The sequence below is a fragment of the Malania oleifera genome, chromosome 6 (genome assembly GCF_029873635.1).
Source record: "Malania oleifera isolate guangnan ecotype guangnan chromosome 6, ASM2987363v1, whole genome shotgun sequence".
NCBI lineage: Eukaryota > Viridiplantae > Streptophyta > Magnoliopsida > Santalales > Ximeniaceae > Malania > Malania oleifera.
In genome coordinates, this window is record NC_080422.1 from 39,109,045 (window position 1) to 39,223,088 (window position 114,044).

General features: G+C 36.0%; 2 protein-coding genes across 4 annotated transcripts; one reads left to right on the plus strand and one right to left on the minus strand.

The window, feature by feature from the left end:
- Positions 1 to 21,819: 21,819 nt before the first annotated feature.
- On the minus strand, positions 21,820 to 42,400 carry LOC131157536 (uncharacterized). Of its 3 annotated transcripts, none has more exons than XM_058111767.1 (4): positions 42,114 to 42,400; positions 41,939 to 42,043; positions 22,182 to 22,223; positions 21,820 to 22,081 (listed from the first exon to the last, which is right to left on the minus strand). In XM_058111767.1, exons 1-3 carry the CDS (start codon positions 42,180 to 42,182, stop codon positions 22,182 to 22,184), a joined length of 216 nt encoding a protein of 71 aa, XP_057967750.1. In that variant the 5' UTR covers positions 42,183 to 42,400; the 3' UTR covers positions 21,820 to 22,081. The 3 variants fall into 3 exon arrangements, with proteins under 3 accessions (XP_057967750.1, XP_057967749.1, XP_057967748.1); XM_058111766.1 differs by having other exon boundaries at positions 21,820 to 22,110; XM_058111765.1 differs by having other exon boundaries at positions 22,159 to 22,223.
- Positions 42,401 to 43,057: 657 nt separating this feature from the next.
- Positions 43,058 to 85,274, plus strand: LOC131157538 (uncharacterized). Its single transcript, XM_058111768.1, has 4 exons — positions 43,058 to 43,382; positions 51,563 to 51,797; positions 72,372 to 72,641; positions 85,029 to 85,274. Exons 2-4 carry the CDS (start codon positions 51,599 to 51,601, stop codon positions 85,082 to 85,084), a joined length of 525 nt encoding a protein of 174 aa, XP_057967751.1. The 5' UTR covers positions 43,058 to 43,382; positions 51,563 to 51,598; the 3' UTR covers positions 85,085 to 85,274.
- The last annotated feature ends 28,770 nt before the right edge of the window (positions 85,275 to 114,044 follow it).

Sequence of the window (114,044 nt, forward strand, 5' to 3'; positions counted from 1 at the left end):
CACTATGACGATATCTTGACCTCTACATATAGCACTACTTTAATTATAAAGGCAAAACTAAAGGGTGTCTTCATGGTTGATGTCCAATTGGTGGTCTAACAACCAAAGTATTTTAGGAAGTTGGTCACTCCATTTCCCAATTGCTCCTTCAATATGATCTGTAAAGCATGAAAAATTGTTTGATTGGTCACTTCTACTTGTCCATTGGACTCATTGATACATGCAAAGTGCAAATTTTTGGCTTAGAGAAAAATTTACAAGCAATGTTGACATTTATACAAAGCTTTTTTACCCATTCTCCTAGATTTAGGCTAACATTGGGCTTTACTCACTTGACAAAATAGTCTACGACCAAAGTATTATAAGACGTTGGTTAGCCCATTTCCCAATTACTCCTTCAACTCTAATCTTTAAAGCATGAAGAATTGTTTGATTGGTCACTTCTACTTGACCATTGGACTCGATGTATGCCAAGTGCAAATGCTTAACTTGGAGCAAAAATCTAATGACTTGCTACAATCTAACTATTTCTCATTGTCCATCGAGATAGCATAGGAAATCCTAAACTTGCAAATGATGTTGATTTTCATACAAAGCTTTTTCATCCCTTCTTAGAGATCTAGACTAAAGCATTAGCTTTTACTCACTTGATGAAATAGTATACCATGACCACTAAGAAATTTCTGTTGTCTATTTAACCTTTTAAATAGTTTGAGCATATCCATCCCCTTAATGAGCGAAAGGCTAGGAAGTCAAAATTGGCAATCACTAAAGTAGTTGAGGCCTGAGTGTACAAGCATGTCATTGGCAAGGGTCACACTTTTGGAGAAGCTCTAGGACATCTTTTTGTGAGGTGGCCAATAACACCTTTAGAAAGGTTTTGTAGACTAAAACTGTAAAGACCTGAAAATTTTAATTAATGAAAGTAATAAAAGAAGAGAAATGAAAAAGAAGGAAAAAAGAAAAAGGGGGATCAACAGGGGTTCGTCGACGAATGCCCTTATAGGTCTCGTCGATGAAGTACACGTGTCTCGTTGATGAGAAGATACCGAGAGAAAGGTAAATTAAGAGAATTTCAAGTTCGTCGACGAACCAACCTCCTCGTCGACGAAGTGCCTTTATGGGTTTGTTGACGAATCACTTGAACTTGTCAACGAACGCCGGCCTATAAATATGTAAACCCTCATTTTCAACATGATTTTCTCCCTCCTCTCGCTCTCTCTTTCTCTAACCTACGGTTTTCCCTCTCTCTCTCTCTCTCTCTCTCTCTTTGATTTTGGCTTCGTTATAGACTGGATTAACGATCGGGAACCACCATGAGGTTCGTGGGGAGATTCTCTGCAACTTAGTCGTAGTAGATTTTCAATTTTGAGTTCCGGAGCACTATCCCAAAATTAGGTTAAGTGAAGTATTTTAATGTTTAATGGGTTATTTGGGATATTCGAAACCTAAGAAGTGTTAAATAAGAATTATTCTGGGAGATGAGTTGATTAATCTGGGAAAAATGTGATTTTTAGGATTTTAAGTTTCGGACGCCACGGGCGTAGGATTTGGGCTTTTAAGGGACCTCTCAGTAAGTCAGGTAAAGGGAATAAATTATAACAGTATTTTAGAAATTTATGAGTTGAATTAATACGTGAAAATGTGAGTATGATATTTTGCTTGAAATTATTATGATATGAATATTAGATAAAATTGTGTGGCACATGATTTATTCTGGAAACGTGTTTGAAATTGGGTGTGTGATTTGCACTGAGAATAATAAGCCTAGATATATATATATATATATATATATATATATATATATATATATATTTATTGAAAGGCTTTATGCAGAAATAAAGATAATGGAAATCAGTTATGTTTTATATACTAAACTGGGATCATATGAGTTTGGAAATATGGAAAATGTTAAAAAGAGAAATACAAAACTATTTTAATGAGAAATGTTGAAATACATGAAATGTGATATATACCATTATGAGATGAGATATGAATGCTGAAATGTGAATATTGGAATGTAAATGTTGACATGTAAATATTGGAATGTGAATATGAAAATGTGAATTCTATAATGTGGAAGTTGAAATGTGAATACTGGAAATGTGAAAATTGCAATGAGAATTCTGCAATGTGAATACTGAAATGTGAATTTTGGAAATGTGAATATTGCAATGTGAATACTAAAATGAGAATATGAAAATGTGAATATTGTTATGTGAATGCTGCAATATGAATGCTGAATTGTGAATGTAAAATGTGAATGATGAAATGTGGAAATGAGAACCCTGAAGGACGATTGTTGATATTGAACACGGTACCGTTGCTAGTGAGGTGTTAGTGCAACCACACGGTCTCATGGTGAGTGTGGTGCGAACAGTCGATTGAGCTAGTGAGAAGGGTAGTTTTGCCCCTTGGGTTCGGACCAGGGTTATGGTAGACCAATCATACTATAGACGCATGGATGTATTTCCTATTTTGATATAACCAGGTAGGCCAACCGCAGTTTGATCCAGCCTTCAAGCCGTACAACTTTGACCATGGGGGGAAGCATGGCGTGGAGAGAATATCCTCAGGGCAGCCATGAGTTACAGACGCGGATGTATTAATTACCGAGGACACTTATGTGCTAGATGATGAAATGGAAAGGAAAGAGAAAATTAAAAGTGTGAGTATAATAATATAAATAAATAAGGCGAAGTAAAACTCTCCGCTTGAGTGCTTACTAAGTAAGGTGAGTGCCTTATAAGTATCAGTTGTAACTGTACTCGAGTTAATCGGGCAAGGTTACAAACGATATCAGAGCATAGGGGAGCTACATGAATGGGCGTGTAATCTTCCTTATCCTCGGGAACTTTCGCTGTTAAATATGGGTTGCATGTGAATAAGTTGAAAAATGAAAATAAAACTTAAAAAATCTTGTGTTTTATATTAATATAATTATGAGTTTAAATGGTATATTTTCTCATATGGTATTATCACTAAAATGAATATGCATATTATGATATAATGAAACTCATACTATCACACACTATAAATAATTTATTCCGTCATACTGAGATGGGTCTCACCCAAATATCTAAATATTTCAGGAAACTAAAAAAGACCAAGTGATAGAGCTCCGAGATAGAAGGGAGCTAGTACCCTGATAGACAGGATGAGTGTTTTGAGCTAGGGATGGATGATTCTCCTAGAATTTATGGGTGATTTTTGAGAACGTGTTAGACATGTATATATATATTGGATATGAATGTTTAGTATTCTGGTTATTTGTATTCTAGATGATTTGTATATATTGACTTTCGCTAATAGGGTTGTTTATAAGTTTGACTGATTACCCAGTATCCTACTCTGGGTCGGGTTATATTTAAATGGTATCAAAGTTTTGACGTGGCCGATGTTTGAGTATTATTGATTTAATATTTATTATTTATATTAAAAAAATAGTATGAAATTGGGGCATCACAAAACCCTGGGATGATTTCTACAAATTCCATTATGAACTTCCCATAGGATGTATTAAGCTTCCCCTAGAAATAAGCACCACAAATAAACGGAGCATATGTGACTTTCGATACAACTTTTCGCCCAACAGCATATTTGAGATGCTCTTCACTCTATCCTCTAAGCTTTTCCCTTATCAAATGGAAGAGTTCCACCCTTAAGATAAAAGGATTATCAAGTCTTTCTAGCACAATGTTTGTTGTATCTATGCTACCTCTTGGCTCTTTTCTTCTATGCCCCTATATAATCGACTTTATATCATGACAAACCTTTCGATCTTAGACGAAGACATTGTCTACCTTGGAATTTTGTGCCATAAGTATTGTTGGCCTTACATGACTTTTGAATCTCATTTTGATGATAACAAATGAAGGTTGATTTAACATGTGTTGTTGAGTGAAGATGTTTCTGGAATGCCTAAATGACAAAGTTCAAAATATCAAAGGAAAAGCAAGTTCAAGATCACCAAGGACCACAAAGCCACACTTATCTTTAAAGTGATCCAAAAGAAGGTCAAGTGAACCTAAATGATTCAAAGCATTTGGAAACCTAAAGTTGACTCAAGCTCAAAGTTTAAAAGGATTCAAAGCAAAAGACTCATATGAAGACTTCAAAGCTTAGAGTGTTTAAGGCTTTAGGATGAATTTTTGTAAGTACTTCATGTTAAATATCATGTGAAATGTTTTGAAGCTCATTAGGGTTTATCTTAGACTTGGAGACCTTGTTTTAAAATCCTGGAAAATGTTTTTATAAAGTAACAAAGCAAAAGAGACAAGTGTTTTTGAAAAATAACCTAAAAAAAAAAAAATTTGTCTGTTCAAGCGACTGAAGTGTAAGCTCAGGCACCTGAAAAATTTCCTCAGGCGATTGAAAAATAAGTTCAAGTGCCTGAAGAATTTCTTGATGAATTTCTAAAGAGACATCGTATCCTTAGGCGACTGACCTTTGTCACCCCAGGCGCCTGACCCTATTTTCAGTTCAAAAATTATTGTTTTAAAGAATCTCAAGCGATTGACCTCGACTCCTCAAGCGACTGAACACTGTTAACAGTTATATATTTTTTAAAAGTTTTAAAATTAAAAATTAAGTTTCTTGTGCCCCAAATTTTGTAAAAACTTGGGAAATACTCCAAGTAAACTTGGGCAACACGAATTAAGCTTTATGAGCCTATAAATACATGTTTTCATGAATCAAACATGCACCAAGCAATTGAAAAATCTGCTCTTAAGCTGAAAGCTCACTTATTCTCTCAAAGCTCTCTCTTGCTCATTCTTTCATTATGAATTGTTGAGATATTCTGAAGCACTAATCACTCTTCTCTGAGCTCTAAACATCTGAATTGCTGATTCCTTGTCAAGAGAAGTATTCCGGTGAAATTGTTCTTGAGCTTCAACTCTGTTTCGTTTGGTATTTGTTATTGAAGTATATAGCACTTTCAATTGTACTAACCAACTTTATCTGAGAGCATTCTTTGTACAAAAGAAATTATTTTCTTGTTTCTTATTTCTTTGACGGTTTAGGTATTTGGATCGTTGTAACCGAGCGTGGGGTATCGCTTGGAAAGGGGGCTCCACCCTAAAGGAGGGTTGTAATCGGTTTGTTCTTCCCGGAAAGGAACGAGTTAGTGGAATCCTTAGGTGGTCTTGCCTAAGGTGAGGACGTAGGCTGGGGATAAGCAGAACCTCATAAAAAAATCTTGGTCTCACTCTCTTTACCTTTTCTATTTAAATTTTAGCATATAAAAATTATGTTTCAAAATGCAGGTTTTTTGAAAATATGAGATTAAGAAGACCTTTTTAATCTAAGAAAATACGTTAGTTAATATTTTGCAGAAACCTTTAAGGGAGTATGTTGATTGACCGCTTGCGGAAATCTTGACTAAAAGGAGCGCATAAAAAATTCATTCATATAAGGCTATAAACTGAATTCTTGCAAACGCTGAAAAACAAAGTGCTGCAGCTCTCACAAAGTTGGCTAAGTATTGTAGTTGGGTGATTGTTTATTATTTTATTTGTGATTGATTTTTGTTAGTGTGGTTGATTTGTTTGAGTATTTAAAATTAACAACTCCCTTGTGTGTTTGATTAAGTATATAAAAAGCTGAAAATTAGTAATAACTCTAAAAGAGATTTTTATAAACCCAATTCACCCCCCATCTTGAGATAACACCTTTACTTTCAATTGGCATCAAAGCCTAATTATAGAAAATCCTAATTAGAAGCTATATAAAGGTTTAAATAGCACACCTAGGTGTTTCCCCTTTTACTGAAGGTCAATCCTCTATTAGACCGCCTATCTTTTGTGGTTTAAACTATACATTTTGGAAACAAAGAATGAGGATATATGTTCAAACCATGGATTGGAAAGCATGAAAGGTTGTCACACATGGTAACTACATTCCCACTAAACTAGTAAATGGTAAAGAAGTTCTTAAAGAAGAAAAAGACTTGACTGACAATGATTATAAAATGATGCAAGTAAACTCTAGTGTCATAAATGCACTATATTGTGTTTTAGATGTTAATGAGTTTAATAGGGCCAGGACATGTAAGTCAGCCAAAGAAATTTGGGACAAATTAGAAGCAACCTATGAAGGAACTATAGATGTTAGAGATAGTAGAATCGACATGCTCACAAGCGAGTATGAGGCTTTCAAGATGAACCCGGATGAAGTCATCACTAATATGTACACTAGGTTCACTTACATAATAAACTCCCTCAATGCCTTAGGGAAAAATTACTCAACTTATGAAATGATCCGAAAAATCCTTAGATTACTACCACCAATTTGGGAACTTAAGGCCACTGTCATTACGAAAGGAAGAAACTTGAAAAGCACATCCCTAGATGAATTAATAGGTTCTCTACTCACATATGAGATGACAATGAATGAAAGAAATTCAGAGAACAATAATAAAAACAAGAAATCAATAGCCCTTAAGGCTAGTAAAGAAAAATCTAGTAATGAGGATAAAGACAATGAATTAGATGATGAAGAATTGGCCTTTTATCACTAAAAGACTTAGAAAAAAATTTCAGGAAGAATATAAAATTCCCTCGAAAGTTTAAAGGATCAAAAAAAAAAAAAAAACAAAGAAGAAACAAACTCAAAGAAAACTAAGACCGATCCACCGACATGTTATAATTGTAAGAAGGTTAGACACATTAAACCCTATTGTTCACAGCTGAAGAAGGACAAGAAGAAGAAAAAGAACGCAATGAAAGCTACATGGGACGACACAAGCTCAAACGAATCGGAGGATGACTCAAGTGAACAAAAAGTTGCAAACATGTGCTTTATGACACACAATGCTGAGGTAAATTCTTATTATAGTTCATCGGAAGAATCTAGTGGAGAATCTAGTAATAATTCATGTGAAAGTATGCCTTCTTACAAAGAAATCCAAGCTGAACTATTCAACTTACACAATAGGTTCATAAAAGTATCTAAGAGAAACATAGCCTTAAAAGAACAAAATGAAAATCTTAAGAATCAACTAGAAAATTCTAAATCGGCTGAAAAGGAAAAAGATTCTCATATTGATGATCTAATGAAGAAAATTAACAATCTGTCTCAAGAATTAGTAAAACTACAAGCAAATGATGAAAGCAAGAAAAACCTAAAAATAAATGATCTTAAAAGCAAAATTGAAAATAAAGATAAAATCATTTACAATTTTACTAGAGGAAAAGAAAATTTTGAAAAGATGGTTGGTCAACAAAGGATGATAAGTAATAAAGAAGGAATAGGCTACAATGGAATAGAAAAGAAAAAAGAAAAAAAAATTATTTATGTGATATTTTGTAAAAGAAGCTAAATACTATGCAAGCACATCTTCTACAAATATACATGAAAACATTACTTGCTACTTGTGTAGAAATAAGGGACATATAAAATTCAATTGTCGACTTAAAAAGAAATATGTCAAAATCAAGAATGAATGGAAAGTAAACACTAAAACTAGGAATGACTTAAAAAGAATTAAGAAGGTTTTGGTTCCAATAGTAGCACCATGAATCCTTCCTTGTAGGTATAATTTAGGATTACTCTATCAAAGGAAAAATGGCACTTGGACAGCGGGTGTTCAAAAAGATGGAGGCTATGTGACCTTCGGTAACACCAAAGGAAAAATTGTCGGTATAGGTAAAATTGGTAAGGAACCCTCACTAACTATTGATAATTTTTTGTTTGTTGATGGATTAAAACATAACCTTTTAAGTATAAGTCAACTTAGTGACAAAGGTCATGATATAATCTTTAAGCAAGATAAGTGTATAGTTCAAAATCTTAGAAATCATGAAATTCTATTCATAGCCTATAAAGTAAACAATGTATATTGTATAAATCTTGAAAACTTAGTCTCTCAAGAAGTAATATGCTTGGTTGCCATGAATGAAGCTAGTTGGTTGTGGCATAGAAGACTAGGACATGCTATTATCAAACCTATCTAAAAAGAACTTAGTTAAAGGATTACCTAATTCAAAGTTCATAAAAGATAAATTTTGTGATGCTTGCTAACTAGGAAAAAAAATCAAAACAAGTTTTAAAAAGAAGAAACATATATCTACTAGTAGACCCTTAGAACTTATACATTTGGATTTGTTTGGTCCTACTAGAACCCAAAGCATAAGAGGTAAACAATATGCCTTTGTACTAGTTGATGACTATTTTAGGTTTACTTGGGTATTGTTTTTAGCCTCCAAGGATGAAGCTTGTAATATGTTGATAAATCTATGCAAGAAGCTTCAAAATAAAAAAATAAAAAGATATAATGTTTCAAACATAAGAAGTGATCAAGGAAGAGAATTCAACAAAAAAGATGTTGATAAATTTTTCAATGAACATGGAATTAATTATAATTTTTCAGTACCTAGAACTCCACAACAAAATAGGGTTGTTGAAAGAAAGAATAGAATACTTCAAGAAATGGCAAGAACAATGTTAAATGAATATAATCTACCAAAATACTTTTAGGCTAAAGCTGTAAACACTGCATGCTATATAATAAATAGGGTTTCTATAAGAACAAATTTGAATAAAACTCCCTATGAACTTTGGAAATGTAGAAGACCTAACATCTCTTACGTCCATGTCTTTGGTTGTAAATGCTAATGTATTGAATGATAAAGATGATTTAGGCAAATTTGATGCAAAAACTGATGAAGGGATATTCCTAAGATATTCATTAAAAAGCAAAGCCTATAGAATATACAATAAAAGAACCCTTACAATTTTGGAATTAATTCATGTAACCTTTGAGGAAGAAAGCCCATTCAAAAAACTAATAAAAATTGAAGAAGTACAAACTACTCAAAAACAAGAAGACTTAGACATAGTGGAAACAGAAGAAGAAGAAGAAAAACCAAAGGATGCTGTTGAAAATACTGAACTACCAAAAGAATGGAAATATATAAGAAATTATCCAAAAGATCAAATAATAGGAGAACCATTAAGAGGAATAACTACAAGATCCTCTTTGAAAAATTTATGCAATCACTATGCTCTCTTATCTCAAGATGAACCAAAGAATGTAGAAAAAGTTTTAAGTGATGACTCATGGATAATTACCATGCAATAAGAGTCAAATCAATTTGAAAGAAGTAAAGTATGGAAATTAATTACCAAACCAGATAATCACTCAATTATAGGAACTAAATGAGTATTTAGAAATAAAAAGGATGAACATGGAATTGCAGTTAGAAATAAAGCTAGACTTGTAACTAAAGGATATAACCAAGAAAAAAGGATAGACTATGATGAAACATTTGCTCCTGTAGCTAGAATGGAAGCAATTGGGATGCTCTTAGCTTATGCATCTCATAAGGAATTTAAATTATATCAAACGGATGTAAAGAGTGCATTTTTAAATGGTTATATTAATGAAGAGGTATATGTAGAATGACCACTGGGCTTTGAAGATATACAAAAACCTAAATATTTTTACAAGCTAAATAAGGCCTTATACGGTTTGAAACAAGCCCCTAGGACTTGGTATGAAAGAATTAGTGGAGTCTTGTTGGATAAAGGGTTTTCTAATGGTAAGGTTGATAATACATTGTTTATCAAATCTAAGAAAAATGATATGTTAATAATCCAAACTTATGTAGATGATGTTATTTTTGGTGCAAATAATGATAATCTATGTAAAGAATTTGTCAAATGTATGCAAGAGGAATTTGAAATGAGTATGATGGGAGAGTTAAACTACTTCCTAGGATTACAAATCAAACAAGCAAAAAAAATGGAACTTTTATAAATCAATCCAAATACATAAAAGATATGCTTAAAAAATTCAATATGGAAAGTAGTAAGCCCATAGGTACCCCCATGAGCACTTCCATAAGCCTTGATAAAGATGAATAAGCGAAACCAGTAGACATGAAATATTATAGAGGTATGATAGGAAGTTTGCTATACCTAACAACTAATAGGCTCGATATAATGTTTAGTGTTTGCATGTGTGCACGTTTCCAATCAGCACCTAAAGAATCACATCAAATAACAGTAAAAAGAATCCTAAGGTACTTGATAGGAACAATTGATTTAGGACTTTGGTATACCAAGGACACCGGATTCGAAATGATTAGCTATTTCGATGTCGATTATGCAAGATGTAAGATAGATAGAAAAAGTACAAGTGGGACTTGTCATTTTCTAGGATGATCTCTAGTGTCTTGGTTTTCTAAGAAACAAAACTTTGTAGTATTATCCACTGCTGAAGCTGAGTATGTAGTAGCTGGGAGTTGTTGTGCACAAACTTTGTATATGAAACAACAATTAAATGATTACAATTTAGAATATTACACTATTCCAATTAAGTGTGATAACACCGGTGCTATAAACATCTCTAAAAATCCTACATCACACTCAAGAACAAAACACATTGATATAAGACACCACTTTCTAAGAGATCATGTTAAAAAAGAAGTCATCATACTTGAATTTATAAACACAAATGACCAATGGGCAAATATCTTTACAAAACCTCTTTCCGAAGAAAGATTTATATCCATTAGAAGAGAACTTGGGCTATTACATAGTAGGGAAGTGATTAAGGTAGGTTTTATATTGAGCAAAATGAGAAAAAACAAGAAATTAGGGTCTTCAGGCGACTGAGTCTAAAAGCTCAGGCGACTGAGCACTGTATATTGAAGGTTCGGGCGCCTGAACTAGTAGACCTCGGGCAATTGAGGTGCTACTGCTTGTTGAGATTCCAATTGTGTAAATATTCAGGCAACTGAGCTTAATCTTCAAGCGCCTGAACGGGATCTATATATTTTAAAGCACGAAACCCTAACTTCAAGCTACTGACTCCTGCTCCATCACTCACCCGAAGCCCCCACCTTTGATCTTCCTTGCTCCCTCACTCAAAACCCTTCAAATCAAAGCCTCAATCCCCTTCTCCTACTCTTTTTCTCTCGGATTCTAGGGTTCCATTTTTCCAAAAACACAACGATGCCTCGCTCTAAGACCACGACAAACCGAGGATCTTCTACCAAAAGGGACGATAACAACATCGAGCAATGGTTAGTAACTCCCCAATCTAAGTTCCAATATTGTTCTACTCTCCGTTCCATGAACCCTATCTTTGGTAAGGTGATCGACACCACCTTTTTTGATTATGAATTCTATGAAATACTGCCTATGTTTCGGAACATCAGTTGGAAAAATTTTGTTGTTTTTCAAACCAAAGGAATATACACCAAGTCAAAAATTTTTATGCCAACAAGATTTCTAGAGAAAGTGTTCTCACTACTAAAGTTAAAGGCAAGAAAATAGTTTTGACTCCTTAAATTCTAGCTCCCATTTTACATATCACCCTCGGTGAATTCAAATGTCCCGCCTTCACTCAATCATGGATACTATAGCAAGGCTTCACACCTGAAGAGTTTTTACCGCTGATTATGGTAAATGAACCCGTATATTTTGGACATCCACCCATGTATAAGCAATTGAACCTCCAGGCCCGAATACTTCATAAAATCATCTCCAACAACATCCTACCTAAGGTCGGATCTTATGATCATCTTTCCTACGTCGACTATTTCGTTTTATAGTGTTTACTAAAGGGTAAAAAACTTGATCTTTATAGCCTCATTTTGAAATGGATGTGGGCTAAGTTGGAAGCCGCTCGTGTCACACTTCCTTTTGGAGGTGTGTTAAATCTTATCTTTGCTTAGCTTGACATTACCACACCTTTTGAGTTATTCATCAAACGTACCTGATATGATCTCTTCACCTCCACAACCCTCAAGCAAATGGGCTATGAAAAACACGAACAAGGTTGGTTATTGAAAGGAGGTAGACCTCAAAGAGCACCAGAAGCTGTACCTCCTCCTCCGCCTCTAGTTCAAGACCAAGGACCTCCTGCTGATACACCTTCATGGTTCATTCCCTTTCATCATGAATTCTCCACCTTTAGCAGAGTCATGAGATCATGACTTCAATCCCTTTGGGAGGATGTATCTTCACTTCACACTACCTGTTCCTCACTTGATTAGCACCTCACTCATATTGAGAAGTTTCAGGCTAGCTCATCCCGCGGTGTTGATCCTATAGACACCGGTTCTGCTCCTCGGAGTGATGATGAAGAATCAGAGGAAGGCAGTGAGGAAGGTGATAAAGAAGGAGATGAAGAGGAAGGAGATGAAGAAGAAGCTGAAGAGGAAGATGATGATGCTGATAACTAATTTAGTTTGTCATTTTGTGATGTCTTAAGCACTCTCTATGTATTAGATATGATGTTGCTTTGTTTGTTTTTTATTTTTCAGTTTGGCTTGTACTTCCACTCCTTACGCTTTTGTGTAATATGACAATGTTCTTAATGTGCTACAACTTTTTTGTCTTTGCCCTTCAATTCTTTTTGAATGATGTCAAAGGGGGAGAAATTTTGAGTAAACATATGCAAACATGAGATTACAATGCAATCATGAAAAATGAAAAATAAGCATAAAACAAATATGTAAAGAATATAAAATCTTGGTATATAGCAACGGGGAGTAAAAGTTATAATGGACATGCGCTATAATGAAAATATGTACATGATATGAGCTATAATGAAATATACTCAATTGTAGCTATAATGGACATGCGCTATAACGGAAATATGTACATGATATGAGCTATAATGAAATATACTCAATTGTGCCTTATTTTTTGAACTTACTCATACTTGAAATCATCATTTTTCATATTTGTTTTAAAAGCATGCTTATTATAAGGGGGAGCCTTTTTTAAAGGATCTCTCATCTTTGCTCCTTATTTGTCATCATCAAAAAAGGGGAGATTGTTGGCCTAACATGACCTTCAAATCTCGTTTTGATGATAACAAATGAAAGTTAATTTAACATGTGTTGTTGAGTGATGATGTTTCAGGAATGCCTAAATGACCAAGTTCAAAATATCAAAGGAAAATCAAGTTCAAGATCACTAGGACCACAAAGCCACACTTATCTTTAAAGTGATCCAAACGAAGCTCAAGTAAACCAAAATGATTCAAAGCATTTGGAAACCTAAAGTTGACTCAAGCTCAAACTCTAAAAGGATTCAAAGCAAAAGACTCATATAAAGACTTTAAAGCTTATAGTGTTTAAGGCTTTAGGATGAATTTTTATAAGTATTTCATGCTAAATATCATGTGAAATGTTTTGAAGCTCATCAGGGTTCGTCTTGGACTTAGAAACCTTGTTTTAAAACCTTGGAAAATGTTTTTATAAAGTAACAAAGCAAGAGAGACAAGTGTTTTTGAAAAATAACCTAAAAAACAGAAATTTTGTCTGTTTAGGCAACTGAAGTGTAAGCTCAGGCGCCTGAAGAATTTCCTGACAAATTTATGAAGAGGTAGTGTATCCTCAAGCGACTGAATTTTATCACCTCAAGCACTTGACCCTGTTTTCAGTTCAAAAATTACTGTTTTAAAGAACCTCAGGTGACTAACCTTGACTCCTCAAGCAACTGAACACTGTTAATGACTATATCTTTTAAAAGTTTTAAAATTCAAAATTAAGTTTCTTGTGCCCAAAACTTTGTGAAAACTTAAGAAATACTCAAAGTAAACTTGGGCAACATGAATTAAGCTTTATGAGCCTATAAATACATGTTTTCATGAATCAAACATGCACCAAGCAATTGAAAAATCTGCTCTTAAGTTAAAAGCTCACTTATTCTCTCAAAGCTCTCTCTTGCTCATTCTTTCATTCTGAACTGCTGCTATATTCTGAAGCACTAATCACTCTTCTCTAAGCTCTAATCATATGAATTTATGATTCCTTGTCAAGAGAAGTATTCCGGTGAAATTGGTGTTGAGCTTCAACTCTGTTTCGTTTGGTATTTGTTATTGAATATATAGCACTTTCTATTGTACTAACCAACTCTATCTGAGAGCATTCTTTGTACAAAAGAAATTATTTTCTTAATTATTATTTCTTTGACAGTTCAGATATTTGGATCGTTGTAACCGAGCATGGGGTATCACTTGGGGAGGGGACCCCACCCTAAAGGAGGGTTGTAATCGGTTTGTTTCGTCCAGAAAGGAACGAGTTAGTGGAATCCTTACGTGGTATTGCCTAAGGCGAGGACGTAGGCTGGGGATAAGCTGAACCTTGTAAAAAATGTCAATCTCGGTCTCACTTTATCTACCTTTTCTATTTAAATTTCAGCATATATAAATTGTGTTTCAAAGTGCAGGTTTTCTGAAAATCTGAGATTGAGAAGTCCTTTTAATCTAAGAAAGTACGTTGGTTAATATTTTGCGAAAACCTTTAAGGGAGTATGTTGATTAACTGCTTGCAGAAATCTTGATTAAAAGGAGCGCATAAAAAATTCATTCATACAAAGCTATAAACTGAATTCTTGCAAACGTTGAAAAACAAAGTGCTGCAGCTCTCACAAAGTTGGCTAAGTATTGTAGTTGGGTGATTTTTTATTATTTGATTCGTGATTGATTTTTGTGAGTGTGGTTGATTTGTTTGAGTATTTAAAATTAACAACTTCCTTGTGTGTTTGATTAAGTATATAAAAATCCTAAAATTGTAATAACTCTAATAGAGATTTTTATAAACTGAATTCACCCTCCCTCTTCCTTGACTTTCAGGTATCAAGGATACCTTGAATGTTTGAATTGGGTTACCACTTACAAAGCCAAGGTTAGGTACTACTTCGATTCTTTTGACTTAGTTTCTTAGAAGTTGGTTTACAACTAGTGGCAAAAAGTTATAATTAGCCTCTATGTCATTGACTTTCAACATCTAAACTAATTGCAACCCATAAATAAGTGTTTCGTACTTTGACTCATTATTTGTGATTTTGATGTTGAATCAAAGATCTAACTTCTTAGTGTTGTTAAGATCACCCATGCTCCATCACATTAGTTGTGGCTACCACATCTATTTACAACCTCCAAATTGATTGATTTGTATTTTCTTCTACATTTAGGATGGTGCATTCAACCATAAAATCAACAAGAACTTGTGCCTCTATTGTAGGGTGAAATTGATACTAAATATCAAACTGACTCACCTATAGTCCACTTCATCAATCTTCCCAAGGTCTCTCATTACTATCATGAACCTAGAAATTCATTCATAACTTCCAAAATTCAATAATCAGAGTTTACACCTTCTCGATTCTAATATACTTTAGCTTGGGGCCCTTCAGGAGATGGCTACCATACTAAACCAAGTGGTAACGACGATCTGCTTTCCTGACCAACGCAAACTAATAGTCTACATAGAAGCAGATAAGTGAAGAAGCAAGGTTTCTCAGTCTAGAGAGAACTAGAAGTGTACCAAGGAACTTCTTAAAATATTCCAAGGTTGTTTGGCATTGTTCATTCCATTAAAAATCTAATACATTCCCAAGTATAGAGATAAAAAGTTGACATCACATGCAGCTAGAATTATATCTCCTCCATAAACCATATTGTTTGGTTAGCTTTTGAACTTCACGCATATTTTGAGGCGCTTTATGTCAAACATGGATAATATCTTTCCACATTTGCCTCAATTCCCTTTTGGCTCAACATAAACCCAAAGAGATGATGTTGCAAAGGTGTCGAATTTTGTTCCATTTAGTATTTCTTCTTAACCCCAAAAGTCTTGGCTAGGCCATTTATATGCTCCTCTAGGCTAGAACTTTTCATGATGAGGTTGTCCACATATGCCTCCACTTTCCTACCTTTGATCCTTGAAAATGTTATTCACCAACCTTAAAAAGGCTTCTACAACATTCTTTTGGCTAAAAGTCATGACCTAATAACAAAATGCTCCCTTATTGTTTAAGAATGAGATTTCTCCTTGTCGTTTAGAGCCATTCAGATATGGTTATAACTAAAGATTGCATCTATGAAGCTCACCAAGCCATGTCAAAGGGTTGTATTAATTAATTAATCTATTTTTTGGTAGTAGGAAGTAGTCCTTCAAGCATGCTTCATTTGGGTCAATGAAATCATTACACATGCATGTTTTCCCAACACTTTCTTAACCAACAAAACATTAAAGAGCCAATTAGGCTAGCCTATCTCTAATAAAACCAACAATTAGGAGATTTTGAACCTCTTCCTTAATCTTTACACTTCTTTCCTAGATAAATGTCTTATTTTCTAGTGTATCTATTTGTGAGTCGGGTCAATCGTCAACCAGTGAGAGATGATCCCTAGATCAATTCCTGACATATTTTCCATGGTCCAAACAATCAAGTAAAGAAACATGCATTACATCTCAGGAAATTCATAAGTCATGCCTTTGTATGCAAGCTAGTGTTCCAATCCAAACATTTATCTACTTGGATAAATTCATAAAAGGGGACTTCCTCCAAAGTATCCACAAGTTGTATCTCATCTTTCTAAGATGGAAGCTCTAATCCTTCAATACTCCTCTCAAGTTGCATATGCCTTTAAAAAGATAAAGTAGCACCTTTGTGCCACTACTTGATCTCCATGGAGCTCTCCTACCCCATTTGGGCTTGGAAACTCATTATTAAGCAGTAGGTTGAGGTCATTCCCTCCACCTAGTTTAAGCAAGGTTTCCTTAGAATTATGATAGAATTTTGCCCACCAAGAATTCCACCATTATTAAAGCCTTGTGGGGTCCAATCTTAAGGGTAACTAGCAAGGAAATTGTCCTATACAATTAAATCATTTTTTTGAAAAGCTTACTAATGGCCTTCTCACTAGTTTTAAGCAATCTATTGCAATCTTCATAAAGAAACATTTCCTAATATAGTGCATTCGCCAAGTTGTCATTATCAACCAACACACCTTTTTATGTCATAGTTTTCTATGGCTAGGGTGACCACTAAGGCATCATCATAAACTTGTTGTAAACCTTCAAAATCTTGGGTAGAGATTGATATAATGGTAGAGACTAGTTCAAATCTACTTGCAACTTCTAATGGCATCCTCGTAAACCAACACATTCTAATTTAATGTTGGGTATCCTTTCTTTATTGCCTATTTTTCTCTCAATTTATAGCCTAAACGAGGCATGCTAGCAAACATTCTTAAAGCAAAGGACTTAAGAGCACTTTTTTAATTGTTTGCAATCCTTAGTGTCATGTTCATAATCTTGAAAGAATTGGCAATATCTTTCTTAGTACTGCCTCTACATTCCCACCTCATTACGTTTGCCCAACCCAAATGAGGATCTTCTCGAATTTGCATTAGGATTTAACCATGAGAGGTATTAAGGGGGATCAATTGCTCAAACCTTATCTCTAGAACTCATTCCCTCTGAGTAATTTTTTGTCATTTGTTTACTTCTCCTTTTTGAATTTGACTTTACATGCATTATCTTTATACTTTTCTTTTCCCTTATTTTCCCTTTCACGCTCAATTTCTCACTAGGCTTGTTAGCTCCTTCCTATTGTGATAGCTTTTTGGTTTTTTAAAAAACTCTAGTAAAGTATCTTATGGTTTCTTTGCAAATGCTAAATTGAATTTAGAGGGGGTTAGATTCTACAATAGGGCAACTATTGAAACCTTCTCAAAATTAGAGATCTCTCGCACTTCAAAATTGATTTGCTTAAGGCACTCTCGAGATTCTCCAGGCTTCAAAAAAATTTCCATAAGGCTTAAAGGTGTCTTCCTCATGCAACGACTAGTTATGAAGTATCCATAAATTGGGTGCTAAATCCTTTAAAGGACAACATTGATCCAAGCTTCAGGCTCAAGTACCACATCCAACTATCTGTAAGACTTGATTGTGCTTACTGCCCTATGTAGCACCATTAGGGCCTACAAAGTTTCCAGGTGATCCACAAGATCTGTGATGGCATTATAGGACTCTATAACTTGCATTTGAACCCTACTGGTAGTGCTTCAACCATTATTTCCTTTCTACTATGCCTTTTCAGCTACATTCTCTATTCTATGCTTTTCTTACGAACACAAAGGCTCGTTTTCTAGGCTTTACCCTCCTCAGTATTTCAAGAGGTTTTGACTCCACTAGTTTGGTAGTCTTTTCCTCCTCCTAAGGTTGTGGATTCATAGCCTCTAGGCTATTTTTCTCTTAAACTGACGTGTTGAGGGCTAGCAATACTTTTCATATTCCCTGCTAGCAACTTCATCTAGTCTTATGTGGTTTCAAATTGTTGTTGTGTGAGGACAACATGTCTTATAGGTACCTGAGATGTATCTTCCTCTTATTAGGAGGGTTCTTCAACTAACAATCCTCATTTAAGTTGGATGAAGAGTTTTATTATCATGCTTAGGTTACATTTCTCATCTATAGTAAAACCTTATGACTATTTTGGTGCATAAACATTGGCTGAAGGTTCTTATAAAATTACAAGACTCATACTCTTTAGCTAACAATTCTTATTCAATATGGACGAAGTATTGTTATTGTATTTCAACTATAGACTCTCATATAAAATAAAACCTTGTAATTGGCTTGGCTTGTAGTTCTAATAGAAATAATGGGGGGAAAACAAAACAAAACAAATAAAAAACAAAAGGATAAGTTCCTAATTTCCTATTACCTACTGGTGTTTAGATTTTGGTTAACAAAATGATATAACCTTGTTACCACTTTTTGGATATCGATTCTTATTTGAGATAGTTGGAGTCTTGTTTCGCTATCCACTATGTTATAAGGTGGAACCTTGTGACAGTTAGATAGGTAGAGTCTTGTTTGGCTAGCTAATCTGCTATAAGGAGAAGCCTTGTGATATTTTTGGTGTTCAAATCTCAACAAGTGGTTCTTGTAAGGCAAAAACAAAAGGAAAGTATTTTGTTACTACCTATTATTAAAACCCTAACTAGTGGAAGATAGGATCTTGTTACCACTCTTTAGCTAATAATCCTTAGGTTGGGTGCAAACTTGTGATTGCATTCTAAATAGTCATTCATATATAGGGTGCAACCTTGTGATTGCTTTGGTGTATGGACCTCAAGCAATTCTTGTAAGAATTAGTAAATAAAAAAAAAAATACAAATATGTTACTATTTGGAAGTATGGACCTTATCTTGTGGTATGATACGATGTCATTGCCGCTCTTTGAATAATTATTAGTAGTATTTTTATATTTGTTTTGGAATAAGCCATTTTTTATCATTTTTTAACCCTAAATTTTATTAAATATATTTTATAAATTGCTATACTTTCACTTGATATATTTTATTCTTATATATATGTATATATATATATATATATATATATATATATATTATTTAACAAATTTAAATTTCAATAGGGTAAAGTGCAATTATCAAAAGAATGAAAGGGATGTCGCCACACTAATAGCTTCTTTTCCACATGGTTCATCACTTGGTTCCCTAGGCGCTAACTAGGGTTTGATTCCTTTTGGGTGCCTTTCCTCCCAATTTTGAGAAGGGGTAGGGGCAGAAGGGGTGGTTAGGTTTGAAAGGGGTTGTCCTTATCTTCAAAAGAAGAAAGAAAGAAAAAAAAAATTCTCTTTTTCACTTGGCTTTATATTAAATGGATCACACCACTGTTTGAGTATAGGTAAGTGAAATGTAAGAGATAAAGATATAATCATATAATACAGGACCGTCAGTAGGAAAGTGGGAGTTATATGTGTGGTAACAACAACGCTCTTGTGAATAAAGTGGCAGATTGACAGATGCTTTGGCTCAACAAGGTGTCATGAGGAGGAATATTTTGTTTACAAATAATAGTTAACTTCCTAAAATTATCAAAAGTTTGTATAGATTGGATAAGATGAGTATGACTTATATGAGATATGCTTAGTTGATTTTCTTTTGGTATTGGTATAGGTTTATTTTCTTCTTTTATTTGATTTAATACATGAGGTGTTTTATTGGTTATTATGTAAGCCTCAAGTGTCCTTTTGTTTTCACGGTATTCTTCCGCCATAAGTGAGAGTTATTAATAAACTTGGGACGTGGCCGCTATGTAGGTGGTTTCTGGCTCTTTCTAAAAAAAAACTACAACGCTCTTGGGTTTCAGATGTAAATTTAAGACTTTAAATTTGAATTTGTGTGCATTTAAATCAAACATAATATGAAATTGAGTAAAAGACACTAATTTCTCCAGAAATTTGGCAAAAAGACATAGATCTCCCCTAAGGTTTCAAAAATTCAAGAAACCTTTGAGAAACCTCCTTTAAAATTTGCGAAAAGGATACAAACTTACCCTTATATTTGACAAAAAGGCAAGATTTTTTTTTAAGGTACAGGTGTCCTAAAAATCAAATGTCATGTGAGGTTTGTGAAATTTTTGAAATCTTAAGGAAGGAAGCATGTGGAATTCTTGAAACCTTAAGGGACGTTAGTCTCTTTCACCCAATTTTATATTATGTTTGATTTAAATGTACAAAAATTAAAATTAAAATTTTAGAATCCAAACTCCTATTAGCAAATAAGTTCTATCAATCATTCAACTTTAACAATACCGAACTTTAATTTCTAACATCTTATGTCATGGATTTTAGACAATAATGTAATTAATGTAACTATTATCTTTTGTTATTAACAAAGTCCGACAACTATCTTCTATTACTAACAAATCGCTATCTCAATCAGTTACCGAGCTATTGCATCCCGCTGACATTCATTTACCACTTCGTATCCCACTCACATTCACTTAATAGTTCATTAGTCTTTGGCCAACCCTCTTAACCGTACGAATGTTAAGGATTGATTAAGTAAAATTAGGAATCCACAATTCTTTCAATGAGTTTTCTTACTTTTATAAGTGCTCACTAAAGATGTTAGGAGAACATCCACCAATTACAAGAGAACGTTCCTGGACATTTAGATAACATTTAAACAATGTGCAAAACTATGTCAATAATATATTAGAAATTGAAGTTAAGCATCCAATTTAAACCACAAGTAAAGTTCAATGACATACTAAACTTACCCCACATTTACCCCACACCTATGCAAGAAATTCAAGTTATCGTTTTCATCAGTCATCTAAAATTACATTTTATTAGCTTTGATATTGCTTACCATGCGTTTGGGAGCATACACTTCAAAAGTTACATTTAGATTTGTATGAATTTGGTAAAATTTCAATACAAGTTTATATTATGATTTGCTCAAATTCAAACATTAACCAAATCTAAACCCCAAAAATCTATGCTTCCAATTAATATACATAGTTATGTACTAATTTGACCCAAATATTTAAGCCATATTCTTAAAACTCATCTTTGCTAACTCATTTTTCATCCATTTTTTTTTATGTCAACATTCACAGGAAAATATATGTATGATGTAGTCCCCAAAAAAATTTTTAGGTGTTTGATTTTGTGCTAATTTAGAAAAAATTTAATATAATTTTAGTAAAAGATAGCGGTCTCTCCTAAGGTTTCAAAAATTCCACTTAGCTCTCTTGAGGTGTGCCAAAAAAACATTAACCTTCCCTTCCATTTTGCCCCCCCAAAAAAAAAAGAAAAAGAACAAGTTTACGGAATATAAGTGTCCCCTGTCAAGGGAGGTATATAAGACTTTTAAAACCTCTTGGGAGTTTCATGGGATTTTTGAAATCTCACGCAATGTCTTTTAGCCAAATGTCGAGGGAGGTTAGTGTCTTGTACCCCAAAGATAACCTTAAAAGATGACCCTACACCAACCCAACACTACAAATAATTTGTTAAAAGTTAGTATCTATATATTAATTATAAATTATCAATACAATACACATTTTTCTGTTATATTTACAATCTATTTTATGTTCAATTTATCTTTTACAAGACTTTAAAAAGTAAAAATGAACAAAAAAACCAATTTCCATTTCTACATAGATCTCTATTTTCATATTCTCCACGGATCAACTCCTACAATAAGATTTTAATTAAAGCTATTTTCAGGTATGGCACAGTGCAAAATTACCACTGTAATTTCTTATATTAGATTTGGGTCACGCAAGAACCCAGCAAAATTAAATACTAAAGACCAAAAAGAATAAATGTAACGCTCTCAGCTCACAAGGCACCTGGGCCATCAGGATCCAGGGAGGACGGGCAGTCATACCTCCATGAAGGAAGACACCGTTTCCATGACTTGAACCACCTCCAGTGGGATAAAGTTATCTAATGAAAAACCATTCTACAGCCAGGGAGGTATTTCTCAAAATGTCTCTTGCTCCCTCTGCAGGTGCAGTAAATATTAAATTTACCCTACATAAAGCTCAAGTCAGTTTAACTATTCAAAATTCATGGCACAACCTAGAAAGGAGATTCCCAACAACCTAGTAGCCCTTGTTTCCACGAATCCTAGCTCTCATGTCAACCTGCAAAAGAAAAATACAAATGTAGAAAGAAAAAGAATATTTGACACGTCAAAAGAATTCCCGACAAGCTAATAGTTGCTTCAAATAAAAGAATTTAACAGCTCCTAACTTTTTTCAGCTTGTTATTTGAAGTTCTTAAACACTATAATTTTTCAGATCATACAAGTCAGTCCAAAAATTACAAAGTTCCTTCCAAAATGAAAGTCATCTCACAGCTTGTCCAAATTAGCACAATATGCAATGTGTTAGGGGTTGACAGTGTGATCTCGATTAAATGGGGAGGAGAGATGTCTTCACTTGCCCTCATAAGAGATTTTTGTACTGGATGTCGAATTACTTGGATGTTGGCTTGTGTGGTTGTTTTGTTGATTGAATATAACAACTAGACCCACATGTCATTGAGTATGAAGGTCACTTGTCTTCATGAATTTATTATTGTTGGAATTGATATTTCGTGACTATGAATGGCTTTCGAAAACCTCTCGAGTGTTCATGCTAGGCAGATTGAACGTGTAGTTATTGGCGGACTCTGTCGAGGGAGAGCCTCAACGAGTGCCGTGCGTCCCGTTAATTGAGTTTAAATTGGCGGTCCATGACAATTGGTATCAGAGCACGGTGTGCATGAGCCCGGTGGGCGTGAACACTATGAGTTGGAAAATTAGAATTTAAAATTTTGTAAAATAGAACAATGTGGAGGCATGTAAGGCAAGGGATGACTCAAGAGAAAGGCGTGCCAATAGAATATAAGGCCAACAAAGAGAAAATTGATTTTGAAAATAGAATTATGGAACTTGAGTAAGTCACTCCATGTATGAAAACCCCTGGTATGGAGTAGTTAAAAGCCTCAAGAATATGTTGAAATACATTGAGGGCATGATGCCATCTCCCAGCTCCAGAAGGAGAAAGACAAACAGAGCTTGCGGTATTCAAAAGGAGAATTGAGCAGTCGGAAACTCATCGAGGTCATGATTCCATACATAATCCCAAGGGTTAGTGCCAATAGAGCTTGAGGCCTCCCTACGGGAAGTAGACCAATAGAGCTTGAGGTCTACCAGAGAATATTGAGTTATTGGAAGCCTTGAGTAGGCTGAAACACATTGAGGGCGTGATGCCATTCATTGTCCTAAAGGGTACGACCAATAGAACTTGAGGCCTCCCTGCAGGAAACAGACCAACAGAGCTTGAGGTCTGTTAGAGAATATTGAGCTATTGGAAGCCTTGAATAGGCTGAATGACATCAAGGTCAGATGCAATCCAAAATCCCACAGGTTTGTGCCAATAGAGCTTGAGGCCACCCTACGGAAGTTAATTGAGATCGTTGCTTATATTTTTGCGTACAGAGGATGGGAAAAGAATCCATGACAATTCGATGGATAAGTGAGCAGAGGACTTCCAGTAAAACTACAGAGAGAAGGTAATGGTTCACACCAAGCACCCAAGAAAGTAGGCAGGGTGCCACACAAAGTGCAAAAGGGAAGGCAATGTGAACGCTGCACGCTCTGTAAGTCAACATGATAGAGAAAGGGTAATGCATGCAACAATTAACCACACAGTGCAGAAAAACTTATTTCATCTATCCAATCTCTCATGCTTCCCTCATACTCTGATTTGGAAATGAAGACATCTTCTGTTTCTGGAATGTAATGGAGGTTATATTTTAATATTGCAGCCTGTATTGTGACTTACTGGGGATGTGGGCATGCAAACATCAAAGTATGAAGAAGCATGAGAGACAAGATAGAAGAAATGGGATTCTTGATACTGCACTGTTACTCATTGGCATCCATGTGGATGTGTGGGTGTGGGTGTGGGTGTGAGGGTGTGTGAACATACAAATTTACAATACAAGGATAAGATGTGAAAATATGCTACTATGGTTTTGGAGTCCCAATCAAAGTTATTATAATCAAGATTCTACACAGGATCACTAGGAGTGTAGGATAAGATCAAGAGGATCATAAGATTCTAATGACCATATAAATATATATTAAAAACGCATTTGTATGATATTTTTTTTGTAAATTTCCTAAAAATTGGCCAGTAAGATTTCAAGACCAAAAACCACAACCCTTGGTTGAGCCCTTATTTACTTCATGAATCATGAGCATCACTGAATCATCATCAGCAAGCCCGTCATTAAAATCATCACCCATGTCATCGTTATTATCATCAAATGCATTAGCATAGTATCTATCTCCATTCTTAACCTGAACATTAATGTTGGAAGTTTGAGCATTAATTATTTTAGCAAAACCAACAGTTTTGTTTTGTGAGTTGGTCCAAAAGTTTTGAGGCATTACGTGCACATACTAGGAATTGGTTAAGGGGTTATGCGTCACCAGACAAAGTCGCAAGGGGCACAAAGTATTTTACCCTCAATATTTAATTAGACAGCGTTCATTCTGTACTTACGTGTAAGCCAGTTTCCAAACCTCAAGTATTCAAAAGTTGAGGAGAGCCTTTGAACAATAAAGATTTGAACTGAAAAGAGTAAATAAAAGGAATTATTGAATGCATTTTGAAGAAAGAAGTATATTCCCTAGATCCACTCTGGTATGCTCCAACGAAATGAAGATAGACCTAACAAGAATGGGATCAGAATTCTGTCAGAGGAGGTGGACAACTACTCATTTGAACCAGTCACCTTGTTTCCACAATGCATCCTATCCTTGATAATAGGTAAATTTGTATTATAGCCCAATCCTTCATCTTATTTTTTTCTGATGCTGCATCAATTTGGAAACAAAGCTATTCAGCAATCTTTATTTCACATGGCCAATTAAAGTGGCAAAGAATCTTGAGCAAAGCTTACCGATCAGCAAAGAAATGATTTGCTAGAAGATAGTGCTCAAGAGCCCTCTCCAATCAAGTTGCTAGATTAGAAATGTGGCTTAAAACAGCTTAACTAATCAGGCTGCAGAAGGAAGCAATGAAATGCAACTCATCAAGAATTTCCACATGAAAATCGGGAAATTCAAAGCAATGCTGGCATACCTACAAGGCTTGACCCTAGACCCCCAACTGATCGAGCCTGAATAAATTATGCGGAAAATTTAAAACCAATGCTGGCATATACCTACAAGGCTTGACCCCAGACCAGCCACAGTAAACCAGCCAATAGAGCCTGAATTATGCATTATGCATGTCAACAAGTTATGGAGCCACATACAAATTATGGAATTCCAAACGATGATAGTATTAAGGTGGTCATAACTAATGATCCGCACTTCTCAGAAAAGCTTGATCATCGCTCTTAACTGATTTTGATAACAGCCATGGAAAATGACTGACTACTGTAGGATATCAAAAGATCAAAAGGTACTCTTTCAGAAGAAAAAACTAAAGGGATAAGCACATATATGGTGCAGCATTGAAGGTCACATGATCGCACTTGATCAGCCCGTTATCATTCATGTGGAGGAAATAAAGTTCAACTTAAAAGAAAGGTACCTTCCTCTTGATCATGAGGATTCAGTATATAAAGAAATTATATTATTGAAGCAGGTAGCAATTATGGTTGGGGCGCATGCAGAGAAGTTCAACAATCTGATGCCAAATTGATCAAAGTGATAATGAACTTCAGCCCATTACAAAACAAGGCTGCATGCTCAAAATGCATGGAATATTACAACAGCATGCTTCTTTATTACTGAAGAAATGATGTAGGCAATAGAAGGATCAAGAGTGAAGTATAGCAAGAGCTAGAAAATGTCTTCATTCTGCTACTATTCAGTAGCAGAGCACTAATTTTCTATTTTTGAATTATTTTGTGGATTTATTTTTTAGACATTTTTAAGAGTTCCAGTTTTCCTATCAGTCAGTCATTCGGGTAAGTAGTTCACTACTAGGTGGAGCATTATGGTTTACATGATCAGGCGAGAGGCCTGTTGCGATTTGTGCTGATAGCTTTCTGGTTACAAATGACTGGATGACTCTTTTCAAAACTTGTGCTAGGAAATTTTGCCTAGGGTGGTGTCAAATCATTGCAACATTATTCTTGATTCTAGCACAATTAAGCAGGAGCCTATTCCGTTTAGGTTTGAGGATAAATTTTATGGTAGAATTAAAAAATCATCAATAGGAGCAAGAAAGAAGTACAAAATTAAAGAACTAGACATCCTCCTATGGAAGTCTAAAAGAAATTACTAAAGTGCAGCTCTCCAATCACTTAGAAGATCAGACCAACTCCCCAAAAACACCCTGGAAGCATGTTCCTAAAGAGAAAGTAGGAAAATAACCCTATCCCATAACAAATGGGAAGATGTTGTTTTAGCATTTAATAGCCCTGCATTTCTATCAACCTGTAGTAAAAAAAAATGGCATATATTGCCCAATTCCACAAAATCTTCCCCCTTCTACATCTCCCAAAACCCCAATGCACCAAGCCACCAACATGTAAGTCATCAGCATCTTGTGATGTTACCCATACTTTACGGAAAACAAAAAAGAGAGTAACCAAAGTTGCCAGGGCACAAAAAAATGTAGAAAGAGATGTGCATTAGTCTCATTAGAGTCTCAACATATTCTGCAAATATATCAATTCTCAACTACTAGCCTTAAAAGGTCTCCTTACCTGTAATAAGTCATTAGTATTAATCCTTTTAAGAGTCAAGGTCCAAGTGAATGCTGAATTTTAAAAGGAACATTTGCCTTCTTAATAACATTGTTCAAATGAAAAGAACAAAATGTTGAAGGTTTCAGTAAGTGAAAAAACAAATATTTAGAAGAAAATGAAACCCCAACCAAATCCATAAAGCAAGCACCTCTCCAAATAATAAAAGGATGTGATTGGAGCATTATGAACAGAAGACAAACTAAAAAAGCGAGGCACCAATGCCTCCAAGAAAACCTCCCCCAGCCATAAATCTTCCCAACTGAATCCTTTTACCTCCACCAACCTTGAACCCTGTAAGAGGAAAGAACAAATAAGCAACCTGAGAAACAAACTTCCACGGACTCACATGAGAAATATCACCACTGCCCTCTTGCATCCCACCATTCCAACAAACTTTAGACTCCTGCCATAGGGAATCAACCTCTCGGAGGAACTTCCAGAACCATTTCCCTACTAGAGACATGTTTTTAGACACCAAATTAACAAAGTACCAAAACCTCGCTAATTTAGGTCTCCTAACCACATCCCAGCTAACAAGATGAACACGTTTACTAACACCCACACTGAACCATAAAAAATCTCTTGTGATCCTCTCCAAAGCCACAGGAACACTATCAGAAATTCTAAAAAGGGATATTGAAAATAGAAGCATTAATAAGAGTGACACAATTGGGTATTTGAGGATATAGAAATCAGAAAGAATGATATTTTTAAGGAGATTAGAGATCTTAATTGATTAGAAGAGGTGGCTATTTTGAATGAGGAGCATAAGGTTAGGCAGGTGGAGTTGTTGAATGAACTTGATGAGATTCTTTTGAAGGTGGAAATTAGTTGGAGGCAAAAATTCTATGTTGTAGTAGATGAAAGAAGGAGATAGTAATTCTAGATTATTCTATAAAGTTGCTGTTACAGGTTAGATATGTCTTTTAGTATTATTATTATAGAGTGTGTTAGTATGTTAATTAGTGAGAGTTAGAAAGGGTATTATTGTCATTAGAATGTATTTAATTTGTATTATGAATAGAGATAGAGATCTATCTTCAAGTGAGATCATTCATTTTAATCAAATCTTAACATGGTATCAGAGCATGATCCAACCTAAACACCATTCCAGCAAACACCATTCCCATGACTGTTGTTCCCAGATCCACCTCCATACCATATTATTTCACAAAACCAACCATACACCCATAAACAACCCCCTTCCCCCCTGGGGACGACCCACCTCACAAAAACCCCATCGCCAAAGGACACTCCACACGCCCTCACACACTGGCCAAATGCCAGCAGAGCCGACCCCAAGCACCAGCGCATGAGTGAAGTTCTGGCCACTTTTTTTTTTCCTTTTTTTCCCTCAACCTTTTTCGACAATGGTATTCTATTAATTTCTTCACAGGATTTGTGAAGGCTTCTTTGTGAGTTTTTCAGAGCCATGGCAGTGTTTGTATGTTCAGTTGTGAAGCTGTGGCAGTGCTATACCCGTCGGTGAGTTGTTCACCTCGTCTGTGGTTTTGTCGGTGCTTCACATAGTTTGTGATTCTCTTGATTAGTGATTGTTCTTCTTTGTTTTTGGTGTGGTTGCAGATTTGTGAGTCATGGGGCAGTGATATATCCGTTGGTGAGTTGTTCACCTCGTCCATCATTGTGTCGATGCTTCACATAGTTTGTGATTGTCCCAATTAGTTTTGATTTTTCTTCTTGTTTTTGGTGTGGTTGCTGATTTGTGAGTGTTGGGATGGAATCTATGAATCCCAAAAATTTGTTTCGTACATCGCTGCCACAAATAACTACTCAAAAGTTGGATGGAAAGAACTATGTTCAATGGTCTAAAGCGGTTCGGATTTATTTAGCAGGCTTAGGGAAATCTGACCACTTGCTCCAATCTGAGCATGGTTTTGGTCGTTTCAGGATCATTCTGTTTTTTATCATCATACTTCATCGAGTAGGATCCTTCTTGTTGTTTATGTGGATGATACTGTTATTACAGGTGATGATGATAAAGGTATTCAGAGACTCAAAACTTTTTCTACATACTAAGTTTCAGACCAAAGATTTGGGACCATTGAAATACTTCTTGGATATAAAAGTATCTAGATCCCGTATCAGAACTGTTGTGTCACAGAGGAAGTATGTTCTTGATTTGTTGGGTGAAACTAGCTGTTGGGATCTATTAAAGCTAGATATACAGTGTTGGCTCGCAACCTAATAGCTTAAACTTTTAGGTAAAGTGGAAATCTAACATGGTATCAGAGCTGGTTACCAGGATGTCCTGGGTTCTAGTCTTGTTGCCCGTATTTATTGTGTGCGTTTAAAAAATATTATTGTGTTCCCTATCATGGGTGTTATTTATTGTGTGTTTATCTCTCCACGTGTAGCCGGACTGCACATGCGAGGGAGTGTTAAAGCTTGATTTACATTGTTGGCCTACAAACTAATAGCTTAAGCTTTTAGGTAAAGTGGTAATCTAACAGGATCTTAACAGGTTGATACACACATGGATCCTAATAGCAAGTTAATGTCAGATATGGATGATTTGCCATCTAATCGTAGACAATACTAGAGACTTGTTGGAAAGTTGAATTATCTCACAGTTACTCAACTAGATATATCTTTTGCAACAAGTGTTGTGAGTCAATTTCTAGGTTCTCCCGAGACAACTCATTGGGACGTTGTAATTCACATCTTGATATATCTCTAAGGTGGACTTGGGAAAGGTCTTTTATATTGTGATCAGGGTCACACTTACATCCATGGATATACAAATGCAGATTGGGCTGGATCACCTTCCGATCGGAGATCCACCACCAAGTACTATATCTTGGTTGGTGGTAATTTGGTTTCTTATAAGAGTAAGAAAAAAACTGTGGTGGCAAGGTCAAGTGTTGAATCAAAATATAGAGTTATGGTTCATACTGCTTGTGAACTTATTTGGTTGAAGAACATGTTGGAACAATTGGGTTTTTCGCATTCTTCGCCTATAAAGTTGATGTGTGGTAATCAAGATGCTTTTCATATTGCCTCCAACCCGGTCTTTCATGAGCAGACGAAGCACATTGAAGTTATTTCCACTTTGTTTAGGAGAAACTTGTGCAGAAGCTCATTACAACCGCTTATGAGAAGTTGGACATGCAGCTTGCTGATTTGTTTACCAAAGCGTTGGGGGGTGATTGTGTTAAATTCATTTGTAACAAGCTAGGATCAAATGACATTTATACTCCAGCTTGAGGGGGAGTGTTAGAGGTTATATATGTCTTTTAGTATTATTATTATTGAGTGTGTTAGTCTGTTAATTAGTGAGAGTTAGTAAGGGCATTATTGTCATTAGAATGTATTTAATTTGTATTATAAATAAAGGAAGAGACCTATCTTCAAGTGAGGTCATTCATTTTAATCAAATCTTAATAGTTGCTAATGGTAGAAATGCAAATGCTTCATCAAAGATTTTGAAAATGAGGGAGAGGTAGGAAACAAGATTTGATTACTACGGAGATGATAATTGTAGAGCTATTGTTGAAAGCTTTGATAGGTCTTTTATTTCTCTAGGGAAGGCAGAATGATTAGAGAGACCATTTGAGGAGAAGGCGGTTTAAGAGAGGGGTCTCTGAGATGGATAAGGAGAAGGCCCCGCAACTACATGGGTTCATTTTTGGGTTTTTCTTTTGTTCCAAATTTGTCAAGCCATTATTAAGGACAATCTTTTGAGGTTTTAAGCGAGTTTTTGTTCATGGGGCCGTGGGAAGGAGAGTTTTCAACCTTATTACCTTGGTGCCCAAGACGGACAATCTATAAGATGAGGGATTTTAGGCCCCTAGTCTTGTTTATGTAAGGTGTTGATGAATAGATTAAATGTAATTTTGGATGAAATAATTGCAATTTACCAGAATGCCTTCATAGGTGATCTTGGATTACAAGCTCGTAAGGTTGTTTCATGTGATTCAATCATAATCAAGTTTTAAAAAAAAAAAATTCCACAATGCATGCTGAGTTGCTGACCATGCTGGAGATCCAGCAAGGTATGCAAGAGTGACGCCATGATCACTCGCACAATGTCTTCCTTTGGATTCATGGGGAGTCTTGCATTAATATCAACAAAAAAACAATTTTTATTCAATGATAGAGGCAAAATTTTCATTATAACAGAGATAAATGACAAATGGGATTTCTGCATCATGCCATCAACTGAGGAAAGGCGATGATTAGCGGAAGAATTACACTCGCTTTTCACAAAAACAGTGACCTTGCAGGTACAAATTTTCCAGGCATCTAACCACTTTTGTATGATGAGGTTGAGGGAGAATGGCTACAGGAATTTCCTCTCTATGGAGAAGATCCCAAATTAGGGTGCAATTCAAATTATTGCATCCTGAATGGCAAGGAGGCAGGGGGATGGAAAAAGATTTTGTGGGGATGAGAGGCAGAGAAGAGGGCCATTACCCTATCTCAGATGCAGATACGGATGCATCAATGCTGCAATGTCAGGATTGCAGTGCCCTGAACAAGCATTTTGGGGCCAGGAGGGTGGGACAGTCTTCCACTGATCACCGCCAGGCTGTATTTTCGAGAGTTGATGATCTTCTGCATCAGCTATGGTGGAAAATTCTGGTGAGAAGAGCCATGGAAGGAAAGGAATCATATTGGGGAATCTTGTTCAAGGCAGAATCAAGGGATTCCACTAGAGCTGCCATAGTTTCTGAGGGAGACATTTTAAATGGTACGGTTAATTAAGAGCGAGGGAGAGTAAGTATCAGAAGAATGCAGCTCATTTTTTTTTTTTGGCCCAGTTAGGGGAAGACTTGGGGTTTTAGGCCAACAGCAAGCGCGGGGCTACTTATAGTCAATTTTTAAATAATGGGCTCTCTGAAAAGCCCAGAATAAGACTCATTTCGAAATGGGCAGGATTCAAAGGGCAGCTCAAGAGGTTAAGGTACACACTGAATGAGCTCTTTTCTGGCGAGAGCACTTCAGTTAGGCTTGAAAAGGCGAGGGGCCTCAGACACAATCACTGCATAGCAAGGAGTACAGGATGATAAAGAACAGGTAGTAATGGCAAACCTAGGAGTAGGAGAAGGAGATTTCGGAGACTTGACAAGCTTTGAAGAACAAGGGATTTCACCACTGCCAGGGCAGCATGAGAAGGGCCATCAGGTTTGGGTTTCTCTAAGAAAACCCTACAGAGATCATCAGAAGCCTATGACCATAAGAAGATGAAGATGGTTGTTAAGGGATTGGATAACAAGAATAAAGGGAAAAAGTGATGGTTTCGAACAATATTGAGAAGCAATAATCTGTACGATTCAATATCCTCTGAGCTTCTAATTGGACATTTGTGGAAGGCGGGAGGTAGAGCAGGTCAAACAGATACTCTCACTTGATTGTGGGAGTTCTGATGTATTGGATTGGCATGGTGTGGCTTCTGCAGTTCTTAGTTCAATGCTCCAAAATCAAACATCAGATTAGTCATAAACAGAGAGACATGGGCACAGGTGAAACTCAGATTTTAAAAGGAATTAGCCAACTGGCATCGGAGTCCAATCATTGGTTCCCAAAGTCTTTGGAAAATTCCACAGCACCTACTGCCCCTCAAACCTGACCAGGGACCTTGGAAATCACCAACCAAAGACTTCCAATGATATTCTTCTATTCTACTGTTATCTCATACAATTTGAGCCATCAACATGCCATAGGGAGTTAGAAGCAAAAGGGAATTTTAAAACAATTGACCTTTAGGGAGATGAGGGACAACCAGGCTGCCCAAGAACTTTTCAATGAACTGGATCTTAATTTGGAGATTCCTAATGGAGAAAAGGCTAGGCTTCAACTGGAGGGTCTCAGGGAAAGGAAAACTGCTAATAAGGCTTGCTTCTTCAGATATCTATGACGAAGGGAGTAGATCATTGGGTACTAATGATGGGATAAAATAAGGCTTATGTCTTGGAATGAGAGGGCGTTGGGGAGTGGGAATAAGAGAAGAATGCTTAAGGAGATGGTTAATTAATTTAGTCAGGATATCTTATCTTTGCATGAGCCTAAAGTAGGAGAGACCGATGCCTTGTTATTCAGGAGCATTTGGGATTCGAGATTTAAAGAGCGAATGTCTTTCCCTTCTGCCGGGGTGCACAGAGGTCAGCTAGTAGCTTGGGATACCAGCGTTGCTATGTAGAGAGATTTCATTTTAGGGTCTTTTTAATGTCAATCTTGTAAGAGGTTAGGGATTTCAGGAGTGGTGGTTTACTTCAGTCTATGGTACCATACAGTTCTCTTTGCACAATGCTTTCTGCATCGAGCATGCTAGTCTCCATGGTATTTGTGGTAGGAGATGACTTCAACATCATTAGGAGCTCTAGAGATAGGTTAGGTGGGTCGAAGGTACCAATGCCAAGAGGAAGTTTGACTTTTTCATCTGGGACTGGTCTTCGGGATCTTCCACTGAGCAATAGCAATTTCACTTGGGTGGTATCAAGAACTAGACAGGATGCTTCTCAGATTGATAGATTTCTATATACAGGAAGATTTTTTTTTACCCGAATGTTGTGCAAGAGGTTCTAGTTAGGCCTATCGTTGATCATTGTCCAGTGCTCTTAGATTCTAATCCTGTCAGTGGGGTTCTATTCTGTTTATATTTGAGAATATATGGCTGATACAACCTTCTTCCAAGAATAAACTCAAGGTTTGCTGGAGAGTGTGTCATGTTCCAGGAAGGGGGAGGGCTTTAAAGCGATGAAAAAGAAAAGACAGGGAGAATAAGGAATCCTCCCTTTACATCAATAGAAACTAGTTATCAAAAATGCAACCTAAACAGAGAACTAAACTCAATGTAAAAGGGCCAACCAATCCCGCTGCAAGTCTCACAGAGAAACATGACAAAAAAAACCATTTGCTAACACCCACAGCGACACAAGATATACCACTCTACTCCAAAGCAAATTGTTAGTGGTAGCCACACCTTTTCTAGAGTTCCTTTCCAACCAAACACACCAAATAATAGCCATAACTGCAACACCATAGAGCTTTCTTATCCTTTCCTTTGCCAAAAACCCTAAAAATTAAGGTATAAAAGGCCTTCAAAGTGTATGGGCAGACCCAATTTTCACCAAATATACCAAATAACTTATTCCAAATAGCCAACGTGAAAGGGCAATGAAGAAAGAGATGTGCACGAGTCTCTTCCCTCCTCATGCAAAGGACACAAATGTTGGGGGACAGGGCCTTATTAGGTCTTCCCTTTTGAAGCAAATCATTGGTATTAATTCTTTCAAGTATCGCAATCCAAATTTGTGAAAATAGGTTAAAACAATGGAATAAAGAGGCACTTGGGAATATCGAAGAACAAAGAAAATAAGATATTTTCTAAGATTGAAGGGATGGACAGGTTGGAGGAGTGTGAGCTGCTAGGTGAGGAGGATAGGGCTAGAAGGACTCATCTTTGCAATCAGTTGGAGGTGCTCTTGCTGAGAAAATAAATGAGTTTGTGAACTTGGCATCAAAAACAGATTGGAGATGAGATCATGTGCTTTTATAAGAGCTGGCATATGGAGGATTGTTGGCATAGATTGATGATTGAGGGATTTGATAGGTTCCCCATAAGATAAGGCAATCTGGCCAGAGCAACCTTTTGAAGTGGATGAAGTTAAGGTGGCAGGGTTTGAAATGGATAGGGAATTAGGGATAAAGCTCGAGTCCCGAAAGCTTCATCATGGCATTTTTTAAAGATGGCTAGGAGGTTTTGCAAGAAGATATATGAGATTTTTGGAGGAGTTTCATAGTAATGAGGGGGAGGAAATAGTGTGAATTCAACCTTCATAGCCCTTACTCCTAAGAAAGAGCAGTTTAGAAGGGTGAGGATTTTAGGCCTATTGCTTTGGTAACTAGTTTTTATAAGGTTTTAACAAAGGTCTAATCCAAAAGATTTAGAAAGGTTCTGAGGGCCACGGTCATGATGGCCCAGTCTGCTTTTACCAAAGAAAGGCAAATGCTAGATGCAATTTTGGTGGCTACCGAGATGGTTGAGGATGTGAGGAGGGGTAAGATCTTATCCCTTCCTCATAAAGATCTTATCCAAGAAGTTCCAACTCACTCCATCATAGGGTTTTTCAAAATCCAGTTTAAAGATGAGCCCCTTCTTCTTTCATCTTTGAACATCCTCAACAACTTCGTTTGTGATCAGAATGGCATCCACGATATTTCACCCTCATCCCCCCAACAAACGCTAGCCTTAGCATGCCATGGGGCAGAATTAACTTTCATGCTTCTTTCTGGGCGCATTCTTTTTGGATTTGTTTAGGGTTGGGCAGGGGCAATCCCAATTAGATCTTCAAGGAATTGGAGGGAAATGTTTAGGTAATTACTTAATTCATGGAGGATGTTTAATCCTCCATCTAGTGCACTGTTGTTTGGTCTTTAATGGATTTGCATTATCATAAAAAAGGATTTTGCATGTGGCTTTTGTAGCTAATGAAATTATGGAAGACGTTATGCATGGTAATAGGAAGGGGGTTGTCTTCAAGTTGGATATTGAACAGACTTGCAATAAGTGCTTTTGAAATTTTTAGATTGGTTGCTAGAGAGGAAAGATCTTGATTTCAAATGGAGAAATTGGATCCAGAGTTGCTTTCCTGGATCATTTTTTGCTGTAGTTAATAATCAGCCTAAATCGCAGTTCAATGCTTCAAAATTCATTAAGGTGATTCCATATATCCTTTTTCGTAAACTATTGAAGCAGATGGTCTTGGGCTTAGTTTGGGCCCCTTGACACTTAATAATGCAATTAGTACAACTAATATATTATAAATTAAATACCTCAATAATAACTACCTTGTGTATGAGGTGCAGTAACTGTAATATAACATTCATATTAAACATATTCAGTTAATAATTAATATATATGAAATTCATAAACTCAATCAAAAATTACACAACTAAAGATAATTTATACATAAATTGTTAAATAATATGTTGTTGCTATTATCTAAGTTTTATTTTTCATATAATTTCAAAATCCCTAGTAATAATATTTGGTTTCAACAACAAAATAGGATGAATTAAGAGGAAATTCACTTTGCATTTAAATCTCACATTTGAATTCCAAGGGAATTTCAATCTAGTTAAAGTTTTTTTAATAATAAAAGAAGAATTCATTAATAGAATAAGAATATACAGCAAGGAGAATAAGACATCTCTTTAACAAAGTCTGGAAAATCCAGATAAAAAACACAGAGGAACAACCTAAAGACTAAAGAACAAAAGAGAAAAAACCAGCACGAACTAAACTCCAACACATGACACCAATCACACTGAATATCAAAAAAGCACACCCTCTTAAAATTTCCCTGTCCCACACACCAAAGAGAAGCCAAATAATGTAATGTATCTTTTCCCAAACCAGCAACTGAGATGACTTCTTCCCTAGAAAAATGCATGCATTACGGTCCACCCACAACCCCACAAAGACTGCAAAAAAAGCACTTTTCCAAAACCCAGCCCTTTCCTTTTTCCTGCCAAATCCGGCAAAAGACAGCCAAAAAATCCTCCACTGTCTTAGACGCCGCCCAACATTCACCTAAAGTACCAAATAACTTATTCCAAACACTCCAAGCATAGTCACAACGAATGAACAAATAAGATGATGATTCTGAAAAATTAAAGAGGAGAACACATATGTCTGGAGATATAGCCTTCGAAGGCATCCTATCATGCAGCAAGTTATTGGCATTAATTCTATCAAGCGCAACCAACCACATAAAAGCTTTAATTTTAAAGGGGACTTTGCCCTTCCAAATGGACCTATAGAGAAGAAAAGATAAATTAGACCTATTCAAAAAATCACAAAAAATTTGCACTATTAAATCCCCAAAGGATCCAGAGACCTAGACTGCATATCCTTTCTAAAGAAAAACGAAAGTTATTCAACAAGACTAGCTAAGAGGATAGCTCTCCCATCTCCCTATCATTTAATGGTCTATGGGAGTAAAAATACCAAGAAGGTAAAGTGCCACCTAGATCAACAAGAAAATAAGAAATGTCTCATCCTGCCCTGAGCTTTGGTGAAAAAGGCGTGGAAAAGAGGTGGACAAAACTACATTCCCCAACCAAGGATCTTTCCAAAACCAGATATCCATTTTAGTTTAATTTTCAACAAGTTTCGCTAAAATTTCAAGATTTCAATAAATTTTGAATGATTCATTGAAATTTCAACACAAATTTTGTATGACAGACTTTGATTGCCATTTCGATTTCTACGGTGATGGAAAGCAGAAATTTTGACAATTTTGCGAAAATTTAAGACAGACCACGACAAGTTGTCATCTACTCGTGATTCTATTGGTTCTCGTTTTCCCTTACATTGTTTCTTTCCCTTCTTAAACCTCATCCAAAACAAGGGTTTTTGTTTGGATTGCTATCTTGGAAAGGATCAATACTAGTTTTTTTTTTTTTATAAGTAAAGGAAACTTTATTGAAGAGGCATCAAGGGGATGCCAGCCCACGTTACACTAAATCAAGCACCCTAACGGGTGTCACACAAATCAAAGATTACATTAAAGTCATTAATAACAGTCCTATTATGCCAGCTATTGGCCACAGTAAACCATTGTTCTTTGCTAATTTGATTGTTGAGGATGAATCTTTGAATACTCGCCTATTCTTCTCTTTCTAAACGCACCAAAAAATTGCAAAGGGAACGAGGGACATAACTTTTCTCTTCGCCTTTATGGCCCAAATCCCTTTCCAGGCCCAGAGTTCCCCTCCCACTAAGTTAGCGACAACACACCTTTGTTAGATCAAAGTCAGTGTCATATTCAAGAGATTCCTTGTCCAAGCATAGTGAAGGATGATGTGCTCAATCAATTTTGTGTCAACTATGCAAAGGGGATTGGCAATTGACAGACCCCTTCTCTGCAAATCATCCATGGTCAAAATCTTAACATGGGTTGCCTCCCAAGCAAGGAAGGCAACTTTTGTGGGGGCTGATGTCTTCCAAATTTGAGTCCAAAGGAAAATAAAGTTGTTTGACACCAAAGGGAAGAGCTTCCTGTAGAAGGATCCAACAATGAAAGCCACCTTCACATCCAAGGTACAAATAGAGAGATTGGTGCTACTATGGTGTTGGAACCAATAGAGAAAGCTGTAGAAATTTGTGAGTTGGTTGAGTTCCCAATCATCCATATTTCTAAGGAAGGTGACGTTCCAAAAGAGCCCTGATTTAAGGTTTGAAGATGTTGATTGACACGGGCATCTTGATCACATGCCAAGTTATAGATAGCTGGAAATAAGACTCTACAAGCTTCTTGATCGTGCCACAAGTCATGCCAAAAATAAATGTTGTCTCCCTCTCCCCACTTGAAACTTAATATCAAGCAAAATCATTCCATCCTTTCCTGATGAAATTCCACACCCCTACACCATCTGGTCCCCAATTAGGCTACGAGATCCAATCCTCTTGTTCAAGCCCATATTTCACAGCAAAGATTCCCCGCCAAAGGTGATCTTTCTCAATCATGAATCTCCACACCATTTCCCTAATAGGGCTATATTGAAAATGTGGAGGGACTTTGAACCCAAGCCTCCTAAATGAATGGGTTGTTTCACCATGCCCCATTTGACAAAGGTGAAATTTGAATTTTGCCCCAAAGCTCCCCCAAAGAAACCTCCTTCGAATTCCTTCAAGTCTAGAACCTAAAGTTGGAAGGGGAAGAAGAGTGATGTAGGACGGGTAAGGGTGGCCTAATCCTATGGTTTCAACCCTCACACAAGCACATACACTCAAGACACTTCGATTTAAGAACTCAATTAACTAAACATAACTAAAATAAATCAAGCTTCATTTCACATGTTATTGATTTTTTATACGGTGTATGATGCTGTTCAGAAATAAGTCCCAAGAGTTCTTTCACAAAGGAACCAAGTTAAATGCAGAAAGAGGCTATTTCAATATTTCAAGAATAAAAGTCCTATGATTAGCACAACAATATTCCCATAATTAACTTAAAGTTAGCAAGTATCAATATTGCAATCTATGGATTCAAATGCTATTCAAGTTTTGGAATTCAGAATTTCAGGAAAAGGGTTTATCAAATATGAAAGTGCAGAATTTGAAACTAAGGTTTAGTAATAGCCGGGGCTGTAAGATATAACAGGGGTTCAAACAGAAACTGAAATTACCACGAGAATCTATGGATGCTTGACGTTGTTCAACACAAGCCTTAGACCACGCCAGAATATTCCTTGGAACAACATTTAAAACACCAAGACAAACGCAGCAATGTAATGGAGGGGAAGTGGAACTGCTGTAAGTATGTAATGATCCAAATGAATGCTGAATTTACCAATCAAAATGATGGTTGACTTGACGATATTCTACACATAATAGAACTCTCCTAAAGTTCTTTGTGCAAACTTTGAAATGTAATATGTATGCTGCAATGGAATGGTGGATTGTTGGCCTTGGGTGTAACTTGGTGGTGGCCGTATGGGTGATGGAGGGAAGTCGTAAAGTGGGATAGGGATGGAGTCGCTAGATCGGATAGTGGTCTCTCACCACCTGATCTCCGAGGAGAATGGCGTAGCCTCACACTACGCAATCAAAATGATTGGACAAAACTAACAAGCTTTAGCAAAGGAATTTCCTTTCAATATCAATACTTTTTCTCTCTACATAGTTCTTACAAAGAATGGGTATATATATAGCTAGCATGGGGGGACAAAGCATTAATAAACTTAGCTAGTATGGGGGAGCAAAGACATTAAACAACTAACAATTCCCATACAAGCATGGGAGATACAAATAATAAAGACACCAACTTACTAGACACATTAATTACTCTTACATATTACTAACAAAATAAATGCTCCAACTTTCTAGACACAATAAATACGAAGCACAACTTACTAATAGTCCAACTCACTAGACATGCTCACACAATTTCCTAACATACACATGCAAGCAAGTTGTCTTGCATGTTTACAAATTAAAAACAAACAAAAGTCAAAGGGAGGCCCAATTCGTGTGGGCCCAATGGAGCCGTGTGGGGCCCACATGGGTCTTGAACTCGGACTTGCTTTGGCATCTCTACTTGGGTCTTTCTCACATTGAAAAGTCTTCAAAACAAGTCTTCAAATAATCTATTCAAAATCTACAAACAATTATGAATTGATGCGGACATCGGGAGGTCGTCCATGTGTCATCATGTTGGCAAAGGGAATGTGGACATCAGGGGGTCGTCCATGTGTCAGCATATCAGCAAAGGAAATGTGGACATCAGGAGGCCGTCCACATGTCACAACATCTGAAAAGGAGATAGGTAAGTATGCTGATCCACGTCAGAGAGACAAAAAGTAAACAAGGAGTTTTGTCAAGGTGCTCTTAATGAAAGTGAGTCCGCCACCTTTTGATAAGTAATTCCTCTTCCATCTAGCCAGCCTATTTTTTTTCAAAATTTTTCAATGATGGGATCCCATACTCCTTTGGCTTTGAATTTGATGCCGAAAGGTAACCCAATGTAGTTAGTAGGGAAAGTACCCATTTTGCAGCCTAGAAGACAAGCAAGAAGAGGCCCATCTACATTTTCTCCAATTGGAGTGATTTCACTTTTTCCAAGGTTAACTTTGAAACACGAAACTGCCTCAAACCCTGCCAAGATACATCTCAAATTCAGAATGTGGAAAGGGTCATCCTCACAAAAAATAATAGTGTCATCAGCAAACAGGAGATTTGTGACCTCCATAGACCTATATGTCTGCCAACTCTTAGACCTTTGAGCAGCCCTTCTCTTGCAGCTTTAATCAACATGAGGCTCAACACCTCCATCACCATGATGAACAAAAATGGGGATAAAGGGTCCTCTTGTCCTAGACCTCTGGAAAAACGGAAGAAATCAGCGGGCCGCCTGTTGATTAACACAAAGAAGCTTGGCGTGTTGACACAATGAGCAATCCAACTACACCAACACTCCCCAAAACCCATTTTCCTCAGAGTAAAGAGAAGGAAGTTCCAATTGACATTATTGAAAGCTTTCGCCATATCGAGTTTGCACACCACTTTGTTCTTCTTTTCCCTCTAGTAAGTATCCACTACCTTGTTAGCTATTAGGGCTGCATCCATGATTTGTCTTCCCTCCACATATTTGTTTTCTTTGTTTCCAAAGCACCAAAACAAACGCACATTGGCTTTTACATTTTACTTCATTTGGGGTATTTGGAACATTCTTTTTGGTGTGTTTGGAAAGAATTAGACATTCTTTTGTTCTTTTGAAGGGTTTTTTTCCTTCAAAGATTAAAGGAATTCAGAGGTCAAAAGGAAGTGTAAGTGCTTTAGGGAATGCTACTTTCACTATTGTGTAATGGGTTTGGTTGGAAAGTAACTCTCTTAAGGGAAGGATGATGACTTAGTATATGGTATGGAGTAGGGTTCATTTTTGGCTACTTTACGATGTTCTGCTATTGGTTTGCATTTTGGGATGTAGCTCGTTGATGTGCAGTGAGATTGGAGGGATTCATTACTTTGACTGCATTTTTTATTTATATGATTAATTTTTTTTCTGCTCTTTAGAAGGCTTGGTTGTTCACCAATTCATTGTAAATTTGTTGTTCTTCGCTTCTAACAATCTTCTTTTATTATCTAAAAAATACTCTTTTTAGTGATTCTTCGGAGATTGATCAATCTACAAAATAAAACCATTTCAAGCTGACTCGCATAAGCAACTTTCTTAAATTGACTGCAGGAATTAATGCTGTGTTTGGAAGCATGGAGTTGAAGAATTGAATTTAAAATTGGGTCATTGGGCCAAAAATGCAGCAAAGAACTATGCTGCATTTGGGAGCATGGATTTCGGGCCTTGAATCTGAATTTGGATGGATTTGAACAAATATTAATACAATTTTTATATTACATCTTATCTAAATCCAAGGTCTCTCCAAAAGTGTATTTTTGTTGAATTTCACCACAATTTCAAATCCAAGGCTCCAACTCCATGCTCCCAAACGCAGCATAACAAGGTTTTGAAAATTTTCAATTAAAGAGCAAAAAGTCGCCGTGAATAAAAAACTGGAATAAACAAAAAGATTAATTAATCGCGGCAGAGTAGAAGAAGATAAAGTAAAACATAACCTGGCCTCTCTTGCAATTGAAATATGTCTCCCTCAGTCCAACACACTCACTTGATATAGACGGACTCTTCTCTCCAGCACATTCCCTATATGATCGCTTCTCAACCTGCAGAAAAGGAATTAACGTTAATGGACTGGAGAACCAAACGTACAAGAGGTGGGGGAGGAGGAGATACCTGGACACAATCAGTCTCGCTGAGACACTTGACCAGCTCCATAGCAAGCCCCTTGCAAGACTTGGCCATAGGGCTCCTTCTTCCTCTCTGTCCTCTTTGAATTCCCTGTTTAAGAAACAAATCAATTCTCTAATCTATCAGACCAGAACATCTAAGTAGCCAAACCAAACCAAACTCAGTGGTTCTGATGAATATATGGTTGGGTTTTGGTTCCAGCCAGTAAGAACCGTACGGTTCCAATACGATTCTTGAATGGAATCGATCAAACCATAAAACCAAGCCGAACTGAATAGAACTTTAGTGGTGTCAAAAATGATAGAAAGAAATTTTTAAAAATTAAAAATTAAAAATTAAAAATTAAAAATAAGAAATCAGTAATAAGAATAATTAATATTTATAAAACAAAAATAAATTAAAAACTTGATGAAAAAGTCAAATATATTATAAAATAAAATTACAAAATAACATAAATTTAAAATATTATAATAAAAATAAAAATTATTATAATTATTTACTTAGTTGCTACACTTTCACCTTTTACTTTGTAATAAAAATTTTATTAAATATGACAACTGAAGAATAATAAAATATATTCAATTGTCTTTATAATTATTTTTTAAAAAAAATTAATATATATTTTATTTAAATTATTATGGTCATTTTATTTAAATTCTAATTTGAAAATGTGTAAAATGAATAATTTATTTACATACAGAGAATAATATTAGGCCACCAAAATTTATCTTGTTTTAAATTATCGATAGATGGACAAAAATACATTTACATTTTTCCACGGCTCATTCTCTTGGAGTTAATTAGTCAATTCTTAAGTTGAATTTGAGAGTGCATGTTTTATGCCTTAAATTTATATTTGTATGAATTTAAATAAAATTAAAAAATATAATTTTGCACTATATTGCCTAAATCTACACAAATATAAATTTAAGGCATGCAATTTAAGCTTCCAAAATATAAAATTGATGTTTTTTTATTTTTAAAAAATATTAAAGCTCGTTGATACAATTCCATCTCCACATGTAATTTAACGGATTTAGATCCATCCTATAAAAAAATACTAATCCAAAACATTCTATGCTTCTGTAGTCATCTGATGGGGACCGCGCGTAAGTTGTAGCTACAAGCCTACAGCTCATTTTACTGTGGGTCATAGGCTCATAGCAGCGTTCACTCACCAGCGCTCCAGTCTCCAGGAGTCCAGTGGGGTTTGCTTTGTAGAGAAGAGACTCATACAGCGCAGAAGAGATTGAGGTATTGGGAAACTCTTCAATTATTGTCATGCTGTTGTTGATCTTCTTTTCGCGAGCTGAAACCCCAACATAGAAACGTAAGCATGGGTGTGTTTGTGATGATCAGTGGACCACGACCATTCCTGAATTTCCCAAATCAATAGACCAGGGTAGGATATAGAAGAAGAAGAAGAAGAAGAAGAAGAAGAAAAGGATTAGCTTTGCTTCTTTTTTTTTTATAATAAGGATTAGCTTTGCTTTTATTTATTATTCGATTTATTTTTTTCCTGGTGAACTGTGGCAGCCGTTGCTGTTCTGATAACACTGCCAGCAAATTCCTTTCCTTTGATGTTTCTGCTCTGCAGTTTGCACCAACTTCTTTCTTTTATCTCACACCGATTCCCATGTGGCTTTTGATAAATTACAGTAAAAAAAAATGAACATTTCCCTTGCTAGTCCTACAGAACACACGGTTGGCAGAATATCTGTTTCTTCATCATTATAAGATGCTCAGTCTGCTGCAACCTGCCTATTATAACAACCCATAAAATGAATATAGGTCTTAGCAGCTTCTCTCAATGCACAGTATGCAGCACAGCTCAACTTCGGATTAAAAACGTCACTTATTGATACTTGTCGCGGGTATTGTGGCGCATGCTCCTAGTGACTAAGAATTGTTGAACACATGAAATTGTTGATTACTAGTACTGTGACATGTGATTTTTTATTTATATTTATAATTTTTTCACACATTTCCATTGAACCAAACGAAATACTTTTTATTGGCAGGATTTTTTTTCTTTGCCACAAAGTATGTTCTTTGAAGCATACTGCACAATTTTTCAACTTATTGCATTTTTTTTGGCACATTAAGTGCGGAAATATATATAAAGATCCAGAATTCCCATTAAGTTTGGAACCAGTTTTGATGATAATTTTAGTCATATAGATTGTGCATTCTAGTAATTCTGAACATGCTCAATGATAGTCTTTGGATGTGGCCTAGGGACATACCACCAAAGTTAGAGATTTATATGAATGTAGTAGTGGGGGGTTTTTCTTGGGGGGGGGGGGGGGTCGAGGAGGCATTGAGAATGAGAGCTTGGATAGTCAAAAATTGCGAGATACATAGAAGTGGTTATTGCCTAAAACTAGGTGAGATGAGAACATAATTTTATTAAAATCTAATTGGTCGAACTAGCTAAGAGACAATTTAATTCCCTTTTTCTAGTTGCATGATGCTAAAGTATGCATGTGAGTCTTTAGGAGATCAAGGAAAGAACTTCAATTCTGACAGAATTATTTGGCCCGTATCTTTTAGTGATTTTAAATGAGAAGAATTATACAATGTGCCAAAGAGAGGTAGGTCCTGAAGGAGGGGTTATGACTTCAGATCCATTGGGGGATGCAAGGGATGGCCATGACCCGTAGTGTTTGTTTGTGAAAGTGGGGTTTAGTGTTTGTTTGTGAAAGTGGGGTTTAATCTTGTGAATCCTCTAGGTCAAGCTTTTAAGGTGGTTGTAACTAGTAGGACCTGTGAGTGGAAAAAAGAGGTTGGGAAATGAATTACAAAACTTAGCTTATACTATTAACCTTTGGAGGGAGGGGGCGGTTGTAGAAAGGAAGAGAGGTGGGTGTAGCAAGGTTGGGTTTAGGATGAAGGTGTTGAGGTCAAATGTTAGGTTGGGTGGTGTGGTCAAATGTTGTAAGATTAAGGAGGTTATTTGTAATTGTTCCCTAATATTTTCTTGTTCCAAGAGTCTTAAGTAAGTTTGAACTTTTGGTTGGGTTGCTTGTCAGAAGTATTTGGGACTGTAGATTTCAGACTTGGGTTTGGCTAGCTTCTACAGGCTTGTCCGGGGTTATCTTGGTTATTTAAGACACTAGGTTCGCCAGTAAAAATTGATTTTTTTGGTTGGTTTTTTAGTTTGTTTATTATGCTAGATTTCGAAGGTAAGGGTCATTGGTGGTTCACTTTAATCTTTGGGCCCGATTATCCTTAATTGAGGGGGATGATCTAGGATGAGTTAGTTACAGTCTTTGGTCCTTGCTATCATAATTGGTGCTTAGGGGGTGATTTTAATGTCATACATTCTTCTAATGAGCAATTGGGAGGATCTAGAATCACTTTTAGCATGAGGAGTTTTCATTTATTTATGTGGGAGTATGATTTGAGAGATATTCCTTTGGTTTGTGTCTCATTTCATTTGGTTGCTAATGGTGGTAAGTTTGCCACTACTAGGATTAGTAGATTCTTGCTCACTATGGAATGGGAGAATCTTTTTCAAGATTTATGCAAGCAATGGCTCCTAGAGTCCTATTTGATCATTGCCCTATAGTGCTTTAGTCAAACCAGGTGAGGCTCTACACTTTGTAGATTTGAGAATACGTGGTTAACTCACTTTTTTTTTTCCCTAAAATCTAGTTGGAGAGTGGTGTTTTTTTTTTTTTTTTGGGGGGGGGGGGTGGGGTGGTGTTGTAATAAAGAAGGGTAGACGTGGTTTTCAAAGAAGATTACTTTGGGGGAACGCGTGAGGTTTTCAAATATCATCTTGTTAAATGGGGGTGGTTAAACAACCTTTGCAAAAAGGCGGCCTTGGCCTTAGGTTGCTTATTAGCTTCAATAAGGCCCTTTTGGGGAAATGGCTTTGGTGATTGTGACAGAGAAAAATCATTTTTGGGGGGATGTCATTGTTGCCAAGTATGGTCTCCATAACAATTGGACCTTAAAAGATTCAAAGGAAGCTCATGGCACATGTGTTTGGAAATACATCGTAGGTGGATGGGAGAAATTCTTCACCTCTTATCTACAATCTTGTCGGGGATGGGGAGGATGCGTTCTTCTGGCACAATATTTGGCATGGCATATCCTGGCTCAGCTCCTCTTTACCTTCCATCTTTAGACTAGCTTGTGAGAAAAATGCTCCCATTTGCCAACACATGCAGTTCATGAGTTAGGGGATTGTTTGGAATATTCCTATGAATAGCAATGCTTTCGATTGGGAGCTTGATACGCTTACATATTTTTTCAGCAGCCTCCATAAGATTCAGTGTTAGGCTAGTTTTGATGAGCCCAAACGGGTTTGAGCAAGGATGGGAACTTCACGGTCAACTCTTTCTTACCTCTCCAGCTGAGAGTAGCTCAAACTTCCCTTGGAAACTTATATGGAAAACAGCTGCCCCAAGAAAGGTTGCTTTTTTTTTTTGCGTGGGAAGCTACTCTTGATAAGATCCTTACCATGGACAATCTTTAGAAAAAAAAAAAAAAAGGCTTCTCTCTTGTCAACAGATGCTTTTTATGCCTAGAACAGAAGGAATCGGTTGATCACGTCCTTCAGCATTGTTCATGGAACTAAAAATTTGTGGAACTTAGTCATCTTCATTGTAAAATAGAAGTGGGTCACTGTGGCTATAGTTGAAGGTGACCTGTGGGCTTGGAAAGGGATCAAATCAAATAAGGAAGGAAGGAAATCTCTCTTCGTCATTCCTTTTGCTCTCTTTTGGGCGGCGTGGATAGAAAGGAACATAAGAACCTTTAAAGGAATTATTTTTCCTATTCAGACTCTAATGGATTGTTGGATTGAAATGATCTCTAGCTGGCATTCTGGGTGGTTGGGAGGGACCCCTTTATAATCCTTGATTTTCCTAATAATTTTAGTAAGGGATGTCTATCTCTTGTTGTTCCCTTGTACTTGGGTGGCATCTCCTTATTGCCTCGTTTAATAAATTTTCTCTTTGCTAATAACAAAAAGTAAATAAATAAACAAATAAGGTTAGGTGTGGATGGAGGGGGATTATGTTTTATGGGGAGATTGAAATTTGCTAAAGAAAAATAAAAAATTTGGAATGTGGAGGTTTTTTGTGATATTTGTGTCAGGAAGAGATATTCTTCATGAGATGGGTGGGATTGATATGGAGGAGAGGCCTTTGTTTGATGAGCTAGCTAGCAAAAGAGTTCAATTAGTTTGAGCAAGTTCTTTTCAACGAGGTAGAAGTCTTGATAAAATGGATTAAGGATGAGATTATAACAGGAGGCTGTTTCATAGTGTGGCAATTGGGAGAAAAAGGAATATCGTCCCCAAAGTTGCCTCCTAAGCTAAACAAAATCAACTTTGTTTGGTGCAAGAGTTTTGGCACCAAGGTCTTAAATTTCAATTTCAAATTTTCAACTAAAATATCAAGGTTTTGGATGTGTGGGAATTTTGATGTCGAATGTCAATTTTGATTTTAAAAAATGATGGAAATTAGTAAATAGTGTCACATACATAATAATGAATGATTTATAACTAAAATATTACAAGCATAATACATCAAGGACAGGTATGTGGGGTATAAGGTGCAATTACTGTAATATAATAATCATATTAAATATATTCAATTCATGTAGATGAAATTCATAAATTATCTAAAAATTATTAGTATACAAATACAGATAATTAGACATAAAGGGTCAAACAAAATGTTGTAGCTAATATATAAGTTTAGATTTTCATATATTTTTGAAAGTATGGAAGTTTTAATTCATATCCTTCTTGTAATAATCTTTAGTTTCATTAAAAAAGAGATGATAAGGGAGAAATTTCAATTTAGGTTTTCAAACTCAAATTTGAATTTCAAAGAAATTTCATTCTCTATTTAAAATTCAACAAATTTCTCTGAAATTTTGAGGTTTCGGTAAACTGCGGATGATTTGTTGAAATTTTGATGGAAATTTTGTAAAACAGAAACTGGCTGCCATTTCGATTTTTCAACAATTTGGTGGAAACTTAAGACCATATTTTTTACTCATCCTAACATCTTCAACCACCTCATTAACTACAAGAATGCATCCAAAATTTGCCTCCCATATACAATAGAATAATCAGAACAAGAGGTAGTGTCATTCTAAAACATCTCTTAACCTGTTAGCAAGAATTGTAGTAACTATATTACAAGCTCTCATAGTCAAACTGTTAGGCCTAAAAGCGTTCACCCTAATAGAACATCATTTTAGGAACTGAAGGGATGAAAGTAGAATTCCTGTCTTCAGAAATTCTTCATTACCATAAAATTCTGAAAAAAAATTCAATAAATCAACTTTATCCATGTCCTAACACTGTTCATTAAAAACTAAATTAAAACCATCGAGCCCCGAAGCTTCATCCCCATCCATGCCAAATTGCCTTCCCAACCTCCTTGTCAAAAAGTCTCTCCAACCATGCCATCTTCTCACCTGAAATAGGCCTGAAATAGGACCGAAATCCAACCCATAGGTCTACAATTAACATACTGGAAAAACTAGTAATCTCTTCTTTAATCACTTCAGGATTAACAACATATCCTCCACTTGTTTCCTATTCTGTAGTCACATTCTTCATCCACCTACCATTAGCAAAAGGATTTTGTGCTATAATCCTCCTGCTTAGCCCATTTAAACATGACCCAACTCATATTTTCCTTTAACAACAAATCCCCCAACTCAATCTTAAGAAATACTCATCAATCCCAAATTTTCAATAGCATCAATCACTGTTACAATATTAATTGCACAAGGGGCATGCTTCACCAGTTACGTTAAGCATATACAGGTGCGGCTTTTGAATTTCTTACTGGTAGGGTGGTGGATAATAGTGTGGTCTCTACTTTTTTAACCCTTATCCCAAAGGAGAGATCCATGGGGTTGAGGGATTTCAGGTCTATTAGCTTGGTCACTATCCCTTACAATGCCGTCTAAAGTTCTATGTAAGAGGCCAAGAGAGTTTTGGGGGGATCAGTGATCTCAGCTCAGTGTGCCTGCATTAAAGATAGACAAATCTCAGATGCTGTATTGGTGGCCAATAAGGTGGTAGAGGATGTTAGGAGGATTGGCAAGAGGGGTTTAATCTTGTAGGTGGACTTCTAGAAGGCTCATGATAAGGTGAACTAGGGGTTTTTTGGATAACTTATGTGTGAGAAATGCTTCGAGGTCGTGTGAAGGAAGTGGGTTGGTGGGTGTTTGAGTTTGAGCTTGACCAATATTTTTGTTATTGTTTGGGCGGCCTATTGAATGGTTTAGAGCTTCTTGAGGGCTTAGGCAAGGGAAGCTGCTATCTCTGTTTTTGTTTACTTGGGCTGAGGATGTCCTGAGTATGATGCTTGCCGATGCATAAGGTTTAGGGTTGATTGGGGGTTAGCTGTTGGTAGGGATGAGGTGGAGGTGTCACATCTCTAGCTTGTCGGTGACATTATCCTGTTTTTTGAGAACAATGTTGAGAAATTCTGAATGGCAATTTTTTGTTAAATTTTTTTTAAAAATATTTTAAGATTAAAAGAATCAACTTGTCCAATACTGGGGTGGTGGGCATTAATGTGGGAGGCGGGGATTTGGTCGGGTTTAAGGCCTTGGCAGGCTATGCTATTGTCGAATGGCCACTCTCCTTTCTTGGCCTCCCTCTTGGAGGCAATCTTAATTCTGTAGCTTTTTGATTGAGATGGTTGATATGAAATTGGAGGGGTGGAAAAAGGGGTGTACTTTTCCTTGGGGGTTCATACCACCCTAAGAAGGGAGTTACTTGTTTAATTGTTAAATTTTTTTTTCTAATTATGTTTTTTCCATTTTATTTTATTTTATTTGGGTGGACTTCTTCTCCTCTTTCATTGTAATTTTTCTCTCTCTATCTAACATACATACTTTTACTATTCAAAAAAATCTGCCTTCTCTAATGTCCCAGTTTACTTCCTATGTCATTTTGGAGTGCCTGAGAGAGTAGCTACGATTCTTGAGAGATGAGTGACTTTCTTTGGTCGGGTCTGAATAAGAGAGATCACCTTGTTAGATGGGAAATTGTCAACATACCCAAATCAGAAGGGGGCATGGGACTTGGTAATGTGGTTTGCAAAAACATCTATGTGATTATTATGGAGGTTCCCCCTAAAGGTGAATTCCTTATGGCACAAGGTGATTAAAAGTATGCGCCTGGCTCTATCCCCTGGAAGTTGTGTCTCAGCCGCTCAGGTTTTTTTTTTGTTTTTTCCCCTTCTTGCTCGTTTCAAAGTGGGTAATGGCAACTGGGGGTATGGTTTTGGGAGGTTGCTTGTGTGGGAGAGGGTTTGTTGGGGTTGATGATGCCCCACTTGTTTAACTTTCTACCATTCACAATGAACCTCGTAGCACCTGTTTTTTTTTTCCCGCTTTTGAGTCGTCCATCCTTTTCTTGGGATTTCCACATTACAAAGTAAAGGTTGATGAGCTTACTGTTTTGCTTAAGTTCTGAGTTGTTTTATTTCGTCCAATAGGGGAGATGAGAGGGTGTGGCAGGGCAATCTCAGGTCTCTTCTCCACTAAATATTTCTGTCTTCACCTCCTCAAATTTTTTTCACCCAGTGTCCTCCTTTGTAGCCATGTTGTTTGGAAGGCAAAGGTTCCCTCCGAGATTTGAACTTTTATCTAGATTGCGACTTTGAACATGATTGACAAGCATGATTTGGACAGGTTAGAAGGCCTTACGAGGCTCTCAATCCTGACATGTGTGATGTGTTGCGAGTTTAATGAAGCAAATGCTTACTATTCCTGTGTTGTGGGGTTGGAACCCATCTCTTGAGTGCCCTCTTTTCTTATTTTTGGTGAAGCTTGGTTGCCACCTTGGGTGGTGGGCAACTTTTTGTTTGTGAGATATTGGGAGTTCTGGCAATAGTAGGAAGGGAGAAGTTTTACGGTGTAGGGCAGTTTTAGTTATTTTGTGTATCTCATGGATTGAGAGGAACACAAGAACCTTCAATGATTGCACCACCTCTACTTGTCTATTGTGCGATGGAGTAGTGTTCATGGCCTCCCTATGGGCCCATGCCTTTGGGTTTTTTAGGGGTTTGCCACTGTCCAATCTTGTTAGGGACTGGCAGACTGTGCTATTAATTTTTCTGGTTGTTTCTGTTTTTGCTCTTTGGGGGGCATCTTGTTCTCCCCCTATTCTACTTTCTGGTTCCCTGCTAATATATATATTCCTAAAAAAAATTGTTTAATGTTTTCCTGGCCCATTTAATGTTTGTGATGTTTAAGAATGCAATGAAATTGAAATCAATAATATTTCTGAGTCTAAATTTGGCTCATGCCATCAATTTATTAGAGCATTTCTTGCTAAGGTTGAATCTGAGGGCTTAGTTTTAGATTGTTCATAGTTTTTCTTTTCTTTTCTACTTCTCTTTTTTTTTTTAGTTTTTAATTTTTAACTTTCTTCCCTCTAATAGATTAGACAAACTAGAGAGAAGAAGAACAAGAAGAAAATGTCTGCTGTTGCTTTTCAGTCAGTGCCATCATTGCTCAAGATGCCATTCTCTATCATTAGAGTGGCCAAAATTGCAGCTACTCCTGTTTTGCATCGTCGCTTTTATTCCCCTTACACTCAATGCTCTGTGACTTTCGGTGATAACATGGTGATTGGAGCCAAGTCAAGGAGGATTCGCTCTGTTCGCTGCTTCTCTGGTACATCAGTCATCCTTTCTTCATTATTTGCATACTCATAATTCATCCATAGATCTTAAAAGTTTGCATCAGTCATCTTTATGGATACTATATGATCTAAATGTGTGAATTTTTAACTCAAAGAGTTATGTATTAATTATAGATGGCCACAGCCATGATGACCATTTTAATTTTAATTTTCTTTTGTATGAATTATCATTGGTAGTGATTAGTTTATTTTTTATAATTAATAGCTTGATAAATGTGCTTCTATTTTATTAATTTTGTTGGTGAGTTAGTGTGCTAAGCATTGATGGCAGCATTTCCCAAGGATATTTTTTTTTTTTAAGTTTTTTAAAAATAAGTTCAGAATACTATCCCAATTTTATATCCATCTTGTTTGAATGCTTGAGAATGAGATGCAGCTGGATTCATACCTCATAATGCACTAAACTAGTCATTCTTTTCATCTCTAGGTCTAGTCAGGCATAGAAGGAATATAAGATCAGAGAAAATAGGATTTGGTTGGGTTACTGTTAAGATGAAACTAACAGAAAATTCCAGTATTCTAACCTGCTGTCCCTTTCTTCGTCCCCCCTCAGCTTTTCTATTAACAAACCTTATCCTCAAACTCAAATTATGACAATGACTCTTCACCGTCTTCCTCAAATTCAGAATTAGCTTCATCCTGGCTTTCGGATTCTCCAATTTTTTTACCCTTTGTCTTGTCCAAAGAACCTGCCTCATGCATTTTATTTTTCATGCGATCAAAGATTTCATCCGATCTATTCAAGATCTGAGGAGGAGTTCTCTGTTCTTCCATTGCTGCGCCTGCCTTTCCTTCTTTGGATTCAATATTTTTTTGCTTCTCTGAACTTCCTCCATCCTTTCTGTTCTCCTACTTCCTCTTCACCTTTATGTAATTCTTCCAATTGCACTGCAGATGTCCTCATGTACTCTTTCTTCTTATTGCAGAAAAACATTCTCTGGAAGAGGGGGGTTGCTGGCCACTGAACTTGAAGTAAGCCTGAATATCTCCTATTCTAATTGTTCCCAAACCATTTTTCAATTTTGGATGGGCCTCCTTTGAAGCTAGATTCTCCAGCCCAGTCTTCAAAAATTGGCTGTAAGTAGCAAAATCAGACACAAAAAATTAATTCTTTCTAGCCAGTTGTTTGATCTGTCCCTTCTGGCCCAATTGGAAACTTCGGGCCCCCAATAGCTCCAGCTGCTCCCTGATACATCTTTCCTCTATAATTGCATGGGGGAAATCTTGGAAATTTTCATGAAGATAATTAGTTGGAATGAGAGAGGTTCAGGTAGCTTGAGGAAGAGGAGCTTGATTAAAGAGGTTTTGGATAAAAATTCTCCCAATATTGTCCTTATCTAGGAAACTAAATTGGAATCGATAGATGGGGCCACAGTGGAGACTATTTGGGGTGGGCATTGTAGGGATTGGGAATTTTTGCCTTCACGAGGTGCTTTAGGGGGCATTCTTGTCTTATGGGATTTGTGCTCTATTTTGAATGTTGATACTTTGATGGTTTTTTTTTTTTTTTCTCCATTGATTTTATACGAAGTTAGAGGGAGGGGGCAGTGGTGGGTTTTTTCAGTTTGTGGTCCTTCTAGACCTACCTTTAGGAACTCTTTTTGGGAAGAGCTTTGCTCTATCTTTGGCTTCTGTTCCCCTAGGTGGATCATGGGAGGTGATCACTGTGGTTAGATTTCCTAGAGTGAAGAAAAAGAGAGGGGGGGGGGGGGGGAACTATCGCGAGTATGCTCAAGTTTGATTCATTAGTTAGGGATTACGAGTTAAGAGATCTCCCTTTGGGGAATGCTTCGCTGACTTGGTCTGTGGGGGTCGCTAAAGCAGTGGCTAGTAGATTGGGTACATTTTGAACTGTAGTGAGTGGAAGGATAAGTTTCCTAACCTCTCTCACACCACTCTTCATAGGACTATTTCTGATCACTTGTTTTGTTGGAGTCTAGTAAGGTGTCGTGGGGTCCTACCCCTTTCAGGTTTGAGAAATGTTGTTGAACCATGCTACTTTTAAGCCTTTGGTTAGGGATTCATAGGGAGAGGAAGTGGAAAGAGGTTGGGATGGTTTTAGATTCATGAGGAAGTTAAAAAGGCTGAAGTAAAAATTGAAATCTCGGAATAAGGGTGAATTTGGTGATGTTAGACTTAGAAAATCTAGTCTTTAAGGTGAGTAGGCAGGTTTGTATAGAAAGGAGGAGGTAATGTTGTCGGCATGGTCTTAAATTTCCACGAAATTGTCGAAATTTTCGTCAAAATTTCTAGTTTCCGTTACCCTTGAAATCGAAATGGCAGTCAATTTCCATCTTGCATAATTTCTGTCGAAAGTTCAACGAATCATCCGAAATTTATCGAAATCCTCAAAAATTTTAGAGAAAAATGTCGAAATTTGAACTATGCAATGAAATTTCCCCAGAATGCAAACCAGAGATTTAGGAGTTAAGTGAAATTTCTCTCTTAATTTATTTTATATATTTTTATCGAAACAAAAGATTATTACAATTGCCTTTGAAATTTATGAAAAATTTAATTTACAACAACATTTTATTTAACAATTAATATCTAAATTATCATTATTTGTATAATAAATAATATTTAAATGATTTATGAATTTCATTTGTATTAACTAATTCACTAAATATGTTTAATGGACATTATCTTACAAATATGTTTGATGCACATATTATATTACAACTTCTCCACCTCATACACAGCACAGATGTATTTACATTGTTATCTCTATTAATCATTTCTAAAGCTATAGAAAAGAATTCCATGCTTTACTACTTATTTCCATTATTTTTTCAAATCGAAATCAAAATTGACATCAAAGTTGAAATTTATTTACTTTTGGAGCTTCGAAATTTGAGTCGAAATCGAAATTTAAGACCTTGCTTGTCGGATGGTGAGGAGGCCAAAAGATTCTCTATTAAAAATGAGTTGGGAGAGGTGATTTTTTAGGAGATGAGGAGTTGGAGGCAAAAGACCAAATTTAAGTGGGGGAAAGATGGTGATTGTAATTCCTCTTTTTCCATAGATTAGCTAATGGTAACAAGAGGAAAAATTTGATTATGGAGCTGGATTTGGGGGATGGGAGATGTACTAATGATCATCGTCTGATCGCATCTATTATTACTGATTTCTTTCGTAATCTGTATTTGGAGGTTAGTTATAAAAGACTGATGATTGAGGGTTTAGATTGGGATCCTCTTTCTGCTGATCAGCTGCACTGGTTAGAGAGACCATTTGATGAGGAGGAATTGAAACGGGTGGTTTTTGGGATGGATAGAGATAAGGCTCTAGGTTTGGACGGGTTTAACTTGGCTTTCTTTCAAGATTGCTGGGAGATTGTTAAGGCTGATTTAATGAAAGTTTTCACTAACTTCTTGACCATGGATATTAAGCAAGAGTAGCAACTCCAATTTTATATCCTTGGTGCCTAAGAAATCTAGATCTTCTAAGGTTGAGGACTTTAGACCTATTAGTCTCGTCTCTAGTGTGTATGAGATCATCGTTAAAGTCTTAGCTGATTAGATTAGTGGGGTGCTCAATGATACTAGTTCAAGAGCCCAAAGTGCTTTTGTTTTGTTTTAGACCGGGGGGGGGGGGGGGGGGAATAGTGGATGCTATTCTGGTTGCTAACGAGGTGGTGGAGGATATATGCAGGAATAAGAAGAGGTGGTTCATTTTCAAAGTAGATTTTGAGAAAGCTTATACAGAGTGAGTTGGAGTTTCCTAGATAAAGTCTTCGTGGAAAAGGGTTTTGGGGAGTGTTGGCAAACGTGGATTAGGGACTGTTTGTCTAATGTGTGGTTTTCAGTTATTGTTAATGGTGAACTTGAATCTTGGTTTACTGCTTCGAGAGGCATTAGACAAAGAGACTTGTTATCTCCCTCTTTGTTCTTCCTTGTAGCTGATGTCTTAAGTAGGATGGTGGATAGTGTGGTTGATGGAGGGTTGGTTAAAGGATTAGGTGTGGGGAATGAGGGCATGGTGGTTTCTCATCTTCAATTTGCTGATGATACCATTTTCTTTCTTGATGATCATAACCTTTCATTTAGAAGAATTTTGGGTATAATTTTTGAGAGGGTTTCAAAGCTTAAGATTAATGTGGGGAAAAGTGGTTTAGCAGCTCTAAATGTACCCATTGAGAGATTAGTGATTGGGCAGCAGGCGTGGGGGTGTGGTTTATTGGACTGCCCCCTAACTCATTTAGGGATTCCATTGGGAGGGAATCTTAGAGGGGCAGATTTTTGTAATCCAGCTGTGGAGAGGGTAATGAAGATATTAGATGGTTGGAAGGGTGCCCTTTTTTCCTTTGGGGGTAGAATTACCCTTATCTAGGTTTGTCCCTCTAGCATTTTGTTTCATTTTTTATCTGTTTTTAGAATTCTAGTAGTGATCACTAGCAAACTTGAGAGAATTATGAGAGATTTTTTGTGGTATGGTCTGGGGAGTAGTAGGGACCATTTAGTAAGCTGGGCGGAGGTTTGTTAATCTAAAAAAAGGGGGGGGGGGGGGGTTGGTTTGTCTTTTGGTAACTTGATGTCTAAAAACACTGGTTTTTTAGCTAAATGGTTGTGCCGCCTCCCCTTAGAATATAATTTCCTATTGCATATAGTTATTCATAGTAAGTTTGGGTTGGATGAGAATGGGTTGGATACAAATGCTAGTTTGACATGTTCTTTGGGGAGTCAGTGGTGGTCTATTTCCTATATTTACTCTATTTTTACCCCTCACACTAAATTTGTAGTGGGGAGAGGGGTTCCTAGATTTGTTTTTTGAAAGATCCATGGCTTTGGAATGATTCGTTTTCCACTTCTTTTGCTCATATGTTAGATTGTGCTCTGAACCGAATATAGTTATTTCTTTTTTGTAGACAATGTGAGTAGCATTCCAGTCTCCTAGAATCTTTATTCTAGGAGACCTCTAAATGATAGGAAGATGTTGGATTTGGCTTGTTGTCTGTATTGAACAACTGCAAATTATCCTTGGGTAGAGATATTCGTTCTTGTTGTCTGGATCATTTGGGGGTGTTTTCTTCTAAATCTTTCTTTGAATTTTTGACCTATTCAAACACTCCCTTTCCTCTTTATCTTGTTGTGCAGAACATTAAAATTTGCTCAAAAATTAAATCATTCACTTGGTTGGTTGTGCTTAACAAAATTAATACCAATAACTTGCTGCAAATTCGGAGACCTTTGAAGGCTTTCTCTGCAGATATTTGCGTGCTTCATTATACGAATTCCGAAACGGCCTCCCATCTCTTTTTGAATTGTGATTTTGCATGCAGGATTTGGAATAAATTGTTTGGTATTATGGAAGAGAGTTGGGTATGCCCCTGTTCAGTAGAAGATTTGTTAGTCACTTCTTTTTCTGGTTTTGGAAGAAGGATAGTGCAGCTCTATGGAAGTGTAGCAAATATGCAGTTTTATAGGGTTTGCGGTTGGAATTTAATGCGCAGATTTTTTTCTGGGAAGAAGTTGAATTTGTCTTTGGTGTGGGAAAAGATTTAGTTTTTGACTTCGTTATGGTGTGTCAGATTTGGAATTTTCATGGAAGCTAGCTTTCAGGATTTAAATAGGGATTGGAAGAAATGGTTGGCTTGATTTCTGATTTTTGTTCTAGTTTTTTTCTGCTTTGTTCTAGATTTTTTGAAGAGATGTCTTATTCTCCCTTCTTGTAAATTTTTTCAATATTGATGAAATTTCTTTTGCTATCTTAAAAAAAAAAAAAATCTTGGAAATTGTCTCCGAAATTTGTCCTCAAACCCCTATTTTAGGGGCAGTCAAACTTGCTGTTGAATAATTGGGTAAAATGGAAGACCTTATGACAATGATAGGTCTCTCCCTCTATTTATAATATATGTCCAAGCACATGCCAATGACCATAATGCCCTTACTAACTCTCATTTGTGAACATAACAATCACACTTTGCAGTGCTAAATGACTAAGATAATTATCAACACTCTCCCTCAAGCTAGAGCATATATATCATATGCTCCTAGCTTGTTACAAATGAATTTAACATGAGCACCCTCACAATGCTTTAGTAAATAAATCAGCAAGCTACAAATCAGACTTCACATGAGTGGTGGTAATGAGCTTTTGCACAAGTTTCTCCTGAACAAAGTGGCAATCAACTTCAATGTGTTTTGTTTGGTCATGGAAGACCCGGTTGGAGGCAATATGATTGGCAACTTGATTATCACACATCAGTTCCATAGACTGAGAATGTGGAAAATAAATCTTCTAACATGTTCTTCAACGAAACAAGTTCACATGTTGTGTGAGCCATAACCCTATACTCTAACTTAGTGCTTGACTAGGCCACCACAATTTGTTTCTTACTCCTCCAATAAGCCAAATTTCCAACAACAAGGATATAGTACCTAATTGCAGAATTTTTATTAGAAGGTGACCCAACCCAATTCGCATAAGCATATCCTTGATTACAAGTGTGACTCAACCTTGATATAAGAGACCTCTCTCAGGTGCACCTTTGAGATATTTGAAGATGTGAATTACTGCATTCTGCAGACTTGTTCTTGGAGAATCAAGAAACTAACTCACAACAATTGTTGTGAAAGATATATTCGGCCGATTGACAATGAGATAATTCAACTTTATAACAAGTCTCCGATATCGACTTGGGCTAAGCAACAAAGCACCCATGTTTGGCACTAGCTTACTGTTAGGATCCATAGGTGTATCAACGATTTTGAATCCCAGCTGTCGCAACTTCCCGGAGAAGGGTCCAAAATGGCGAGGGATAATAGATATTGAAATTTGAATGGAGTCGCCACTAACCTATTATTTACCTTGGTGTGATTAGAACACCTATTTACTACTCAATGATTGGTCGTTAGATTTTTCCTAGGTCAAGGAGTCAGTAGTCTCAGTCTGCTTTACCAGAGCTAGGATCAGAGGTTCAATTATGTGAGGGGAAGGTATCAGCACCCCCTACACACCCTTTTTACGAAAGGTACCTAATTAGTTATAAATTATCCCTAAATTGAATGTTGATGATTTTTAATTAACTCCTTAAAGGTAAATAAAGAAATATATAAATAAACAAAATGGATAAATAAAAAATCACTATGCAATTAGGAATGTCTAATGAGACTTCCAAATGAGGGGATCTTGTTAGATAAACCCCCCTCAGAGTAAATACAAGTGAGGTCTGAAATGCCTTTTTACCTTTTTTGAAATCATTGGGATGCACCCACACAAAAATCAAGTAAAATCATCAAAAAAGTATCTTTAAAAAAATTCCTTGACTTTTCAAAATTTTGTAGAAATTTTCTGAAAATTTTCAACTTTTTTCTAAAGCTTTCTAGGATTTTTAAAGAATTTTTCTCATTTTTTAGTATTTTTATTTTTCTATTTTTTTTAAAAAAAATAAATAGTTTTCTTGATTTCAAAAATATTTTTCCAAAATTTTTTATGACTTTTATTAATTTTCTCTAATTAAATAATGTAAGAAAACTAACTAAAAATTTAAATAAATAAATAAATGAATAAATGAACAAACGATTCAGGTAAAACAAACCGGTTTGGCCAGTCTGAACCAAGTTAACTAGTTCGGCTCAGTGGACCATTTGTCCACCTAGAGTGGTGACACGTGACATCTTTTATTCACTTAAAAAAAAAAAAAATTTCAATGAACATATTCAATTTTTTTTCTTAATTTTATAAAAATAAATTTTTTTTTATAACCCTTATATATATATATATATATTATGGTATAGAATAGCATGGGAGATCAGGGTGGAGTGTACTTGGAAAGTGGCAGTGGAAATAAGGTCATTGGTGTGAAAGGTGACATTGGAGTTGAGGGGTAGGGCAGCATGAAGCATGCACAATAGTGATTGCCACTGGTTCACACTCACTGAGTCACCCACATACATTATTTGCTTTCCCCTGTTCCTCTCCAGCAAATTTATCCCATCAAATCCGGGCAAGTCACAGCGGAGGAGCTGCCATCGGTAATGGAGGTAGCCATGGTTGGGGAGTTTGTAATTCTGGCAGTCAAACTCCATCCGAATGGACGGATGCGCCGACGAGTTGTAAAGAGGGTAGGAAGCATCCGACACCCACCTCCCTTTGTACACACTGCACCCAGTTCCTCCTTTCTCTGTTCTCAATCTTCCATTCTTGCCGTTTGAAAATTTTGCAAAGCTCGTCGTCACGCACAGACCCCAAACGACCAATGAAACTGAACCAATAATAAACCTGCTATTTTGAATTATTGCTCCCGAAAGTTGACCCGTCATAATTGATTTCTTGCTCCGGCAGGGAGAGGCACAGGCGGCAATGCAATGAGATTTGAACTTTAAATAAGCAGAGAGGAGGCAGAGACAACGGAGGGGTTGACTCGATTGAGATGGAAATTTAGAAACAGAGGATTGCAGAGAAGCACTGTCCTCCCCCCTCCTTTCTCACTGCGTGAAGCTCCTATTTGTAGGACTTTAGGAATAATCTAATTAATTAATCAAAGTCAGACCAAACAAGCAAATTTAAACTAATTTGCTAATTTAAATTTGATAAACCAAATTTAAATTTACTCAATCACTCTTAATTAGCTAATAAGCTTTAAATTATGATTTTCTAACTGAACTTGAATTGTGTGTTTGCACGTGCCAACATGAAGAAGCAAGGCTTCTTCACTTAAATTTTACTTTTTTGTCATTTTTCATTTTTTTTATTTTTTATTTTTCAATGTAAAATTTATTTCTTTGTATCTTTTTTTAATTTTTCTGTATTTTTTTTTTTTTTACCTTGTGTATGAAATAAAGATTCTATGTTTGTTTTTTTTGTTATATAATGCCCCTGGACAAATTGGGTTGTCTACACCAACAGTCTAGTCTCATCTAAAAGATCAAGAACACACTTCTTTTGTGACAAAACAGTTTCGGTGCGAGATCTCAATACTTCTATAGCCAAGAAATACTTCAATGGTTTCAAATCCTTTGTTTGAAACTTAGTTTGTAGGTAATGCTTTAGACTTTGAATACCTTGATCGTCATCACCAGTAATCACAATATCATCCACATACACAATAAGTAGAATCCTTTGGGATGGAGTATGACGATAAAATATAGAATGATCTACTACATACCGTTGAAGGCAAAACTCGAGTACTATGCTCTCAGAGACTGTTTTAAACCATATAGTGACTTCTTCAGCCAACACACTAATCCTGACTCCCCATGAGCAACAAACCCGTGTTGTTGCTTGATATAGACCTCTTATTGAAGATCACCATGTAGGAAAGCATTCTTCATGTCTAACTGGTATTGAGGCCAGTGATAGGTGGTAGCTATGGAGTTGGACAAACGTACTGAGGCAAGTTTGGCTTTATTGGAGAACATGTCTGAATAGTTCAAGCCATACACCTGAGTATATCCCTTAGCAACAAGGTGGGCCTTCCATCGAGTTAGGGAATCATTTGGATCAACTTTCATAGTGTACAACCAATGACAACCAACCACGGACTTATCAAGTGGAAGACGTGCCAGGTCCCAAGTATCATTATCTTGTAAAGCATGCATCTCTTCTATCATTGCATTCCTCCGCCTAGAATGGGAGAGGGCTTTAGAAATAGACTTGGGAAGAACAATGGAAGATCGGGTACTAACAAAACTGTAGTATGGGGGTGACAAGAAATCATAAGAAACAAAATTAGAGATTGGATGTTGGGTACAAGTGCGTTTACCGTTTCAAATAGCAATAGGAGTATCAACCACTTGGGAGAGAGGATCATCTGATAAGGGAACTGGAGGCGTAAAAGTTGAAGCTGGAGGAGGCTCTCCTCCCTTGAGTCGTCGTGTGTATACTTGCAGATTGGGATGACCCAAGTGACGAGGACTCAAACTGGATGAAGATGCAAGAAGACTAGATGAAGGAAATTAGTTAGGATTGGGAAGGCTAGGTAGAGGAAGAGACTCATCAAGGTCAACAGAACTCAAGGAATTAGAATAGTATGGTGTAGACTCAAAAAAGGTGACATTAGTAGAGACAAAGAATCGATGTAAAGTGGGACTATAACATCGATAGTAAACTCAAAAAAGGTGACATTAGTAGAGACAAAGAATCAATGTGAAGTGGGACTATAAAATTGATATCCCTTTTGAGTATAGGAATAACCCCAAAAAATACATTTGATAGCACGTAGTTCCAATTTATCCCTTTTTAGATTTTTAACTGATGAATTAAGGACACACGACAAATATATGAAGAGGAAGGGAGAACAAAGGAGCCTTGGGGAAGATAATTGAATATGGGATTTTACCACCAAGGACAGAAGATGACATTTTTTATTGATGAGAGAGCAAGCGGTGAGCACAACATGACTCCAAAAAACTTTGGGGACATTCATTTGATACAAAAGGGTTCAAGTGACTTCAAGAATATATCTGTTTTTCCGCTTCGCAACTCCATTTTGTTGTGAAGTGTGGGCTCAAGATGATTGATGGATCATGCTAGAGTTTGTCTTATAGGTTATGAATTGAGTACTAAAGTCTATTTAGCATTATGACTGCGAAGTATTTGGATTGGAATTCAAACAGATTCCTTATTTGAGGATAGAAGACACAAAAGATATTAAACAACTTAGAACGATCTTTCATTAAATAGAACCAAGTCATTCTAGAGTAGTCATCAACAAAAGTGACAAAGTGACAATATCGAAACCCCAACTTTGACGTGTCGGACCCTAAACATCGGAATGGACTAACATAAAAGGGCTAACGACTTTTATTGATTCGAGAGGTAAAGGGAACATGATGATGCTTTCTAATTGATAAGACTCATAGTTGAGTTTAGACATGGAACTCAAAGTAGGAACTAGCTATTTTAACTTGTCACCAATAATGGATGACCAAGGCGACAATGGATTTGATGTGTTATGGCAGCCTTACATTATGTGCCAATCGTCTTCCTCATCTTTAGATCCTGAATAAGAATAGAATTAGGGAAGAAGGTTATAGAGCAATTTAGTGACTTTGTAATTTTACTAATAGACATATGATTCAAGGGGGAATTTAGGAATGTAGAGAACAGAAAAAAGAGAGATGGAGGGATTAGGATTTACTATTCCTATTCCTTTAGCAGCAGTAGTGAACCCATCAGCAAAAGCAACTCGAGGTAGATTTGTAGAATACCAAAGAGTAGAAAAGAAGTTGGTGACACCTGTCATATGGTTAGTAGCTGCACAGTTGATAACCTAGGGACTAGTGGGGGAGATACCGGATGACATACAGACGGTATGGTTACTTTTTTGAGCAAAAAGGTGCAATGTGATGAGATGGTACTCTTCCTCTGAAACAACTATAGTAGGATGTTCTTTCAAACAAGTAATTGACGAGGGAGACACACTTTTCGGATTTCGGAACTCCATCCCAGCACAAAATACAACCTTGATAGAGCAGAAAATTGAAAATACACAATGGGCAACATGTTTTTCGAATTCACCAACTTGATCCCAACATACACAACCTTTGACAACTGATAAACCCCAAGCCCACAATGTACAAATAAAAAAAAACACAGCAATTGCCACTGTTTCAGGGTCAATAAACTCAATAAACATTGACAAATAGCTTCGAGAATCATCAAACAACCATTCCTCGGATGTCGTCAATGAGCAACTAAAAAAGGTGAGATTTTTGGACAAAAAACATCATGAAAAACTGCAATAATATGTTTATAGAGGGATCTGAGCCCTGCTGGAAGAATTCAGGCCAGAAACATGCCTGAAATTGGCTTCATGCACTGGTGTGTGGGGTTGGCCCTGGCAGCCTTTGACTAGCGCGAGGGCGTGTGGAGAAGTTGCTGGAGATGAGATTTCAGTGGGAGGCACATTGGCAGTGTTTGTGGGTGACTATAGTGTTGTTTTTGCAAAATCTATTGTGGATTTGTGTCGCCCAGGAATTTTCTTAGGACTGCTCTGGTTCCGCAGCTGCTAGCTATTTTTTAGGATTATAGTGTTGCTGGAACTTCTTCTATGATGGTAGACATGCATCGGGTTTAGGGTTTTAGGGTTCAGTTTTGATAATGGCTGTGATAATTAAGGTTTAGGTCTCAGAATCATGCTCTGATACCATGTTGAAAAATTTGGTAAAATGGAAGACCGTATCACAATGATAGGTCTCTCTCTCTATTTATTTTATATGTCAAAGTACATACCAATGACCATAATGCCTTTACTAACTCTCACTTGTTAACATAACACTCACACACTAACAATGCTAAATGACTAAGATAACCATCAACACTTACCTTGTGCAGATTATTTCCTTTCTTGATTTCCCTCACCAGAGTGTGTTCCTCTTTACTGATTTTTTTCTGGAAGTCCTTCCTCTCCTCTAGTTTGTAATTCCCACCAAACTTCTTTTGGACCGCTTGTTCTCACGAAAAATCAGATTGGTATACCCAGATTTTGCTCTTACTTTTGTTGATCCACAGTCCATACAACACATTATTGGCCCCTCTCTAGAGTTGAGGCTTATGTTTTTCTTTTTTTTTTTAAAAAAACATTGACTATATAGAAAAACTTCATCCATCCCCCTACTTCCCTCCCTCTTGGTATTTCAAACCATGTGTATCATGCCTTTGTTTGGGATCCTTTCCCGGGATTAGAAACGACTAAAGCTGTTGGCTCTCAAGAGAAAATGAAGAAATGGTTTAATGCTCTAAAATTCTTGATCCAAGGATCCTCTATTTCTTTAAATAGGGAAATATGCAACTGTTCAGAAAATCAGTTCCTTTCCCTTCTTGTGTTAAGAAAATATGAAAGGTCTAGCTTCCATTTTTCTCCGAAATTTTGAGAAACTCACCATTGTCCGCAAACAAGAACAACTTCTTACCTAACAGACAATTGATCTCTTTACAAACAATAGTTTCTTCACCTCAATGGTGAAACTAGGTTATCAGAATCATGAAGCAACAATCGCAATAGCAAAGCAAGGTTTTTGCTGGGGAGGCATAGGCACAACTCAACTCAACAATAGAGAAATTTCACTAGAGGAGCTAAACGTACTTATTCTTTTCTTTTTATTCCTTTTCTTTTCTTGCCAGAAGATGTGACTTGACTCAACGATGTCGAAATTTTCCAAAGGAGCTATTCTATGAAACTTGACGACAACGCGAGAACTGTGACGAGCTATTTGAGAACAATGGTTATTCTATGCTACTTGATGACGAGAGGAACTTCATTGGAGGATAAGGGAATCCTCCCTAGCTCCTGTCTCTGATCATTAAATTCTTAAAGCAACTTTTGTAAATTTACTATAGTTCATAAAATAAATAAAACTCACCACAAACAAAAAACTACAATCTTTAGTATAGGTCTATGGTCCGCCAATATTAATTGTCTTCCTTCTTCTAGTAGGTTTCTCCCTATCCATACAAGTCACAACAATAAAGACATCACGTCAGCTCCATCAATGGATATTAAAGAAGTACAAAAAGGGAAAACAAATACAAACCTATTTAGACTCGTATGAAATTGTGCATCCCTCCCCATCCCCCTCCTTTTCCCTGCTTTGTAAAGATAAGCTTATCAAACTAGAAGTGTCCAAAAGCCCATCAAATGAATCAGTATGTTATTTGCATATGAAGGCCAGCAATGGAACTGGAAAGCATGGAGGGACATTCTCAAACAAAAAGCAAATTTCACCAATATATACATAAAATCCTAGGCTACAAGGCCATAAGGCCAGCCATGCTTTATGGATCAGAGTGCTGGGCAACTAAGAGATGACATGTACAAAAAGTAAAAGTTGCCAAAATGTGAATGTTAAGGTGGATGAGTTGTATAACATTAAAAGATAAATTGATGAATGAGCATATTTGCAATAAACTAGGCATAGCACTAGTCAAAGACAAGATGAGGGAGGGGTGACTTAGATGGTTTGGATATTTGAAGCATAGGAAAGCAACACACTTGTGAGGAGTGAGTTAGTAATTGTTTCTGGTATATAAAGAGATAGGGGTAGACCTAAAATAACCTAGAATGAGATAGTGAGGAAGGACTTAAAAGCTCTTAAGCTAGTGCAGGAAAATGCTCATTGGGTGGATTGGTGGAAAAGGATTCATGTATCCACCTAGTGGGACTTGATGCTTGTTGTTGTTGTTGATTGCAGTATGCCTTCAAAGCAAGTTACTTGGTACACCCTTAATTATCAGTGTCCAATTAAAATGTCTAGCATTGGAAATTTCTCACATGCTGAATTAATTTGTTCGCACATAAAACAAACAGAAGGAATATTAGATTATGTAATTGGATTCCTGATTGGATTGAAACTCTAAGGTCCTAGCTCAAATAATTCGTGCCATGCCCTAACATGAAGCAGTGATCTGGAGAATAATCTCCAATGGACATGAAGGCTGAGAGTAAGAATTGCTAGGTTTTGTTAGGGCTTCATGATGAGAAACTAGAGCCTTATGTGAAGGGAAGAAGTGTTGAATTACTGAAAATAAAAAAGAAGAATCAGAAGTTTAGAAATCCAATGAGGAAGATGGAGCAGTACCTCCAATGGAAAAGTATATTCATAAATTATTGAATAAAAAATAAGAAACATTATTAAATATTCATAAAAATGTACAAAAAATATATATAAACTAGAAATTTATTAATGAGGCATTATTTTAAAAAATTAAATATTTTATACATTGTTTATTTATGAATATTTTAATAATCTAAGACATCTATGATGTCAAGCTGATGTCACTGGTTCGACTAAATTAACCCACTGATCTCTTTTAATCGACCAAACCTGGTAGCTTCATGTAGTTGAGTGCTGGATAGGGCTTTATAACAGTGCTTGATATGACTCTGAAAGGTAAACCGATGGTGGGGAACAAGTGTATTTAGTGTTGTGTTGATGGGAAGCAAATATTGTTGTCCCATGACTGAATGCAGAATTTTAACAGCCATATAACAGAAAATAGCTAAAGAATATCAAGGGGTTGAAGTGGGTACGAGGATGATGAGTTTCTATGGTTTGTAACCCCATATCCCTAACAGAATTCTAAAATCTGAATTCTTTATTTATTAACTTTGAAAACCGAGGATATAGATATACTAAAGAAGGTTTGATATTTTTTTGGTCCACTAGAGGCCCACTAGGCCGGGGCTACTCAACAGGAGGTAGCCCATCTCCTATCCTTTATCCCTTCTGACCCCTCGCAAGATTCGAACCCAAGACCTATAACATGGAAGCCCCAAATTGGGAAGCCCCCTGGGGACCCTAATGAAGGTTTATAATGAGATGCAAAACCCTCAATAATTCTAACCCTGATTTTTCTTTGAAAGCTTCAAATGTCAACCCTCCACTTATTTAGAAGATGATGTGCTAAAAGCCCCCCAAAACTTGGTACTACAGTGAAAGATACACTGCTTTGGTAGGACAGAGTACAGAGTCAGTTTTCTCCATTTGGTGAGTTAATAATTAAGCAGGATGGTTTTTCCTCTCCTTCCAATCTCATAGCTCTCTTGGTAAATGAATTGCTACCATGGCTGTTGGATACCAGGACAAGGGAACTCTGTTGATCTGTACAGAATTACAGATTGAAGTGAAATCCTTTGATCTGTGAATGGATAATGTGAGGAAAGGGGATTTTGTTTTTACGCTCAAGCATAATCCAGTTTGTATTCATTAGATGAAGGTTTCTTCTGGAGGCAGCAAAGTGGTTTTTTGATGGATTGTCTTTGGTTTTTAGAAGGTTGGGAAGGTGCTTTCAAAGCATTAGGGTTGGGAAGGTGATCTACTGGATGGTGATTACATCTACAAAAATGAAGTATTTTTTGGAGTTAAGGTTGGGCTAGAATAAGGAATGATTTTGGTGTTTGTACTAGGTGGTGTGGGTCTAAAGGATGGCTGGTGAAGTCATGTGGAAGAATTTTGATCATCAGTCAGTCATAGTGTCTTCTTCTGGTAATGAATTGATTTTTACAGTAAAAAGCTTGTTTTTGGAGTGAGGTTGTGATAGTGGATCAAAAAGCTTCTGTGCACTGTGCTGGGGGGATGAAGCAGTAGCTTATTACTTGTTAGTACAATGCTGATGAACAAGTCCTTTGGATGAGGACAGCAACTGTTCCAGAGGGGGCTAGAGTTTTGTTGGGGGTTGGTCACAGGATCACAATTGGGTGGAGTGGGCCAGGTTGCTTGACAATCATGTTGGATTTGGCTCCACTCTTGGGTAGTAAAGGAAATTTGGGCTTAATTTCTCGAGTGAGCGAGCAGAGCTTTTTAAATGAACAGGCCCAAAGCGATGGTGCTAATGAGGTCCAACATTAATTCTTAAAAGAACAGGCCTGTAATTAATTAAATATGTTGGAGGCCCACAATTTAATGAGAAAGATGCTTGGAAGAGTGTTCTAAGGCCCAGCATACCTCACACTTGGGTATGAGGTTTGGGGTGTAATGGAACAAAGGGGAGAAGTATTAACGGGAAGGTGAAACATAAAGGAATGGAAGCAGAGGGGTCTTTGTTGTCTGCCAACAGGGATGCATTCCAGCGATTCAAGTGGAGTGGGAAAGAGAAGTGTTTGTGCTGAAGGTGTCTCCAGAAATTGTTATTTAGTTACTGGAGATAAGTGTCTGGATACTGGAAAGCAATATGATAAGGCTGAGTATGCCAAGGTTTATACTTGTCGGGTGCCACTTGCCAGAGCAGGCAGGGTTCAAAATGGGATACTCTTGAGTAATCGAAATAACTCTGTTGTGTAGGTGAGTACATTTTAAAAAGAAATACTGTTGATAGTTTGTGCATTGAGGAAACTCTGAATGATTCGAAGGTAGGCTCATGCAAGAGTATTGGTGAGGGAGATTGTCTTAAGGAAAATAAGAAATGGGGTAATGAGTCCAATTATGTGATTTTGATGGTGAGTTGGCCTATGACGGTTTATTATTGGATGATGCTCGTGAACAATATGGGTATGCTTCACATTCCTTTGATTTAGTTGGTATTTGTGTCCACCCATTTCTCCTGTGGTAGAGATTAATGGAAAGGATTTAGAAGCTTAACAACTGATAGAGAAGATGGGCTTGAAGCTGTTTAATCCTGGAGGACAAGAAGTTTGATTGGATGGTGGTAAGAGTAAGGTGAAAAAAAATGCTAGAATTGTTTCGGGGAAGAGATTATCCACGGGATTTATTTGGGACTTGGTTTCTCTTTGGGCTTATAGCACAGGCTGTTTTAAGGGTTGCTGTTTTCAAGATGTCATCAGAGATTGGAGTGCTCTGGTAAGATGATGTAGTTTTATTTTGTTTTTGCTTTTGATTGAGAAGTTCTCCTTTTTTTATCTTTTTATCTTTTTATTCTTTTGATTTTTAGTAAAGTTTCCTTTTCTATGTAAAAAAATAGAGTAAGGTGAAAAAAGGCCAGCGTAATGATGGAAAGGGTTTAAAGAGGGGGATTTCTTATTTAGCTTTTGTTAGCTTTTCTTCTCTATTTTTTGTTAGCATTTCTCTTTTGAGGATCTCTTGTCCACTCGTAGTTTGTAGTTTCTTTATCTTCTCTCCTATTACATTTCCTTTGTTAAAAGAAAACTACAGTAGTGTGGACAGTAAATATTTCATTTCTCTCTTAATTTTTTTGTTGTTATTGTTGTTATCAATGCTCGCCTGGTTGGAATATAACTTGCCACCATGTTTGCCTCCTCTCTGCCACAATCTATTGAAACCCCAAACATCTCGATCAAAAACCCGTCTTTCGAGAAAAGAACAGCTGCTTTCTTTGTTTGATTCCATTTTTTGAAAACTCTTGTGTATGGCTGATTTCATAAGTTTGAATTTGCAAGCTGCTGGCTCAATGGCCCCGAAGGGGTGGGAGGGTGGGGCATTGGTTATTCAATTTTTCCATGTGCAAAATTATCAACTAGGTGCGAAAGCATACAATCTAGGCATATCCAATCAATAAATAAATAAAGATGAGCACCAAAATATATAGTGGTTTGATCGCACCATGACCTACGTCATATCCAAGAGCTTGTTTGCACTTTTCCATAATCAAATGGTTCCATATATGTGCTCATGTGCCCATGGGTTGCTTGATCCTTCTTATAACATTAATCAGTTCTCAAACAGAAACCACATTAGAACAACTCTGTCCCAAAGAAGATAAATGCACAGATAAGGATGGTAGTCCTTCACTCAAGGCATTGGTCTCAAGCTATTGTAATTGAACTACAAAAGAGATACCCAACGTACACTCCAGAACTAGGGCGAGGGAATCTGCTTTGAAAGAAAGATTCACATCTTATTTAGAAGTTTCATATTGCTGATTTTGGGGTGGAATTTTGGATGGCTTTGGGACCTTTTCTTGCAAATATATGCCTTCTTTGTTTGGTTTGGCCATCTTTGTCTTTTCCTCTATTGTCTTCGGAAAGCTAAACCCTTTCAAGGTTAAGGCATTTATCTGGGTAGGAGTCCTTAATAGAGTAACAGAATCTGCTGCAGAGGAGGCCTTATAAGGCTTCGTCTGTTTGTGTTATGTTTACTTGTAGTATTGGGACTCATTTCTTCATTTTTTTGCACTCTGACTTCTTGGGATTTGTGAAATAGATTGTTTGGTCTTTTTGGAGGGAGTTGGGATTGTATAGACCCAATAGAGCCTTTTTTGCTTACTTCTTTGAGAGGTTTTGGTAGGAGTAAGACTGCCAACAGAATGTGGAAGACTTCTGTATTTTCTGTTTTTTGTGGAATATTTCGTTGGAAAGGAATGCACACATTTTCAGTAGATGAATTTTGACTTTACTGTTGCTTTGCTTTAAAATTGGGTTATTTGCATCTCTGTGGTCTTTCTCTGCTGGTTGTCTCAAGGGAACTTGCTCTTTGGATTTCAGTGAAACTGGTAGGTTTTATTAACATTTTTTTTGGGGCTTTATTGATTTAGTTGCACACTTTCTCTAACTTTTCTTCCTTTTTTTTTCCTGCAATTTTTTCACATGCGGTAAAATTATACCAAATCTGACCGCATATCTTCTCTTTGAAATTGATGACATCATCCAATGCTATATCACAGGAAAAATCATCCTCCCTGAAACTATAAACATGCATGGATGATACCATCCAAATCTTCTCCTTCCTACCCTCCGAAGCAAAATAAGCTAGATGCATTGCCTTTTTTGAATGACTACTTAAACTACACATTGAAAGAACTTACTTCATCATGTCAGCTTCATCGGAGTAGACATCTTTAATTGGTGGAGAATCACTGTATTCAATCAAGAACTTCAGTGAGATGGACATCGTATCTATAAACTACCTTCAACTTATTCATCTCTTTGACTACCTTTTGGTATTTCTAAAGGGTTGTTACCTTATGACATATCCATTTGAGTTTTCACACCTTCTGTCGCTGGAGTGTTTGCTCTACTCAAGAGAAAGCTTCAGTCATATGAGCCATGTTTGCTCGTTGCTCTTGATTTACTGTTCCCTGGGTGTCCATCATGGAACTTTGGATACCATTTGATGCAGGGTTGAGAAGCAAAAACTTCCTGCTGACAAGTGACAACTGAACATGGAATTCCAGCTCCAGCAGCAATATAACAGAAAAAATAGCTAAAAAATGAAAAGATACTAAAGAGGATGGCTATAAGACTGGCTAGATTATATGGATTATAATGTTAGGCAACTAAGAAATGCCATAGCCAAAAAGTGAAAGCAGCTAAAGTGAGAATGCTAGGGATAGGTGAGTGGTATGACTCTAAAAGATGAAGGGGAGGACACATATCTAGTAAGGTAGTAGTAGAATTTGTAGAAGATAAAGTGAAGGCTGACTAAGGTGGTTTAGGCACTGCTGATATGACCAATAACACTCTAGTGGGAGAGGATTTAGTTGACTCTAAAGGCCGTATAAATGGTAGGGACAGACCTAGGACTAATAACTTATATTGAAGTAGTACTAGAGTAACAGTGGATTTGACAACTGTCCAACTCTTGAGGATTTTGCCCAAATTAAGTAGAATGGGAAAAAGGGTTTAATTTTCCTTCTGCTAAACATATAAAATATTGGCAATCAAAATTGACTTGAAAATCGTCTCGAATAAATGACAGTCTGGGAACATATAGAAAGTGAATGAATTAATGAGAATATAGTAACTGTGAGAATATATGACCAAATGGTGGAGGTAATGTCACTGGGTCAAGAAAGTGTTACGTTTGTATTTCTCACATGAGCCGTGGTTTAAAAATTGTAAATAATTATTGTTATAAATGAATAGAGCAGATGGCATGCTGGATTTGCTTGGTTCAATCTAACTGGTTTGAGATTTTGTTGACTGGAATTCAATTGAAAATTCCTTTATTTTGAGAAAATAGTATCTGATCATCATATTATTATTTTTATTTCCCCTCGTTCGTGCAATAAACGAATCGAATATAGTGCAAGTTGGTTTGGCTTAAAAAACCTGCAGAATATCTCACCAATTTTTTGTTTTTCTTATTGTTGATTCCTTGCAGTTGCTTTATTTTTCCCTCTCTCCTTTTCATTTGAGATAATAAAATGGTGCCGACTATTTCTCCTCAGTTCTTTGTGTGTGCTTGCAGCATTAACTCCTGAGCTCAAGACTACCTTAGATAAAGTTGTTACGTCACACAAAGTGGTTCTTTTTATGAAGGGAACCAAGGACTTCCCACAATGTGGATTCTCACACACTGTGGTGCAGATATTGAATTCCTTGAATGTGCCTTTTGAAACAATAAACATACTAGAAAATGAATTATTGCGTCAGGGCTTGAAGGAGTATTCCAGCTGGCCTACCTTTCCTCAGCTTTATATTGAAGGAGAATTCTTTGGTGGCTGTGACATCACTGTTGGTAAGCCTTGCCTTTGCTTTTGTGATCTTTTGTTTTTTGTGAAATCAGTTATGTCTATTAATAACTTCTAAAATTTAATGTAATTGCATCATCCGCTTTTATAATGCATGACCAAATATGAGAACAAAGCATTTGGAGTTCTCACACACATTTGATACATCAATGATTTAGCGAGGTGTTCACCCTCAGTTTTATTTGCTGGGGATGTGTCTAGTGTCTTTGAGAGTACACCTGGTATGCCAGATTACAACTAAGGTTTCTGCACATGCAATGAATTGCGATGTTGAATAGATGTAGGAGTCTGTTTTTGGGGACTAGATACTTGATTGCATTAGAGCATATGCCCACAGAGAAACACTCTACTAGGAAGCTAATCAACGGGTTGGAAAAATTCTCATCCTGCATTTGAGAGCATGGAATTTCAGGCATTGGATTTGGATTTGTGTGGACTTTGGGACTTTCCATGAAATGACTCACCACCTCCAATGCAAAAGATTTTAGATCTGGTGACAGTTAAGTAGACCAACTTTCATCAAATGCCTATTATATCGACGTTTGTCTTCAAAGTCGGGATCAACCCTAGACAACTTCATGTTAGGATCCATAGCTGTATCAACTAGTTTAGTTCCCAACCAACAAACTAGTCTCACTTAGAAAGTCCAATGTATATTTTCGCTGAGATAGATTCAACCCTTTCCTACACCATGCAATCTCAATACTAAGAAAGTAATGCAAAGTAACCAAGGCCTTGATTTGAAATTTTGCTTGAAACCACTGTTTAACATCAGCAATCCCTCTCTAGTCATCACCAACGATGATGATATCATCAACATAAACTACTAGAAGTACCACATCTAACTCCTTTTTGTAGAAAAAAATCAAATGATCAGAAGAGCACAGGGTTAAGCCAAATGTAGAGAGTAGACTACAACACTAAATTTGTCAAACTAGGCTCGAGGAGACAGCTTAAGGTCATAAATAACCTTATGTATCCTACATACTTCACTATCCTCCCCTTAAGCAACAAACCTAGGATGTTACTCCATGTATACCTCTTCTTGCAAATCTCTATACAAGTACAAGAAGGCATTTTTCACATCCAACTGGTATAAGGGTCGATCAAAATTAACTCCCCATGAGATCAATACATGAACAAAATTTAATAGAGCGAAGTTTGAAAATATATATATGCACAATTTTAAAAGTGTATGGGTAAGTAGTTAAATTAATAAAAAAAAACCGGGGGGGGGGGGGGGGGTTGGGGGATTCAAAGAATCTAAAACTTAAAAGAAGGGTCTTCATCTGTTCTAGATGGCTTAGAACAATATTATTGAAGTTTTATTGAAATTCTTAATGCTTGGTTCAAACACTGAAGTTCCACCTAAGTCAAGAGAGTGAAATTCTTTAATTGTATTAAATTTCATATGAGAGTTCTCAAACCCTCAATATTTCCATCAAAGTTGTATGAGCATCGTACTCTATCGAGTTTTAGTAATAAAGGGTTTTGAAAATCAAAGTTCAAGTTCCATTGTCAAAGTCTTGACAAGTTTCTTTGAAATTTTGATAAATTTTGAATATTTTGTGAAAATATTAAAGGAAATTAACTTTGATTTCAATGGTGGTGGAAAGCATAAATTTGAATGAAGACTTTGACAATTTCAAGAATGTTTAAAACCATTATTTATCACTGATCTGTTTGTGCTCGTCATTGTTTTCTGTACTTGGATTCTTGGAAAGTCCCTTAGATTCTGTTGAAGCCACTGTATCTAGTGAACTGCTGTGAGATGGGTTTGCAGCAGAAAAATTCTTTTGATCATGTCTTTAGCTCCTTTGAACTGGACATGGAATTTACAAACCTAAGTGAAACAGGCCCTCGGAGAGTTAGGTCCATCTATCATTTTTTTTTGTTTGAAAGCAGCCTTTATCATTTAGCTTTAGCCAAATGTTTTTATCCTGAAATAGTTTGTCCAGATGACATTTAAGGCCTATGCCCTTTTAAGTATGTCTCATTCCCTTAATGTTGTGCCGGGCACCCCACTTGTGCCAAACAACAATACTACAACTATATAAGAAACTAAAGCAATGCAGAAACTAATAATAAAATAGTAAAAAGAACAAGACAAGAAATTAACGAGGTTCGGTATAGAATTACCTACGTCCTCGGGCGCCGATTATCAATCCACTACTTCTTGACAAAGTACAACTTTGAGGTGTGTTTTACAAATGAAGAGTTGAGCTCTTTATATAGTTTCAACCTCAAGTCCAAAAAATACTTCTCTCCAATGTGGGACAAATAATACAAAAAATTCAAAACAACTTTTTATACTAATGTGGAACTATTCTACCAATGTGGGACAAAAAAACAACAAATCTCCACCTTGACGATAAATTCAACAAATTTTTCAGTCACCAACATTTTCTGGAGTTCCACATTATCGGCGCCATCCAAAAATATTCAGACTTGCAGAATATTGATCAAGTCCAAACAATGTTTGAACTTGATTGTTGTCACAATCTTGGTCAACATATCTGCGGGATTTTCAGTTGTAGCAATCTTCTGAAGAAGTATCTTGCCTCCATCAATAATATCCCGCATAAAATGAAACCGAACGTCGATGTGCTTCGTTCGTGCATGGTAGACTTGGTTCTTTGCCAAATGAATAGCGCTTTGGCTATCACATAACACAACAATGTGCTTCTGAACAACTCCCAAATTTTCAATTAAACCCTGCAACCAAATAGCTTCCTTAATGGCCTCTGAAACTGCCATGTACTCTGCTTCTGGTATAGACAAGGCAATGGTAGACTGTAAGATAGACCTCCAACTCATCGGACCATTAACAAATGTAAAAGCATATCCAGTAGTTGATCGACGTTTATCCAAATCATCTGCAAAATCAAAATTCACATATCCAACAACACGTTGATCAATAGTTTTATTTTTCTCAAATACTATACCAACATCAATCATATTCATAATATATCTCAAAATCCATTTCACAGCTTGCCAATGTCCTTTACTCGGATCATGCATATGCCTGCTCACCATACTAACAGCTTGTGAAATATCAGGTCTAGTACAAACCATTGCATACATCAGACTACCAACAACACTTGCATAAGGAACCTATGACATATACTTACGTTCCTCATCTGATTTAGGAGATAAAGCGCACTAAGTTTGAAATGAGGAGCAAGAGGAGTGCTTACTAGTTTTGACTGCTCAGACATGCCAAAACTCTGTACTACCTTCTTCAAATATTGTTTCCGAGACAAACTAACTCTTCCTCTCATTCTGTCTCTGCGAATCTCCATGCCAATTATCTTCTTTGCTTCACCAAGATCTTTCATGTCAAACTCTTGATTTAACTGACTTTTCAACTTGTTGATTTCTTCTCTATTCTTTGAAGCTATCAACATATCATCAACATACAAGAGTAAATATATAAAAGATCCATTTTGTAGTCTACAAAAATAAACACAATGATCGTGTTTATTTTTGATGTACTTTTGACCTATCATAAACTGATGAAATCGTTTGTACCACTGTTCTGGAGATTGTTTTAAACCATACAACGATTTACCTAGTTTACATATCCAATTTTCTTTTCTAGGAACCTGAAATCCATCCGAGTGAGTCATATAGATTTCCTCTTCCAAATCACCATGTAAAAATGCAGTTTTTACATCGAGCTAAACTAGTTCAATATCAAATTGTGCTACCAAAGCCAACAAAATTCGAATGGAAGAATGTTTAACAACTTGAGAAAATACCTCATTATAATCAATGTCTTCCTTCTATGCGTAGCCCTTAGCTACTAATCTAGCTTTGAAGCGAACATTATTTGCATATGGAAATCCTTCTTTCTTTACATAAACCCATTTGCAACCAATTGCTTTCTTACCCTTGGGCGGCTTGGTTAGCTCCCAAGTCCGATTCTGATGAAGAGACTGCATTTCTTCATCCATCACTCTTTTCCACTTGTCTGATTCAGAGTTCCTCATTGCTTCTTTGAAAGTGTAAGGAACATTATCATCTACAACTGGAAGTGCATAGGCCACCATATCAGTATATTGAGCAGGTTTTCGAATTTCTCGTCTTGGCCTCTAAGAAACAATTAATTCTTGTTGCTGTGAAGATTCTAGAATTGAAATCTCCTCTTCTTGTTCACTATTCCCCACCGTAACTAGAGAGTTTCCTTGTGTAGTCTCATTTCTCACTGGGTTTCCCAAAATTGTCTCAACCTCCACCTGTTGTTGAGTACCACTGGTCTTCTCTTCAACTCGTGACTCCATGCGTATTATTTTCTTCATCATTGCAAGTTCATCAAAAGTCACATCCCTACTTAAAATCATTTTTTTTCTTCTCTAGACACCAAAGACGGTATCCTTTGAATCCTGCACTTATCCCTAAGAATATTGCTTTCTTGGCTCTTGGATTCAATTTAGATTCTTTAACATGATAATAAGTCATAGTACCAAATACATGTAAAGAATTATATTCACTAGCAGGCTTTCCAGACCATACTTCATAGGGTGTTTTCCCCCCCTATTGCAGATGATGGTAGACAATTGATGAGATGACGTACATATCTAATAGCCTCAGCCCAAAACCTTTTGTCTAACCCAGCATTAGACAACATACATCGAACTTTCTCCAGCAAAGTTTGATTCATGCGTTCTGCCACCCCATTTTGCTGTGGTGTATCTCGAACTATGAAGTGTCGAGCAATACCTTCATCCTGACATACCTTCATAAACAGATCACTCGTGTATTCACCATCATTATCTGATCTGAGCCATTTAATCTTTCTGTCAGTTTGAGTTTCAACTAATTTTTTCCACTTTAGGAAAATATCACACTTCATTTTTATGCTTTATATAATACACCCAAATTCTTCTGGAAAAATCATCAACAAAAGTGACAAAATAATATATACCACCCAACGAAGCCGTTTTTGTGGGCCTCCCATACATTTGTATGGATGTAGTCTAAAATACTTTCAGTCTGGTGGATTACAATGCCAAATTTCAATCTAGTCTGTTTTCCCAGAATGCAATGCTCACAAAATTCAAGTTTGCACACCTTTGCACCCTTTAACAAACCTCGCTTAGCTAACTGTTGCAAAGATTTTTCTCCTGCATGTGCTAATCGCATATGTCATAACTTGGTTGTATCTGAATCTGCATCTTTTTAAAAAACAATAGCTGCTGAGCCAGTAACTGTACTACTACCTTGTAAATAATACAAGTTTTTTTTCCTTATTCCTTTCATCACCACCAGCGCACCTAATTTAATCTTTAAGGTTCCATCTTTCAAAGTGATAGTGAACCATTAAGATTCTAAGGCACCCAATGAAATCAGATTCTTCTTTAGGCTTGAAACATACCTAACATCAGTCAAGATCTTAATAGTTCCATCTTGACATTTCAACTGTATTGATCCTATTCCAGTTGTTTCATAAGTATTATCATTTCCCATAAAAACAACCCCACCATCTAATTCTTCAAAATTAGAAAACCATTCCCTATTGGGACACATGTGATAGGAACAACCATAATCCAAAATCCACTCACCAAAATAATGTAACGAAGATGTTCCAACAAGAGAAAAATCTGACTCACTTCTATCATCATTGGCTACATTGGCATTTGAATGTGCTTTGCCCTTATTCTTTTACTGTAATTTAGGGCAATCTTTCTTCCAATGCCCTCTCTCACGACAAAAGACGCATTCATCTTTAGCAGGTCTCCCACAAGATTTACTCCTCCCATGAGATTTACTCTTCCTTCCAGACATACGACTCTGAGAATGTCCCCTTATTGTTAGTGCTTCTGCTGTTTCCTTATAGACCCTCTGATCCTTCTTTCTGTATTTAGTACTAATCAATGCAGTACAAACAGCATCATAAGTAACTTTATCTTTCCCATACAATAAAGTGGTGGTCAGATGTTCATAATCATCAGGGAGAGAATTCAGTAACAATATGACTTTATCCTCATCTTTCACCTTTTCATCTAAATTTAACAAATCGGCCAAAATTTTATTGAAAGCATTTATGTGGTCATTAATCGAAATACCTGGTTGATACTAGAAGTGAAACAATTTCTTTTTCAAATAGAGCCGATTTTTCAAACTCTTGGTCATAAATGTATCTTCCAATGTCTTTTACAATTTCTTTACAGATGTCTCCCTCATAACACAATATTTCTGATTTTCAGCGAGACACAGACGAATCGTACCACATGCCTGACAATTGATCTTTTCCCAATCTCTGTCACCCATATCTACTAGTTTATCATCCAAAGTAATATCTAGTTCTTGCTGATACAAGATGTCTATTACCTCACATTGCCACATACCAAAATTATTGGTACCATCAAATTTCTCCACCTCAAAACGAGCATTAGCCATCGTCTTCAATGATGATGTCAATGCCGAAGGGGTTGGAGTTCGTGTGGACAAAGTTTCTTCTACTGTTGCACTAGTTTCTGTCATCTTCTATATATTCAATAGCAACCAACAAAGTAAAAGGCTTAAGATGAATAGTACGTACCAATTGTGTCTACTTTGTTTTATCCTATGAAATTTCACTTTGACCAGGCCGACCTCCAGGGAGTGATTGAGCTGCAATGGTCTCTGAGCACTCGCTTAGATAAGGTCTTTCTTATGCATCAAACATGGAATCAAGGATCCTAACAAAGGAATACTTACGTATCGGCACTATTCTACCTAGCTCTGAGACCAATTATTGTGTCGGGCACCCCATTTGTGTCAAACACCAATACTACAACTACTACTATTGAATATATAAGAAACTAAAGTAATGTAAAAACTGATAATAAAACAGTAAAAAGAACAAGACAAGAAATTAATGAGGTTCGGTATAGAATTACCTACATCCTCGAGCGCTGACAATCAATCCAATACTTCTTGACAAAGTACAACTTTGAGGTGTGTTTTACAAATTAAGAGTTTAACTCTTTATATAGCTTCAAACTCAAGTTCAAAAAACACTTCTCTCCAATGTGGGACAAATAATACAAAAAGTTCAAAACAACTTTTTGTACTAATGTGGAACTATTCTACCAATGTGGGACAAAAAAAAAACACTTAATTCTTGCATTTTTTTTATATATAATAAAAGAAATTACGAGAGAGAAGAAAAAGATATTCCAATCAAGAAACAAATCCTAAAAAAAAAAAAAAAAAAAAGAAAGAAAAACCTGAAAAAAAAATTGAAAGGGCAATTGGATGAGATACATGTTGAAAATATTGCCTATTTTATCTTGAAAAGACTTGGAACTTTCTGGGTTAGATCAGTCAGATGATCATGTACACAGGCAGCTTTTCCATTTGTACCAAATTTACTGAACTGCAATCCTGGCATCTCAGTAGGAACTTTTTCTTACCCTTACTCCTTCCATCTTAGCTTCAGACTCAGAATTTTTTGGGTTTAGATCAGTCAAATGATAATGTACACGGGCAGCTTTTCCATTTGTATCAAATTTACTGAACCACAATCTTGGCATCTCAGCAGGAACTTTTTCTTACCCTCACTCCTTCCATCTCAGCTTCAGTCGAACCACCCCCCCCCCCCCCCCCAGGCGCGCTCCTAACCACCAACCTGAAGCCTCTCTATTGTCCGGAGTATTCAACATTTGTGTTGCACCCTGATGAGGAATTCTTTCCAGCAATAAAAATTGCCCATAGTTATTGGCTCTCAAACGTAGCAAGATTAAATGATTAGGTGCCCTGAAAGTTTTCGTTCATGGATTTTTTGTCTTTTGGAGCAAGAAATTATGGAAGTACAATCCAGCCAGTGCATCTCATAAGAAGTTATATTGATGAAATGGACTTTCTGGCCACAACTCTCCATAATTATCAGAGGGCCATTCTTTTACAAAGAAAAATATTGTTTTTCTTTTTATCTATTTTTTAATTTATATATATATATATATATATATATATGTATATAACAATACTGCAATCACCCATAATCCTTAACCTATTACCAACTACTTTTGGCCAAATAGTACCCCATGATTATTCTCCAACCATTCTCTCTGAAATGTTCTCACTTCTCATGCTTGCTGATTTTTTCCCTATAATTTTTAATTGCTTTTGAGTTTGTTGTAGTTCATCACTGTCACGCCCCGAACCCTCCAGGTGGGGCCCGAGTGTGAAGAGACCATTCACACGTCTTTGACACCATATCTAACATACACGTAGCGGAAATAATTAAACATTCTCCATTGTAATACCAAAGTTCTATACTATACATCCCAAAAGTGTATCCCTTCACTTTACGTAACATAACCAGGAAAATATAAAGACATCAACTTAAAAGTTTCAGTATCTACATCCACTCACAATCACAAAAAACTAAACCCTACCCTTGGAGATTTCTAAGCTTGATCACCTGAAGGACTTGAAAAGATAATAATTCGCTGGGCTGAGACACCTCTCAGTAAGGAAGAAATAAACTATAGCAGTGTGTAGTAGAAGAGTTTTAATAAATATATATATACAAAATAACTCATCAATTATTCAACAACATCTGGCAAGGCCCATACAGACTATGGTCACACAAACAATCTAATATTTATAGCAAAAGTTCTCGAGGATTGGGAAGATTACACGTCCATACATGTACCTTCCCTCTGCTCTGATACCGTTTGTAACCATACCCTTTTGATTCAGGTGTGGCTACAACTGATACCGATCAGGGCATTCACCTTTCACGATAAGCTCTCGGGCGGAGAGATTTACTTTACCATAAATATTCACGTAATAAAATTCACAATTCAGTATTCACACATAATCCAATATCAATCATATTCCAGAAATGCATGCGTTCACATACATCACCACACAACTACACAGAATTACAATACATTCCATTGATCTCAGTACGTGGCCTACTCAGGGCAATTGCATACCCTGCAGTACGTGGCCCACATAGGGCTTCTGCGTACAACCCAGTACGTGGCACGCATAGGACTATTGCGTACTACCCAGTACGTGGCCCACATAGGACTACTGCGTACTACCCAATTCGTGGCCCACATAGGACTAGTGCGTACTACCACAGTACGTGGCCCACATAGAACAACTGCGTACTTTACCGTACGTGGCCCACGTAGGGTAGTTACGTATTTCATTGCACGTTTACACTCACAATAGACAGTATTCACCCAAATTAGGCAGCATTCACAACCGAACAGTATTCACCACCAAACAGTGTTCACAACCAGACAGTATCCACAACCAAACAGCACTAACAAGCAAACAGTATTCACAACTGAACAGTATTTACAACCAGTTAATTATGAAGGATTATTTTCATGCCACGGTTTTTCCCAAATATGAATTATGATCAAAACCAATCATTTTTAAATGCCTTATCCTTTCAGAAAAACCGTACTATATATATACGGCGGCTCATTTACTCGAAAATAACTGGTTCAAATTTAGTAAAAGGTTTGGTATAATTTATTCCCCTTACCCATTTCTCAAAATTCTGTCCAAATCAAATGGAAAACGGAACTTTGTATTCCAAAAATCCTAACTTAATCAGTTCAACCCTAGAATTTTTATCATTTAACATTTCCTAGGCCCACACGCTCCCAATAATTAATTTAATATTAAAAATATCCTACTTACCCTAGTTTTGGAGTGGTGCCCAAGAACTCCAAATCAAGTTTCTACTTCAATTAACTTGGAGAGAATCGCCCCAAGAACCTCGTGGTGGTTTCTGATAGTCGAATCGGACTAAATCCAGACTAGAATCGGAGAGAGAAGGTGAGAGGACCGAAGTCCTAGAGAGAGAGGAGAGAGAATTTGCGAAAGAAAATGACCCACGGCCTATTTATAGGTTGAGCTTTGTCGACGAGTCTAAAAGGTTCGTCGACGAACCAAAGGACATTTGTCGACGAGAACATCAAGTTCGTCGACGAATCCATTAAAAATCTGAATTTTCCCTACTCTCGGTAATTCCTTGACGATGTGACACGTGTACTCGTCGACGAGACCAAGAAGCTCGTTCGTCAACGAAGAAGGGTTCGTCAACGAGTCCTTGCTGATGCTTTTTCTAAATTTCTTTTCCCCCTTCTTTTCTTTCTCCTTATTTATTTTCCCTTTTTCTTTTATTTTCTTGGTTCGGGTTATTACAATCAGAATGAACTGTTGTCCTGCTAGAAGTCAATAAGTTTCAAAGTGGAAGTCGGCACTTTTAAGCACATGAGATGACACTTGATGTTCTTTCTTTGTCCAATTGCTTGTGTATACTGACAGAAACCCTGAGGCAGGACATGCAGCGGGTGTTACTGGATGTTTAATTGTCTTGTCATATGTTACGAAGTCACCATCTGACAAGAAGCGGCACTTTGAGTGACCAGTGACCCATGGCAATGCTCCCTAAGTGAGCAGGCAAAAGATACCATAGCCCAGACATAGTTTAACAAGGGAGAAGGATCCTGATAGGCCTGCAATGAAAGAAAAGTCAGTGTGCGTAGTAAAACAGGGAAGCTGCTGGGATTAATAATAAAACACATGGAAAATCCACATCGGTGTGGGATTATGTTGGACGTGTGTACAAGGTTGAGGTTGAATAAATTGAAGTTACTCAAGCTTAGGCATGGTTGTTGAACGCTTACTTGCTGCTGAGATTAATAATAAAACACATGAAAAATCCAAATAGGTGTGGGATTGTGCTGGACATGTGTGTATGAGGTTGAGGTTGAATAAATTGAAATTAGTTGAGCTTAGGCATGGTTGTTGAGCACTTATAAGTAAGCAAGTTACAACTTAATGCGATCTGTGGCAGGACCATGTTGCTTCATTAACTTCTAGTGATTTCTATCATTTGTTCTTTAGTATCACAGTAGAATCTTCAATATATCCACTCTAGCTCAATATCCCACTTCATAAAAGGTCCATGCCTATGACTTTCAGTAAAGCTGATTGGAGGTGAATATTTAAATGAATAAATGCCAATTTTTTCCCTTTCAAAATTTAACTAGCTTCTTTGTGATTATTGAATGTATAATTCCCCAAATTTCTGTTAATTGATGACATAGTAATTAGTTGGGACTCTTTCTTACTCTAGAAGTGCTAATCTAATGAATTCCGTTCATGATTATAACATCTTTTGGGCTGTGCCATGACATAAGGCCCTTTTGTTAATCTTGCTTTTGCAGCATTTTCCATTATGTAGGTTTATACCTGTTACAATTTATCTGCTTTGTGCAAAGTGTGATGATCAGTTGAGCAAGGCTGTCATGCTCAAGCGTCTCTTTCTTGATTAATTTTATCGGACTGATTCATTGCAGTTAATTGGATGTTGATCCTTTGGTTGATATCCTTGTCACCAACTATGATTTGTCTTACATAGTGTCAGCAATATTTTATGGGTGCCTAAGCAATGTCAAATATGTCACTTGCATCCTATCGGAACTTTTCCTCTTGTTGATGTGCCCTTTTTCTTAATGCACAACTGCCATTCTTCTGGACCTGTAGCTTAATTAATTCTTTAGAATGGATGTGTAGCTATAATTTAGCCATTTGTTTTAGCTGTTTATTTATAATGTTGATCCACTCCATTTGAGAAAAAGGGGGGACCGGGAAAAAGGATACTACTTGGCCACATTTATATCATTTTCTATGTGATGGGTCAAGTTGGGATTGCGGATGCAATATGATGTGAAAGCATGGTGCTTTTATGTCAGCAAAGAACAATATTTATTGTTAATAACATTCTGTATATAGTGTTGACATACATTTGATATGATTTTTCATTGTTAATTTATATTGTTGCTTGCTTCGGGTGCTGCTGTGTCCAAAGGACAAACAAAGGCCAAGTTTGTACAAGTTAGCACGGACTTTTAACTTGGGGCAAGCTTGTAGTTTCAACTCAGACCATCTTCAATGATACATTTTGTAATGAAGACCAAGTTTGCTAAGTTACCCAAGAGTTTGGAACTTGGAGCGCAGTTTTAACTTATTCGAACTTTGATTATGCATTTTTTGTTAATCTTAAACAGATAAACATTTTTTTTCTTTTTTGAGTTTGGTATCATGGGAATATTAATCTTCTAGAGCTTTTAAGCAGTCACATGATTGTTGTGATTATATTTTATGCATGCTTTTATAGATCGGTTATAATTGTCTTTAGTCTTGTTTTGAGGTCTTCTTGTAATTCATTTTTGCTCACTCGTGTGGTTTCCAAGCTGGGCTTTTTAGAAATCTTTTGCTTTCCCTTGATATTATTTTACTTGCTAGATAGCATTTTTTCCCTTAATGTCCAACTTTATGCATACTTGAATTCTGTATATCTTTTTTCTTGAATGTTGAGAGGTTTGCTTATTGGACTAATTTTGCTACAGACGCATATAAAAGCGGGCAATTGCGTGAACTGTTGGAGAAGGCAATGTGCTCCTAATGATCAACTACCTTTGCCAAGTTTAAGGTTGTCCAAGGTTAAATTCTCTTTGATTTGATACTGGATATATTTGTTTACTTCATTGAGTAGACTTGTGAATTTGCAATGTAAGATAACATTTCTATATGGGGACAGCAAAATTCATTTCAAACAGTACCTTACAAAATTATTGGGAACTACTTCCTTGAAATTTTACGAGCCAATCTCATTTTAAAATATATAGTAAAGCATACCAGTCCCTTAAATTTCGTGATAGTTAAATTTCTACTTTTTGTTTCAGTTTTTGAAGTGCCAACCCTCTATGCAAATGAGAAAGTCACATTTTGTTCCTTAAAATTCTTCTTCTGTTTCTTTTCCTCATTTCATGTTTTTTTTGGAGCACAATACTACTACTAATAATAATAATAATATTAATTGAACATTTTTCGCAAATTTTTCAAATTTTCAATGTCTATATAGAAAAGCTAAAAAGAAGAGCAAAAGATGTTTTTAATTTTTTCTATATAAATGTTGGGATGTAAGATTTTATTTTTGTGATCCTTACAAGAAAAAAAAAAGTAGTTATCTACAGTCAAACAAGGTGTCACGAACTCCCCAAATAAGGACTCTAATAAGGGTTGTGCGACATTCGTGGAGAGCCCTCCTCTAATCGAGTTAGTTAATGATTACACATTCAAGACTACAAGCATAAACATTCCTTAGGTCTCTTTAATTACATGGTAGCCATTAAGTTATTATTAAAGACAATCCCAACTTATATAGGAAAGAGGCAATAAAACGAAAAACATTCATAGATTAGTAAAGTACATCACAATCCAACATAAAGAAGTATAATCATGAAAAAGACTACTTATTTTATTCAATTAAGAGAATAACAATACAAGCATCAATACAAATAGTTTGATTATCAATATAAATCCCTAAAGAGTACATATGAAGTCAATATCTCCTCCCCTTTCCCTCAATTTGTCCCATTACATTGTCACTCCTAACATACTCCCCCACTCATTTTATCTATGTTCTCATTGGTTTGCTATAAGAAGTCTTCAGTCTTCTTATTCTAGTATCATTGTCTTGAGTTCATGAAATCTTGAATCTTTTGGATGACATGTTGGAGGTCTTTGGTGTTCTCCCAATCCCATCCATTTAATCAGGTACTATTGTTGTTGACAACCTTTTTCGTTGATGACTCTATTTGCAAGGATCTCTTCAACATCTTTAATTATAGTCTTCTTACTGTAAATGGTCGATCTCCTTGTCTTCTGTCTATTTGGATCTTCTTCATTAACATAGAATGACTTTTAAGTTGCGGACTTGAAATATTGGATGAATTGGTCATCTATGACTCTTCACTCACTCTGGTTATTCAAGTCGGTAAGATGCATGCTTGACTTTCTCTCCACTTTGATTGGGCCTTCATACCTTTGTAAGAGTCTTTTGTCCTTGCCGCAAAGGAACCAGAATGTTTCTTGTTGCACTTTAACTAGCACCAAGTCCCTAACTTCAAACTATTATAGTTGTCGCTCATTGTCCATCCTTTTCTTCATGCACTTTGAGGGCTTTTTCAAGCTAAGCTCAAGTTACTTTTTTGTTCTACATCTAGTTCTTTGTAAGCTAGTACGCTCAAGGGTGCATGGAAGAGTTGGTTGTTGACATGTCACAATCTCAAAAGGGCTTTTATTAGTTGCAAAATATTTCATAGAATTATATCCAGTTGTGAAACCTAATTTTCTAGTTAGTGTTGACAAATTGTCCTAAGTATTCTTCCAATATACCATTAAAACGTTCTGTTTGACCACTTATCTGTGGATGGTAATTTGTGAAAATATTGAGACTTGATCATATTAAGTGAAAGAGTTCTCCCTAAAATATGCTAGTGAATATAACTTCTCGATCATTAATTAGGCTCTCAAGGACCACCCCCCCCCCCCCCACCCCCAAAAATACTTCAACACATGCTTGAAGAATAACTGAGTGTGTTTTTCTGTAGAATATGGCTTTGAAACTAGCACGAAGGTCACATAGTTCAAGAACCGATTAATCACCATCAAACTTGTATTGTGGTCCTCCGCTTTTGGTAAGGAGGAAATGAAATCTAGGGAGACTCTCTCATGGTCTTTTCGGTATTGGCAATGACTCTAGCAATCCCGAAGTTTTCTTTGTCTCAACCTTGTCTTGCTGACATATCAAATACGTTTTTATATACCTTACTACATCATCTTTCATATGCGCCCAATAGCATGATTAGTGCATGAGCTTGTCACCATCTTGGCTCACAAAGTGTCATGAAATTCTTTTAATAATGTCTTCCGTGAGTTCCTAGCTTTAAGCACATACAATTGCCTTCCTAAAAGGCAATTAAGAGGTCGTCTTCCATCCAAAATTGTTGTGTTTCCCTTCTGCCACTAATTTTATTAATGCCTTGGCCTACTGGTTTATTCCCAAGTGTTTCTTAATAAGTTTCTTCATGGATAGGGTGGCCTTGCTAGTCGACAAATGACTTATGAACTTCAATGCTACAAATTCCCTTTTTTTACTCAAAGCATTCACCACTTGATTTGTCCTCCTTGCCTTGTATTCAAAGTGGAATCAGGTTCAACTAGTATTTCTTACTAACAGGCTCACTTCTAAGTTAGTCCTAGTTGTGATAATAAGTGAGTGATAGCCACACTATCCATTTTTACCACAAACCAAGACCCCAAGAGATAGTGTCTCCAAACTCGAAGGCAGTGTACCATGAATGGGAGTTCTTTATTTTGGGTCGTATAGTTCTGCTCTACACCCGTTAGTTTTTGACTTCCAAAAAACAACTGGATGGCTTTCTTGCAAAAGAACTCTCCCCTAATGCAAAATCAGATGCATCTGCCTATAATTCAAAGGGCTTTCTTACATCTGGAAGGACTAACATTGGATCCCCCACAATTTTCCTTTTCAATTCGTCAAATGCAAATTGACAATCTTTCGACCACCACCACTTAACCACCTTTTTCAACTAGTCTATCAATGGTAATGATTCTTTTGTAGTACCCCTTTATGAACTTATTGTAATAGTTGGCAAGTATTAGGAATGAGCGTAACTCATTGATGGATATTGGTGGTTCTAACTCATAAATGGTCTGAACCTTAGTCGGATCCATTCGTATTTGCCTCTCTTTGATGATATGCCCTAAGAACTTGACACATCTCTAGGAAAAGGTGTATTTTCCCTTTTTAGGTACAATTGATTTTCCCTAAGCTTCTGGAAAACTTGAGATAGATGTTCTTTGTGCTCAGTTAGAGTCGAACTGAACACCATAATGTCATTGAGATAGACGACTACGAATTTGTCGAGATAGTCTTGAAAAACTTGATTCATCAAAGTCCAAAAAGTGGCAGGTGCATTTGTTAGTCCAAAGGGCATCACAAAAAATTCAAATGCTCTACATCGAGTAACCATGGTCTTAAATTTCCATGAAATTGTTGAAATTTCCATCGAAATTTCTTATTTCCATCACCCTCAAAATTGAAATGGCAGTTAATTTTTGTCTTGCATAATTTAGGTCGAAATCTCAACAAATCATCTGAAATTTATTGAAATCTCGAAATTTTAGCGAAACTTGTCGCAATTTTAACTATACGATGAAATTTTGCCAGAACTCAAATAAGAAATTTAGGAGTGAAGTGTAATTTCTATCTTAATTTATTTTATCAAAAGAAAATATTATTACAAGTGCTTTTGAAATTATACGAAAATATAAACATAGAGTAACATTTTATTTAACCATTCATGTCTAAATTTTCATTATTTGTATATAATAAATAATATTTAAATGATTTATGAATTTCATTTGTATTAACTGAATATGTTTAATGTACATTATCTTACAAATATCTTTGATACACATACTATTTTGCAACTTTTCCACCTCATACAAAACATAGATGTATTTAATTTGTAATATATTAGTTCTAAAAATTATATTATTATGTTTGTTAACCATTTCTAAAGTTTCACAAAGAATTCCATGTTTTACTACTAATTTTCGTTATTTTTTCAAATCGAAATCGAAATTAACATCGAAATCGAAATTTTCATTGAAATTTCTGTACTTTTGGGGCTTCATAATTTGAGTCGAAATCGAAATTTATGACCTTGCGAGTAACACAAGTGGTCTTTGGTTCATCTCCTTCACCGATGCACACTTGGTGGTATCTTGATCTCAAACCTAGTTTGGTGAAATATTTGGTCGTACTCAACTGGTCAAATAGATATGCAATCAAGGGAATGAGCTATTTGCTACGAATAGTCACCTTGTTGGGGGCTTGATAATCTACACATGGTTGTAGGCTTCCATCTTGTTTCTTTTGGAACAAAACTGGGAGCCCAAAAGGTGCCTTTAATGGCCAAATGAACCATGTTTCTAGTAGTTCGTTCAATTGTCTTTGGAGTTCTGGTACCATTCAATATTGGGGCTTGAGCTGGTGGTTTTACCCTAGGGAGATGCTTTATTTCATGATATATCTATCGTTGGGGTGGTAGAACCTTGGGAAGCTATTCTAGAATCTCTTCTTTAAAATTTTCTAAAACTTCTTTAATTTTAGTCAAGGTCGGCATCTAGTTCTTTGTCACATGAATCTGCAAGCAACGCCATGAATGTGGGTTCTCTTCTTTTCAATCCCTTCTTAAATTGGAGGGTTGAAAGAAATTTCTTCTCTTTTATAGTGTTGTGGCTACTGGCATAGTACAAGGGGTATCCCCCATCATCAAAAGGCAATCGACAATGGGGATCAACACATATCTAGTCATCTTAAGGAAATTTATTCCCAATACCACATCAAAATCATTGAGAGGTGCCATCGTGAAGTCTGTTGTTCCTAACCATAAACCTATTTAACAAGCAACTTTAGAGGCGACTCTCACAATGATCAAAGCTTCTGAATTCACCGCCTTGAATTTTATCAAGTCACTATCAACTTGCAGTTTCAACTATCAAGCTTATGTATCGGAGATGAAGTTGTAAGTGGCACCTGTGTGGATCATGGCTTTGCTATTCTTTCCGTTCAGTAATAGATCTATATACATTAGACTCTTTTGTTGGGATTTATTGGTATTTGCTTAATGTTCCAATGCTCCCAAAAACCTTAAGGCCCCATCATATCTTGCTTCTCCCCTTTGTTTGTTTATGGGTTTTCTATTCCCTATTGAAAGGCTTTCAAAGCATTTAGGGTCTGTCATTAGGACATTCCGCCACCCAATAAGGTCCTATGTAGAGAAAACAATAAATTGGTGATCGATTTTCCCTACTCCCTGGAATTTGTTCATTGTGTTTTGGAAGTTACCCATTTCCTTCATACCTTCATGGCATTAATGGATTCTTGAACATTTTCTACAAGTAAAAATTATTGGTTGGCTTCCATAAGGAGGTCTCAAGTTTTATATGCTCTCCCTGTTGGGGTGTTAAAGATCGCAACATGCCCTCAATATGTTTTAGCCTATTCTCAAAGGCTTCTAACAGCTTGATGTCCCTTTAGAAGGCCTCAAGCTCTAATGCCCCATCATATCCTGCTTCTCCCCTGTGTCTGTTTATGGGTTTTCTATTCCCTTTTGAAAGGCTTTCAGAGCATTTAGGGCCTTTCGTTAGGACATTTCGCCACCCAATAAGGTCCTATGCAGAGAAAACAATAAATTGGTGATCGATTCTCCCTACTCCTTGGAATTTGTTCATTGTGTTTTGGAACTTACCCATTTCCTTCATACCTTCGCGGCATTAATGGATTCCTGAACATTTTCTACAAGTAAAAATCATTGGTTAGCTTCCGTAAGGGGGTCTTAAGCTCTACATGCTCAACCTCTTGGGGTGTTAAGGATCACAACATGCCCTCAATATGTTTTAGCCTATTCTCAAAGGCTTCTAACTGCTTGATGTTCCTTTAGAAGGCCTCAAGCTCTGATGACCTCTTCTCTAGGGATATTATACGTGAAATGAATTTCTCTAGTTCCATAATTTTTTTCTTAATTTTGGATTCGCTATATAGGATTCCTCATGTGTTTCCTCCAATAGTCTCAAGCTTTGTTGGCACGCGTTTCTCTTTTGATGATTTTACCTCAAACTTTTGGAGTTCTAAGAACTTCATTTCCAAGGTTTCTAATTCTGTCACTTTTGTCTCAAATGCTTCAATGTGCTTTGTCTTACTAGACTTCTAAGTTCTCATGTTACCACTTATGGTGCCTGCACATAGTGCTTTGATACCAACTATCATGAACACCAAATAAGGACTCTAATAAAGGTCGTGTGGCACTCATCGAGAGCTCGCCCCCGAACGAGTCAACCAATGATTGCAAGTTCAAGTCGGCAAGCATGAACATCCCATAAGTCTATTTAACTACATGGTAGCCATGACGTTATTATTAAAGAGTAAGAAGCATTCAAACAAGAAGCATTCATTGATCAGTAAAGTACATCACAATCTATCATGTTTTATTCAATTAAGGGAACAATAATACAAGCATCAACACAAATAATTTTACTGTAAATATAAACCCCTGAAGAGTACATATGAAGTCAATATCTCCCTCCCACCCCTCTCGCCCATTTATCCCATTAACATCATCACTCCCTAACATATGGCCTAAAGTTCACATTTTTTATTTTTTATTTTCATTTGTTAAAATAATTATAATTTTTTAAAAAAAAAATTCAATTGTCTGTATGTAGAAATAAAAAAGCAATAGAATAATATTTTTAATTTTTTTTATAAAATATGCAACAATTATAACAAATTAAGTCTTAAATCTCATTAGGTCATATTTTTATAATTATTTTTAAATATTTAAAATAAATAATAAAAATGTACAAATATCTAGCTCTTTCCTGCCTCCAAGCTTATCAAAAGGAAGGTTGAAACAAATGATTGGCAAACGATGACATCATCTATGGTTATACAATATTTCGTAGGGGCACTTGCATGCATGGTTACAAGCATGCCCACTACATGCATATCTATAGCCAGCTAAATGGCCATGAGTTATGAGCATGCCCACGACCATGGCTATATATGCCACAATCGAGGCAATGTGTCACAGTACCATGTTCTTACATACTTATTATATTTAACAAGGCCATTTGGATAGTCTCTAAAGAACAGGGTAATCATGCCAAATTGGTTTCAAAAGGGACTAGTGCGAACATGAAGTTGATTATTAAGATGTAATAAGATGAATTTTTGAGTGTTACTATGATTGTGTTGGTTTTGGACAATTATTATAGTGATTTTTTAGAACAAGGGATATATAATTCTTAAAAGTTTATTAGTAAAGGCGAACACTAGATGACTGTCCTATGGAGATCATGTGGCATTTCAGCTTGTGAGTGGTTAGTGGCAAGTACACTTAACAAAAGTGGTGTTGTGGAGATGAGAGTTACTCTTAAGATTTGTGGAATATGAGTTTAACACCTTTACTATTTAAATAATGGTTCCTAAGTGACCATCTTAGTTGGATCTAGGGTTATCATGCCACAAGACTTGCCACTAGATTGGATGCATGAGTGTTTCAATGTACTTGGATAAGTATACGGAACTTAGTGCACAACAAGGATGTGACTCCATCTCCTACTGGGAAAAATTAAAGTAAAGGTAATTTTTTTGTCTTTGAAATTATGTCACCTTGTGATATCGTGCATTGGCTGCCCTATTGTCATCCATTGTCACAGTTATAGAAGGCATGCTTAAATTGTCTAAAGTTATCTTAATATAAGTTTAGCTTATGCATACAACGTTCATAGGCATGTGCACGGTTTAGTGTTGTGTTCAATTGAACATTTTCTCCTAATTTGCAGGCCAAGGGCTATTAGCATACAAGTTTTAATTAGTTAATTAAAAATTAATCATGGTTTTATTAGAAGAATATATTTGCAAAAAATTAAATATAAAGCAACAAGTAATTATTAAACATGAAATAGATAAGTGACTCACATAGTGAAAAGTAAAGTAACATACATTATTCATGTAGTAAACGTTTTTAAGTGACATGTTTTAGTAGGGGAGGTAACGTAAGCTAAATGCAATGATGATGCTCTAACTTATAGAGAATTGATGAATGCTCACACTCGAAAACATCAAAATGTTTGTCAAAATGCAAGTTGCTTCCCACAAAGTGGTTGTCATAATGCAAGTTGCTTCTCAAACTATTACATATTTACATTTTCACAATGTGAGAGTTCAAGGTCTTAATGTATGATACAACAAAAACAACAAGAAGAAGAAGCCCGACAAGGTGGGGTTGGCTACATAAATCATTTTTCGTCAATTCACCTGATCTAGAGCATTTTCCTCTATCATATTAAGGGCTACTAAATGATTCCACACTACCTCATTTCAAGTTATTTTAGGCTTATCCCTACCCCTTTTCATGTCAAAAAGAATAACCAACTCACTCCTACTCATAGGTGCTTTAGTGCTACTTTTCAAATGCCTAAACCATCTAAGTCACCCCTCATTTATCTTGTTTTCAACTGGTGGTATGCCTAAATTACTACGTATATGCTCATTTCTTATTTTATCTTTTAATGTTAAACCACTCATCCACATTAACATTCGCATTTTAACAACTTTTATTTTTTGTGTATGTTGTTTCTTAATTGCCCAACATTCTAAATCACACAGCATAGCTAGCCTTATAGCTGTCCTATAAAACTTTCATTTTAATTTTAAGGGTATTCTACAGTCACACAACATACCTAACAAACTCATCCATTTTACCCAACCTATTTTAATTTTATGCACTACATCTTCTTCAATTCCCCTTTCAGCTTACATGATGGATCCAATATATCTAAATCTATTAGTGTTATTAATCTCTTGGTTGTCAAGTTTAGTTTTCTCTCCATTGCTACTCCTTACACTCCTAAAATTATATTTCATATATTATGTCATATTCCTACTTATTCTATACCCTTTAGACTCTAATGTGGCTCTCCAAATTTTTAGCCTAGATTCCATTCTATTCTAACTATCATCAATCAACATGATATTATCTGCAAACAATATATACCAAATGGATCTCATTTTGAATATTCTTAGTAAGTCTATCAATTGCTGAAGTAAAAAGATAGGGACTCAATGTAGAACCTTGATGTACGCCTATTGTGATTGGAAAATCTCTAAATTCTCCTCTTATAGTCCTAACACTAGTCACTATTCTATCATACATATCCTTAATGATCTTAGTATATCTACTACAAACCTCCTTCTTGTCTAAGACCCACCAAAGAACTTTCACAGGTACTCTATCATAAGCTTTCTCTAGGTAAATAAAAATCATATGCAAGCCCCTCTCCTTTTTCTTAAACTTTTCCATTAAACTTCTTAAAAGATAAATAGATTATGTTATTGATCTCTCAAGCATAAAACCAAATTGATTTTTTGAAATTTTTGCTACTAGTCTTATTCTATGTTCAATTACCTTTCCCATAATTTCATCGTATGACTTATAATCTTAATTCTGCGATAATTATTACTATTTTGAATATCACCTTTGTTTTTGCATAAAGGTACTAACACACTTTCCTCCATTCTTATGCCATTTTCTTGGTTTTTATTATAGTGTTGAATAGATTAGTTAACCAAATATATCATTTATTCCCTAAAAGATTTCCCACTTTTCATATTTTTTAAAGTCATCATAACTTCAAGGACTCTAATTTTGCAAATAAATCTCTTATTTTTAGTTTTCTCCTCATCTATCACTTTCAAGTTCAATCTTTTATTTTGGTCTTCATTTAACAACGTATCAAAATATCTTCACCACCTCTCTTTTATGTCCTCTTCTCTAATTAAGACATTATCATTCTCATTTTTTATACATTTTACATCATTTAAATCTTTACATTTTCTTTTTCTAATTCTAGCAAGCTTATAGATGTCTTTTTCTCCTTATTTTGTATCTAGTTTAGTACACAAAGTATCATAAGCTCTATTTTTAGTCACTAATAGTCTTTTTTTGTATTTTTTTCTTGCTTCTTTATTTTTTTTCAAGATTATATATATTACAATATTGCCATATTTTATGCCAATTTATTTATGTCTTAACGACTTTTTGGACTTGATCCCATCACCAACTTTTTTTTACTACCCGAGTATCATCTTTTGGACTCACCTAAAACCTCTATTGCTATCCTTATGATAGATTTAGTCATTTTATTCTAAACAGTATTTGCATCTACCTTACTCCATATTGTCCAATCACACTCTTTGATAATCTTATCTTTGAATTTTAATATGTTATCTCCCTCCAAGTTCTGTCATCTAGTCCTCTTATGTTGATTTATGTTACTCATTCTCTTCCATTTTTTAATATTTATATTTAATACTAAGACTTTATGTTGTGTAACTAAATTTTCATGTAGGATAACTTTTTAACCCTTACAAGATAAACGATCGCCGCTCCTAGTTAAGAAGAAATCTATTTAGCTTTTATTATATGAAAAGTAAGGTGAACTCTCAAAAGGGGAGGTGAATTAGGTTTTTAAAATTTCTTTGCTTACTTTGTATTTAAAAAATCCTTAGTTGAATTTTAATCTCAGCAATATATACTTTCAACAACTTACCAACAACCACAATACTATTAAGTTTAATCAATATTCAATCTCAAGTTTAAATCTTTGATATTGACACTCAGCTAATTAAATTCCAAAAATCAGATTAGGATAGTTTAAAAATAAAACTCAGATTTCAAATTCAAAACTCAGATTTTATTCCTTTACTCCAATCAATGAAATATAATTTTCGGATATTTGATTTTTGAAAACTTATAAATTAAAATACCTTGCAGCTGTTTTAATATTCAAAATCAAAATTTTGATGAATTTATCAAACAAACCAACTAGCTAATGTATGCTGAATTTAAATATGCTTCAGAATCAAGACTCTAGCACTCCCAAAGGTTAGTAAAATATAAAGATCATACACGCATTTAATATCTTTGCAGAAATTTAAAGAGAGTAGGGAGAAGAGCTTAGAACTGGATTTTTTTTTTAAGGTTCGGCCTACAGCCTACATCCTTGCCCTTAAGCAACCGCTGTAAGAATTCCAACTTTTTTATTAGGAAAAGTTACAACCTCTCTCCTTCTCAAGTGGAGATCCCTCTCTAACAAGAATACCCCTTCTCTTTTGCCAACGATTCAACAACCCTAAATCGTCAAAACAAAATAACAAGAAAAGTAAACTTTGTTATCATACAATGAACACTCTCAGTTAGAGCAAATTTGTACAAGTTAAAAACACAATATACTTCAGCAAATAAACAATACAAAGAGATGAAGCTCAAAGTAAATATCATCAGATTCTTGTTTAGATTGTAAAACTCAATTAGAACACAAGAACCATAAGCTTTAATTCAGCAAGTTCTCAACAATAGCTTTCAAGAAAGTATTCAACAAGAACTCTTTGAAAGTATGAGAATTTGATCAATAGCTAATTGTTTATAATTGTTGGTGTAATTAATCTTTAGGTTTAACATGTATTTATAGATAGAAAAAGTAAATTTTCGTATTCCCTAAGTTTCTTGCAGTGTTTCCAGAGTTTTCACAAAGTTTGGAGACCAAGCAATTAGTTTTGGAAACTTTACCTCGCTGTTATAAATTTAAAAAACCGAAGGTCAGTCGACTGTGATTCACAAGGTCAGTCGTCTGATCCTTTATAATTCAGCAAAATTTCAAACACATAATGGGGTCAGTCGCCTAAACCTATAAGGTCACTCACCTGATGCTATTATGTTTGCTCAATTTTTCAGTATAAAAAATTCAATCAACTAATCAAACACGATAGTCACCTGAAGTTACAACTTTCTAAAAACTTTTTTTTTAACACTTTAAACCTTTGATTTTGTAAAACTTAATTAAGATTTATTTAAAAACATTTTCCAAGGTTTTCAAAAATTGGTCTCTAAGTCAATAATGTTCCCTAAGAACTTCAACCATTTATATTGACATTTATGAAGTACTTACATGAGACTTCCAAAAACTTATACATTCTAAACGCTAAGTCTTCATGCTTTTGCTTCCATTCTTTGAGTCTATCTTGACTTCTTTCTTTAATATACTTTAGCTTTATCAGATTGTCTATCTTTGAGTCCAAGCTTGTAATATACTTCATCAAGCACTTGAGTTCTTAAGCCTTTTATCAAAGACACTTGATTCCTGAAGCATCACTTAACCAAATATGTTAAGTTCCCTTAATTTGTTATCATCAAAATAAGATTCTTAAGTCTTGTTAGGTCAACATTATACCCATTCTTGAAAGTTAGTAAGTGTTCTTCTCTTTTTATAAGTCAAGTTTTCAATATGACCAAAACATAAGACATAACAAAATCTAAGATTGTGTCACCGACTTCATTTTTCTTTCCATATCCATGGCCTCCATATACCCTCTCATATCCTATATTATCCTTTCCAATGTGACCATTTAGATCAATTCTTATAAATTTCTTTTCAGATGTTGATATCCGATCCCTTGTAAAATACTATCTATATCTTCCCAAAATTGTCTTTAAAGATTTTCTGTTAAGCCTATTTGGGGAGTATACACACTAATGATGTCCGCTATCTCCAGGTCTAAAGGTATCCTAATTTTAATAATCTATCCTCTATTATTTTAACATCTACTACATTATCTTTTAGGTATTTGTATACAATAATTTTCACCCCGTTTATCAGTGTACCAAAGTTAAAATCCTGATTTTCAATTTCTCTAACTTTCTCTCTTACCGATTTTGTCTCTTGAAGGTGGATTAACTTAATTTTCCTTCTAAACAACATTTTCACTATTTTCATACTTTTGCCCGTAAGAGTTCCTATATTCCAAGTTGCTAATATAATCTTAGTTTCTTGTGCTAACTTATTAACCCTATCCCTTCTATACTAACTCGGTCTATTCCCTTCACCTAGATGAATTTAGTAATAAATCATGATAATAAGATCTAACAAAGTTTTATGTTGGCTGTTAGCTACCTAACACAATTTTGCTCCTTTATTTGGGCTTGAGACCAATTGTGTGTACAAAGAATTTGTGTTATACGGCCAAAGTAAATGTTTGAGTTTTTTTTTTTTTTTTTTGCAAACTTATTTTACATAGACAATTTTCTAAATCACACCCGACAACTAGTAGAAACCATAGATACGATACAATGCATTGAAGAAAATATAAAGCATACAGTTTTGGGTGTGAATCCAAGTTAGAATAAAGTTGAAACAAAACCATGTAATATTATTTTTCGAAAAAAAAAATTGTATATTCCAAGACTTGCAAATGAAAAACACAAAAACACAAGAATGCATATATTAAGCCAACAAATCATAAATACAAAATCTCTACTACTAACCAACTGTTGGAAATAAAAATAAAATAATAATAATAGAAAAAAATATTTAATAATAATAATAATAATAATAATAATAATAATAATAATAAAAAGAAATAACAAGAGAGGAGAAGATCTCATTAATGATTGAAACTAAAAGATAATGACAATAGAGTGAAATTATTAAAGTGAGTACCCTTTAGCACAAGAAATTTGATGTTGCTAACGAAAATCAATCAAGGAATATTTAAGCAACAAGGGATTGCAAGAATTCTTCAATCTAAATTTAAGATTCAAATTCAAAATTGAAGAAACAACATTCCTTAACCCATAAAATATTTATTGCTTCTTCGTGCGAATCTTTATTATGAATAAATCCTATATATGGTTATATTAAGATTTGAGGTTGTGTCGTTAAAGAGAATGATTTATTAACATGTGAAATAATAAAAAACTTTTGTAGTTGCCAAACTAAATCTTGATGACAACAGTGTTAAAATCTTGATCCTTTATCCACTCCACTAACCAAGAAAATGCAACACCACAATTGTTGGCAATCTTGATGAAGATCAAATAAGAAACCGTTGTCAAGAACACCAAATCGACGGCAAGAAAGGAAGGAGAGCGGAGGGTGAGGGGGTTAAGGTTCGGCTAGTGAGGACGGAGGGTGTATTGGTCTTTCGACAATGTCTTTGCCTTCTTAAAGCAGGTCAAAGGATAGGGAGTCCACCAACAAATCGAACTGGAACCCCCATGAAGGTGAGAAGATGATAGGGATCAGTAGGCCGTACCCCTTTTCTTCGCCAACATGGTAACATGTGGACGACCTTCGAATATCCACATTGGTTTGTAACTCTTGTAGATACACATGGAGTATCTTGAAGACTTTTAGTACGAGAAAGACCCCAGTTGATATGCCATAGAAAGTCAAAGTTCACCCATGTGGGCCCCACATGGTCATGTGGGCCCTACATGAATTGGGCCTCCCTTTTGACTTATGTTTGTATTTAATCTGTAAACATGTAAGACAACTTGCTTGCATGTGCATGTTTAGAAAATTGTGTGAGTGTTTATTATGCTAGTAAGTTGTGAGTGTCTAATTTTTTTTAAGTTTTCCCATAAGTGTTTTCCCATGCCCAGTCCCCCATGCTTATGTAGGAAGTCGATGTCTTGTTCCCCCAGGTTAGCTTATATATCTCCATTGTAAGTCTGAAATCAGTGAAGTCTAAATATTGAATATATTGAAAGGAATTTCCTTTGTGAAGCTTATTTAGCTTTGTCCAATCTTTACGATTGAGTAGGGTGAGGCTATGCGTTCTCTCCGGAGATCAGGTGGTGAGAGACCACTATCTATCCAACAACGTCATCGCCATATTTTCCCTCTCACCCACGTCACTCTTATATACAAACAGTTATTTACTTCTTTATTGTGTTCAAAGCTTGTTCCAAGTAATTTTCTAGTGTGATTGGAGTTTATGGTGAACCATATCAAGTCATCCAATGATTTTCTCAAGTAAGATTGATATTTTCATAAGCCCTTAACTAGTTGAGAACTCTTATTTGAAGCCTCATAGTCCCAGTTGAGAAATAGCCCTTGAATTCCTGCATTTTATCCAAACCTATAGGAGTTCAGGCGACTGAAGTCATTGACTCAGTCGACTAAACCGCTACTGTCACTCAGGAATTCTATTTTAAAATGATCTCAATCGCCTGACTCACTACTATCCATCTATAATTTTGCTTCTAAATTCTTTAGGCAACTAAAGTTGCCCAGAACCCTTACAACTCAATAGTTTCACTTACTCTTGTTAATTGTGGGAATATTGATATGTTAACATAGACTTATGTTCTTGAATATTTGAAATAGCATCTTTGCTGTATATAACTTGATTCTTTTGTGAAAGAACTGTTAAAATTGAATTTCAGAACAAATTATACATCTTTTCAAAACTCTTTAAACATGTGAATCGTAGCCTAATTTATATTGTTATGTTTGGTTGATTCAAATCTCAATTTAAAGTATTTCTAGTGTGTGTTTGTTCGAGGGTTATCAGTAGGACTAGGTCACCAGTCCCCATCCTACTTCATTTTGGTATTAGAGCCTAGGTTAGTTAGGCAAACCCTCAAAGTCCACTGCCCTTGGCCAAATTGATCTCCCTAAAAAAATTCCCTTCCTTAACCGTGAGTCTCTTGCCTTTGTGTTGTTATCTTTTGATGGCAACCCGAGCTGGAAACCGTTATCATGGTCGTAGGACTAATATGGACCATGATAACCTCTTAGATGACCTTCAGGCCCAAGTTCAAGTCTTAACTCAAGACTTAATTAATGCCTTTGCAAGAATTGAGAGGCAAGAAGCTAATTTAGTTCATGACCTACCTCTAGAAAATTCAAGACAGCCCCTTAAGGTTGACAATGAAATTGCTTCCCACCACTCTAGGGAACCAAACAACCTTCCAAGAGGAAGGACACCTCCCCTAGAACCATTCATCCCCCACCAAGACCAAATGCTCCCAGAAGATTCCAGCGTCATGACTCTTATTGTGACACCTCGAACCCGGTGGGGTCCAGGGTGCGAATAAATTCAATGTAAGCATTGAAAATAATTTAAAACCTAAAATATTATAAACCAGAGTACTAAGCAACCATATTTACATGGGTATCTCCAAATAACAATATTTACATCATATAAAATATATGAACAGTTTTAACTAATATTATACAAACACTTATTCTAATCTATATTCTCTAATCCCGCCCAGATGCTCGTTATGCCTGATTTCTAGTATGTCCTGAAATATGAAATAATTATTAGGGTGAAACAATGCTCAGTAAGTAAGGACTATATTATTATTAGTGTGAGGCTAAGATGAGTTTTAGTGTAAAAGTAACTCATTTAACAATTTAACTGTTAAAAACTGCATTTGAATGATAGTAAATCATTTTTATCCAAAAAGACGTATGCATATAATTATATATACTTTCCTTTATACCTTTCTTTCACAACATCATTTAGCCCTACTAAACAGAGCTCCATTCACGAACACATGTATACTTTCCTTTACTAAAAATCATCATTTGGCCCTCTAAATATGGTCATGTACAACGATATATATATATATATAAAAATCATTTTTATCCAAAAAGACGTATGCATATAACTATATATACTTTCCTTTATACCTTTCTTTCACAACATCATTTAGCCCTACTAAACGGAGCTCCATTCACGAACACATGTATACTTTCCTTTACTAAAAATCATCATTTGGCCCTCTAAATATGGTCATGTACAACGATATATATATATATATATATATATATATATATATATATATATATATATATATATGCATACTTTTATTCAAACCATTTATTTAAGCCTAATAATGGCCGCCTTAATCACATAAATATATAAATATGTAAAAAAAAAAAAAAACTCATTTTGGTCTATGCACATCATGTTTACTCCCATAACTAGATTGTGTGGTTCGAAAACTAAACTTAACTTGGTTAGCCAACCAAACAAAATAACACTGTAACATGTCTGTAAGTGCGATTTTCCTATCACATCCTGGTCCGGAAGTTGGTGCGCATTTAGGACAAATCCACTATCTACCACCAACACTTCCACAACAATGTGGCTGCACTAATACTCATCTGTAGTTACGAAGCATCCATCACATTCGAACCATTAGGGTTCTTAAAACATATAATACAATTTATATCATAAAAACAGTATAATAACCTCATCATTTTTCCAATATAAAAATTGTAATAACATCGCATCAATATTCGCAAAAAATCACGTAATAAACATAACACCGCAAAATTCCTGCGTGTTAATTATAATTTAATAAATTACCTGAGAAAATGAATAATAATATACTCGCGTAAATTTAATTAAAAATGCGGGTATGATCACCTCCACATATTTTAATTTAACTTAATTATATTTAAATAAAAACGGGCATCATCAAACTCACATATTTTAATTTTACTCAGGTATATATTTAAATAAAAAAAATATAATCATATTCACGTACGCAAATTTAATCAGGTATATTTTTGAAATTAGGAATAGCTTCCCAAGAGGGGGGTGAATTGGATTCTAAAAATTTCTTTTGATTCCTTTTAAAATACCTTAAACTTTTTTTATTCCTTTTAACCAATTCTTGACTTGTTTTTTTTTAATTCCTTAATCAATCAACAACTTAGTTCTTTTATCCAATCAATTAAACACAATCTTCAAACCAAACAATCAATTTATTTGCCAAGTACAAGTTAAACAACAAACAACCAAACTAAGATATAAAGTATTCAGCACTTTCGTAATATAAGATCTTGAGATAGTTTATTTGTTTATATATGCCCTGTGATTATGAATTATAATTTATGCTTACTGAAGTAAAGCCCTGTATAAATAAATCCAAGCACTTTTTCCAAATATTTAAAATTCAAATAAACTCTTGGTAAATTTATCTTTGGGGTGTTAACCAAGTAACGTACTCCCATATGGTTTCCGCAAGATATGGTGTAACCAACGTACTCCCTTTCGATTTCTGCAACCCAAATCAAAATTGGACTTTAAGTTTACTTGATTTCCAAATATGCGTAGTATGTATAATTTAGATATTTAAATCATCCACGCAGTTGTATATGAACTGAAAATAAAGAATAGGGAAAGAGAGAGTGAGACAAAGATTTTTACGAGGTTCGGCTTATACCCAGCCTACGTCCTCGCCTTTGGCAAACCACCAGAGGATTCACTAAACCTGTTCCGTTGACGGGTGGAACAAAACCGATTACAACATTTCTTGGTTAAGGCTAGAGCCCGCCTTCTCCAAACGATATTCCCTCGTTCGGTCACTCCTTACATAGGCTAGAGTCCGCCTCTCTAAGAAATATCCCCTTGCTTAGCCAACAATCCAAACACCTTGGAACGTCAATGAACTACAAGAAATACAAGATAAAATCTGCGTGCAAGTATACTCTCTCAAAGAGCAAGTTAGTACAATTTTAGCACTATATACTTAAATGTAAAATATCAATAGGAAATAGAATGAAGCTCAAGTGTAGAATTCGCCAATATCCTTCTTAGAAGAGGATTAGCAGTAGGAATTCAAAGGAAGAATGATCAACACTTCAGAGTTCTTAGCAAAAGAATTTTCCATTGAGTGAGCAAGAGAACTTAGGAAGAACAAGAATACTTTCAGCTTCTCAAAACAGATTTTTCAATTCTTAATTTTTTATTTGTTTTGAAAAACCATGTATTTATAGGCTTTCAAACTTGCAAAAGTTTTCTTAAAGAATTTCCCTATTTATTAGAATATTTAAGGTTCAAACGGCTATAATTTAAAGCATTGGAATTTTAAAAATTTGCCCGTTGAACAATTTTTAAATGTCTGACAGCAGTGACCCCGTTTCAGTGTTTTGATCATAACCTTTTCTTTATAACTCCAAATTAGGTGATCTTGGTGTCAAACGAAAGCTAAGAGAAAATCCTACAACGTTTATGTTTATCACTATTTAACATAATGAGTTTTTGATAGAGAAAAATTCACCTCAATGCGGCTGTATAAAAACTGACAGCATTTGGAAAAAAACTCTTTTTGGTGCTCTTTACTCCAAAAATGATTTTAACCTTTTTAAAATAATTTTTTACCTTATAAAAATATTATTCAGGTATTTTTAAAAGTATCTAGGTCTAAGAAGTTAACTTAAGAGCTTCAAAATATTTCAAATGATATTTTAAACATTAAAGTACTTACATAAGACTTCTAAAATATTAACATTCTAAGTTCTTGAGTCTTCATGCTTTGTCCTTTGATTGAATCCATCTTTTCTTCAAACTTCCATATTCTTTAAGCTTTCTTACTTTGCCTTTCTTTGGATCTTTTGACTTTAATATGCCTTGACTTTCAACAACTTATTCATGTCGTCATGTTCTTCAACAAGTAATTCATGTCTTGACTCATTTAAGCTTCATTTGATTCTTGTGAGCACTTTGACCTTGCTTCCATCATATTTGATCCTTGTGGGCACTTTGACCTTACTTTCACATATATAAATCCTGAAATATCATTACTCACACAATTACATTAAATTTCACTTGTTTGTTAACATCAAAACAAGATAACAAGATTTTAAGCCTTGTAAGGCCAACAATTTTAAAATAAAATCTGACGTAATCTAGCACTTACCTTGATTCGTTACTCTAATGTAATAAAATAATGAATTCCCAAAATGAGTTTAGAAATAACAGGAAAGTAAGAATTTAAATATACCAAAAATTCTTCGTCCACAGCCAAATCTTTTTCCCCACTTTTTTCTTCAATTTCCCCTTGAAATTTCTTATAAAAATTAATGAGGATCTATTCCTATTGGAGGAGTGAAGAATGGCATCTTTGTACGCAGCTAGGGAAGGGAAAGATAAGTTCAATCATTTTGCATTGGTCTTGGCATGCATGCGTGGGGAAAGAAGATTGGCTTAAATGCAAGCCAACAAAAAAACAATAAAGAAGATGGATTGTGCATGCATAAAGAAAGAAAAAGATGAAAAAGAATTGAATTTGCATTCGCCACATCATTCTAATTTATTTATATATATGGAAGAAAGAAGAGAATTGAATTTTAGGAGATTGAATTTGCAATCTCCTTTGCCAACATCCCTATTTAATATTATTATATTATATTATATATATATATATATCTTTATACAAATAAGTTTTATATTATTACTATAATATTATTTATTTTATTTTATTAATTTATTAATTAAATTATATAATAATAATAATAATAATAATTTTTTCGGATTATCACATCCTTCCCTCCTTATAACAATTTCGTCCTCGAAATTTGCTAACTTTAAATTTAACAAAAATCATTTATTTAAATAAATACCTAACTTAATGTTGAGCCTCACTGAACAGATATGGGTACTTCTGACGTATTTCTTCTTCTAATTCTCACGAGACTTCCCTAATTGCACGATTGTGCCAGAGTACTTTTACTAACAAAATTATTTTAGTGCGTAACTCTTGATCCTTCCTGTCTAGAATCTGGACTGGCACTTTTTCATATGATAATGTATCGTTTACTTCTAACAATTCTTAACTTATCACATGAGAAGGGTTTGGAACGTACTTTTTCAGCATTGATACGTGGAATACATCATGAATTTTGGATAACGCTGGAGGTAAGGCTATTCTATAAGCGACTAGACTAATCCTCTCCAGTATCTCAAATGACCCAATATACTTGGGACTTAGCTTACTCTTCTTTCCAAACTTCATGATTCCTTTCATTGGAGCAATTCTCAAAAATATAGTATCCCCAATATCAAATTCTAGCTCCCGTCAGCAGGTATCAGCATAACTCTTTTTCGACTCTAAGCTATTTTTATTTTATCCTGTATGAGTTTAATCTTCTCATAAGTTTGTTGTATAATCTCTGACCCCAAAAGTCACCATTCACCAACCTCATCCCAATACAATGGAGATCGTCACCTCCGACCATATAATGCTTCATATGGTGTCATCTTGATATTGGCCTGATAGGTGTTGTTGTAGGTGAACTCAACCAATGGTAGATACTGAATCCAACTTCCTTTAAAATTCAGTACACATGCTTGCAACATATCCTTTAATATTTGAATTATCCTCTCTAATTGTCTATCAGTTTGGGGATGAAATGTTGTGCTAAAGGTAAGTTGAGATCCCAAGGCTTTCTGCAAACTTTTCCAAAACTGGGATGTGAACAGTGGGTCCTGATGTGATATGATGGACACTGCTATGTCATGTACTCTAATTATCTCCTAAACATACAACTCCACAAGTTAATTCATAGAGTAGTTAACTTTAATTGGAATAAAGTGGGCAGTTTTTGTTAAACGATCAACAACTACCCAAATGGCGTTCTGACCATGGAGTGTTGGTGGCAACCCTGTTACAAAATCCATAGAAATATGTTCTCACTTCCACTCAGGAATGTAAAGTGGTTGCAATGGCCCTGCTGGTCTTTAGTGTTTATCTTTCACTTGCTGACACGTAAGGCACTGCTCTATGAATTGGAGAATTTCTCTCTTCATGTTGTCCCACCAGAAAGATTCTCATAAGTCCCGATACATCTTGGTGCTTCCTGGATGCACTATATAAAGAAAGCGATGAGCTTCTTATAGAATTGTTCTTTTAATCTCTCTATCGTTGGGTACACATAATCTGGTTTGAAACCTTAAACCCCCATCATCTGAGATGTTAAAGTCTGCCCTCTATCCACTCTGTACCTTACACATAATCTTCACCAACTCTGTATCTTTCATCTATGCAGCTTTAATATTTTTCAGTAAGGTCGGTTGGATTACCAGACTAGCAATGAAAGCTTGATGATTTCCTTCCACCACCTCTATACCAAATCTTTCCAAATCCATTATGAGTTGATGTTGAGTCATCATTATTGAAACTGATGCATTCAATGAGTTCTCACATAACGCATCTGCTACCACGTTGGCTTTCCCCAGATGATAGTTGATGGTACAATCATAGTCCTTGATCAGTTCCAACCATCTCCTTTGTCTCATGTTCAACTCCTTTTGCGTGAATAGGTAATTGAGACTCGTATGGTCTGTGAAAATCTCTTACCTTTCCCTATACAGATAGTGTCTCTAGATCTTTAGTGCGAATACCACAGCTGCCAGTTCCAAATCATGTGTAGGATAATTCTTCTCGTACTCCTTGAGTTGTCGAGAAGCATATGCAATGACCTTCCCCTGTTACATTAATACGCACCCGAGCCCTTTTTGAGATGCATCACTATAAATCACAAAACCACCTTCTCCTCAAGGAATTGTCAATAATGGGGCAGTGATGAGTCGTTGTTTTAATTCTTAGAAGCTTTGCTTACATTCATCAATCCACTCATACTTCACATTCTTTCTAGTCAACCTCGTCAAAGGACCTGATAATTTAGAAAACCTTTCTACAAATCGGCAATAGTATCCGGCAAGGCCTGAGAAACTCCTGATCCTATGAATATTTTTCGGTCTCGTCCATTCCACTACTGCCTTTATCTTACTTGGGTCCAAATAAATATCATCCTTGGATATCACATGTCCTAGGAATGCAACTTTTTCCATCCAGAACTCACATTTCTTAAGTTTGGCATTGAGCTTCTTTTCTCTTAGCACTTGGAGTACCAACTTCAAATGATTCTCATGCTCCTCAGGACTCTTTGAATAAATCAAAATATCATCAATAAATACCACCATAAATTGATCTAGATATTCATGAAAGATTCTATTCATAAGGTCCATAAATGCAGCAGGATCATTAGTCAGTCTGAAAGGCATGACTAATGTTGATTAAGGTGTAATCCCAAGAGGGGGGGTGAATTGGATATTAAAAAAAAATTTAAGCCACTTAATTTTCTTTCACACACTTCGTATAAGTTTACCAACTACTTCTAGTTGCTCAATTACGTGTGGGTGTGGCAATCCTATCTAAGTATGCAATATACTTGATTTTAAATATAATGCGGAAAATAAAGAGTAAAAGGAAGAGAGAAGACAAACGCGATTTTACAAGGTTCATCCAACCCGGCCTACGTCCTCGCCTTGAGCAACCACTCAAGGATTCACTAAAAACCCTGCTCCTTAAAGTGGGACGGAGCTTCCCGTACAATCCACTACTTACAAGAGGTACAACTTCCTCCTAGTCCGCTGCTTACAAGAGATACAGCTCTCTCCTCACACACCGGTTCACACACCGAACCGTGTATACAATAGAATTTGTAAAATAACACTCAAAACAATGCTTCTAACAAAAGCTTGTGAGTACAATTCAAATTCCTAACACATTAACATATGATATAACTTGAAGCTCATGAATGTATGAAAACGATACAATCGTTTTATGAATGATTATGCATCAACACACAAATCCCGTTTTATTCAAAACTCCCAAGTTAAAATATATTTGAAATGCCTCAGAGTTAACTATGGTTCTTGGTTCACTTTTGTAAAGATGTAAAAGTATGTTTGAAGTGAACTTGTTAACAAAATCTTTGTCTTGAAAACAAGCTTAATCAAAATCACAAATCTTTATTCCATGTATTCTATCACAAACTGAGAATATTAATTTTCAGAAAATATCCCTCAATTTAGAAATATAGTTATAAGTACCAAGGATATTTAATCAAGCTTTAATATATCAAAATATAAATCCTTTGAAGAACACCCACTAAAATCAAAAATCAATCAACCAAGTTAAATAAGTTTTCTCAAGTAATGATCTTCTCAAAAATATATTTTATATGAATTGATACGCTCAAGATCAAAACTTTTCAATACTTAGTCAAGAATAAGCAATGAGATGAGAATTTCTTAAGAATATAAACTTGAAAGATCAAACCTCAATACTAGATTGAAGCACAGTAGAGTAAGCAAGTTCCCTTTGAGAATCTGAGTTGATTTGCTCAAGCTTGAAGATTAGAGATTGAGAAGTAAGCAATCGTATAGCACTGAGAGTAGATTTTCAACGTTCTCTCAACAAGGTGTGTTCTTTTCTTTCTTGTGTGTCCCTCTCTTACCTTCTAGGGTTTAGACAATTTATATATATAGTGTATGACCCTTAAGATTGATCTCAGACGTTGGATCAATCAAATAGCTCGCGTGTTTTTTTAATAAAAATCTAATTTTTTAAGCTTTCCCGCAAGTTCAGGCAACCGAACTGGGGTTCATGCTCCTGAAGTGACAACTTCAGGCGCCTGAGGTTCTAGGGTCAGGCGACCGAAGTACCTTTTCCAGGTTCTGTCTTTCCCATTTAATTCTTCAGGCGACTACACTTAATCTTCAGGCTACTGAACTTATTCTTTAGGCTACTAAAGTAAAGTTTAGGCGATCGAACTCCCTTTTTTCTCAAATTTTCTTTTCGAAGTTAAAAATCTGCTTTGATTCTCTTCTTGGGTCTTTTATAAAACATATTTTTCAATGATTTGAAAAACATTTCTAAGTTCATACAGGTTCCCTAATGATATACATGAAATACATGAAACCTAAAATCACTCTAAGTTATATTTGAGCTTCAAAATAAATCATATGTCAATGTAAATACAAAAGCTCTAAATACCCATTCCCAAGAGATTCTTGAACTTTGCCGCTTGTATCTTGATTCTTGTACTCTTTGAGTTCCATGGTACTTGCCAAGATGTGTAAGCTTTACTTGAAGGATTCCATGACTCATTATCTTTTCGTGCATGCTTAATATAGTTCCTGTTCACAAACTCGATGCACAGATCAAATACCAAGTGATTTGTCATTATCAAAATAGGATTGGACTCATAGAGTCAACAACTAAGAATTCATAGTGACCATATCTAGTTCGGAATGCAGTCTTTGGAACATCCTCTAACTTGACTTTCATCTGATGGTACCTTGATCGGAGATCGATCTTAGAGAAGACTTGTGCTCCCTGGAGGTTTTCAAACAAGTCATCTATACAGGGTAGTGGGTACTTGTTCTTAATCGTCACCTTATTTATTCCCCGGTAATCAATACACATTCTCATCAACTCGTCTTTCTTTTTAACAAATAGAATTGGTGCTCCCCATGGTGACACACTAAGTCTGATAAACCCTTTGTCCAACAATTCCTATAACTGCTCCTCCAGCTCTCTCAATTCTACTGGAGCCATTTTATATGGAGCCTTGGAGATTGATGTCATTCTTGGAAGTCGCGATCGGAAGGCAACCCAAGTAAGTCCTCAGGAAATACATTCGAGAATTCCCTCACTATTAGGATATCCTCAAGCTTTAGTTCTTCCTTTAGTGATTCCTTCACACACGCTAGGTACCCCTGACATCCATCCAAGAGTAACCTTTTTGCTTGAATAGCTGACAATGTTTGTGGTGAGGAGTGCACACATAACCCAACAAATTTGAACTCTTGCTCTCCAAGAGGTTTGAACACTGCCTCTTTCTTGTAACAATCTATACTAGCATAGCTAGAAGCTAGCCAGCCCATCCCCAGAATTACATCAAACTCATACATATTAAATACTATTAAATTAGCAGGTAGCATTCTTTCCTGAATACAAATTGGATAACCTTTAAGCATCTTTCTACATACTACCAAGGTCCCCGATGGTGTAACCACAGATAATTCAGCATTTAATAGTTAAGTTCCCACCCCACACATTTTAACATACTCATAGATATAAAAGAATTTGTTGCTCCAGAATCAAATAATACCATTGTTTTCTTTGAAAATATAGAAATATTTCTTGTCATCACATCAGTGGCATTTTCTACATCTCCTGGAGTAAAAGAATAGACATGCGCCTAGGCAGTGTTCTTTTGATAACTGCCTCGGGGTGCCTAATTATTTTCCTGGTATTGATTAGGAGTGGGTGCATTATTCGGCGGCACACGGCAGTTTCATACAATGTGGTAGTCTCATGCAATGTGGTCGAGTTTACCGCATCGATAGCAGACAATTACTCAAATCTAACATTCACCCCAATGCCTCATATTGCATTTAGGACAAGGAGGCATGATGGATTATTTTGATAAGCTCGATTCCCTATTACTTGCCTCTGGTCCACATTATTATTATTTCTCTTCCAAGGACCTTGACTTGTACTATAGTGAAAACCTGGAGGCATGGGCCTCTTTCTCTGGTTAAATATCTCTGCACTTCTTTGTAGACTTTTTCTACTACAGTTGCTTTATCCACCAACTTGGAGAAGTCATTGACTTGAAATGCCACCACTTGTTCGTAAATCCTCAGACTCAAACCTTTTTCAAATCTCCCAGCCTTCTTTGATTCATCCAGAACTAAGTATAGGGCGAATCGAGATAGCTCAATAAACTTGGTCACATATTGCTGAACAGTCAAGTTCCCTTGGATTAAATTTGTAAACTCCTCCGCCTTGGCATCTCTAGTGGAAGTGGGGAAATATCAATCAAATAAAATCTCCTTGAATCATTTCCATGTAAAGGTTGCTAGTTCTGGCCTTTGTTCCTTGAGAAGCTCCATGGAAATCCACTAGCGTTTGGCCTCATCGGTCATTTTGAAAGTGGAATATAGAACTTTCTGCTCATCTCTACAACGAAGGACGTTCAGTAACCCCTCCATCTCCTAGATCCAATTTTCTGCAACGACTGGATCAGCTCCTCCTTCAAAAGTTGAGGGGTTCATGCAGGTGAACTACTTGATTATACAACCCTCTTCAGTGGGTGGACCATTCTGTCCCCTAGAGCTCTGCATAATTTCTGCCATAACTTGCTTGGCTAACTCACGTAGCACCGAGGTAGAATTAATGCCTTCTTCATTGAAAGCCCCCATACTATTATTACTTTCTTCAACATTCATGTTGTTATCTCTAGGGTCCATTCTGAAGAAAAGACAAAAGTTATCTTAGAATTATAAATCTATTGTTACAGGGTATAAAAAATAATAGGCTAAATATATCCTACCCTACCCATTCCTACCCTCATAATAATTTGTTGACCTTATAGATCACGCCCGGTTTTGATTATGACAAATACTCATTGTATCTAATAGATGTTTGAGGTTTTGTGCAAGAACTAAAATTGTCAAGATTGATATGGGCACAAAGCAAGTAAAGATTGAAGACCATTGTATTGTAATATATATAGTTCATTCATGTAATTGGTTTATAATAGTAAATAGGGATTGGTTTGTAATAAGCTCACACATATCACATGCATGATCTAATAGGTAAGCTCAAACAAACCATAAACTAAAAGTGACCGTAGAAAGACCTTAGGGTTTACCCTTTGGTCGACCGAAACCAGATTTTTTTGGTGTCTTTAATTGAACAAAAATAATCCTAGGACACTCACCATTGCACTTATAAATGTTAAGCACTTAATTAGGGTTTGAGTGGATCATAATAGGACTGAAATGCACACATTATGCACTTTTGGTCGACCGACCTTGGCAGTTCAATCTGCCTCGGTCGACCGAAACCGGTCTGGGTCAACAGTTAACCAAGGTCCCGGTCGACCGAACCGGTGTAGTTCAAATCCCCTGGTCGACCGAAATCTCCTGAGGTCAACAAATTGACCATCTGGTCGACCAAGCCAAATTTGCATTGCAACTACCTAGTCGACCAAAGGTCCTCGGGATAAGTCCCAACTGTCTGGTCGACTGAACCATTCAGTTCAAAATGGCCTGGTCGATCGAACCTCGGAGAAATGGAAAATCGCCCTTTGGACAGGCACCTTCGGTCGACCAACCATACAGTTGATTTCTTGCCCGGTCGACTGAACCTCAAGAACTTTGATCGACCGAACTTGTTTTGGTCGACCGAACCTCTCGGGTTGCCCTGATTTTTTTTACCATGGTTAATTTTTTAAAGTAGGGTTAAAATAATTAAAAGGTCAATAAACTTTCCTAATAATTCCCAATAGGTCCCCAACGGTCATAATTCATGGGGTGTCTATACATACCCCTTCATTTGGGAAAATTAGTAACTTGATTAAGCAAACAAATTCAAAAATTCTCTCTCTAGCAAAATACTCTCTACTACTCATATTCTTTCTACAAACACTAGCTTACCTTCTTAAGTTCCTAAAACCTCTGTAAGTGTTTTGAGTGTTTATACAAAAAGGTTTGCTCTCTCATTGTTATGAGATTGAATCCATTTTGCAAGAGCAAAACCTAATTTTTCTTAGGGGGCTTTGCTAATAAGCCTATCCTAAGAAGACTTGTATTGAACTTTCGAGTGTTGTATTTTCATTGCAATAATTTTGGAAGTTTTGTATTTGTTTTGGGTTGCAAAACATTTTCTAAACTTACTCAAATATCTTGTGGGATTTACATTGATATATTTGTGAAAAGATATTTGCGTTTGTGATATTGGTCTTTGTTGCAATATTTATTCAAATACATATCATTTTGCTAAATATAAAGATTACATATATCTTGCAAGCCAAGCATATACACTATTCACGTGATTGATATATTCTGCACTCTGGAATATTTGAAACTTGAGTGATATCTTTGTTTAAGCACTTTGATTGAGAACATCTTGAAATACAAAGATTGCTTGTTGACACTCTCACGTACGCATTACACTGATAGAAAATACATTTGAGAATTGAACTATTTAGACCACACTGAGCTTACATATTAAATCATTTGTGGTGTATGTGATTGAACGCATTTGGGTACAAATCTGCTTTACTTGAAAACACTTTTATATTGTACCATTTGATTGTAAATCTGAGTGATTCTAGGCGCGGCCTGAGGGGGCGGTTATCCAGCTCAGTAAGGATTGGTGTAAAGGTTGAGGTCAGCCCAGTGCTAATTGACCTAGTTTGTATAGGTGTCACTCCACCCGTTTAAGTGAGCAAGTTATAGTGGTAATCCTTGTGTTTGTTAACCAAGACGGGGACGTAGGCAATTGGCCAAATCTAGATAACATATCTGCGTGTCACCCTCTCTTTACTACTTTCTGGTGCTTGTGTGATTGATTAAATTGCTTTATTTACTTTCTGGTATACATTTACTTTACTTGCACTAGATTGATCTTAGGGTTGTGAATATATTCGTGTTAGGAGGAATACCTAGGGGTTAACTTTTAAAAATACCAATTCACCCC

Excerpts from the sequence above, each read along its gene's own strand:
- LOC131157536 (XM_058111767.1), bottom strand. The coding sequence starts at position 42,182 with ATGGCCAAGTCTTGCAAGGGGCTTGCTATGGAGCTGGTCAAGTGTCTC. Across the intron at positions 42,044-42,113 it reads GCGAGACTGATTGTGTCCAG|GTTGAGAAGCGATCATATAG; the intron begins GTATCTCCTCCT and ends CCTTTTCTGCAG. Across the intron at positions 22,224-41,938 it reads TCAATTGCAAGAGAGGCCAG|GTTGACATGAGAGCTAGGAT; the intron begins GTTATGTTTTAC and ends TTTCTTTTGCAG.
- LOC131157538 (XM_058111768.1), top strand. The coding sequence starts at position 51,599 with ATGTCTGCTGTTGCTTTTCAGTCAGTGCCATCATTGCTCAAGATGCCA. Across the intron at positions 51,798-72,371 it reads CTCTGTTCGCTGCTTCTCTG|CATTAACTCCTGAGCTCAAG; the intron begins GTACATCAGTCA and ends GTGTGCTTGCAG. Across the intron at positions 72,642-85,028 it reads TGGCTGTGACATCACTGTTG|ACGCATATAAAAGCGGGCAA; the intron begins GTAAGCCTTGCC and ends ATTTTGCTACAG.